The sequence below is a fragment of the Perna viridis genome, chromosome 10 (assembly GCF_037379345.1).
Source record: "Perna viridis isolate PV_CMFRI_1.1 ecotype Kerala chromosome 10, ASM3737934v1, whole genome shotgun sequence".
Taxonomy (NCBI): domain Eukaryota; kingdom Metazoa; phylum Mollusca; class Bivalvia; order Mytilida; family Mytilidae; genus Perna; species Perna viridis.
Genome location: NC_142454.1, coordinates 31,909,652 through 32,031,547, shown reverse-complemented (window position 1 = coordinate 32,031,547; position 121,896 = coordinate 31,909,652). Strand labels below are relative to the sequence as shown.

General features: G+C 32.9%; 5 protein-coding genes and 1 pseudogene across 8 annotated transcripts; 3 read left to right on the top strand and 3 right to left on the bottom strand.

Annotated features, from left to right (window-relative positions):
• Positions 1–605: 605 nt before the first annotated feature.
• On the bottom strand, positions 606–1,811 carry LOC148605415 (uncharacterized; annotated as a pseudogene).
• A 15,573-nt stretch (positions 1,812–17,384) lies between these two features.
• LOC148605414 (uncharacterized) lies at positions 17,385–33,541 on the top strand. Of its 2 annotated transcripts, none has more exons than XM_088547916.1 (18): positions 17,385–18,235; positions 18,945–19,015; positions 20,466–20,583; positions 21,219–21,287; positions 22,352–22,440; positions 23,199–23,361; positions 23,569–23,652; positions 24,732–24,796; positions 25,070–25,147; positions 25,735–25,795; positions 26,715–26,850; positions 27,846–27,952; positions 28,611–28,700; positions 30,305–30,410; positions 30,844–30,914; positions 31,508–31,603; positions 32,611–32,745; positions 33,253–33,541. In XM_088547916.1, the coding sequence occupies exons 1-18, from the start codon at positions 17,840–17,842 to the stop codon at positions 33,412–33,414; spliced, it is 2,097 nt and encodes a 698-aa protein (XP_088404042.1). In that variant the 5' UTR covers positions 17,385–17,839; the 3' UTR covers positions 33,415–33,541. The 2 variants fall into 2 exon arrangements, with proteins under 2 accessions (XP_088404042.1, XP_088404043.1); XM_088547917.1 differs by having other exon boundaries at positions 17,388–18,235; positions 30,305–30,404.
• A 5,301-nt stretch (positions 33,542–38,842) lies between these two features.
• Positions 38,843–44,627, bottom strand: LOC148605413 (peptidylaminoacyl-L/D-isomerase-like). Its single transcript, XM_088547922.1, has 5 exons — positions 44,474–44,627; positions 41,983–43,277; positions 41,348–41,435; positions 39,474–39,533; positions 38,843–38,895 (listed from the first exon to the last, which is right to left on the bottom strand). Exons 1-5 carry the CDS (start codon positions 44,523–44,525, stop codon positions 38,882–38,884), a joined length of 1,509 nt encoding a protein of 502 aa, XP_088404048.1. The 5' UTR covers positions 44,526–44,627; the 3' UTR covers positions 38,843–38,881.
• Positions 44,628–47,763: 3,136 nt separating this feature from the next.
• Positions 47,764–59,106, bottom strand: LOC148605412 (peptidylaminoacyl-L/D-isomerase-like). 3 transcript variants are annotated; one of them, XM_088547920.1, is made up of 5 exons: positions 58,972–59,106; positions 50,193–51,508; positions 49,347–49,440; positions 48,674–48,733; positions 47,764–47,905 (listed from the first exon to the last, which is right to left on the bottom strand). In XM_088547920.1, exons 1-5 carry the CDS (start codon positions 59,018–59,020, stop codon positions 47,898–47,900), a joined length of 1,527 nt encoding a protein of 508 aa, XP_088404046.1. In that variant the 5' UTR covers positions 59,021–59,106; the 3' UTR covers positions 47,764–47,897. The 3 variants fall into 3 exon arrangements, with proteins under 3 accessions (XP_088404046.1, XP_088404045.1, XP_088404047.1); XM_088547919.1 differs by lacking the exon at positions 58,972–59,106 and adding an exon at positions 53,774–53,932; XM_088547921.1 differs by lacking the exon at positions 58,972–59,106 and adding an exon at positions 52,659–52,681.
• Positions 59,107–68,916: 9,810 nt separating this feature from the next.
• Positions 68,917–70,630, top strand: LOC148605411 (protein CFDP2-like). The gene is made up of 3 exons (XM_088547584.1): positions 68,917–69,663; positions 70,002–70,133; positions 70,577–70,630. Exons 1-3 carry the CDS (start codon positions 68,917–68,919, stop codon positions 70,628–70,630), a joined length of 933 nt encoding a protein of 310 aa, XP_088403710.1.
• Positions 70,631–82,610: 11,980 nt separating this feature from the next.
• LOC148605410 (gamma-aminobutyric acid receptor subunit beta-like) lies at positions 82,611–115,056 on the top strand. Its single transcript, XM_088550510.1, has 9 exons — positions 82,611–82,872; positions 97,413–97,501; positions 102,306–102,373; positions 104,211–104,434; positions 105,288–105,370; positions 106,508–106,645; positions 107,741–107,893; positions 109,527–109,756; positions 110,682–115,056. The coding sequence occupies exons 1-9, from the start codon at positions 82,817–82,819 to the stop codon at positions 111,057–111,059; spliced, it is 1,419 nt and encodes a 472-aa protein (XP_088406636.1). The 5' UTR covers positions 82,611–82,816; the 3' UTR covers positions 111,060–115,056.
• The last annotated feature ends 6,840 nt before the right edge of the window (positions 115,057–121,896 follow it).

The following is a 121,896-nucleotide window of genomic DNA, read 5'->3' as shown; positions in this document are numbered from 1 at the left end:
CTATGTTGTATTTGTCTGTTTTCCATGTCTTGTCTTTGTCCCTAGATTACAATCTTTTGATTTCCGCTGGAGTCTTGGTTCCCTTGATTACTCTATCACGCAAATGGGCAAATAATATATATGTCTATACGAAAGAAAATCTTTTTTGGGCAAGCTAGGGAAGATATCCGTGTTTGAAACTGAATGTACAGAGAAGTTTGAATTTCCCTTAGGATCAATGTTTAACGATTTCTGAAAAGAATGTGTTTTGTCTATTTCTGAAGGATGCAAAATGAATATATATAATATCAAGAGTATTTTTGAAAACTAGATATTATAGTCCTTTGTAGAATTTGGATAAAATTTGAAATGGCTCATAACAATTGAATTTTATGAAATTACCATGCCATTAACACTCCTTTAATGCAAATCGCTTTTATTTGCTCGCCTCTAACTGTTGCATTTAAGTAAGAACTATATTTTGGATATAAGACTATCAAATACCTAGTTTCAAAATTGATATCCAAAATAAGTAAATGAAACATCATAATTCTAATTCTAAAAAAAATACAAATACATGTACATGTAGTTCATTGTTGATTCCGACCTACAAAAATATACCTTAATTAGTAAATTCCCATTAAAGCTGAAATAATCTTTTTGTCGATAGTCTTCAGTTTATAGGTAATAGACGGCATATGAAGTCCAGGCAGTGCAGGAAGATTTTCGATCTGGTTTTGTAAATCGCCTATTTTTCGAATCGATGTAACATCTGGTCGAGATTCGTCGAGCTCTTCCCAACTTATTTTTAAGGACTGACCCAGTTTCAGTATATCCTTCGTTTCATCTTCGATCCTTTTCTAATTTGGTTAGTTCTGTTTCTTTTTAGTCCGTCACGTCAGATATTAATTGATCTGAATGTGAATCAATTATGGCTTTCAGTGAGTTTCTGTCTTCTTTTATTTATTTAAGCAGAGTGTCTGTTTCCATTTCAAACTGTCGTATTCCCTCTGTAATTTCTCGTACTTTACAATAAAATATCTCCAATTTTGGGGTTAATATTTCTTTTGTCCGTTTCCTCTGTTCTGTGACAATGTCCTGGATTTTCTAGAACTTATGGCCATGGTGTTTTTCGGTGATGCAGTCACCACACACTGGCGCATCACATGTACAGTAAAAAGTGTATGTTTATTCATGGTCCTCGCACTTAGATTTAACTTCCGGAATTGTTTCTTCGGCAGACTGAAATGCGTGATTTTTAGACGATTTCACTTTCCCGTGATCACAAAAAAACTGTTCACAGTCTAAACAGTAATGTGCTCCGGGCGCTTGTTCACAGACGCAAGGCCTCAAAGGTACATCTGGAAATTGAAATATCAAATATTCTGTCCAATTATAAGTAACTGTAGTGTTATACTCTTTCTAAAGAAAGAGAAATGGAATTTTTCTTTAAATAACGTGTTTTCAATACACAACGACATGTTGCGGGAGTGGGGTTATATTTAAACAATTAATCCAGCTATAATCGGCAAAACTCGGGTGAGTTGATTACTTTTCATCAGTCTATAGGGAGGGTACGAACTCGGCCAAAGTTGCAACGAATACGGCCGGCCAGTAAAAAATGATGGTTCAAAGACAGCAGATAGTGTTGAGCCAACGTTGGCATTATGTTGGTCCTCGTTGGGTAAACGATGTCGAATGATGTTGGCTCAAAGACATTTTGCTAGTCGGGCCAACGTCATCCCAAGCTATTGGTAAGACGTTGGTCTAATGTCTATCAACCAACGTGAACGACACATTGCCAACAACTGGCCAACATCTTTTACCCACATTCCGTCAACTTGCCAACGTAATACCAGCAGGTTTCTAGAGGGAATTGTGATCACTGAAATGTATTTTTTTTCATTTTTATGTGTTCAAAACATCAAATTGGAAACAAAACAATTTGCCCTGTAGTGTATGTTTATCGTGTATAGCAATCATTTGATTGGAATAAACACTAAATGTGACAAAAGCTTGAAGATAATTCAATTTATGAAATGTCAATTTAACTTATAACAAAGATATTCTTTTTTCTATCTTTTATTACCATTTATGAAAAATCTTAACAAAAAATCACTCAGACAGTTGACATTTATATTTTTCAAAGTCAATATGATAGAGGAGCATCCATTTAATTGATTCAAATTTGATTCAAATTTGGTAAAAAAATCTGGAATAATTAGTGTAACTATAATTTTTTGTGCCATACCTTTTTTGCAAAAAGAATATTAAAAGGAGTAAATAACAAATGATGCAATAAATAAAATAAAATAAACAAAATCTTAAATAACAGTTTCAGTATAAATATATCGTGGAAGTATTAGAATTATACACAATTCGTTCTTCCAAATTCCTAGAATTTACCATGGTTGATTTGTAAATCGGATTAATGTCTGTTTTTGTATTGTTTCCCTCACTTTCCGTGTTTTTCTCAACATTTTAATTTCGTCCATCTTTTCGATCAGCTGCATATTGAAACCAGTTTTCAACAATCTTGTCGGTATCAATATCCGATGCAGCGACTGTCAATCTATTCTTCTTACAGCTCCTATGATATAGAATATTATTATACTTCATATCAATTTTCTGAATTTTAATTGGTTCAATACAATGTGTAATATTTTGTTCTATCACATGGCTCACAGGGTGATTGTTTTTTTATTGCACTCTCGTAAAAAGCTAAACTGGTTCCGGTAAAATTGAGGTACCAGTTCAATCTTAGTCAGTTTTGCGTTTGAATGAGAAGTCCATATCAATTACTGATATAACATCGATTAATAGACATATTTATTTTCTTTTTACTCATGATGCCAAATCAAATACGAATATGTACCCAAAATTTGAACTGGAAAAGAAAGTGTTCAAATCAGAATATGCCATTGTTGTTATATGTAGATGTCCATACACTGCATTCTTGACCTTTTCTTTGTTTTTGTTGTTGTTTTGTTTTGTTATTGTAACAGTGAATTAAATAACTATTATACAAGAATACGTAGATAAAAAAAAAAAACAACAACAAAAAAATCTTATTGACATTTATGAGCAGAGAAAATATTGAATGAAGGTCACAAAAATGGGTATGATACACATTGACGTTTACAGTTTCAAATAAATGCAAACTTGACAGAAAAAAATATAATGAAGAAAATAAACATCAAAAGACAAACACACATAACTGATTGTTAGGGCTTCCTTTGAAAAAGAATGAAAATGGAACATTCAGTACAATAGAATAAATAGCATATAGCTTAGATGATGATATAGAGTTTGATACCTCTTGCTATGCCTCGGGGTGAGAACGATTTTCTCGGGGTAACTCACTGCTCTAATACCCTCTTAGCTATATTCTATTTATATGTTATTGTTGCAGAAACAATCAAAGCGCCGATGGTGTTGAACCTCAATGTCATGGTACATTTATTATAGGTATTTTAAAAACTTTATAATCCGCTGATGGTAATTTGTTCTTTCTGTATTTCCTAGAAGATTACTTATTTACAACGGGATCAGCACTATCACCACAACTAGAGCTACACATCCATGGCACACAATACTGATGATTAAGAATTTTAATTTAAGTTTCGTTTTGTTTTTGTTTTTTTTTTCCGTTTCATTTCGTTTTTATTTTGTTTCTCAATGTGTAATCTTAACAACCTATTTTCAGTAACCAATCACGTGGATTCCATATATGGATATCAAAGGCATTGATAAAATATAGTTCAAACTTCTATATATGTGTTTAATTTATTCTTTGACAATCAATCATACAAAAAAATGTAATCGTAAACTGTAAAAACGGGCAATGTATTTATACAAAATAATCAATTTGATACATTTTAAAATTCATCCGCCAGATCTCTTTCGCGGTGGAAGTACTTTTAAGGCGGTTATTAACCGGAAGTTCTTTTGATTGATATCAGATGGTTTTAAAACTCAGAAGTCACATGACTTCCGAGTGAAAACCGATAGTCACGTGGTTGTGTTGTAATTTCTTAACAGTATGCATGTAACATAGGCGAAGGAAGCAAAACCTGATTGGTACTGTTTTTGATATACAGATATGAAGCCGTTCGGCGAAAATGTGAAAATCATTGTTACGGCATACCGTACCTGTCAGAATTATTGGTACGGTCGGAGCAGTACTAACCGTACCGGTTCCTACGCCCGTGTATAATTACATATGCCAAACAGTTCTTTATTTCATTTTTGTGTTAAATATCTACATTTTTATTAAAAGACACACATACACACACACTTTAATTATCTGTGATGTTTTCATACAGAAAATTAAAGGCTTAACTGCTCACTTACGGTGATGATTAATTATACAGTTACTTTTTTTAGTATTTATTAGAAGTGTTCGATGCGTGTTTGTTTGAAAGGCTGATGTTTGTAGCAAATGCTAAGATTTCGACCTATCAAAGTCGAAAGTTTGTTAAAATTTGAGCTCAATTTCAAATTACATAGCCTAGCTGGCCGAGTGGTCTAGGGCGCTGGATTTTGTGCAGGCGGCGTTGTCATAGATGTCACAGCGGTATGAGTTTGAGTCCCCGGAGGGAACATCCAAAAATTTGCTTGGCGCATTTGACAGTTCTAACATCATTGGAAATTTTCACATCCTTCTACATGTGTATACTTACATTTTCTATATATATAAATAAACACACTTCGTAAGTAGGAAAGTAGCTCATTTAAGGTAAATATGTTTTTACTTTTTCGTTTTTGCCAAGTTCTGTGTCTATTGGAGCAATTGACATGAATCAGAAATAGAAGCATCAGAACATACCTGAAGCTTTTATATGTTTTAACACCAATTTATAAGGGCCTTTTACGAATGAATATACACACATTTTTCTATCATTCAAATAACCATCATAGATATATTATCAAAAGATGAAACACGCAAGAATTGTGTGCAAGTGTTTGTGCACATTTCATTTTTTCGTCTTGTCTTCTACTTGAGATACCAAATTATGTCAATATCGGCGATGATGAGAATATGGGAGGAAGTACAAGTATGGTGGTAGAAGAGTATGCTTAGAAAACATTGAGAAATCAGGTTCTCTTGCTAGCATCAAGTGAATTCATTGGAATGACATCTTTAATGTGACAGAGATCCGTGTCTCAGTCGTCAGTGATGACTGCCAATTAACAAACGACCGGAGGAAGGGGTTTTTCAGAGAAACTTCTGCATAAAAGTGTATTTGCAAAGGTTTCTTATTTTTTTACTTTACAAATTATTTAAAAATGCCTACTTATTAGACTTTCAATCTATTCAATGGATGGGGTTATAGTTTGCTCTAGTCATTTCAACAGTGAACTGAAGTCAAGTGTTAATTACAAAAAAGCACTTCCAAAAGTACAGAATTATGTTCAACTGTCTCCGGATATCGTTGACCAATCAAAAAGTTTTAAAGCCTCGTATTTTACGGTATACCATGCTAACAGTTCCTGACTGAATTGACCGGTATAAATACAACTCATGTCCCACTAAAGTTAGTAATCCCGGTTTACGGGGATGTTTCGCACTTTTTTTTTACCTAGATTCGATTTTTGGAGTAAATTTTGAAAATCTTTGAGTTCTTAAATTTAATTTTTTAATTGACGTGAGAGGGATGTCTATTTTAATCGTGTGTAATTTAAGTCAGTTGCACAGCAATGAATACTATAAGACTTTATTGAATTGGTTTTGCTAATAGTCAGTTCCAAGTACATGTACATGTACTTTATTTTTACATTTGTAATGCTACGATCTGCAAAACCGAAAAGAAATCTGCTCACATTCTTAACAAATGAAACAGAAGAAGTCCGTGTAGATAGACAAGTCTAGGATGCCTGTATGAGCTCCATAACTTCTTTTAAAAGCAAGTGTAATATAAATTTAATAATGAAAATACTGAAGTACTGAGTCAATGAAGCCTTCATATTTTGCTCCGTTTCTTACTGCACAACCACATTTCCAATCATAAAAAAGATTGATATATTTTAAACTAGGGAAAGTTATATTTTACCATTCTTTCTTTTAGAAGAATTTTTTTCAAAGACCGTTTAGCTGAGCAGCCATGGCTGCTTGAGTTGACAAGACGAATGGGGGAAAATGACTCACAATCTTTTCTTACTTTTCAAACACACAGATTTGACGAAACACATTACAATATACACGTTAATTCACTCTTCCATGTTTTTTTTCTGTTTTTTTTTTTGCTTTTTTTTTATATCACTTCACTACATAGCTTTTGCTTTTACTTATCATATAACTGAAGCAAATATTTATACAGCTCCAAGTTCTCCCTTAGTCATATATGGACAAAGACTCTTTAGTTAAACCACTGTTGAATCCTGTGTTCCTGTGTCAAAGCATGTAAATTTGCCATTTTTGCTGTCTAATTACTTACAAATGAATTATGACCATACAATCAGACCAAAGCATCAACATAGTAGCTCACCCAAAACCAAGGTTCTTTTACCTCTCCTAAATAGAATTACTAACAGTCATAAAATGGAGCAGTCCTGAGAGACACAAAAAGGGTATTCAAGACTGTGATAGAAACAATCTGTATTTTCATGTCATTCAAAGAACTTGTATCTTTCAGTTCTAATGGACCCCATATATTTGTTTAATGGCTAAATCAGATAACTAGCAAGTCCCATCCCTATAAAATGCAATGCTGTCAAAATATTCTAAATAAACAGGAACTGAAAACTTTTAGTTAATAACATTTTTACTATCTATTCTAAACTTGGACAAAAACAAGTACGTTACACAGTTTTCAACATGTGATGTTAATTGTAAATATGTGTATATGTATTAAGATGACTAACAATGATATGAATACATCAATTCAAACTAGGTTTTGTACTGTTTACAAGTAACACATTGTAAACAATTCTTATCTTTCAAAAAAATATTAAAAAAAATAGCCAACGCAGTAAAATTTGTGCTCTTTTTACGTATAATTTTCTACATTTCATTCTGGAAATAACTGCATCGGAAAAAGAAGACATGTTACAAGTATTTGTTGGTACATACAATGTATGTATAGCATGCAATACTTATACTTAAGCTGTTGTTGAATAATTATAAATTATTTCAAAAAAGTTCAAACCTTCTTAAGTTTGTGACATGAATATAATCATACATTACACAGAAAAAAGGGTAAAGTATCAGAACTATGAGCTCACGATAGATTCATACCTATCTACCATAAACTAACAGAGTACAAAGAACATTTTACAAATACTGTACATCAATGATAAACAAAATTAAACATGATTAATACAGAAGATTTGACATGATGCTCGTCTGTTGAGATGCATGCAGGTGACGAGAAAGCACTGTAAGTACGGGTTGACTGACAGAAAAAAAATCATTTTCCCTTCAACATTAAAATATATAAAACTTTGTCTCTCAAATATTTTTTTCAGCTATCTTAAGTCTACATCTAAAAATTGTCAGGCATATTAAAGAATATATTTAGATTTGACATGATGCTCAACTGGAAAAATCCAAGATGGCGGGATGACGCGAGGGTACTAGCGGGGACTACAGATACAGAACAAATATCCATTCTTTCCCTTAAGATAAACAAAACTTGTTCGCAAATAGTATCTGTAATGAAAAAATTGTGTCTGCATGTGAGTGTTACCGCAAATTATGATATTTAGCAAGATTTTCATGTGATGCCTAGGTCAATTTCAGCCACTGTCGTGATTTAATTGACAAAAAACTTACAAAAAAAGGTGGTATATCGAGGTCAAGGTTATGATTTTTGCCAAAATGAAAATATATTAAAAGGGGATAGTCCTAATTTCGAAATTTAGTCCGCTGAATCCGCATTAGGTGTGTCTTTTTCCTCTGAAAAGATTAAAAAAAAAGAAAAAAAGAAACGTTTTTGTAGGTTGCACTAAATACATTTACGCGCACTGTTTCGTACGGAAAATCGATCCGGTTTAATTTGATTTGTAAAACGTAAAACTAAAAGTTGAATTTTTGTGGATTTATTGATGTTGGTTAAGCGTTTATACACACACATGTAATACAATTATGTGAACAGGATGTGTTTCAGCCCCCTGTCTTTTAGATTCCACTCCATTGATAGGTTAGTATAGATATTTTATGACAATATGTGGAATACAGCTCCATTCTAAACAGACGTTGCGTACGGTTTGGTGTCATTTTAGGTAATGTCGAAATCGGCAAAATGTCAAGGTTGTATATGCATTGGGGCGTTCTTCCGTCTATAATTGTTATGAAGTGTGCGTATTTCATTTTATGCTCATTGCTACCCAACCTTTTTTCAGCGACATCGATTATTATGAAATTTTGAATGAACTGAAATACATTTCTTGTGTTGATTGATGAAAAAAAATAATAATAAATTAAATTTATTAAATGAAATAAAAATTATGAAATAGATATAAAGTTTATTAATAGAAAGAGTAATCAAGGGAACCAAGGTTATAGCGGTTATCAAAAGAATGTATTCCAGGGACAAAGACCAGACATGGAAAACAGACATACACAACAAAGAACATAAAGTAACTAAAATCATATAAACAAAGTAACAAAAGTAAATAAGCATCTCGGACTCCACTAAAAACTGGGAGCATGGACCAGGTGCACCGGTAGGGTAAGCGTCCTCTGCTTTTCTAGAAACACCCGCCGAGTTGCTCATAAAAAGTCAAGTCCGGGGTAGACAAACGAGGAAAGGAAAACTATGACTATAAATCAGTTTTCATGGTGCTGATGGATACACCATAACGATCCACGAGTTCATGATGACGACCATAAAACTTCTGTAGTGATGACTTCAATCTTGTAGCAACATAACCCTGTTCCAGAAGCCTATTTGTTAGAGTTCTAGCGCGATACAAAAAGTTTGCGTAGTTTCGGCAAGCTTTGGCATAACGTATGAGTTGTGATGTGAACACTCAATACGCAGGAGCCGAAGGGATGTTGCCACAGATGAAAGGAAAGTTGACAATTCTGAATGAAAAGTCATCACGTTTGTCGTAAAGTTTGGTCAATAGTTTTCCCTTTACCATCGATTTCTAAGTGTAGGTCAAGATATAAAGCTGACTTCAAAGTGTCTGTAGTACCCTTTATCTTTTGGGTAGATGCGATGTATCAAATCCCCGAAATTAGGATTGTTTAAAGATAATACGTCATTTATATAGCGGAAACTGAGATTAAAGGATCTAGCCAAACGATATTCTTTCTTTCTGATCAGATCAGCAATAAAGTCAGCCTCATAAGAGTGAAGGAATAGGTCAGCAAGTAAAGGAGCACAATTTGTTCCCATTGGAATGCCGACCGTTTGTTGAAAAACACGTCCACCACACTGGACAAATATGTTGTCGATTAAAAATTCCAGCATTTTGTAAACATCTTCCTCTGTATATTTGGAAGATGATTTGGAATTATTTCTTACAAAGTATGAGGAATCTCTACCAAGAACTATATATTTGTATCTAGGTGTACCATCTTTTTTGAAAAAAACAACGATGTATAATGTTTTTAAGTCGGGATTTTAACTGAGTATGGGAAATAGAAGTATACAGTGTTGAAAAATCATAGGTTTTAATGCTATTATATTCAGATAATAGTCTTGAACTGATTGTCTCCAAAAGATCTTTCGAATTTTTCAGGATCCACATTGAATTAATACCACTACGGGAGTAACAAGTGTTGTGGTAGGACTGCAGACCCTTTTTGACAGTTGTGAGTATAGAAGTTAAAAGTTTTGAAAGAGGTTTGATGGTACATTTTGCAGATCCAGCTATGAAACATTGTTTGTATGGATTCTTGTGAAGTTTAGGAATCCAGTGCATAGACGGTAAATCACAATCATCGTCCCTGGTAGAAAGACCAAAAGAGGATAGCACAGATTTATGGTTTTCCACAATCTCTTCTTTGGAGAGAGTGGTAGCAGTATAGGTCTTATCACTGCTATTATTGTCTACGTCTACCTCTGATAATAAACATTGGATATAAAACGTTTTGCAGACAAAAACAATGTTGTTTTGGGCTTTGTCTGCTAGTACGACAACATATTTGTCATGTATAGTAGACAATGTTTTTGCTACATCGGGGTCTTTGAAAACTGATGTAGCCTTGGCACTCATTGACTATTTAAAACTTTTATTCGTTTCAAAATTAAAGACCTCACGGCCTTTAACCACTCTGACAGAGAATCAATGTCTTCTTGTTCTCGTTTTATCCATTTTCTTGCATAGTCCTCGACGGCATCCATAAGAACTTTAAAGTTATAACTCCAATTTATGGAGCGTGGTTCACGGTACTTGGGACCTTTAGAGAGGATATTACGCAGAGATTCGTTTTCGATAATTGTTAAATCTCTCGTAACGACGTGACCAGAAGGACCATATTTGAATGGAGAGGTTTTGCAAGAACAGTCAGGTGGTTTAGCCTTGAAGTCCTCAATCTCGAGGTTCTGAAATAGCCTTTTATAATTGAAAATTTTGGATGCGATGGGTGAAGTATAGGAATATGAAATAATTGGTATGGATTTGTCTTTGAAATATGGGGGAATTTTGTTGGTAACGTTTTTGTGATGAAGGATGTTAGCCAAATTAATTACATCTATACCTTTATTGAAAAACGGTAGAGGAAAAAATGATCGTTTTTCTTCACCTTGACTTTTCACACAAACTGGTTTAAAGAGTCTGTGGAAACCAATATCCAAAATGATGGCAACAAGTCTGTATAATAATGAGGTGGGGTCAGAAACAGGAGTGTTAAGACTTGTTTTATAAAGGGAGTGTAGTAGAGTGAGAGGTATAGAATAAAGTTTGGTTCTAATGTGATGAAGTCCAAGAGGTTTTTGTATGAAAGGAGGGTGACCATCTATCTAACTTAGGTGACGTATAGTGGCGATGGCCATGACTCCTTTTCCGTATCGATATAGTTTGAAATTGATATAGTTTGAATACACATTAATTGTATAGATGTTGAATAAAAGATCTAATTTACCCCGTAGGTATCGGGTCATTAGTCCGATTGAATAAACTGGAGCCAACAAGTCGAGTTTTTAGCCAATGAGAGATATTCAGAATCAGTGTAGGTCACATGATATAATCCGATACGCGTACATGTATGTGTAGCTCAGCTTGTCATCAACTTGCGAATTGTGTAAAAATAGAACTTTCAGATTTTATAGTGCTTGATTTTAGAGCGATTTATCGCAATTTAGTGAACAATAAATAACGTATTGGTTTTAGTGAACAGAACTTTTAAATATCAGTCTTCATAAAAATCAGACAGGAGTTGATTCATGCATATCAAAAACCTACCAAATTCGGTTTTATTTCTTGTTCAGACACAGTTACTGATCACATAACCAGTCTTAATTTTTCATTTGGGGTTTGCGCATTTGAGATAAATTTTATATAGATTGTACATGAAATTAGCACTTTGCAAAAGCTATCGTTCTTGATTTGGTTGATTTTAATGGCGTTTAAAGTGTAGTTTTCTAAAGTAAAGATCTAAATATGGAAAGGGCTATTGTCACATAGCAATATAGCATATGTACATTTTTAGATCAAATTTAAACAGCATCATCTGATCTATGGGTTTTTCTACACCATGAATCACCTTACCATAGGCAGCATCTGAATTTTATATGGACTGGTACTTAAACATTAACTATCCTGCTCAAATCCCATTTCTACCTCCTCGTGGTGTGCATGGGGCATTGGCTAATATACGATGTATTTTCTATAAAATGGAAATAACAAAAGAACTTGTACATGTATTAGGTATGTCGATGTACCTATACTGGCTCTAAATCCCTAGGTATTAAGAGATAAAAACGGCAAGCCAGTGAATTTACGGTCGTGCAGAGAATTTTACGGTTCAGTTCTTGTAAAGTGGATAAGCATTATTTGTACAGCTTCTCATAGCTTAAAATAATTGTCAAGAGCTAAGACAATAATGAAATATGTTGATCTTACGATATTTCACCAGCGAATGTACAAGCGCATGTCAACACATTTCAAAATACGTTGAAAGGCATGCCGATCCCGATTTCACCAGGACCCCAATGCAGTTAAACAGTCAGAATGGCGCAGAAGAAGGACATGTTTTCTCTTCGAATAATGCGAAAGTTAACAGAACTTACTTTCTGATGAAAATATTAACCTGTTATAACTATACTGCAAGACTCGTATAATATTTCACAACTGTCGGATTTTTATATACAAACCTACACAATAGATGAAAACCTGCATTTTACCCCAAAATATCTTCTTTATTACTTCAATTATTCTTTCTACATTCTCTCTATTCTTTTTATACATGTACCACTCTTTTTTGGAAAGGAGGGGCTTTCTTTTTCCTGTTTTCAGACGTAGTACAAATGCAGTTCGTTATTTCTTAAGGTTTCATTTTTTTTCTACAAGGCCTTGAATCAGTTAGGATAATATTGCAATAAATATCAATAAAATCAAAATACTAGTCGTTTACGGGGACAACCAGCCCGCTCAAAATAATTTTTCATTATACATGCTGTCTGGAGTAACATAATTTGATTTTCTGTGAAATGTTTTTGACCGAAAGGGGAATTTGAAACGTCGACTCATGACAAGAACTTTCAAAAGCTTTATTTTCATTACAAAAATATATGTCGAACTTCAAACATGTCCTAGTAAATGTTTCTTGCAAACTATTAATGTATTACATTCGTTGATTATACTTTTTTATTTCATATAGCATTGAAGTCTGGTTTATGGACGGCTATTTTCTATATTCAAATCAACTCAGAGATATAGAGTCAATGGTACAATATGTGACAAATTGTCATCACAGGTTGATATGCTTTTGAAAAATTACATATTAGGATTTGCAAATGTATTTTGAGAGTAAGAAACACTGTAAGTAACTTTAAAGTTAAAGCTGAGTTTTGTAGACCCCTCTCCTTTGTAAAAACTAAAATGCATGTAACAATAGGATAATTAATTGGAAAGAATGAATAATCAAAGTAATATAACGAGTGCCGTAGAACTAGAGTGTGCCATGCACGAGTTAAAACTTCAATCGTTCTTGGCACGAGTGATCATATTTTGGTTATTTACAATTATAACCAATTGATTATCCTATTTATCATTTAGGTTTTATTCATAATTTATCGATATTTTCAACATGAATTTTAAATTCTGTGATTGGCGGATTGATATCAAAGTTGTGACGTTTCGGCAGGAGAAAGTCCGAGAGTGGAATTACCGAATTCATTTCACGGTGTGAAATATCGTAATTTATGACACTGGGAGCATTCGATAAAACGCTGCTAACCATATAATAAATACTTTTTACTATACAATAAATTCGCTTATTACACAAACACATTGGTGAGATACGATCAATATGGATAAGAAAATGAGCAAGGATGGGCAGTATACTTGGTACAGCTTTGCCACCACAACAAAAGAAATTTATCAAGACAAAATTGACCTTGACTGTAAATGTTGACACAACTTTTCCAAAGGTACAAAAATAGAATAAAACATGACGAAAAGGTTAATAAAAACATTTAAGATGAACTATTTTTAGGGAAATTAGATAAATTTGATGACAGTTCAAAGTAACATTTGTACAGTAAATTGAAAAAAAAAAAGATTTAGATCATACTAAATGATTTTAATAGCCGTAGATTATTAACTTAGTTTCGAATCAGCGACCATAATTTAGAAGTAGAGTTTGGACGCTATAAAACAATACGCCGGTTTTTTCATACCATGTTTCACCCACTGCCTGATTCTTACAGGGACTGACACTTAATAAAGCAGTTTTTTTTTAAACCGTATTAGTCAAGTGCAGACATGCTTGGACATGTATAAACAGTATGATTTCCATATACATTTTTGTACAATATATGTTTCATTAATTGGACCATTTATTGTAAGGTACATCATGGCTATTACACGGAGCATCTTTTTCGGAGTCTTGCAAATATATATATATATATATATATATGCGTCTGAAAGCTTCCCAACGATGTTAGAACTGTCAAATTTGCGAAGCAAATTTTTGGTCGTTCCCTCCGCGGGACTCGAACTCGTACCGCTGTGACATCTATGGCAACACCGCCTGCACTAAGTCCAGCGCCCTAAACCATTCGGCCAGCTAGGCTATATATTTATAATATATAATTTTATAATATATAATATATTTACAAACAAAGGACCTTCACGTGGGGAGATACATTTGATTGGCGGGGAAATGCTCTATTGAATGGTAATGGGAGTTTCAGTTTTTTTGTATATATCAAGAAAAGAAGTGTGTTTTAAGAGTTTCTCCAGATGTTGTTTATTATCCTAGGGAGGCACTACACAAGTGTGCAAGACGAAGGTACAACTTCATACATTGTATCTACATGTACTTGTATATCCGCAGAAAAGACCCCTTTTATAAAGTCCAGAGGGGTGGCCTTTTAGGGATTATTTATTTACTACATTCCTTTAGTAACTGCACCACCTTATTCACTTTACCTACATGCAGACTTGCCATAACAGCTTAACAGTCAATGAAAAAATTATTGAGGTTCTTCAAGAGCAATGGAAGGAAGAAAGGGGTAGATGTGGGAGGGGGAGAGGAGAAAAGTACCCCTTGTCTGCCAACCCCCTATTTTTTGCCGTAACATACACACACACGGTTGTCAGGTAATATATTTTTAACGTTTATAAGACATCAAATTAGAATAGTCAAATAAAGATAGTGACGGAACCGGAAACGCCCATAGGGCAACCACAAAGCAATACATTAAACAAGAGAGTATATCGTAAAGAATAAAATTAACGTCTTCAGTTATCATACCGATACTTGCAATATTCGATGAAAGGGATAAAGTCCCATAACACAGACACTTCATTCTAATTAAGAAATATATCATGGAAACTCCATTTTATCATTGTTTTACCAAGGGCTGGCCATTTATGTCGCGTTGTTTTACCCCGAGCAATAATGAGGGATTAAAGACCGACATAAATGGCCATGCTGCCCATGAAAAAAATAGATAAAATGGAGTTTCAGTGATTTATTTCGATTCTAATAGGACTAGTTTTTTCATATTTTTTTCAAAAAGACGCAGCCTATATGTTGTACGAAATGTTGGTCATGTGTTTAACACTATTTTACCACGGCTGTAATCATGAGCTTTAAAACACGTCATGTTAGAATCAAATCCAAAATAATGTTGAATCTCTTAATTCAACGTATAGAACTTATTACACTCTGCACACCTAAACTTTTGAAATGATGCTTTTAACAAACACATCCTACATGTACACAAATCTGATATTCACTGATTTAATTGAACATCTCTTAAATGGTATAAACTTCCCACTTACATCATATACATGTACCACCCCCCATTCCCCCATCCCAATTTCCCATTCCCTATAGAAAAATCCCCATCACCCATAGAATCCCAATTGCATGTTTCTTATCAAATATTTACACTATCAGATTAAATTTTACATTTTTAAATTCTTCAACATTTTTGCAGTGGCCAACTATTATGAAAATCGTTCTTTACTTGTGATTACCTTCAAGCCTCAGACGTCACAATGCTTATCTAAAGGTGTGTTTTCACTTAGAAAATTAGAATATTGAAGACTTCTTGGTGATCTCTGAAAATATTTACTATTTTTTTATTTAGGTTTTCCGCTTAGCCTAGTGCACCGGTTGTTTCCCCATATCTTTTTTCTTGTTGTCATAAACAGCATGTAATCAACCTAGTACTTTTTGAAGGAAGGGCATCTTTCAATTACTTAAATAAAGAAGACTCTGTTAATCATTCTGTAATCATCATGGTCGATATCGAGGACAACATATTTATTTTCTGATATTTGCCATAGCACTACATTCGGAACCCCTTTACACTGATGCTTCATTTCTTGTATTAAACATAGGGCTACATAAAGTAATTCCTTAACATTTTCTGGTGTGGTTTTGGCTTTGTACAACTTAATTTTAATTAGTGAACTTCTTTAGTATGTGATTCTAATGATGCCGATAAGTTGTTACTCCTTTAACGCGAGCACATCATACCGAAATTTGCAATACCTGAATTCGTTGTATTTTTGTATTTTGTATGACCATGAAAATATGATTAGTAGCATTTTAACCTACATGTAGCAATCAATATGTTATTTGCAGTTATATAAATAGTTATTATTTAAGGAGCTAGATCCAGGGTAAGGGATATAACTCTTGAAGTCAGTGATATGTTTGTATCATATTTAATTATACCAAAACCTCTTAGAGTTTCGTTTGAAGCAGAATAAAATCAATCCAAGTTGATTAGATGCTTACATAAGATTGATGTAAAATGCTAAATACAAACGTTCCAATGATTTTTTTTAGAAGTTTTGGCCTTTACCCTAAGTCTACTTCCTTAAGAAGCCAAAAAATAAGTATTCCACACATTCTGCAAAAGGATAGATCATGCTTGCCAATGACACATATGTTAACCTTTGTTGAACTGTAAGCTTGTAATCTTATGCTCCATAAGTCCGTTTTTTTATCGGGTAGGGTAAATATTTCTTATTAGTATTTTTTCGTGAATACCATACAGGGGACGGATCCAGGATTTTAGATTGGGGGGGGGGCGCATAGTTAAATTTTTTTAAGGTTAAAATTTTGAAATATTCTTCTAGAGTGGGTGCAATGTATATATACTCTGTGGTGAAATTAGTGAGAAATTGAAGTTTCAACATAAAACCGCCTAAATCTACCCTTGACAACCCATGCTTTGCAAATATTAGGGGGTGGGCGCTCGCCCGCCACGCCCTGCCTGAATCCACCCCTGTCATAATGATAGAAAAAAAATGTAAGCAAAAACGAATTTTCTACAACTCGTGTTGTTTACTTTTAATACAGTGTAAACCATTACGCAAGTAATATACCCATGCGATAACTGTCTAACTATTAAAACGAATAAACGGAAAAATCATGGTTTATTGTCATATGTTCAATTGTATCAATACCAATTTATCATTTAATCTAGAAAGCCTACTGTGCTATTTGTTCCGGCCTTTAAAATAATTGGTGGCGTTGATTAAAAACCTTCAATGGGACATATTCACACCCAAGAATGAAAAATTGATATTTAATAGTGGGTATGTTCTTTCGCAATGAAATTTCTTTTATTGTCAAGTTAATTGATTTTGGGTTTTGATTTGTATGTTTACTTTTCCTGATAACGGAAACAATTTTATCAAATCTATCCAAGCAACAATTGTTTGATCTCAAACTTTTATGAACATTCCCTCTTTAATCCACTTTTACGTTGTTCGCTTTTTGTTTTTTGCTTATTTATTTGAGGTTTAGAAGAGATATTTATTTTGAGAATTTTATTAAGTTCGCAGTATGTTGCGTTTTTTTTAACCGATGAATCATTTTATGGTGGAAAATTCTGAGCTGTGCTTTAGGAATTCCTTTTGTCTTTAATTCGTTTATTCGGTGTGATGATGGACAATTCATACACATAAGGACAAAATATTTTGATTAATAGAGAGATACGCTGTGGTAGTTTATTGTCAAAATGGATACAAGATACAATGAACATGTGTGACGTCTAAGTTGGAGACCGTATAGTGTTTATATAAGGTTTAAGGTCTAGATTGATTTATTTCCAAAGGAATTATCATTATAATTGCAAGTATGTGGTAAACTAAATAAGAATAAAACTTGCAATAAATGAACATTTTTCATTTTCGTTTTTCATTTATGTTTTGACAAATACAGTGTTTTTGTATCATAGTTCAATTACATCTCATCTCATTTTAAATATTGAACGAAATGAACGACCTTCCCCTTCCGCACCTACAGGATCCAGGGGACCACAAAAAGGCCAAACAGTATGACTGCGTCGATTTCAAAGTTCGTGTCGGGACCTCTCTCGTTCGGTCGGGTCTGGAAAGCCAGACGACACTGATTCAACGTGAATTCGACGAAGAAGAAAAATTGGCGGGAAATTTAACTCAATCTTCAAGTAAGGATATTTCAAGAAGGACAACTCCTTCAAGTTCAAGGCGTAGCTCTATAGAAATAGGAAATGGGTCAGGCCTCACGGGTTTGTCTGGAAACCGGAAGTCAATCAAGTTCTCACGGAGAAGAAGGGATTATGGCGCATTTTTGAGGAGAATGAACACTAAACCAGAAATTGTTTATGAGGGTCACATGAATCCAAAAGAGGTATGTGCATATAGGTGTGCAGTGGGGGACATAATGCGGGATTACGCAGGATAATCCCCCTTTTGAAATTGTTTTGTAACTTTTCGACCCATCGATAGTTTTGGTTCACTTTTCGCATTAGTACATACATAAATAAATGTAAAAAATAGTGTTATAATAATTGTATAGCAATACTACCGATTGTATTGTATTATAATTTCTAATCGTTCTAATGCTTAGGGAGTAACCATTTGACTTTTATAGGGCTATGTCAAATTTATCGTCCTGGATACTTTTCTTATATTAAGACTACCCTGACTTTTTATTTTAGATTCCCGTCTGTTCTGAATTTTTTTATGATGCACATATTTATACATACATGTATGACAGATAACTGTAATATTATTAAAGTGTTTATAAATAAACATATCCTGATTTTTTTTTCGAGAGACGCAAGCTGCCTTTTTTACCCGAATTGTCATCCTGAATTTTTTACCATATGCTACCATCCTTCTTCTTTCAAAATTAATCCTAGCCCCCACCCTCCCCAATTTCAAATGGATGCCCCCTTAGACTGTACTTGTATGTAGGTATAACTCAAATAATACGCTTTTTTTATTTTTAAATGTATGACAACGACAGTCGCTATTTACAAATATTTATCTACCAATCACACTTTAATTGCCGATTGTTTCTGTAAGAAAATAAACCTATATGTTTTCACTTGTAGGCTTTGGAGCGGTTCCGAAAGGTAGCGAAGACAATAAAATTACTCTGTCGAATTCTCCTCACACTTAAAAGGTTTGTTGTTTGTCTAAATATTGTATACTTATCGTTTATATAAAGCACAAGTCTTTGAAAGTATCAGGCAAACTTTTTTTAAAAACCCGGAACATGCAAAACTCCTTAAAACGCCATGTACATGTGCGTTCAAAATTCACTCTAGACGATAAATCACTTCACTACTACGAGTTTCCTCTGACCCTGCAACTCTCCACTTTTTTATTTGGGTATTGATATGTCGGGTTGGAGACATATCAGTATCTAAATAAAAAAGAGGAGAGCTGCGGGATAATTGAAAATTCGGACTTTCACTTCACCAAAGATAAATCAGAAATGATCGGATAATAGAGGGCGGAGATGGCGAAAGAAATCTCGTATGTGAAGGGAATTGGCGAGAAATTGCTATTCTTATCCATATTTAGGATCTTTGTAAGTACAAAATATTTTCTTAGAGTCTGCAATATCAGACGAAATTTTAATTTTATAGTGACCATGGTATAGCAAGAGAAATATTCAAGACAGCCAGCTACCTGGTTCTAACAGACTGAGACTTGCTCATAACCGAATACTAGACTGATTGAATGAATTTCTATATCATTTAATGGTCAAAATTTATAGACGAATTGTTAACGGCATACTTGAATCAAATTAAAATTACGTTATGATAAATCTGTCTATCAAAACCGAATCTCTGGGATAAACTAGACGCATGTCTACATTAATTATACATTTTTATGGGATAATATGTTCTGTGTATTTGAAGCCACTGTAAACATTACATCTTTCAAACCGAATAACTTAACAAGTCTGAAACGTCAAATGTTACTATTGCTTAAGATAAGCGATATGAAAAAAAAAACAAAAAAAAAACAAACAAACAAACAAACAAACAAACAAACAAACAAAAATTACTATGTACGAGACAAAGACAAAACTATGACATCTCGGATTCCGCGAGACCAAAGTAATTATAAATTTGAAGCATGGACTAAGTACACCACCGTCCATGCGCAAATCAGTGTAGGTAGTAAAACTCTCGGTAAGTACTTGTACACCAGGACTCAGCTGTTCATAAGATCGCTTAAAAAGTTCTCCATTGGGTAATACTATTACAATTTTTAAAAAGGTATTGATTGGACAATTATTTATTCAATGGATAAAGTTTTATCAATCAGGCTCAGCAGGATAAACGTCGTATTTGATATACATGTACAACCATGTCAAAAACCAACCCCTGAACCAACCGATAACCTTTCTGAACCAAACACGTTTAAAATCCCTTTATATCAGTTTAACATTTTGGATATATCGAACACCCGTCTAAAACGAACACAGTTTACAGTCCAAAGGGGGTTTGTTTAGACAGGTTTCAATGTACTCGTAAAAACGCACCGAGTTGTGCGTATAAGTGTTTGTTAATGCATGTTTCGCACGTACATCACTGTACCTGTGTCTTCGTCAATTTTAGTTACGTCCAGAAACCAGATACGACAGAGTGGTCTTTTATGGAGATGTATCTACATGTACAAGACAGCTTCAAACACCTACTAACATTCAATAAGAACAGCTATGGAAAAGTAGAACCGGTAATTTACGCAATCATTTATCGAACGTTTTTACTAATGCGGGAGCATTAAGTCTAAGTATATGATACGTTTACTATTTGTTTTCATGCAACTAAGAGCTAGCTTTCAAGTATGACTTGCATCGAAGAAACAAAAAATAATTACATGTACAAATTAATGACAAAGTCATATACATGTCTCATTGTTCCCAATATGACAGAAAATATGCCATACATGTACACGTACATGTATGTTATCATCCTTTCTTACATTTTTGAAGAAATAAAACTTTATTGTATAAAATAAGAGTGTATAAAACTTTAAACAGGAACTAAACTCAAGGCACGAACATTCTCAATATATATTTATAGTAATTCAGAAAATTAAAAAATATGTACATGTATGTTTCATTTTAAAACATTTTTTTTCAAGAATCATTAGAAGAAAGAACAACATTTATAGTATAATTAGAAAATGCTCTAGGGCTTGATAGAGTTTTGTAATCACTTGCAAAAATTCTGCATCAAATTTAAAATTAATACAATTCTCACATGTACATGAATTATATTTATTTATTTGTAAACAATTTTCCTGGAAATGGTGGAAATGAATGAAATGTGCGAGCTAAAGCATTATTTGACCCATTTACATTGTAGCTGAAAGAAAAATTAAAGAATTTACTTTCGAAGACAAAACAAAACCGAACGAGAAAGGATATTCAGGAAGTAAGTAGTTATCTTGGCTCCGGCACCACAAAACTTAAATGTCAGTCTCTGTAAGAGTCAGGCAGTGTGTGAAATGCGGTTTGAAAAGCCCAGCGTTTTAGAAGTTCAATTTGACTATTTGCCCCACCAGAATCAAGGAAAAAAGACAAGATTTTCCATATTACTTTGGAAAATTAATTTATAGTTTCATTCAAATGCACTGAAAATGAGCAATTCAGGGGCTGGTAACCCTGTCCCAAACATCATTTTTCTAATATTGTATTGAAACATTTCTGAGCAAGGTCAGTAATGTAATGATCAGATAGAGAAATAAGCACCCTTGCGTGAAGTTTTATTGTCAGATCGGCGGGTTTTTGACATGCATGTTTCTTTTTTCCCCTATTTTGCCTGATTCATACAAAAACTTACACTTAAAACATAAGGAATTTCGAGAAAAATCCTAACTTCTACGATTCCTCAGATTATAAGACGTCACAAATAGCCCGCATTTAGTAGAATTTTCTTTTAAGTTCTGCGCTTGGGCATTTATAAGAGTCATTTCCGGATATCAGAGGCCTACCACTTTTCTTCAAGTTAAAATAAAATAAGATAATCCACTTTCCTTTGATAATTATTTAAAACATATTCTTGTACTTTGAAACGGCAATTATGAGAAACTTTTTGTGTTAATTTCTGAAGGTATTTTAACATGATTAAGATTATTTTCAAATCCCACCACACTAAATGGCGAAGTACAATGTATTAAATGTATTTGATATCCTCCGGAAATTAGTGTATTCGTCCCTCGTTTGTCTGTCCCCGACGGTTTCAAGATGAAAATTTAAGAACGGATCAATGATATATTTGAAACTTTGAACAGCTGTTTGAAGTACCATAAAATATAGGTTGTTTATAAGTTCAATTTTCAGCAAAATCCAAAATGTTGTTTTCGAACATTTTGAACATTTTTCCATCCCCCTTTTTCACCATTTCGTGGAAGGGGGGGGGGTTCACTTCTTGTTCCATTAATGTCCTATTCTATTTACATGTCGAGTAAAAAATGCTTCTATTGAGTTTTATTTCAGATAATGGGTCTAATGAGAGACAACTTGTCTTTTCAAGATTATCCCGTAAATATACAGATCAAGCTAGCTAGATGTATGGAATATCAAAGGTAGATACTCATTTTGTTTGAATCTGTACCATGATAACTCAGTCTGATTTATTTGCCGTGTAATAGTTTTCCTTTCCTCTTGCGTTCGCCACCGACGTGACATTTTAAAAGCAACTCGGCGGGTGTTTCAAGAAAAACAGAAGACGCTCCTGGTTCATGCTCCCAGTTTTTAGGTTGCTCATTTATTTCTGTTTCTTTGAGCGTGTTATTTTGGTTGTTTCATGTTCTTTGTTGTGTGTGTCTTTTTTCCTTGTCTAGTCTTTACCCTTGAAATATAAATTCTTTTCATTACCATTCTCTTGTTTCCCTTGATTATCGTTTGTTTAAAACATTTGTCTTTTTTCATAATGTTTTTTTAAAATGCACCATAAGCGACTTATTCATCACACTGGATTATTGTAAGAAAATAAAAGATAAAAACTGCTTTGAGTAGCATTGTATACAACATTGCACGTGAGTCAGCCTTTGATATTATTTAATTGCTGCTCTGCCTTAAAACCAGGCAGGAGCTTATAATTAGTGATTCATGCATTTTTTATCCCAAACATTGTTTGATTGAAAATCCTTCAGTAGGCCTCATAGAAACTGTACACGAAAATAATAAAAGTGCAAATGATAGTTGCTCAATGGAGATATTAACACTAAATATTTGGTGACATTCTACTACAGAAAAGTACGGGAAAAGTTTCCCGCAAGAATTTTTGCACTTCGGCCAGTCAAAAAATACTTAATGATACATAGCAAATTTTTATTTTTAGTTACGAAACCAGAAGAGTGATAATTAAACAGGGACACCCGCCTCTAGCATTTTACATAATGTTATCAGGAGTAGCAATAGTGAATGCGCGTGATGTGAACCCGAGGACGGGTCACTCATTTGTGAGAACGGTTGGGCAGCTGGTTGCAGGGGATACTTTCGGGGTATGTTGATGAAAAGACTCAAGAAAAAAAATACAGATATCAATGCCGAAAGAACAAACAACCGTTTTCATGTTTATAGACAATTTTAAATTCGTGTATAATTTTAATAAATACACAATTTATCAAATATTATGTCCATACGAATTTTTGCAAATAATATAACAAGAAATACCCACGCATGCATGAAAGTAAATTTTAACATTGTAGGAAATAGCACTTCTTGAGGGTTGCCCCAGAACAGCATCTGTTGTCTGCAAAACATCGTGTGAGTTCCTAGTCGTACAGAAACATGTAAGTTTAGGTGAAATACAACGATGAAAAAATATTTTGAATATCGAAATAGTTAGGTGTTCTCTTTTTTAAGGATCGGATGAAACATTGTCTAAATTTCATGACGCTATTGTTTTAAAAGCTTATGATAGTCCACCACATAAAGCTATACATTTTGCACTAGGCTTCGCCTCAGGTTGCACGGTGCAGATGTTAAGTTGCTTGTAAAAATTTCTTATGCGAACTTAGTGAAATAAAATAGTGAAACGGGAAAGTTTTAGAAATAATGATTAATCTACTATGTATGAATATTTCTGATGATTAGAACTGTTGATGAATCCTAGTTTCACCGGATTGTATTTTCTCCTGTGCGAAACTTAACTGTAACTGTACAACAAATTTGAAGATTCCGTAAGAACTTCAACTCGCAAACCATTTACATAACGCCTTTTTTTTCTTTTAAATTACCATGACTACAGGTTGTTACGACAATATTTAAAAATACATTTAGCAATTTCATTGAACCCTACCCTTTAAGAATTACAATATAAAGCACTGAGTGCCTGATTTTAGTCTGCCATGAAGTCATTTCGGAACTTGCCATATAAAGTTCGGTATTTTCCTATTTTTCTCACTAAAAAGCGTTTATTATATTGTCTTCGCTAATTGTTTATATTCAGTTACTGTTTTTTTCTATTCTGACATGCCATAAGAGTAGGACTTTTTACCCAGAAAATCCGAAGAACGAACACTAAGTAATACTAGTCTCGCTAATTTGCGACAAGAAATGTCGAGAAGCGTCAAGAAGTGACAAGAACCTTCAAGATGTCTAGAAAAACAAACAAACAAACAAAACAAGAAGGGGAAATAGTGACAAGAATTTTTTTTTCAAAATCATTTATATGTATATGTTAAACTGCGTCCTATTCCACGTTACACCTGCCTCATATTTCAACTTCCAATTCCAAAAATTGATACTTGAGTGTAGCCTCGGACAATTACATAAAGATACTGGAAACATTGAAATCGCCGATAGAGCGAACGTTCACAAAATAAGCATGCCGTCATACTACATGTAATTGATTTTCATTATTTTAAAGGATTTTGACGACGTTATTAAAGCACCACTTATGGCAGAAAGAGAGGACCATATCAAATTTTGCAAGTAAGTATGAAGTTATTATATTTTAGCTGGTCTTGTACGTGACCAAACCTATAATCACGCACATCAATACACTGACAATACATCAAAAACAACAAAATGTTCTTTCATGCGAAAACGACCAAAATGAATTCATGAATGGGTATTATTTTATCAATTTTAATATTGTTTTGTTTCATTTGATTTTCAAACTGATGAAGACCCTCGAACTAAAACAATTAAAGGCAAAATTTGCAAGCCTTGATTGATGTATATTCACTCTTTATATTTTGAAAGGACTTTGCCATTTTTGCGAGACTTCCCATGTGATGTGTTCAGAGAAAATTCCAAAGAATTCTTCTTTCAGTTTTTCAAGTAAGTTAATATGGTTTTAGTTGTTTATACAATGGTTGAATCATTACAAAGTCATACGAAAATCATACACCTGAAAATTGAAGATTGGCGAAATGGGAAACATCAGAAACATGTATGTAAAAAACCCACCGATCAGAAACATATATGTCAGAAACCCACCGATCAGAAACATGTATGTCAAAAACCCACCGATCAGAAACATGTATGTCAAAAACCGCACCGATCAGAAACATGCATGTCAAAAACCCATCTATCTGACAATATGATTTCACTTTTCTATTTGGAAAGACCATCATTAATTTCATCTGTGCATACTAAATTTGCTCAGAATTTTTTCAATAGGATGATAGAACAACGAGGTTTTTTTATAGAGTTATCCGCCTTTGGAATGTTCTTCTTTAGAGCATTTCAATAAAATTGTGACTCAGTTTACCAAAATGGTATGGACAATCTTTTGTCGTTGGTTTTGATTGTGCAAATAATAAAATTCTTACTATGTTTCATCCATTGCCTGATTTTACAGCGACTGACACCAATATTGCAGTTTAGTAAAGTAATAGTTTATAATTTTTGTTTTCCTCTTGTAGGGAAGATGATATTATCATAAGGAATAGCGTTCTCAGTAAACATATAGTAATTGTGAAATCGGTAATGTACATTTTCATTGAATAGAAAAGAATTAGTTACTAAGAATGTATTTCCAGGGTAACAATTCCTATTGTAACATTACATGTATACCCTACTTGCGCACCTAGTCCATGCTCCCAGTTTTTAGTGGAGTCCGGATTGCTCATTTACTTTTGTATTTTTCCGAGTTGCTCATTTGAATTTGCTTTTGTTACTTTGTATGTATGATTTTAGCTACTTTATGTTCTTTGTTGTGTATGTCTGTTTTCCATGTCTGGTCTTAGTCCCTGGATTACATTCGTTTGTTCTCCGCTATAATGTTGGTCCCCTTGATTACTCTTGTACATGCTTTTTTGTTATTTAATGTTCGTTGTTGTGTGTGTCTATTTATCTTGTCTTGTCGTTAACCTTGGATTATATTAATTTGATTGGTTCAAATATCAAAGCGTTCATAATGCGAAATTCAGATACATCAAAATCCTTTTATATGGACTGGACTTGACAACAGAAGACAATTTAAAGACTATCTACATACACACTCTAGCGATCAAAACAAAATATATTATATATAGAACATAGAATAAAGAAAAAAGATATGACGTAAAAATTGAGGCACGATCAATGAACATCCATAAAAATCTGGGAGTCATAACAAATGCTCCGGAAGGGTAAATATGTCCTACCCCGCCAACGGCACCTATTACGTTGCAAGTTAGTATAATCCGGTAAAAAATCTGACTTCAATATTCATTTTTTTAGCAAGGATGCGGTGTGATTGAATTGATATATGTATGAACAAATTATGCTTGTCAGATAGTTTATTAACTCATAAAACATTATTTTTTTACGTATTTGAAATAGGTAACTTTTGATTATTACATAAAAAAAAATCAACGTCTGTATTAACAGAAACCCGAAATTTTATAGTAACTTTTTACAGGGTACGTGTAAACTAGTCAGCGACTTCAATGAAGAAACAGATGACTCCAGGAGATCAGCATTTGAACCAGACTTAGAGGAGGCTTTCCCATTGTATACAACAATGCTTAAAGTTAAATCAAAAGCACCTGTTCCAAGTAGGTATTGTCTAGTTATAAACAAGCCATGTGAGCCACTTATGTTTTGTAAGAATCTTGCAAAGTCGGTAAAAAGTGAATGATTTTTGGCGACGTTATCCGATTGTCTAGCGACGTATTATTTGAATAACGCCCAAGAATTTCGAAAGACCTGTGTGTAGCGGTTAGTTAAAGAGGAAACGAACGTCTCTTACTGTTTGATTTCCGGTAGAATATTGGTTCCCTTGATTATTCTTCCATGTGTTACACATAGAAAAATGTAATAGTTTTCATGTGGTTTTGGAAAATATAATTGTTTTTCTGTAATTTGGGATGAATAAAAAATACAAAAATACTCCGCATACTAATGATGCAAATTCCAGTATGTTGTTCACGTGTTACAAGTAGTCATCTCTCATCAGCAGCATTAAAATCAAATGTATAGGAATATCTACCAATATTACATATGGTGTAACAGTCTTCTTTGTTCAATGGCTATTATGATCACGAGATGCAAAGGATATTCCACGTACTTGAAGCCTTGTTTCGATTTCTAAATATGTTGACCCTTTGTTTCTATTTATATATGCGCCGCAGACGAAGCAGAACACTCAAGTCCATATCCAAAATACATTATCTGCATATATAAATTAAGGACTTTCATTCAATCAATATGTTATGCATTGGACTTCGTCCTCGGTCTATATAATCTGAACAGAGCCATATATAACATATTGACCTCGTTAAAAGTTCATAATTGATAATTATGTTCTCGAATGTTTTGAGGTCATATGATGCAATTTTCCCTGTTTATAACAATATTGTAAGAGGGCCATTTGTTTTATATTTTATGCATTCTTACATGTAAGTCTAGCCTCTATTTTCAAGTCCTTGTGAAAATTGGAAAAAAATAACAACAAAAACTTTAATTTTAATTCTTTAATTTACTAGCATCTAAATTGTACGTGTGACAATACACAACCAACTTAAAATCATACTTTCATTTTTGATTTCAGAATCTGGACTAACCGAGACCGTGTCTAAAATTCAAATTGGACTTTTGACTGGTACAATGGACAATAAAGCACTAGCAGAGAAAGTTACTGGGAATTCAAGTAAACTTGTATGTACTTCAAACATCTTATTGCAGAGAGAACATAGAGTACTGTTACTTGTTTGATATTTAAGTTCAAACAAAACATTTCGAACACTTTATCTACCCTATTTATGAAATCCTGCAGTATTCCAAATTTGAAAATACGTAAAACACGAGGCTTCATTCCTTGCATTGCATATGGTAGAACCTATCGGTGATGGATTTTTCGAGAATTTTGATTTTGAGTACTTCTTGTATACGACTACTATTTTGATTATGATCTTCCTACATATTTGATTTTAATGCTGCTGATGAGAGGTTACTCCTTGAAACACGTTTACAGCATATCGAAATTTACAATATATAAAACTGGTATGTTTTGTATTTCTCATATATTATTGGTGCATTTTTATAATAGCTATGGAATAGGCATTTGCAGTGGAATTAAAATCACAAAGCACAACCAATTACAATATCAATTATACTTAAAACCAAATTAAAAACACTACAAACACCAATTGAACAAACAGATAATAGATAAAATTAGAACTTTTCGTTACATTGAAAATAAAAATGATATATTTTTTCCTAATGGAAGTTCGAAATTATAGTTTCCGAGAAACTATTACTATATTTGAGCATCATTCGTTCTTAAACCATAATTACAGTTTATTTTTTATTATAGATGAGACGTCCTAGTACAGTAACATTGGGACGCAGAGGTTCTATAAGTAACATTTTCAACAAACCTCAAATCAGAAGAAAAAGCAGTATGGTTAGTATCCATGACTCCACACCTGATACTATCTGAGAGTAATCAAGGGAACCAAGGTTATAGCGGTAATCAAAAGAATATAATCCAGGGACAAAGACCAGACATGGAAAACAGACATACACAACAAAGAACATAAAGTAACTAAAATCATACATACAAAGTAACAAAAGTAAATGAGCAACTCGGATTCCACTAAAAACTGGGAGCATTGACCAGGTGCACCGGTAAGGTAAGCGTCCTCTGCTTTTCTAGAAACACCCGCCGAGTTGCTCATAAAAAGTCAAGTCCGGGGTAGACAAACGAGGAAAGGAAAACTATGACCCGTTGAATAAATCAGTTTTCATGGTGCTGATGGATACACCATAACGATCCACGAGTTCATGATGACGACCATAAATCTCCTGAAGTGATGACTTCAATCTTGTAGCAACATAACCCTGTTCCAGAAGCCTATTTGTTAGAGTTCTAGCGCGATACAAAAAGTCTGCGTAGTTTCGGCAAGCTCTGGCATAACGTATGAGTTGTGATATGGACACTCCATACGCAGGAGCCGAAGGGATGTTGCCACAGATGAAAGGAAAGTTGACAATTCTGAATGAAAAGTCATCACGTTTGTCGTAAAGTTTGGTCAATAGTTTTCCTTTTACCATCGATTTCTAAGTCAAGATCAAGATGAGGCTGACTTCACAATGTCTGTAGTATCTTTTATCTCAAGTTCTTTTGGGTAGATGCGATGTATCAAATCCCCGAAATTTGGATTGTTTAAAGATAACACGTCATCTATATAGCGGAAACTGAGATTGAAGGATCTAGCCAAACAATATTCTTTCTTTCTGACCAGATCAGCTAAGGTAAGAATGTTGGAAAATCAGCATTGCTATCTAACAAATCATTAAGAATTGGCAATAATAAAAATTTTGTCTTTATAAAAAATAACATAAATTTTCCATGTGCATATTGTTTATTGCGCGAAGTGCAATAAACAAAATATGCACATGAAAAATTTGTTATTTTTTATAAAGACAAAATTTTTCTCATAGCCAATTCTTATAAATTAATTTTAAAACATATTTTTATCTTGAAACATGAGAAAAGTGGCCCTGAATTTAACTGAATAGGGGCTTGTCAATATTTTTTTATCCATTGAGATATAACAAAATTATTTTAACCAATCAGATTACAGTATTTATCTCAAATTAATTTTTCTAATATAAATGTTTTAGAAATCAATTATAATTTGTTATTCCGATCACTATTCTCTGTTATAGCCCGCACATTAAAAAACATTGTTCGTAATGTAATAAAGTACTGTGCAATTATAAGTAACGTCAATCCCTGTTTCAAATTTTCCAACATTCTTACCTTAATTATTCAAGAAAGTAAGGCATGCAGAATGATTTTTTACTGTCATATAAAATGCTTTTTAAATTTACATTAGGTCCAGATTTTAGTTTTGGAAAAAAGCTTGGAGTTCAACAAAAATTAAACAATCGCAAATTAACTTAATTGAGGTGTGCATGTCATATGAACTCCCAAATTTCTATTAAATTAAAAAAAAGTAAATATTTCTTTCGTCTTTGTCCTATATAGACCTGTGTTTTCAGATAACTGGAGACTTGCTTAGAGAAACGATAAAAGAAAATTTGTTGATGCAGCAAGAACTAGAGGATGTAGATGAAACCAGTACATCCAGTACATCAAAAAGTACGTGTAGGTGCATTATACAAACATTTCTACACTAAAAAAATGCATACATTTGCAAGCCAGTAAAACGCAAAAAAAAACTCGTGAGAGCTTTAGAAAAAATTCAGAAGGATAATGGTCGCAAAGATTTACACCTCATTCATAATCTTTTGAAACCATGTCTTCTGATATTAACATGCAGGTTTTACTTCCGACAACAAAACTATTTTAAACTCAACATTTGGTAGTTTTGAAAATTTAAAAACCGCTTTGATTGTTGGAAAAACGTTGATTGAATAAAATGCCATGTTAAGACACTCATAGTTTTCCTCTGAAAACCTATACATGTTATTTAGGCTAAAATCACCACACACAATAACTATGAAAATACAATGTAGATACTTTTGATATATAATCGTAAAAAATCAGTAATACACGTAGATTCACATCTTTAATGCAGTTTCAGCGAAGAAGCGACGACCAAAGACTACCCAAGGTCGCCAGGAAAGCAAAAAGGAACCGTTGTACCAGGTGTGTACATGTTTCAAAAAAGTATCAATTAATAGCATCATTTGTGGATTAATTTGAAAATATATTCACAATAAAATTAGGTACCTGTGAAAAGCAAAGTTAACAACAACAACACAAAAATCCAGTAAATAAATGCAGATGATAAACTTATATATCCCATTGTTCATTTATCCATCTGCGCCATGAAAACTGATTTATTCAACGGGTCATAGTTTTCCTTTCCTCGTTTGTCTACCCCGGACTTGACTTTTTATGAGCAACTCGGCGGGTGTTTCTAGAAAAGGAGAGGACGCTTACCCTACCGGTGCACCTGGTCCATGCTCCCAGTTTTTAGTGGAGTCCGAGTTGCTCAAGAAATTTAACGGGAATCAAGAAAAGGCATCGATAAGGCTTTTATTATTTGCTCATTTTCGCCTTAATTATGTACGAATCATTTTTTTTCAAAAAGTTGCTAGAGGGTTGCAATACCGCTGAAATCTTTTGATGTTCCACTTTCAACGAAGCCAAATCACACTATAGGGATTTTAAATACAGGATACTGCTTTTCTTCTACCATACACACACACAATTCTACACTTGCGGTTTAATTTTAGAATGTAACCTACCTCGACAATGAGAAAGAGATTAAACGGGCGAAAAAGACACCTACACTGGCACAGATATCACAACTCAACAGAGGAGACGTTTTTGTAAGTTAAAATTAAAAGTACTTGGAAAGTATACTGCTTCTTTATGATCACCGCCCCGAAACAAAAAATAATAATAATAATAAATCCGGTCATTATACTCCTTATATCGAACGTAACTTTTACAAAACAGTTATGAATTCTTTATTCCCATGTATAAAAAGTTAACCAGACCATGTTTTGTTAGATTATCTCCAATTATTGCAACCACAACTCCTGTACGTAATTACGTAGATTTTTTTTACCGCGCTAAACTTCTTACAGTTAGGCTCCTGGATCAGGGTTATCTTGCTTCAAGACTGAGGTAATTACTACAGAAGCTTTTTGGTCGTCATGATGAACTCGTGGATCGTAACGGTGTATACATCTGCACAATTATAACAGATTTGTTCAACGTGTCGAATCGTTTTCTATTTGTCTTTTGTTTACCGCGGGTGGTTTTAAAAGGAAAATGCTTACCCTACCGGTGCACCTTGTCCATGCTCTCATTTTTCAGTGGAGCCCGAGTTGCTCATTTACTGATGTTGCTTTGTACGTTTTATTTTGGTCATTTTACGTTCTTAGTTGTGTGTGTCTGTTTTTTTTTCCGTCTGGTCTTTTTACCTGAACATTCTTTTGATTTCCACTACAATCATCATTCCCTTAATTATTATAGGAACATAGAAACAGTAATTTCAGTAGCTATACAATGTATACATGAAGAACATTATAAAAGTTGTCTGGGAAATAATTTGCTTTAAGCTACACTCGTCCTACTGGCACCAGATATTTCTCCTGTATTATTTAATTTACAGAACTGATTTTACTATGATAAATGTAAACAACATTAAGGGAAAGAGTAAATAACACAATTCTTCAGTTTTTGTTAAATTATGTTTTCAGTGATTTCACAAGACATGGTAATATCTGTTTTTTTTAATTGTACGTGATGATAAACCTAAATTAATGCTTGGGGCATTTTGATAACTTTGATTTAATTACCATGAAAAACACTATTATTTGTTTTACAGGGTTTGGAATCAATTGTTTCGAAGCCATCTACTACATTAAGTCTTGTTAGTGAGGGAGCTGAGTGTATATTGATATCTAAGAGATTATTCCTCAGCAAAGCTGATATTAAGACACTGAGAATTGTCAATGATTTAGTAAGTATATGTATGTTATAGCTGTTTGAATGAAACTCTAGTTCCTTGTTACCACAAATTTAGAATTACTTTTGAATCATGTATATATCGTCAGGAAAATATCTGTATTGCATGTATACAATATAGAATACCATATGTATATATTTATACATTATGTCATTAGATCCCATGGCATCCGTATTCATCCCAGAGATTGCTCGAGGCATTATATGGGTCATTGATATGGAACAAATGATATCAAAACGAATTCTGATGAATTTCATTAGGCACTTAAATAAAAAAGAACAGATTGGCATACTTCAATTTTGCCACATCCACAAAATCGATTTTATTGTTACTCATAAAAATAAGACGTCGTCCCGAATATGCCCGGACTTATGCCGACATCCAATTTAGATAGGTAACATATTTATCTATAAGGCCTTTACTTTCTAGCTTATAACTTTGAACTCTTTCATCTAACATCTGCTTTATATTGTTGTACAGTACTGTTATATTGTATTATAGGTACAGAACTACCCATGTCATTCATATATAAAGGATCAGGTACATCGGTACAGAAAATGGGTTCAGTACAAGCATGACGTTGAAGAAGAAATTCTCATCTCACATCGCCAGAAAGACAGGGTTTGGGTTGGAGGAATCCCTGCTGTGAAATGCTCATCTTAAAATATGACAAGATTAACAGGACACTCTCGCTTGTTATTGTGGAAATTTATTTTGTATGAAAAGTATGCAGAAGAAAAAGTGGATAATTTTTGTACTCACGTAGCAATAAAGAACATATCAGAAACCATTTTCTGTTCATGGACTTTTTTGAAATTTGAGTAGTGTCTGTCAATTTCATATGCAATGTAAAGAAACCTCGAAATAATTGCATTTTGAAATTTAGCCGACTTGGCTATTTTTTTAGTGTTTTCTAGACTTAAAACAAGCTAGAAAAAAGAAATCGGCAAACCTCGCTTAAAAATACTATGCTTCTCTCCCCAGAAACCATAGGCAGAATTCTAGAAATCATTCATATGGAAAGACAACATAAGTGGCAAACGATATCATCTCCTGATGAATATTTGAAAGGTTTAAAATTGAGAACGGAAAACAACATGGTCAATGTAAACTGCCATCTTTAAAGTGTACACAAAAATACGGCTGTATACAATTGATAAATCAAAGATTTGTTACTTTCTCTTTAAGAATCTATTTACAATATAAATGACAAATGAAGGAACTGGTTCCACTTATCTGTGGATGTATTTTTTTTAATTAACAACAGCATAATGATGACTGATTTCTAAGTATTACTTCACCTGCATGTCGGCGAACAACTTCTTTCCAGCTGAAACAACAACAAAACACACACACACACACACACACACACACACACACACATATATATAAAACACATCTGGATAATATTTATGTAAATCATGACAAGTCTTTGAATAGGGTGAAAATGACATTTCTTCATTATTTTTAACTTTTCAGATCTAGTTAATTTTCTAGGTATGCATATATGATATATCCTATTTTTTCATTATCATCAATTTAATGTTCAATGCCCGGATAAAGCTGAAATATTGCGGATTGGGCACAAATCAATCAATCAATAAATCTATCAATCAATCAATCAATTTATCAAGAATGTATCCAAATTACTACTCGCACACCTACTAACCTCTTTCTAGTCTGATTAGTACATATGTTTATACACGTGTTAATATTTTCGTACAGTTCCTACATTACTATCTTAGTTTTTCTATGACTGATTTTGCGCAGAACATCATTTATGGCTGAAGAAAAGGTTCATACAATTATTCCAGTTCTTAATATTTTCATTCAATGATAATCAGATAGAAATCATTCACTTTAATATGAAGTTGAACGAGATATCCTCATGTTTGAACCTAAAACCTCGTCGATATTACTACTCCAAAATTCAAGGAAGGAGAATGCTCAAAGACGCACCACCCCCCCCCCCCCCCAAAAAAAAAAAGAAAAAAAAAACGAAGACAAAATACCCCGAAGCAATATGCAGTCATGGAATAATATACAACTGCATGCAGGACCATCCAATGAAACAATATATTGAATCATCGGAATGATGAAGAATGTATAAAATAAAATATGCAAAAAAATGAGAATAAGTTACCGAGGTAGCAGGTAAAGTAGTCAAAAAAGGAGAAAAACAAAAGCAACAAAATGACATATATATATTGTGAATATGTCAAAGTTTAGAGAATGTTTACATCAAAGTTCTGACCCTAACCATGATTGAAGAATTTTCTAAAAGAATCTTGGATTAAAGTCTTCATCGATAGATCAGAAACAATCACAAAAAAGTTATCGAAGACCTAATAAAGACAACCAGATTCATCGAGGAATCTTTTATCCAAATGTGAGCAACGGAGAAGATAAAGAAGAAGCACCTAAATGGAGTCCGTGTTCTTTTACTTTCGTTGCTTTTTATGTATTATTTTGGTTATTTAATGTTCTTTGTTGCGTGTGTCAGTTTTTCATGTCTAGTTTTTGTGCCTGTATTACATTCTTTTGAATTCCGCTAGAATCTTAGTTCTTTTGATTTCTTCTTCCTATTAATATCTTCGGAACTAAGAAAAATGATATGAAACGCTGAAGCGCATTTAATTGTAACATACCTGAGCTGAATCGGACTAAACACCAAAAAATACTAAAAGATACGACATCATGACAAGGCCAGTATTCAGACTTATCAAAAAGGTGTAACAACAAAAGCTGGCAAGAACTAGAACGTTTAATTGAGAACTTGGTCCAGTTTTTGATTTTATTTCAGCCGGGAAGCCAGTGACAAATTTTATACCTCCGCCCGTTACTCGGGTTTTTCGTCCAAGGAGAGACAATGAAAATTCCACCAGAGGGCGTGACAATCGTTGAGCATTACGTATGGTTGTTTACACCGGATACTTCGAGAAAATCGTGTTAATTTGAATTAATTTAGTTGATCCGCGAATATAAAGAAGAAAAAGTGAAAGGAAATTGATTTTTTCACGTGAAAACAAATTGAATCTTTAGATTTTGGTCGTTCATTAAATACTGATGTTGAATTCAGAGAGTTGCATTGCTTTCACTTTCGGTACCAAAATATGGCGGGAATTCCCAGGGCCTAAAAATACCGGACACAATCGCATCCCATAGGTTATTTGTGAAATAATTGACCACTGATGTAATCTTGGGACATTTTCCTTTTGAATGATACCTAAATAAAACCGTCACTCGATCCCCATGTTATAAAAATAGACATTTGTTTTGACCCTAGTCCAAGACGCCATTACCGGCGGATGATGATGCAAGGGAAACACTGGTGTAGTGTAGTTGAATGTATTTTTCGTTTATAAAGTAAATTATTATGCATTCATTTATTTGTTTCTAATAATTTATGTTATATATTCCTAATCAGCCGTTAACAAAATTTAGACATGTTGCTGGATTCACGGACTTGCTTACCACACAGGCTTTCGAACATTCAGAGTAAGAGAACTTGGTACTGAAGTGCATATGATGGCCATGCACGATGACGTCGTTTAAAGTTAATAATAAATGTTCATTGTGTGTTAGCATATACCTGCATAGGTCTGGTCACTCTGGGGGATCCAAGGAAAGGCGTGTCAGGCGTATGCTCCCCTCCATAAATAAATTGGGGAACATGCTTTTTTTTTAGGTTTTGTTTTGTTTTGTTTTATTTTGCATAAAATATAGCTTTATTTCAAATTCTACCCGCAAAAAAATCCTTCCCTCACTATGCTGGGGATTAAGTTCCCCTAACCAACCTGAAATTCTGGATTGAAACCTTTGAACGAGGTCTAAGGTGTCGCAATTTTTTGAGTTTTGAGTCCAACAGCAATATATGTTGAACTAACCCCACACAAAATATGATTTTCTTTTTTATTAAATGAGTAAAATAAATTAGGGAGTGTACTAATGTGTACAAACTAGCCCCTGGATAAATTCAAAATAATAAATAAAAACAGCAAAGCAGGTGGAAGCACATTCATGTATGATTCTCACACACACACAAATATCAATCAGTTTCATTCTTCTGCTAAAATATCACAACATCGAAAGGCAGAAACATAGATTCAGATGATGAGATCAGAGTTTTTTTTTTACCAATCTAGTAACCAGATTGTACTGTAGAGAAAAACCTCCAACAGAAAATGAAATATGAATATAACAGGTACAGGATTCAATCATTTCTAGATCTTCATCATTTACTTTGTTGAACCCCCTTTTGAAAATTCTATTATATAATTATATTCTTAAAGAAACATTTGTTTAAAAATTTTGGAAAGCATACCACAAAATTTTCCTCATCCAAAGAAAATATTACATTTAAATCAATATGTTTTAAGTATCCGGCAGAAATAATAGAGATCTGTCACTTCCAAGCTGTTCAGTAATGAGACTTGTGTGATTTACATGTATTTGTAAGTATTATAGTAAGCTTACATGTGACAATATGATTTATGGAGAAAGATTTATAAATTACACTGATGAATTTCTTACTTTAATACATTTTTACATAATATTATAAAAAAAGATCTTGCTATGTACCTCCGGTGCTTTCATATTTTCAATCCTATGTTCATAGAGCAGTCGATGGCTATGCATATTATAAATGAGAGAAAAGGGGGGTTAAGTTTCCAATTAGTATCAGCATACCGTATAAATGATTGAATACTACTAAGACCTATAACAGTTTGAATTTTCAGCTATAATTTGATGGAAATTTCCCCAATTATTAAAAATAGTACAATCGTGTCCACTTTTTTTTTGTATTTTTGAAATAGTAAACGTACCAATGCTAAGCCTGTCAATTTAGATTTGCCAGTATAAAAAAATTCTTATCCTCGGAAACACAAATGAAATATAAAATAAAAAGAGGTAGAAAGATACTTAATTATGTGTTAATTATTTTTTTCATACCACAGACAAACTGATAGCTATGTATTGTTGTATAATTAAAAAATAACAATACGAAATTGGTCTACTTTAATGTGTTTTTTTCTTTTTTCTACGATAAATATGGAGAAATCATACCAGTAAAATGCTCTGCTTATTGTATTTTTTCTCTGGGTAATTAACTAGAAAAGGTGTAATTAAGAAAACATTTTCTAGGCTTACAACCTTTTAATTTTCTATTTTGTTGTTGAAAATTCTCTACTCTCAATTTATTAATAAATAGTCTTGACTTTTTTAACTTGATAATTACCAAAAAAAATATATATCTAATGAAGAATCCAAAAAATAACTTTCCTATTTTTAGAAACACTTCTCTAGAATTAACTATTTTTTTTCATTCGATAAGTCCGAAACATTCCGAACGTATCTAAGTTATGACGTCTATGGACAAGTCAGAGACGTAAAGGTGGATCAAAAAAATTGCATCCTATAGGGTTGTATCTCTTCTCATGTAGATACTTGATATTTTATGTGAATTTTTCATCACCTTATTCACATAAATGCCCATCAATCGATTTGCGAACGACAAGTTTCACGATTTAATCGACGCGTAACACCCCCAACTCTCCACATGACGTTGGATTTCTTCAAAATAATATAAGAAATAAGTTTCCGTTCGTAATATATAAAGAGTAAGCAAACATATTAATTATCCAGGAAGCTACAGATATTATTGATTATATTTTGAAACACGATAAGTAAGTGAAATTACGGTTTTTAATCGTGCCGTTGAAAAGATGAAAATGACGTCGATTTAGGACTTGAAATCACGTGACTTTGGACTTTGGAAAGAATTGTCCTGTGTCACTGGCTTCCCGGCTGTTGTGGTTATTTTTTTGTTGTAAAATAAGCAATTTAGTAAATGTAATATGTGAAATATTTTATTTGATGTATCGAGTATGTGGATGGTTAATGAATTGGAACTAATAATTGCGACGGTCCGTGACATTACCACTACTTAAAATTCTCAGTTGTTTGTGACGTCATCAATATCAAAGATTTTAATTGAAGTTACCATGGAAATTAAGAATTTTTTCAGACTTAAGTATTTTTTCAAAAGTTTTGGCGCGCCTGGGCCAGGTCTTTGCCATAAATCACGAGGTACCATTGATCGTTTTATTTGATGCAGCAAAGGTCTCCTTCACTTCTTTCCAACTGAAATACAAAGTAAAACAAGTTGACAAACGATAAAAAGGGAAAAAGATATATACCACTACACATTATGATAATGTTGGAAAGAAAAACCGAATGTTTCAATGAACATTTAACAGGACAATAGAATTATCAAAGATAGCCAGTACCAGATGTGTGGGAAGTAGAAGTGTTCCAGAGGTTGGACCCGGTTGCATTAGAAAAATAAGAACCCGCTTTTAAAATTTGGATAACAATGAACAAAAAAGACAGTTTGGAACTCCTTGTTTGTGTAAGCAAATCTGGGCAATATCCCTTTTTTTTAGATTTCTAGATCTGCTCGAGCTTGAAGGTTATGTAGTGCATTATAATGAATAAATTTGTAGCCGAATCGGTTTGGCTTTGGCCTCGTTAGTGCAAGTTATTTTTCGTGAAAAAAATCATGTTCTGCTGTTACAAAACAAAACAAAAACAAAAAAACAAACAAAAACTAAACAAACAAAACATTAAAAAGTAAAACCAAAGAGCATGCGCGGTTTAAGTTATTAAAATGATTTCTTCAAAATTATATCTATAATTCTATACAACCATCTCCAGCTTACTGATTACTCCAGGAGCACAGCATCTACAGTCTTCGTCGATTCTACCATCACCATCGTTATCTGGATAGAAGAAACGTGACCAAAACGAATAGCATATTATAAAAAATAGTATGTAACATTAAGTGATAACCCACCACGTATTGGCGAAAAAGGGAAAGGCAAAGTGTTCTAAATAGCGGAACTCAAAAACTTTATTTTGAATTTGCTGAAAACTAAACTTTATAAGGTTTATCTATAAAAGATTAACCAATTTAATTAAAGCAATTTTTTTTATCATGTATGCTAAGTATTTTCCCTTAATTTGGACATCCAGAAAAGGGTCGGAATTGTTTCCGTTTTTTACCCTTTCAAATTGCAAAACACCACCACGGTCGCCAAATTTAAAATCCCGCCCATCTACCCTAACAATTTTTTTTGTAATGTCTAGTTTCTGTATTTTATAGTACATTTGTACAAATAAATGTGCAAATTATAAAAAAAAAGAATGATCCGCTCTAACTTACTGTATCACCTGAAAACCCGGGGGCGGCAGAAGGACGGCCGCGCAATTTTCGGAGGGTATCATATAATACATCGCCACGTCGTACGTCACAAATTCAAGAATTTAAATTCGGTGGCATCTTTGAAGTTTCAAGACAATTTAATATTTGTGGTGTCACAACAACAAAGTTATATTTACATGTAGTTAGTGGCAGTATACTTTGACTGCTCAAATAAAATGGTTGCAGTACGTCCAAACTAAATAGCTGGCCAAGTTTACATATTTATATTTCGCATTTGAAACTATTAGGATTTTTTACTTCCTCCTAAGTCAGGGTTTTGAGTTCACCTTCGCCCCCTAAGCCCTCTGACATCACTTATTCATATTAAGCGGGTATCGTCCAGCACCATCTTGTGAGTTACCTAAATTACACCCGAATCCAACATCCAAACAAATCACTCGTAATAGAAACTCTTCGATATAACTTACAAAATGGCTACACATAACATCTATTTTTTTCGGTAAAGATTCTGACCAAAATCAACTGTTATCATTTTTGCTCATACTGAATCCTTTGTGACATCTTACAACTATCAGTTACTATATCGGATCGTCCATTACCCCGTGTTATTGTTTACCTTTCCACTGACGTTATATGTCAAATCGATTTTCATTGGAGCTTCATACCAGGAGAAGTTAACCAATCGGAATTGGCTGGATGATACCCGCTAAATATAAATGAGTGATGTCAGGGGTTTGAGGGAGCAAAGGTGGACTCAAAACCCTGACTTAGGAGGATGGCTTTCTTAATACATAAGAAAAACTTTGATAACAATTAACTTTTTTGTTCATAAACGATGCCTTCCTTAGTCTTTATCTTCTTCCCGTTCTGATTGATTGTTGAGGTTTAAAGCCCGAGCAGCAATATTTCAGTTATATTCAGGCGATGAACATGAAATGGATGATAAAATGAACATGAATGATGATGAAATAAAACAAGGGATGGGACACAAGGACAATAGGGTCGACAAATTTTGGTTGCCACTAGAAAAAGGGGGGTGGGTAGGGTCGGGCAATTTAGCTTCCTGTGGCGGAGCGCAAATGTTCCTACTCCTATCGAATACCACAGCAGGGTTCTTTAACGTGCGAGGAACGTGGCATCTTTCCCAACACGTCGCACCACTATGGTTTGCGGTCAGGTTTTCCGTATTACAGCCTGACAACCCCGGCATGTAACACGCAAGGGGTACCCCATTCCACACATCCCAGTTGCTCTCTAGGTTTCTGAGCACTATTTAGTCGTCTTTTACGACAAGCTTAGCGCTGCTGCAGGCCTATTCTTTTGACACCCGGACCTGCACGGGGCTCTCACCTTTCTGAGCTGGTCACTTACCCTTGCCGTCGCATTCTTCCTCGTCAACTTCCCCGTCGCAATCATTGTCTATTTCGTCTCCATAATCCATTGCACGTGCTTTACATCCCTACATAAGATTATTCGGAAGTGACAACGCAAGGCAATTGTTTTAAAGGATGGAGGTAGACTACAGGTGTGTGTGTGTTTTGATCAAGGATTAGAAAATAGGCAATGATTCTAGTGATTTGTTTTTAATTTGGAGTTAAAACCTTCAATTTAGTACGATACACAGTACACAGCATTCAGTTTTATTGACCAAAAATGGATCATGTTTCCTTTTGGAAATTTTGTATGCATTCACGATATTGCTTTACATTTATCATTCAATGTTTCCATCTAAGTAACTGTTACTTATTTTTTGATGCTTTCACAGTAAATCGGAAGAAACTTATACCAAAACAAAGCAAAACATTATTGCATATTTATAAAAGTTGAACTTACGATGCTAGTAATTATAGTGTAGTAACATGTTTACATTCAACGAGAAAACATATTTCAGTGCCCGTATACGCTTTAAGTAGGCATAACCGAATGCGAAAATAAGACGTGTCTAGCACCGACTACTGTTTTATGAAACTAGAAATTATTTGCTTTTAAACGATTATGTTTCTTACTGTGTTGACAGGGGTCAATAGTAGCCCTACTGGAAAACCATACGACTCTAGATTGGCCTTTCCGAAAAGGATTCCACCAATTACAGATGTTGGACTGGTATGGCTAACACTATGAGTACCTACAGAAACATTGACGTAACCTGCAACCAGATTTGTGCCGGGAATATGGTTATACGTCTGCGTCGCCGGAAGCGGTTGTCCATCAAGCAATAACCCAGCCTTCTGGGAAGAATCGATTACAAACATGAAGTAGTTGGTATAATTTCCTTTTGAATATTGGGGTGTAGTAAAATAGTAGTCTGCTGCATACTGCTCAACAGGAGGAATTAAAATCATAGCAGGATCGGCTTTGTCGCCTTGACCTTTCTGGGTCAATGAAAACTGGTACAAGGCGATCGGTTTGTCAGAAACCATGTGTGAATACAGTCCAGACGAATAGTGCTTCTGCACATATTGTCCTGCTTTAGCAATTGTTATTGTATCGTTAAAAGGTGCTCCGTTCTTTATTCCCGAAACATTAACATGTGTATTGTCTTGACTTGCAACAATTCTAAACATATCACCGACATGTCTTTCAGGTATCGGTACCGTAGCAAAGTTCTTACCCCATGCAGATACCGGAAGCAGCATTTCTACAAGGTGATCACGTGATTTTCCAGTAGTTCCCACCACGGTTTTCTTATTTCCACTTAAAACCCCGACCGGTTTGTCTGCAGTTATATGAGTCCCCGTCAAATCTGCTACTGAGTGAATTTCAAACGTATGATATCTGTCTAATGTAACGTTGATAACTTGATTTTGGTGATAAGTAACTCCGCGGAAGGTTACATTTATTCCCGGTGTGCTTGGTAAGTGAATAGATACCTTTGTATTATTTTTAACGCCAATTATCAGGAACTCACAATAGTAATAGGCTGGCGAATGTGAAACTGTATAATATTCCTTTCCTAGAGCATCTGTTGGCAAAGCGAGATAGGCATCATCAGACCAAACTTCTCTGTTTATGCCGTAAACGACAATTTCATCATCTGCCTGGATCAGAATTGCTTTATGATGGATTTGTGTATGGTTCAACCGGAATCTATGTGGTATAGAAACCATGTGAACTTCGCCATGTTGTATCGTGAATTTTTGGTTAAGATGGGAATGATTTAAACCTGGCGCCGACACATTCACGTGAACCGGGTGATTTTTTGATGTTGTAATGAATATTTCCGGATTTATATCAGTATCTTGCAATATTTTGTTGTCCATAAAAGCAACAAGGAATTCATTTCCTCTGTTATCCAAAGCACCTAAAAATCGACAATTGTGCCTTTCATTCATGCATGCTACATGTATTATTCGAAATGTATTGAAAATCAATGGCAGACAAACTTTGTATTTCAATATTAAAGTTACTTGTATGTTCAATGGGGGCTGTTGGTGTAAATAGTCTTAAAGGCGTGATGAAATGAGGTCATCCAAGTTTTGGGGTAGATTGCATGAACAAACAAGATTTTTGCCCAAAAATATTTGTTCCCGATATTAGGGGCAGAAGTGGAATGGGGTGTCATACGCCGGGTCCAATCTTATGCGTCCGCACCTGCATGCATGCACATGTTTACAATATATTTTAGATTGATAATAATATATACGATAAATGACAGAACAGAATTTAACATTTGACAATATAACCATCGGGGTATGATTTCAGTCTGACTTGAAGTGTACGAGAGTTAAGTTTCAGTCCCTGTGAGAATCATACAGCGGGTGAAACGTGGTATGAAATATTTTGAGAGTGTAATTTGACTATCTGCACCATCAGAATCGAGGAAAAAGACAATATTTTCCATATCATGTTGGTGCATTGAGTTACAATTTCATTAAAATGCCCTGAAAACGAACATTTCAAGGGCGGATCACTCTATCAAAAACCTCATTTTTCTAAGATTCTATTGAACAATTTCTGAGCTAATCCAATAATGCAGAGATCAAATTATAGTCTTTTCAAATAAATAAAGCATTCTAGAGTGATATTTCATTGTCTGATCGGTGGGGCTTTGACATGTATGTTTATTTTATTGTCTGATCGGTGGGGTTTTGACATGCATGTTTCTGATTTTTCCCATTTTGCCTGATTCGCACAAACACTGACATTTAAACACATGAGACAACTCGGCCAGCAAACAAAACGCCAAAAGATTACTCGTTACCAAGCCGTCCAATACTTTGTAAGTAACATATCTATTGATAAGGCCTCTCTAGCACATTAATTCGTCCTGTTACAGGTTTCACTCCTACTTTATATTAAACAAAAAAAACATTTATGAAACTAAAAGCACACAACAACTGTTTATGAACACGGTTCAATATTTTTACTTGAATTGTTTGGGCTAAAAAAAACCCAAAAAAACAAAACACAAAAAAAACACAAAAAAACAACAACAACAGAAAAACTAAACAGATAGCAGACTACAAAACCAACTTTCAATACCGAGATTTAATTTACCTGAAGTGAACGGAAGTAAACAGCCCAACAATACGAACACAAACCACAACATGTTCAGACCTTATAACTGATTTAACAATGACACCGGTCAGCTCTCTATACTGGTTTCTTATCTCACAGTAAGGAAAATCAAAGTCAAGGTTCAATTAAAAAGAGAGAAGTTCAGAGAAACCGGAAAGTAGAACGGACTACTTTACTTTTGGTCGACATAAAAGTTGGAGGAAAATATAGAAGAGGACAGACACCAGAAAAGAAAAAAAATGTGTAGTGAAGCCAAGACGGGATATGCAAAATATCATATCATCATTTCGATATAATCAAGTATCAATCCATATAAAATTCAGACACTGCCAATAATAGAAGTGGGTCAATCTGTAGAACCACTCACCAAATCAAACAGGCGATGCTTCTTGGTCTACGTATGCAATATATTGCATAATTTCAGTGTACTTTATATTCATCTTCCTCTCGTTGGTATTAGGGTAGCATGGTCGGCTCGCAATCGGAACACCTCAGCCTTTCTAGTTACACAAAAGAAAAACCTAGGAGGCACTAGGTGGATGGATCTGTCCGGAATTTGACCGATCCGATTCTAAAATTATAGTTAAACTGTCTTAATTTACCATTACTTTTTTATTAGCTCCTCGCTTCGCGCCAAAATTCTTACATAACCATAGGACGCTTACCCTACCGGTGCACCTGGTCCATGCTCCCAGTTTTTAGTGGAGTCCGAGTTGCTCATTTACTTTTGTTACTTTGTATGTATGATTTTAGTTACTTTATGTTCTTTGTTGTGTATGTCTGTTTTCCATGTCTGGTCTTTGTCCCTGGATTACATTCTTTTGATTACCGCTATAATAGTTGTTGTTCTTTATTTCTAGTGCTATCTAAGCAAAATATCTAGCGCCACTTGGTGGATAGAACTACTTTGATTCGCATAAGACTACAATTCCTCGATTGGGTTCAATCCCTGGTCGAGTCGACCCATAGAATACAAAATAATAGTCAATGCGCATGGTAGTTAAGAATAGAGTAATAACTAGTTGGCTAGGAGTCAGAATAATATATTCGAATGGGTGGCCGTTAATTGCTTCTGTATGCTAGGACAATGAAGATGAGCGTGTCCGTCTCGCACAAAGTAGGGTCTGTTCGATTGGTCAAACGTTCCCATAGGACATTAAACCATACTAAAAATCAATGAAAAAATCTTCTATAGATCAACCAAATTACATGTAGAACAAGAACTCTTGCATTGTGAATTTTATTTTATCTCAAAAGTGGAAGAGTAATCAAGGGAACCAAAATTTTAGCGGAAATCAAAAGAATGTAATCCAGGGACAAAGATCAGACATGGAAAACAGACATACGCAACAAAGAACATAAAGTAGCTAAAATCATACATACAAAGTAACAAAAGCAAATGAGCAACTCGGACTCCACTAAAAACTGGGAGCATGGACCAGATGCACCGGTAGGGTAAGCGTCCTCTGCTTTTCTAGAAACACCAACCGAGAAAACAAACGAATGACAAACGTAGACTGATAGTACTATCTGTATTTGTCATTTAATAAGGACTGAATTAATGTTGTGGAGTTTTCCCATGCATCTATAACTGATATTTTTTAAAGGCACTACCAAAACCATTACATCATTTCAATTATAATGTATCGTAAAACACAAAATAAACCCGCAAAAGAGAGTACCTCTAAAAAATATCACACAAGACACGGTGCTATTTCGTTGTAACTCTCTCTACTTTAGGCACTATGAAAAGTCACCGCGTTTGTTGTATAGTTTAATCAATAGTTTTCCTTTACCGTCGATGCGAGGCTGACTTCACAGTGCCTGCACATGTAGTATACTTTATCACAAGTTCTTTGGGGATAGATGCGAAATGATACTTTCCAAGATATGTCATTTAAGATGTACCTGAATACTGCCCGAATTTTCGTTTTAGTCAAACAACAGTGGAATCTGTATAAACCGAATCATAAAGAAACTGAAAAAACTGTATAAATCAGTCACTTTTAATATTGTTTTTTTATCAGTTTAAATGTACTTTGAATCTTGATAAAACCGTTCATCTGTCTAAACCGAACCAATTAAAAGTCTAAAGCGAGTTTGGTTTAGACAGGTTTCTCAGTACATAAATTTACAAAATTATACGACTTATCATGCGAATCTTTATCATATAAGTTTCAAATCAAGTCCAGTGACACACTACTTACCTTTTGTCTATATTTACATATACGTGGGCAGTGTATCTTAAAGTATATATGCTATATAACATGTTTTTCGTCTGATTGTTAAAAATTCCGGAATGGACGAAGCACACTTTTATCTTTGAATCCACAGGGCAAATATTAATATTGACTAGAAATGCCAATTCTAGTTACTTTGACATTTTTGCTTGAGTAATTCTTTTTCATATTCTCGACTTAGGTTTCGTTTTTTTTTTTTAAAGATTTTAATGAAAGGGAAGTAACTTTCTATAAATTTGTCATCCGACAAACTGGTTTTACTGTCAATTTGATGCAATGGACAGCAGTTGTCTTCAAATTAAAATTTTCAGTTTATTAAAGCCACGGTAAACTTGGATACTTCTAAAAACTTATTTCAAACCATTCAGGGACCAGGTTGGATATGAAAAACCACTATTTGCCTTACATTTGTTTATTTAGTATACTACTTCATTCACGTTTTATTTTGTTTTCTTTTGGACCATTTTAAACTGCTTTTCGTCTTTTGTCTTTATTTTGACTTTTTTCATTCAGTGTAAAAAAAAGATGCAATGAAGAACCCTCCCCTCTTTTGGCAAGACTTGGATTAAAATGCCTTGCTATTGATTAGATAGAAAGTGTAAATTTGGTGATACAACTAGGAAATCCATCTGGTAAGGTTAATGGTTTTTCAATCAATTGAGAACTAACTGTATTCCCTAAAGTTTACTTTATTACTCGTTGTAAATAATCAAATTACCCAAAAAGCTGCCTGTAGGGAACATTGGCCATTTGTTTTATAGTATGTCATTGGTTTAGATCGAGTTCCTCGCTGCAAGAAACTCAAACTCCACGACAAACTTCAAGCAAAGAGAGACGAAATAGATAAATAATCCAGTGGCATCTATATGTACAACTATGGTAACACTTAGATCCTTTGTTTATATTTTTTGTTTATATTTTGGCAAAAAAAACCAACAAAAAACAAAAAACAAAAAAAAACAAAAGAAAAAAAAGAAACAAACAAAAAACAAACAAACAAACAAGAAAAAAAACAAAATAAAAAAGCGATTAAAATTTTATATCGTTTCTTTTAATCAAGAAATTAAGTAGTAATGCATTTATACGATTGTCAACAAAAAAAAAAAAAAAACAAAACCTTTTTTATTCTTTTTAGTCAGGACCACACTGCATTCGAATAATCTTCAACCAACTGAAAAAAAGAAGAATTGATTTTTATTGAGAAAAAAAAAAGGATAATATCTAATGCCGTAACGGTAACTAATACTATAAGCAGTTTTAGTAAAATATATCATTATAACAGTTCGTTTGAACCTGGTGTAAATTCAAATGTTAAGTCAGAATCCGTCAGGATCTGTCAGGAACTTTTCAAATACACGTCTCAGTTTTACCTAGAAGAGTTCCTGACAGGAGAGTGTCATGACCTATGACAGATTATGACAGAGATTAATGTCTAATATCCAAAGTCCTGACAGATCCTGACACGATCAGAACAGGTTCTTACAGTTTAGAACTGATCTATTGATTTGATCAAAATTAGTAATTAAAGTTAAATTGATGACGTGATCCTAAATTGCGAAGACAATTTAGTACGAATTGGTCATTGCAATTTTAGCATTATGGAGACATGTTAACAAATGAAATAATAACAGATCGTATTGATAACAATAACATTTAAGTAGTAGACCTTTTAGTGTTAAGCTGATGAGCATGCTCAAAATATACTTACACTCAGTTAGTCCCAAAGGGTCTGTTAATCGGTTTTCAGCATTACGCTCAGTTTACATATTTAAAGATGTAATGGGGATTTCATTAAAAGTTATATAATACCAAGATTTATTTAGACAAACGTATTTTTTTTTATAGGAAAATAACTATTTGTTTGGGTTGACTACGTTTACTTAAGTATGCTACAGGAATAATTAATTTAAATAAAAGTATATCTATATGTATAGCTCACTTATAATTCCAGGATCACAACAACGACAGTCTTCATCGATGCGTCCATCCTCGTCATCATCTAAATGACAAAAAGATCAAATCGTAATTGGGCAGTCACTGGAATAACATTGGATGTGGCACATGCGCAAAGGGAAAGAAAACTTTAAACTTGAAAAAAACTTGGAGCAAAGGTTCCTTTGTTTTCAACAACAAAATTCTATAGAAACAAGGTCGTCAAGCTTGATATCATATCCAAGGTCGTCAAGCTTGATATCATATCCAAGGTCGTCAATATTGGTATCATATCCAAGTGAAGTAGCATTGTCAAGTGGCTGGGAAACGTAGTTTTGGAGAAACTTGGAACTAAAAAGATGTAGACGATTGAATGAATAAACGGATAAGTCTATGATCAATATACATCAATCGCTTTTAATATGGCGGGGTGGTTGTTGTTAGGGAATTAAAGAAACAAAAAAAATTCTTTTGTTAAACATATCTAACATTTGATAAGTTGTAATGAATACAGGATATATAAAAATAATCCCAATATAAGTGCAGATTATTAATTTACCCACAATGTAACTTTCGTTGATATATTGCCATTTGCAAATTGTATATCAAACGCTTCTAGACTCAGATATAAAGATTTCCGTTTAATAAATAGTGCAAAATTGAAATATAATATGACTGACCCTTTCCATCACAGGTTTCCTCGTCAGTGTTACCATCACAGTCATTATCTATCTCATCACCATATTCCATAGGCTTAGCTTTGCATCCCTGTGGCTATATATAGGACGCATGGAAATTCATAGCAGTGCACGTAAGTAAACTTATAATGTCATAGGCAAAAGAAAAATATAGAAAAAAAGTTTTGTATGTACATAAAAACGAGTTCAGTTCTACTGGTCATTTCATTAAAAACGGTTTTATAAAATGAACTTTCGGCTAATAAAATATAGAGCCTTAGTAATCGAGTTTAATTAAACTCCATTTTGATTTGATCAAATTTGAATACCCAAAAATCAGATAACAGATTATTTTCCAATAAAAAAGATAACCAATAGATAATACGAGAAAAGAAACATATAATTTAAGTACTTCTAAGGTGTAACACATGAAGAAAAGAATCGCAGATAATTTCTTGCATAGCCATTTCTCATAGCCTCCAGAAATAACCATCAACGCGTTTTAAATTTGCTTTTTTAAGATCTTGATGGGTCAAGTTTAGTTGAAATGCTCTATGGAAAAAATAGTAGTAAAATTATAAGAGATACAGATGCTTCAGGATAAATTAGATATCTTTTCGTTTTTATTCTAGATGTATTGAATATGTTTGAGGCAAAAATGACCAAATTTAGAAAATGGATTACCACTCGTTTCCTGATGCGTACGCATAATGGTATATAAATTGTTTGAAAACATTTTAGAAATAAACACTTTGTTAACTGATATAATAACTGAAAGAAAATTATTTCTAAATGTTTGCAAAATAGATAAGATATCTTTATAAGTGTTGCTTAGCAAAAAATACTTACTGCATTTATAGTTTTCATTAAAAGACCGACGGGAAATCCATATGATTCCAATCTAGCTTTTCCAAACAACATGCCACCAATAACAACTGAACCATTGGTGTGACTAACATGATGGGTTCCAACAGATACAGGAACATAACCAGCAACAAGATGGGAGCCTGGGATATGGTGATATTTAGTAGTTTTTGGAAGGTGGTGCCGATCTAATCTCAGCCCGTCTTTCTGTCGACCGTCAACGACAAACATGAAATAATTTGTGTAGTTACCCAATGAATATTCTGGTGTAGTGAAGGTATAATCTGTAGCATATTGCTCGATGGGAGGGATCATTATCATTGACGGATCTGCTTCGTCACTTCCTGTCTGATGGTTGTGAGACTGAACCTGTGTCAAGGAGAACTGGTAAACAGCCATTGGTTTGTTAGATTTTATATGGGCATACATGCTAGAGTTGTAGTGCTTTTGAATAAAACCTCCAGCGTGTCTGATAATAAAATGATCGTTAACTATCTTTCCATGGACTCTGTAAGTAACGTTTACACGAGTGTTATCTTCGCTTGCTACAAAACGGAAAATATCACCGATTCCTTGTCGTTCTGGGATTGGGACTGTAGCAAAATTCTTTCCCCATGATGAAACCGGAAGTAACATTTCAACCAAATGGTCACGGGATCCACCTGTGTTTCCGACGATTGTTTTCTTGTTTCCGCTAAGTACTCCAATTGGTTTGTCGGATATAATATGCGTACCGGTCAGATCAGGGACTGAATGCAATTCCAGCGTACTATAACGATCCATTGTCAAGTTGATCCACTGGTTGCCTGTGTAACTTACTCCATTTAGAGTGATATTCAATGCTCTTCGATTTGGTAAATGAATTGCAACATTGGTTTGGTTTTCTGTTCCGATAACAGCGAAAAGAGTATAATAGTAAGCCGGTGTGTAAGATATTGTATAGTATTCTGTGCCAAGGACGTCAAGTGGCAACGCAAGATATGCGTCGTCGGAATGAATTTCTCGGTTTACTCCATAAACGACGATCTCGCCGTCTGCCTTTATATAAATCCCTTTTTTAGACAACTCAGTCTTTGTAAGACGGTAGCTAGGATCGATTTGTACTAACTTGACGTGTCCATTGGTTATAGTGAAATTTTGATTTAATTGAGAATTAGGTAGTCCAGGGGAGGTAATTGAGACGTTAACAGGTTTATGAAGTGATGTCGTGATAAATAGCTCTGGTTTGATATCGCCATGTTTTCCAATTAAGTTTTCCATAAATGTTAGAATGAAGTCTGTACCTCTGTTATCTAGGTCAGCTGTAAAGACAATTTCAGTTGAGATTTAGTACTAAATCATATAATATTCAGACACTGCCAAAAAATCATTATTGGTGATACAAAATACAGAAAAGACCTTCGAAAACAATGCCGTCTCAATCTTCATGTGGCAAATTGTTATTGGACTTTTGCACTTTCTATATAAAAATCTGTATTTTGGAAAAAAGCATACATTTATCTCATTCTTACTTAATCAAGAACGATATCTCTTTCAAACTTCTAAGTTCATAAACAATCTTAAGTTTATCTCAGAAGTGCAATAACCGAATAGCAAACTTAGACAGGTTTTGTGGCCTGTAATTTACAGGTTTTTGACATTCATGTATCACCTCTTGAATGATTCTATGGTATTATTACGTAGAGATTTTGATATTGATTAGGTTATAGGTTCAAGGCTTGTCATATGGGCGTGAAGTAACGCCGAAGGCCATTATGACACGCCGAAGACCTACAACTACATTTGTCAACCAATGCGAAAATCGCTACGTAAAGCTATCTTTAGTAAAAAAACTACAGGTTTTAACTATTTATTATATGCGGCCTAAACTGCCTTATCATTATATATATACTTGTTGGTCTATCTTTTATTTCATTGGACTTAAACAAATTTCGTCAGCTTGTGTTCTAAACTAGCATGTCCAAACAAGTCTTCTTGAAAATCGGGTAGTTTTCATCATGTGTTTACATTTCCACATATCTTCTGCAACGACACCTGACGGAACCATGATGACGATCACCGTTTCGCTTATTTCAACAGCATTTAGACATGTAAAACAGAAACACACAACAAGGAACATAAATCAGGACATTACCAAAATAATACAAAGAAAGTAACAAAAGTAAGTGAGCAACTGGAACTCCACTAAAAACTGGGAGCATGGATCAGGTGCACCGGTAGGGTAAGCGTCCTCCGCTATTCTAGAAAAAAAACGCCAATAATGGACACATTATTTTTACGCCGATTATCCTATGAGACGAGCGTATTAAAATGATATGTAATGTTTTTTTAACACAATACAAAAATAAGACTTATGTCTTCACTGTATGTAAAAACATCGATCAGTGAGTTCATAAAATCTGTCTTGCACCCTTTCAGCACGCGTGCTTTTCAAGAAAAATTAAATCATACCATCGGGTGTCTGAGATATCCACATCGCACTCAGCAGGATTGAAATTCTCAAAATTTCTCACAGCTTAACAGTTTTGTAAAAGAATTTTTTTGTATGTTAGATAATTTCTTAGCCATGTAAGTACAACGGCATTGCAATTCTTTGAATAAGGTTCCATCAATAACTTCTGTTTGTATCAGTGAAATGTTCATTATAAAGCACAACTCCGGTTGATGTCAATCAGTGTATCGGTATTGTTGCTTACAACTATATAATACATATGCAATATATGCAAGTGAGCTCCTTATATAAGGTAAAGATAGGAAAGAAGGAAAGATAAAGGACGAGAGCTTACGTCACAATTGTATGAAGTGGGATAAAGGTTATTTACAATATTACCGAACTGATAGGCAAAACATCCAGGCAAAAGACAAAATGATTACTAGTAGTCAAAAGAAGGAAAGTCCGTAAACTAAAATGGCAAAATAAAGCCACACCTGAACGATCGTGACTAGGTGAAAGTGGATTAAACTGGAAATGGTTTATAGTAGGTTTTATACCTCGCTCTAAGCAGCAGGACTTTACCACCGGGCAAATTTATAGTAGATTTTATACCTCGCTGTAGGCAGCAGGACTTTGCCACCGGGGAAATTAAGTTCAATCTATCAGTTCAGACAATATCTTGATTACAAATGTTTCTTTAAATTCATCGCCCAATTTTTGGGGAAAAAAGGGATTAAAGGGAACTAGAGATAAAATGATTACTTTAAAAATGCAAGAAGCTGTGGAACAGAACATAATATGCAATAATAAAGTAACAGGCCTTGACTTTTTTAAAACACAAAATTACATGCAGACAACAAAGCTGTAGATGCAAAATAGCAGTGTACTTTTTCCAAAAAAAGTTTTGAAAGTACCAATTAAGGTAAACAAAGACAAACACACAAATAAATAAATTTATCCTGGAACTGTGGAAAGAAGACATCGCAATTGCCGTACATTGTAAGTGAATGTACGTAAGTATGACAGCGTAGATAGAAATTGAAGGGATTGATAAAATAGTTTCTTGACATTTATCGACAGCAAATGCGTTTAAACAAAATTAATCCATATATTGAATGAAATATTTCCTTACCCGTCAATACATATCGGAGACAAATTCCCAAAAGTAAAAATCGTAACATCCTGACCGATTCTAAACTTAACGGAAAAGACGTTCTCAACTTCACAGTCACAGAATTAGAAAAGATAGCGAAATTCAAGAGTGTCAAGGTCAACGTAAATTCATTCAATGAATGATTATCTTGAACTTAAGATATATAGACCAACATTTGATTCGATCGAATACAAAATCATGTACAGCCCATCTTTACCAGAGGTTAATTGCAGTTTTTTTTATACTCTCATTCTGTTTACTTTTTTTGAGATCTAAGATATACGCAATGTGACAAATGGATTAAATGTTTATCTTCGGACGTTTTGAATAATATTTACTTTTCATTTACACCAAATATCATTCTTCATACTCATAAGATATTTGGCAATTGCACCATCTAATATTTTGAAAATTTAAACTAAATTTTACATTTTTAAGTTCTTTAATCTTTAAACTATACATAATTTCTCCAGGAAAAATAGATATGGTGAGACCTATGTAAAACGCATCAATTGCCACAGCGTTTAACTTAAATCGAAAACAGTGAATACATTTTAACGTCTGCATAATGCCTTCAACAACTGTAAACACACTTTTATGCAAGCTCTGAAAGAGATTAAAAGTAATGAAAAGAATTGCGGTAATAGAACTATGACAATTCTAGCTTAATTTGATAATTGACAAGCTTTCAGACTGATTGTCTCTCTTTGCTAAATTCAAGTTATTTTTATAACTTGCCTTGTTATTGTGACGGATTTATCATCGATCGGTTCAAACACCACAATTCAGAAGACGCTTACCCTACCCGTGCATCCCAGTTTTTAGTGGAATCCGATATACTCATTTAATTTTGTTATTTTGTATGTATTATTTTAGTTATTATGTGTTTTTTGTTGTGTTTGTCTGTTTCCCATATCTGGTCTTTGTTCCTGGATTACTTTCTTTTGATTTCTTTTAGAATATTGGTTTCCTGATTGATATAAAATATTTCTAAACAAAATGACCTTTTGATTACAAACACATTCTTAATATATGGGTTTGATCTTTAAGTCATTAGATCATAAATAGTATTATAATTTTGTACATATTAGAACTAACATGGGTAAGGCCAATTAAAAATTTTCATACACCGCTAAAAAACAAAGCAGCATGTGCATGTGTGTACGAAATGCGAAGAGTAATGAAAAGAAAGATAAAGGACGATATACAACGTCATAAATGTATTGAGTTGAATAAAGGTCAATATTAAAATAGCCGAACTGATAGGCAAAGTATTGCAAAGTATTCAGGTTTAAACAAACTGAATACTTAAAGTAAAAAAAAAGGAAAGTCCATGCACCATGGTAACAACAAACTGTACCAGAAAGTAGAAAACAATCTCAATAGGTCTGACTAAGTACAACTCGATTAATATACCATCTACCGTGATTTTGCCGAACCGCTGCGTGTCCGCAATCCAGATAATTCAGGATCTAAAGCCTACACATGTTTATTCGCAAGCCATGCACTTGGAAATAGTGTCGAACTTGACTAAAGACAGTTTTATTCTTGCATTAAGAAGATTTTTAAGCCGCCGATCGTTACCTGTAACAATGACGTCAGATAATGCAACAACTTATGTTGCCGCTTCAAACAGAAATCTTTGACTTAACACGTTCAGAAACTGTTCATAAACGATAACGAAATCTCGGAACCACGTAGAAATTTATTCCAGACTGCGCTCCATACTATGGAGGCTTTTGGGAGCGAATGGTTGGTGTTCGTAAAATCATTCGTGACTAATGACCTTCTACAGACTGCTATCAGCGAGATAGAAGCCTTTCTTAATGACAGACCGATCACGAACATACCATCGGAAATAAGCGATGCCGAACCATTAATCCCATCCAATCTTCTGTGCGGCCGGAGAATCACATGTCTACCTCATCAAAACAGAGACCCTAATATGAACTTAGAACATTCACATACTCTTAAGCCGTTAGTAAAAAACTACTATGGAGCATTGGAAGCGTTGGAAAACGAGTACCTGGCATCAATCCATGAATTTAACGGACCAACACCCGGAAAAAAATATCAATCATAAAAGTTGTCAACATAGTGCAACTAGAAGGCGGTTTAGTGAGGATGTCCTGGCTAACATTGACAGCTATTAACCGGAAAAGAAGGAATGATTCGCACAGTGAAGCTTCGTACGATCTGTATCCGCTAGAGGTTAGCTCTTCAGGGGAATAACAGAAGTCACCTACCCAGAGATGCTAAGATCAAGGCCATACAGAAAAAATCAGTGAATGGATCTCGTACTAATTTTATCGTGTTTTCAAACAATGCACTAATTAAGTGAAAAAAGAGGCATGAATTGGTCAGGTTAATTTTATTTTGTTAGGATACAACATGTTGACATTTTTCTGAATTTCTATTGCGATTTGTAATTCTAATTTTCATTTCTTATTCGATTACTTTCATTTCGGTGCCCTCAGTGTAAAAGATCATAGTTGAATTACGTCAGTAACGTTCCTTTCTTTCTTGTGATAACGTTCCTACATTGTATATTGTTTACGTCAACTTTTTAAACGTCGTATCAACAACTTAAATACAGTGAAGGAGCACGATTGATTTTTACTATTCATTCAACAGCGAAGTACTACATGTAACCCTGAACATCCTTTCACGACACAAGATTTTCTACCTCGATCAAGGCAGCAGAACATTCCCACGTGGCAAAATAGATCAATTCAGTAGTAAAAAAAGTGGATCTTCAGAAAAAAAATGATGAGTTGAATAGTTCAAGAAGCTGTGGAACTAAACATGATAGGTGAAAATGAAGTTATGAGTTGAAAGACCTTGATATGAAATCAACATTTTTTTTACATTTAGCTCCAGATGCAACAAAGCAGTGTACTTCGTTTCGAGTGTAACCATAAAAGTTAAACTAAGCTTAAGATATCAAACACTGCTAACAATGACTCACATAAGCGAAAATAAGTAGATTATCCTGGAAATGAGGAAACAACGAATTGTATGCGTATAGGAAAAATGAGCACTCTTTTCAGGTTATCTGCAGCTTTTTTATGATGTAGGTTTTGTCCATAATTGAAAACCATGTGGCAGCTTATAGAAATCAAATGGTTCGTTGCGTGGCTTTTGGTGGTTGAGTGTCTTCTTGGCAATCATTTTGCCTGATTGTAAACTGAACCGAAAAGACATTATCACATACACAAACACTGAATTAGGAACAAGATAGCAAAAGTTATGCGAGTCAAAGTGAAAGAAAATTTTATTCAATGAACGATGATCTTGAACTTAAGACATACATTCCTACGTATGATATATTCGTTCATAATACCATCTTTGTCAATAGCTAGATTCACATAATTGATGCTATCTTGCAACCAAAAATACAAAGAATGTGACAATTGTCTTAAAGGTGCTCAAATACCTAAGAGATAAATCACGGAAACTCCATTTTATCATTGATTTACGACAGGTTGACCATTTATGCCGATATCTTACCCCTCGCTATCGCTCGTGGTAAAACACTGCGCTATAAATGGTCAGCAGGTAGTAAAACAATGATTAAATGGATTATCCGTGTTTTATTTGATTCTAATAGGACAATTACAGTACTTTTTCTTTACATTTTCTCGATTTATTACGGTTACCTTAGACACGCCATATTGGTCCATATTTAGCTGTACACTTTACACTATGTAAGGTGAAATGGTCGGTAATGAAACTCATTGTTTTGAATTATTATTAATAATGAAAGAAAGGGTGAATTAAGGAGAATGATGCTAGATATGGCACAAGTTTCATTCATTAACAATTGTTTTTGTTTGTTTTCATACATGATGTCGCACGTTGCAAGTTCTACCATGTACGTATGTAAGAGTAATCAAGGGAACCAAGGTTATAGCGGTAATCAAAAGAATATAATCCAGGGACAAAGACCAGACATGGAAAACAGACATACACAACAAAGAACATAAAGTAACTAAAATCATACATACAAAGTAATAAAAGTAAATGAGCAACTCGGACTCCACTAAAAACTGGGAGCATGGACCAGGTGCACCGGTAGGGTATGCGTCCTCTGTTTTTCTAGAAACACCCGCCGAGTTGCTCATAAAAAGTCAAGTCCGGGGTAGACAAACGAGGAAAGGAAAACTATGACCCGTTGAATAAATCAGTTTTCATGGTGTTAATTGATACACCATAACGATCCACGAATTCATGATAACGACCATAAAACTTCTGTAGTGATGACTTCAATCTTGTAGCAACATAACCCTGTTCCAGAAGCCTATTTGTTAGAGTTCTAGCGTGTAAGTGATCTTTACGGAATATAGTATAACTTTTCTAAAACATTACGTTTGCCAATTTGATCAAAAATGAATTTAATTTTCATTTACGCTACTGAAATGAAAATGGCTGATACACATAGGAATGTTACGTGTGTTTGTTTAATGATTTAAGATGGGCAGTAATTTACACACACGAAAGCCACACACAATAAGTTGCGTGCTGCTTATATAGCAATCCAAAATCAAACCACAGTTGTGTACTCAAAGCCTTTTAAAGACGTCATATTAGAATGTTATTTTTACTATAGAGGCCTTGAATCGTACGACATTCCCATTTACACCATATATAATACCTAATCATAATTCCTCCTACATGTAGCTCATAAAAATCCTCTTGCATTTTATACTATATATACAATTTTAATCTTCGTATCCCATATTCCCCTTGCAATGAACTGAGTGTATAGTCAACCAAATACTTGTTGAATAATTTTTCCATAATCGGTAATTGAAAGGCATTTTATAGGTAGCCTTTTCGAATTTTAAACTAATAAATGAATTTTGATGCATGTAAAAGTAAAAGGAAATTTGTATAATATTTCCAAATTTAATCTTATTTCGTAAAACACCGTACTGAAAGTTACAATAACAACACTGTCAACAAAACATTTCATCAAAATAGCCTAGACCGTATAATGTATAGTACATATACACGGTAAATGGAAATTGAAGTGATGCAAAAGATGGTCTCTTGAAATTATGGACGAAAGATGATTTTTAATTCATTTCTGTGCACTAATGAAGTGTCATGCACTTTTTCTTATTACATGTAAAGATAATTTACGAATCCTGGCGTTGAGTGAAATATCTACTTACCCGTCAAAATTATCTCAAGACAAGTTCCTAACAGTAAAAATCGTAACATCTTTACTGATTGTAAGCTGAACGAAAAACCGTTTTCACCTACACATTATATACAAATTAAGAACAAGATAGCAAAAGTCAAGAGAGTCAGGTCAAATGCAATTCATTCAATGAACTATAATCTTGAACTATATAAAGTACATATAGACGAGATTTAATTCAAGATTATTTATAGCCCCATCTTGGTCAAAATTTAATTGCAGTTTTCTTTAAACTCTTAAAATACTTGCTGTTTTGCTACCAAAGGTACACGGAATGAGAAGTTTTCATTACGAATAAGGGAATAAACATTAATTGAGGTCTCGTTTTTATAATAATATATAAGACGTCTATTAAGATAAAAATGAACGATATCTACTTCACATTTACAAAAAATATCATTGTCCATTCCCCAAAGAATTCCCCACTGAAACATCCACTATAATTATAATATATACTTGTATTGAACACTTTAAGGTTCTTCACTTTTTAAACCTTAGTTCGTTTCTGAATGAAAAAGAACAGGTATGGTGAAACTCCTAGTGAAACAAAACAAATGCATCAATGTATAACTCAAGGAGGCAGACCCAGGGTAAGGGACATAACTCTTGAAATCAGTGATATGTTTGTATCTTATTTAATTTTACCAAAGCCTTTCAAGCTTTTTTTTTTAAACATAATGAAATCAGTCAAAATTACTCTGATGCTTTCATGTCATTGATGTAAAATATTAATAAAAACCTTCCAATGATTTAGAAGAGTTGTATCCCCTACCCTAGGTCTACCTCCTTAAATCCAAAACAGTATATACCTTGAGAAGTCTTCAACCCATGCTAATTCACCTTTGTGCTAGCGTTAAGAAGAAGTCATATATAACTTTTAGTAAAAATTCAAAAGAAGGGTAAAACTCTTCTGAAAAATGCTTTCAAGTACAGAAACATTCATATGCTTAACTCAATTGAAAATGTTTCAATAATTCGAAATGGATACAAAAGAATACAATTTTAAAGTCAGAGTTGCTTCCTTTTCATTGTGTTTAGCTAAAGAGTAATATTGTTGTGATTTACAGGAACCGAAATATTATCAGTTTAGGATGAACTTATGATGTAGTTTTTGTTTAACATGTTCCCTAATCCATATAAATTCAGTGCCATTTCAATTCTTTGACAAATGTTCAAATTATTAATTCAGTTTTAATCAGGGAAATGCCTAGGTGACATCATTAAAGTAGGATAAATTCGGTTTATGCAGTGTATGAGTATTTGTGCTCTTAAACATGTTCAAAACATAAATTCTGTTTTATTTAGATGTTATAATAAAAGTAGAATACATTCGGGTGTATGTCAATCAGTGTGTAAGTAATTGTGCGCACCAATAGCAAGGTACAGATATTGAATGGTGTAAACTTCCCATTTACACAATATACAATCTCCCAATCCCCATTGTCCCATCCCAAATTTTCATCTTTTTGAATTCTTCAACATGGAAACTGCTATTTTTCATTGGTTCTAATTAATTCATCATATCGATAAATAGTTTTAAAAGAATAATCACGGGAACCAAAATTCTTGCGGAAATCAAGAGAAACGTAATCCAAGGAAAAATACCAGACATGGAAAACAAACAAACACAACAAAGAACATAAAGCAACTAAAATGATACATACAAAGTCACAAAATGAAATGAACAACTTAGACTCAACTAGAAACTAAGAGCATTGACAAGATGCATTGGTTATAAAACAATTTCTCATTCTCTCCATTCCACATCCCTACCCCCATACAATATTCCCATCTCCATCCCATTCCCCGGCAATATACATATATAGTATATGAGTAACAATGCAAAAAAGTGGTGAAGTGGCATACATGTGCACTCATCTTACTATGTACAGATGCACTCATATCGCAGGATACACCTTAAGCTGAATATAGAAGGAAAGATAAAGGACGAGTGATTAGGTCACAAATGTCTTGCGTGGGATAAAGGTTGTTACAAAATAACCGAACTGATAGTCAAAAACTGCACCAAAGCACTGATCTCTTTCGTAAATCCCTTCAAAATTCAAAATAACAATTGTTTGATTATTATGATTTAGCGTCTCAGGACGAGAACTATTTTCCCATTGAAAATACCTTGTTCCTTACTCCGGCACGATGAGCCAGACTTTTTTAATGCTTACTCACATAAGGAACAGACCTAAGGTAGGCATGCTACCACACCCAGACATTTTATACTGACACTGAGTTAACCATTCTCTACTCTATCAATTTAAATATCATGTGCTTGGAGTAAAAGCAGAAATATCATGTGCTTGGAGTAAAAGCAGAAATATCATGTGCTTGGAGTAAAAGCAGAAATAACCATTTATAAATTATGTATTGTGACTAGACCGGAGATCAAACAGACGACCTCTAACACTTAATACAAGCATGCTCATCTGAGGCTGCGAAAATAACAATATATGGAAACCGATTTCTGTAAACCGAGACAAACCTACACAAAATACGAAAATTGTGTCGTATAAAAGAAACATTGTATCACATAACATATATGAAATAAATATGAGGTATAGGTAGTACATGTTCTTGAATTTGACAGCAGAGATAAATTAAAATTTGAATGTATTTATAAGATGCTCTCTTGATAATCACCGACAATAAATGTGTTTTATAAATAATGTATGCGATCTTGTAGTATAGACATATTGAAAAAAAAGAAAGGACAGAATTCGAATTATTTGTAGTCAGAAAATTTAATTGCAATATTTTTCTTGAAATATTAATTTTCAGTGTATTTTAATGAAATTATAACTCAATTTACAATAGTTATCTGTACAAGTAATCAAGGGAACTAAGATTATTCCGGAAAACAAAATAATGTAATCCAGATACGAAGACAAGACATGGAAAATAGACACTCATGGCAAAGAACGTTAAACAAAAATATAACACGTAAAACCAAACAAAAGTAAATGAGCAACTCTGACTCCACCAGGACATGGGAGCATGTACCAGATGCACCGGTTGGGTAAACGTCTTCTTCTTTTCTAGAAAATTATGCTGAGTTGTTCATAAAAAGTCAAGTTTGGGGTAGACGAAAGAGGAAATGAAATCTATGACACGTTGAGTAGCATGAATGCAACGAATGCATCTATACTACTCAAAAGAAATTGTAGTGATTCTCTGATAGATGTATATAGCACCTATATGACCTTGACAATTTTGTCCTGAAATATGAATTGAAAAATGAGCACTATACTTTCATTATTTCATACAAGTTTAGTCATCATTGCACCGTTGACATTTAATTATAGCACTAAAATATAAAATTACGAAAATGGGGTATTCATTTTTTTCAATCTGTATTGGAAACACCGTAAATCACCACAGTTTAATTTTATCTCATGCGTGTTTAAATGAACAACCTGCACACTAATTATACCTAAACAAAATTAAAATTAAATTAGTAAATGATTTATGTGTAAAAACAAAGAAGGATAACAAATTATTAACCGCGAGTTCTAAGAAAGATGTAGGCTGAGCAATTAAGTGGTTATGCTTTCTAACGCGCTTTTCCAATAATTTTGAAAATGGTAATGTACACTTGCCCATACATATCTTTTGAAATTTGGTGATTACAACCTTAAAAACTTGTGCTTTGTAATTTGATGCTTTTTCGATTTTTTCCTTGAAGACGCATAGTGTAATCGACTTCTACCGTGCTCACATATTTCGATTTTCGAAATGCTGACTGAAAAACATAAATTGCGAAATGTTGGAAAGGACTAAAAATCTCCTATGGATGGAAAACACGGTTTAAAACCTTAAATTTGTGGCATGGATGCCTTTTCGGAATATCTTTTGAAATTTGCCGGCTATGACTGTCGTGAAAGGGTGTGTGTGTGGGGGGGGGACGGGGGGGGGGGGGGTCATGGTTGTTACTTCGCTGTAAGAGAACACTCATTTTTCAGTTGAAGTGTCATTTTATTGAGATACTTGTAGTCATATTGCTTATTATCATCAATAGCTAATGCAACCTTAAGATGTAAAAATAATTGACTTTGTTTTCCAAAAGCATTGGAACCGAAATGATTTATTCATTTTAAAATTATACCAAATTAACAAATCTTAATCGTCGAATTGTTTGAAAAGTGTAAAATATAAGCATTACATGCAGGATGTAAAATATCAAAAGAATAGGTAGATTCTAACGATAATTTAATCAAAACGAACCAGTATTTAGAGATTTTTTATGTTTAGAGACCTTTGAGATTTTTGTCAAATTCCATGATTCACACAAAGACGCTCGGATTCGGGATTTATACTGAGTTATTCTTAAATAACGGTAGGTGCACATCGATTTTTAACGAAAGATAATTTTTAAGCCGAGGTCAATATCCTTATCCTGGCAACAATGTTAAAACTTCATTATTAGCTTTTTTCATTAAATGTTACTAATATTACTAGAAGGAATCTCCCGGAAATGACCCTTTGCGGGTTGAGACGACCTGTGTCAAAGTCACACCCGTTCGTCTTAACTCGTTCTCTTTACCAGTGAAACATCTTACGTTCATTGTTGTGTGTGCCTGTTTTCAATGTCGGGGAAAATATCATGAACTACAAAAGAAAAGGGCACGAAAAATAAAATAAAAAGTCGCATAACACAGAGAAATAAAAAAAAAAGTAAACATAGACACACGAACATCGTTTTTAAAATTATTCTTTTATATCTCGTGCAATTACAAATCTCACCAAAGAATTGCAGCGAGTATTATAGAATCAGAAAATGGAATTCGTTTTCCTTTTCTTCAAATAAAAAAAACACCTTATGAACTTCAACAGGGAGCTTAAACTATCCTGACATTTAACAAAGAAATTAAAATCTCTATCAAACTTCGATTCAAATTCCTATAAAATTATTGTAAAGGTAAGAAAAGACTAAATCTATCCATTGAAAATCATCTTTTTATGCTCTTTTAGTTGTGATTGAACCGGACTTTTATTATTAAACTATTTCAGTTCTGCTTTGAAATACAAAGGTAAATGATAAATTAAAAAGATTCGCGGTAACAATGAGCAAAATTATCCTTTATATTTGTAACTTTCAAATTCTGCCAAGACGTGGGTTGAATGTATTAAAAATTAATGGTATATTTTCTATTTTCGGTATATTCTTGATTTAATTGATTACGATAACATGCTTATAAATTAATTTGAGTGAAAGGAAAAGGAAACACGTTTTGTTTCAAATCATTGATTTTACATTTTTCTCAAGAAAAGTACTCTCAAACTAACGTCAGAATAAATGGCTTCTTACGTATAGAACCTGTCTAACTAAACAATTAAAAATAAGACGTTTACAATGGATTGACTTAATTTTCTTGTCTTTAATGTTTCTTGTAGGAAAATTTTGTTTTTAAATTTAGAGTCTAGAATTTCAATGAAGTGATAACTCAATTTTCCAAAGTGATATGGAAAGAGTAATCAAGGGAACTAAAATTCTAGCGGAAATCAAAAGAATGTTATCTAGAGACAAAAACTCGATATGGAAAACACAACAAACCAAAATAATACAAACAAAGCAACAAAATTTAATGAGCAACTCGAAGTGTAGTTAAAACTGAGAACATAGACCAGGTGTACCGATAGGGAAAGCGTCTTCTGTTTTTCAAGAAACACCCAACGTTCTACTCATTAAAAGTCTAGTCTGGGAAGACAAAAGACAAAAGGAGAACTATATATGAGACATTTAACAAATCGGTTCTCATGGTGCAGATGAATATACCGTAATCACCCACGAGTTCATGATGACTACCATTAAACTCCTGTAGTGATTACTTCTATCTTTTAGCAACATAACCCTGTTCCAGAAGCCTTACTGTAAGTAATCTAGTGCGTTATAAAAAGTTTTCGGCAAAGTCTGGTGTAACGTGTGAGTTGTAATATGAAAAACCCATACGCAGGTGCTGAAGGGATGTTGCCAAACATGTCTTTAAAGTTGGCAATACTGAATAAAAAGTAATCTCATTTGGCGTATAGTTTGATCACAGATTTTCCTTTACTATCCAGGGCCAAAGACCATACATGGAAAACAGACACACACGACAAAGAACATTAAATAACCAAAAAATATACATATAAAGTAACAAAAGTATATGAAAATCTCGTACTCTACTAAACACAGGGAGAATGGACCAGGTGCATCGGTAAGGTAAGCGGACTTTGCTTTTCAACAATTAAAACAAAAAAAAAAACAAAAACAAAAAAACAAAAAAAACAAAAAACGCCGAGTTGTTCATAAAAATTCAAGTCCAGGGTAGACTAAAGAGGAAAGGAAAACTATGACACGATGAACATATCAGTTTTTATGGCGCAGATAGATACATGTAGGTCAAAATATGAGGCTGACTTAACACTGTCTGTAGAATTCTTTATCTGAAGTTCTTTGGGGGTAAATGCGATGTATTAAATCCCCGAAACTAGGATTGTTTAACGATAATTCGTCATATACAGACTCAATTCGGTCTGTAAAGCGGACACTGAGATCAAAGGATCTTGCTAAACGATGCACTTTCCTTTGGATTAACTAAGCTATAAAGTCAGCCTCATAAAAGTGAAGGAATATATCAGAGAGTAGAGGGGCGCAATTTGACGCATTGGAATGCCGACCATTTGTTGAAAAAAGCGTCCACCAGACTGGACAAATTGTGTTGTCGATCAAAAATTCCAGCATTTTGAAAACATCTTTCGGTATATTTGGAAGATAATTTTGAATCGTTTTTATCTCTATCAAGTACTACATATGTGTATCTAGGTATACCACCTTTTTTGGAGTAATAATGGTGTCTAATGTTTTTAGTCGGAAATTTAACTGGGTACTGGGAATAGAAGTATAAACAGTGGAAAAATACCAGGTTGTAATGCTATTGTATCCTGAAAAAAATCTTGAATTGATGGTTTTCATACGATTTTTTTAACTGTTAAGGATCCACATTGAATTACTACCACTAGGAGAGTAACAAGTGTCTTTTTACGTTTGGAGACCATATTTTACAGTGTGCGTATAGTAGTTAAAAGTTTTAAAAGAGGTTTGGTGGTACATTTTGCAGACCCAGCTATGTACCATGGTTTGTATTGATTTTTGTTGAATTAAGGAATCCAGTATATAGATAGAAAATCTTGTTTTTTTTCTTAATTATTCTAATTAAACTTCCACATGGTGGAATCTATCTCACTCACTGCCTGATTCTTACACAAACTGACCCGTTAAACTGATTCCAGATCTAAATTACCCTAACTCACTTTCCCTTTCGCTTCATGTCATGTTCCTCATTGCACCATACCCTATGCCCCATCGCTTTAATGGCATATGCCGCATTGCATCATACCCCATACCCCATCGCTTCATCTGATATTCCGCATAATACCATACCCCATGCCCCATCGCTCTATGTCACATTCTGCATTGCACAATACCCCTGCACTATAGCCGTTGTCCAATCGCTCCATACCCTATTCCCTATTACACCGTACTCTATGAAATTGGAATATTAGCCCATACGCTTAGCTTGAATTAAAAAGACAAAAATAGTCTATTGCCCCGGTACCTAATTACGCTACATGGTCCTTTCAATAGCCGAATAAATTGGAAGAGCAATCAAGGGAACCAAGGTTATAGCGGTAATCAAAAGAATAATCCAGGGACAAAGACCAGACATAGAAAGCAGACACACACAACAAAGAACTTAAAATAACTAAAATCATACATACAAAGTAACAAAAGCAAATGAGTAACTCAGACTCCACTAAAAACGGGGAGCATGGACCAGGTGCACCGGTAGGGTAAGCGTCCTCTGCTTTTCTAGAAAAACCCGCTCATAAAAAGGCAAGTCCGGGGTAGACGAAAGAGGGAAGGAACCTTATGATACATACTCTTGTACGAAAATCTTATTTTATTTTAACCCGTCGTTATAATGACGCATTTGTCGCTCATATCACAATAAAACAATGATCACAAGGCTTGATTCTGGAAAAATGGGTTGTTAATCAGATCGGAATCAACACAATGTGACAAGTTATAGGAAAGTTACAACGATTCATTTCTGTTCCACTGATTTGTACGTGAAGCGTAATTGTGGTACTTTATCGCCCAGACTATCGTAAAACATACTGAATCTAATTATTACTCAGTAAAACACAATGACATGGCTATGAAACGACTCTACTGTGTCCTGCAATGATTAGAAGTGAGTAAATCAATGTACCTGTTACCATTTATATCGGAGGGTCAGGATGTAACTGGCAATAAATACGAAATTGTAACAGAAGAATAATAAGGCTATAGTGTAATTGTTGCAATAAAAAGTACGCTCAAACCAGGCGTAGAAATGAGGGACTCAGACCTTTTTGAACTGAGTTTTGGGGGTGTTTTATTGTGTAATATCTTTTTCAGAGTGGCCAAATTTTAAAAGGGGAGGGTTGGCATCACGCCAATGTACTTTAAACCCGTCTCGTTTTGTTTCGTCTGTCCTAATACAGTAATTTCTGGCCTCTCTATTTCTTGCTCCGCTTTCAGCTTTAGTTCATTTTTTATGTTCATTGAGTATATAGAGATAAACCTTTCGCAGCTGTATCCTGCCCCATGGTATGATGTTTTCCTCGTCGTTCACAAAGGACCAATGGATGACCTTGGGCTGAAATTTTCATCTTAGGGCTTTGTCTCTTTGACATATACACAGTACCTATTCTTGCTATATTTATTATGCAAGTGTTTAAAATATAAGAGTTTTGAACCAATTTCGAACAAATAACAAAACAAAAAGAATAAAATAAACAAAACGATAAATCATGAAAAAAAAACAAACAAATAGCAACCAACAAAACAAATCAAAACGCAATAAAAGATATAATGTTTTATTACATGGTAATAAATACGAAAATATATAATAAAAAATACAAATTTAATTAACTTTAATTAATTGGATATTGAATGTTGCCACCATGTGTGTGTATATATTTCATTTTATGCCCTAGAAGTTATCATTTACCACATGTACATCTCAAACATTAGTACTTCCTTGATAGTCTGATATGTTGTGCCTATGACACTTGTAGGCAAAAAGAGTATCTCACAACGCTATGTAAACAGTTCTCAAATGAATGACAATGATGACTTGGGATAATACATTTACTGGAAAAATGTCAGATATTTTTCAGGAACAAAAAATGATACTCAGGCTATGGTGCCATTGTTGCAATTTAAAAGAATTTAATAAAACTACGATCAATCCCATCAAATTCAATAAAATCGAACTTTGTATGTTTCTTAAACTTCAAAAGCAGTGTGTCAGATTTTCTAAAAGAACGGCTGACAGCTTGAATATTTAGTAAGGTCAAATAGGAAAATGCAGTTTGTTTCTAACGCACACTTAAATTCTAGGTGACAATGAAATTCAAGGCACTCACATGTGGTGTTGACATATCGTTGCTGTCTACTAATTATATTTCAACATGTCAGCAATTATTTTTATAACCTTTATGTTACTTTTAAAGATATAATTCGGTCAAAAAATTAAATTTGTAAAAGATTTTATTTATTTCATATCGCATATTTTCCCCTTTTAAAACATAAAACATATTTTTTATACTCCTACATTATTTATGTCACCACGGTTGAAATGATAAACAATTAGCTTTTATATTTGATAGAAGCACCTTAGAAAATCACTTAAAAAAATTAGACGTTAAAATCAATTCTAAGTACGTAGACGTCTGCAACAAAAAAAATTATATTTAAACATCAACAATTAATTTCATTTCTCTTGTTTGATCGAAAGCAAAGCCATCTTATTTGTACAATATTTATCAGAGTTAATTTGTTGTTTTAGACGACATACATGACAAAGGCGTAGGATTCATGCTTACAAAGAAAGCCAAGAAATCGCTTTTGGAGTGGAATCCAATATCTGCAAGAGTGATATCAGCTAGATTTGACACTCGATTCCAGAAAACAACATTTATACAGGTGTATCCACCAACAAACACCGCAGACGAAGATGATAAAAATGACTTCTACAACTTATTACAATCAGTTGTTGATGCCGTTCCTAAAAGAGACATCCTTATCATCTTAGGAGATCTGAATGCCAAAGTAGGTGATGACAGAGGAGGTAGAGAAAGGGAGATAGGACCACATGGAATAGGGCAAATGAATGAGAACGGAGAGATGTTTGCTAACTTTTGCGCTATAAACAGTCTAGTAATTGGCGGTACTTGGTTTCCACATAAATCTTGTCATAAAACCACCTGGATTTCACCATCTGGAGACACTGAAAACCAAATAGACCACATAACAATACGCCGTCGATGGAGATCTTCATTACAAGATGTACGAACAAAACTTGGAGCAGACGCAGCATCAGATCACCACCTTGTAATTGGAACAATTAAACTCAAGCTTTTAACAACAAAGAAAAGAGAGACTACAAAAAGGAAGTTTAATGTTGAGAAGTTTAAAGATCAGAAAGTGAAAGAAAACTTCCAAATTACACTCAGGAACAGATTTAGTACTTTATTAGATCTTGACAACGAAGAAATGAAAAATGATATTGATGACATCTGGAACTCAACAAAGACAGCCATTCTGGAAGCATGCGAAGAAACAGTTGGTTTCATTCAAGTGAAAAGAAAGAAATGGATGTCAGATCAAACATGGGATACAATATCTGAAAGAAGGGAAATAAAAGAAAAGTTGATGAGTGCCAAAACCAGACAGCAAAAGAAAAACCTGCAAGACCTTTACAGCGCAAAAGACAGAGAAGTGAAGAAAGCTGTAAAAGAGATAAAAGAAACCATGCTGAAAAGTTAGCAGTAGAAGCTGAAAACGCCTGCTTAAAAGGAGACATCAAAACATTGTATAACATCACAAGACAACTCAGTGGAAAGATCTCTCAAAATGAAAATTTACCAGTCAAAGATAAAAACAACAATACCCTCACAAAGCTAGAAGATCAGCTTGACAGATGGAAAGAACACTTTAGTGAGGTATTGAACAGACCACCACCAACAAATCCACCAATACTTGAAGAAGGTCCAACACTTAACATAGAGACTGACAAAATTACCGAAAATGAAGTAAGAAAAGCCCTAAAACATCTTAAGAATGGGAAAGCAGCGGGAATCGATGGCATACCACCAGAAGCCCTCAAGTCCATGAATGACACTACCATTCAATATCTTCTTGGGCTATTAAACCAGATATGGGAAAAAGAAAAAATTCCAAAAGTCTGGCAAAAGGGACTCTTGGTAAAACTACCTAAAAAGGGGGACAAATCCAATTGCAACAACTGGAGAGGAATAACTCTTTTGTCCATTCCTAGTAAAATCCTATGCAGTATAATCTTACAAAGAATGAAAGAAGAGATTGATAGCAAGCTGAGAGATGAACAAGCTGGATTTAGACAAGAACGATCATGTGTCGACCAGATTGCAACACTCAGAATAATTATTGAGCAAACGATCGAATGGCAGTCATCCCTATATCTAAACTTTATTGACTTCCAGAAAGCATTTGACAGCATAGATCATCAGGTCTTGTGGAACATTCTAGGACACTATGGGATTCCTCCTAAGATTATTTCCATGATTAAGTTACTGTATGAAGAATTCTCTTGTCAGGTCATACATGCTGGTACATTGACGGATCCTTTCCCTGTAACAACTGGCGTAAGGCAAGGATGCATTCTCTCTCCCCTTTTCTTTCTCATAGTCATCGACTGGATAGCAACAACAGCTTACAACGACCCTCATGGTATACAATGGACACTAACATCTCGTCTAGAAGACCTCGAATTTGCAGACGACATATGCACACTATCGCATCGTCTTCAAGATTCCCAACACCAGGTCAACCATCTCGAAGAAACAGCTAAAAGAACAGGATTGTATATCAACACAGCCAAAACCAAAGCCATGAGAATCCAACAAAACCAGATGGATCCAATATTGGTAAATAACCAACAGATAGAGAATGTAGATAAATTTACGTACCTTGGAAGTGTCATGAGTACAACTGGAGGCACTGACGAAGATGTACAAGCCAGAAAGATGAAAGCATTACAGGCTTTTTCCATTCTAAAGCCAGTATGGAAAAGTAGAACACTGAGAACGACTACTAAGATCAAAATTTTCAACAGCAATGTTAAGTCTGTCCTGTTATATGGTTGCGAGACCTGGAGAGAAACAGAAAACACCATGAAATCTATACAAGTCTTTGTTAACAAGTGCCTAAGAAATATACTGAATATCAGATGGCCAGAAAAAATAACAAACAAGAAACTCTGGCAAAGAACAAAACAACAACCAATAGAAAACACCATTCGAACCCGAAAATGGAAATGGATTGGTCATACTTTAAGGAAGAACAATAAAAACACTACAAAGCAAGCTTTAGATTGGAATCCCCAAGGGCAAAGAAAAAGAGGAAGACCAAAGAACACCTGGAGGAGGGGTTTGAACTCTGAACTGAAGAGAGTAGGACTAACGTGGAAGAATTGTAACACCATCGCCCAAAACCGAAGCGAATGGAGAGAAACTGTAGTCGCCCTATGTCCACCCATGGACGAAATGGAATAAATCATAAATCAATTTGTTGTAGAGTTAACGGCATGCAATTTGGAAAGAGGTGTCAAATGTTTGCAATTTCACTTAACATTATTTACACGGAGAGTGAAAGGAATCTTCATACTTTAATCTTCTAACTTCACACTTCAGAATTGTAACTTTATGGAGTTTTAAATACAAACTTTAGGGTTATATCTTCATATTTCATAGTTCTTATTTCATTTGTCAGAGAGTTCGTACTTCATACTTCATATTTTAAATTTATACTTCAAAGTTCTTACTTAAAACACTAGTATATCGATATACATTGATGGTGTTCCTTTCTTTAATTTTGAAAATGGCTTCCGTCAATTTATCAACCAAAACTAGAAATTTAGTAGACTACTGTTTCTGCCTTCTCTGTGTCATTTTGGGACCTCCACATCAAATTTGACGACAGATGTCATCGAAGTACTAAACTGTAAAACAAATGAGACGATTACAAAATTATAAATGTCCCTTTCTTGTGCAGTTTCATACTAGCTTCCCATGTATGTGTCGTTCATATTTCTCAGTTGTTTAAGTATGGCAGAGCCAGTAGCGACTTTTCTGATTTCTGAAGACGACACAGTTGCGTTAGAGACAGGTTTTTGGATTAAGGTTATAAAAATATATAAAAAAAATATAAATATAATTATTACCGATATCAATATCTTAATGAAATATTCTCCGTTTCAGACTAGAAATGGATGACTATCATAGTGTCTATTATCTGTAGTTTTTTTTTTATACCTGTTTAGAATTATTTCATCTTAAATCTAACAAATACTTTTTGAAACTCGTGGCTTGGATGAACATACTTTTTTATTGTTTTATTGTATACAGTTTACTTAACTATTGTTCATATCTACTGCACTGTTTTAATGATTGGTTTTACCGATTTTAATTGCCGGTTATTTTGTGCTGACCATTTGTGTTTTTATATTTCTGAAATGATACAAACCGTTGGAATGTGGACATTTAAATGCGCCAAAAACATCTTTTATTTAAAATGCCTATACCATGTCAGGACCACTGAAGGGGTTTCCAACATTCCGTTTTTCACACTAATATCGATGTAAATTTCTTTTTGACTGTTGCTTTTGACTACTACTTATGTGTTGATCAGTTAAGTAATTTTCTTATTATCCTTCATGCGAAGTTAGGTATTCTTAGAGTTCTTACTTCATACTTCAGAGTTTTAAAGCTCTTGTATGGTATAAACTTCCAACTTACACCATATACCATCCTACACTTTCTATTGTCCCCTTCCCCGTCTCCTGTTGATAATTCCCCATAGACAAATCCCCATCTCCCATACAGTCCCCACTGTTTATTTCCATCAGCTCCTGTATAACACAATGTTTTTTTTTTCATGAACAAGCCAAGATGACTAATAATTTAGTTCCTTTTTGTTGAGGTCACTTAACAATATGTAGTTTCCAGGCATTTGCTTATTCATGTTACTCAAAAATAGACTTAAATCCTAAAAGTAGGTTAACTTACATTGCAATGTATTAGATGGACAACTGATATTAGCTTAGATAAAATACGCGATGAAACATTTATTATTAAGTCAACCTTAATTGTAACTACATACAAGCTTATTTATGGATGGTAATTAGGAAAAAGAAGTCACAATTCTGATGGTTTTTTTTTCAAGCGATAATTAGCTCTCCAAATAAGAATCATGCAAAATGTGATTCATGAATGGAAAGCCTTTTTTCGAAACTTTGTTAACATTTCAAAGTAAACAGAAATAAACATATGGCTTTTCATATAACCTTTGTTCTTATGAGATAAAAAAAAACAACATTTACAATGTACTGAAGAATTCAAAAATTAAGGGAGGTAACTCTGTAAATGACGCTAAAAAACAATATATAACTGATTTTTTCAATGTGGATTATCTGTAGAGTAAACAGATTGGAATGAATAGAATAATTATACATTTCAACATAAACCTATAAAGCTGTTTATTAACAAAACTTAAAATGTGTAGCCTTTTATGGAGTGAATCACATGGTACATGTTTCTTAAAAAGACTACTACATAAATATCTGAAGCATCCGGTATGGTATAACTATTGCCATCTCGACTTTATCGTAACGATGTTTATACAGGAACGAGCTTTAAAGTAGCATTTTCCTATGTAACAAGACCAAAATATACACCCATTTTAATAGCAGTTTTAAATGTCGGAGTATAAAAGAATGATAATCATATATATTTTCGGAAAAATAAATAAGATAGGTTTAAATTAATTCTTGCAATGTTTATATTGCAATCGTTCATCAGAATCTTGATGTCATAACAAAATAGAATGTGGTGTTAAACCTGATATAGTTAAAAATAAAAATAAAAAAAAAAAATAGCATCCATAATATAGTTCGTTTGTCCTTACTTATTCGGAACTCCTCTCAAGCAAGTGCATGAAAAAAAAGCATTTAACATATTAACAATTTTTATGCCGAAATATTTTAATCGACTTAATTTTGTCTATTGTTACCGGAGATGGTATACATTCTTTATTTGTATTTAACATTTTTTACAGCGAATAAATTATTGGTACATTAACAGAATAACAAAATAAAATTGAAATAAAACACATACATATATACACATTTGTTTTTCACATAAATCAAAATAGAAATTTGGCTAATTGCACAAAAAGGGCACATGACCGATATAAGAAAGAGTTGTTACCATACTGCCAAGATAAACAAAATTAAAAGAAATCGCCTGTGTTATAAGTAAAATCAAACGAAATCGGCTAACGTCCTTCTCCTATTGAAAGTACCTTTATAATCATTTTATCCTCAAGCTGGAAGAAGTCTATTACATCACCCAGTGATATAAATGATCCGATTGAAAGTACAAGCGTTCATCCTTATATATAATTAACAATCTTTCGTGTGCGTTTCATATCCGGCACGCAATGGACAATCCAAATTCTAGTTTCTGATCTTGATTACGTGTCCTTCAAATAAATCAGGCTCGATGAAGTTATATTTACGTAATATATAAATATATATTGCAGTCAAATAAAGGAATAACGTCTTATATGACTTAAAATAACTCATTTGAATTTCGTTTTTATAAAGAGATTTTACAGATGTTTGTTGTTCTAACTGATTGTAAAACGCTTGATACGTAACCAAGAAGATAATGATAAAATACAAGAAAAATACAAATCATGCAAATTTGGCAAGAAACCCAGTATAAATAAAATTTATATTCGCAAAGTTGCCAGAAAAAATACGAAAAGCACAGAATTTGTCATTAATTGATTAATCCTGGAAATAAATTTGTAATCGTTATTCTCGGAATATTTTATTAGAACCTGAACAACAAAAACAAGGTCTTAAATTAAAGATTTTCGATACTTATTGTATAGTTAAAATCGAACTAAGAATCATGGATTCATTCTGAATGGCTGGTTTTCTATCGTTTTCAAAACAAAAAAAAACCAAAAAAAAAACAAAAAACCAAAAAAAACCAAAAAACCAAAAAAAAACAAAACAAAACAAAACAAAACAAAAAAAAAACAACCAAAAAAAAAAAAAAAACAAAGCAAAACAGAACAAACAAACAAAAACCCGTTAAAACAGAAAAAGCGAAAGTGGAGTAGCTGTTCTTTCCAAAAGGATTCCATGAGATATCGGTAATACATAAATACAATATTTCTCTTCCCCTCGTATTTTTTGTCCTAATACAGTTTATCTCAAAAACTAAATACAGGTTAAGGCCGTTTGTATACTAACAAATACATAATAGTACTAATCCTTATTAGGTATCAATCGGTGTTTAATCCGCTAATTTCGGTGCCGATCTAAACAAATGATTGAAAGAAAGCAGTTAACATCACAAATGTCAATTCATCAAGGGCTTAACTTACCCATCTTACCTACCAACGATAACGTCTTCAATTGGCACATTTAAGATACATATATTATAAATATATCATATTGTTATTTAACCAAAACATCACGTTTTAAGGTAATTAAAAACCCCTTACAGTGCCTAAAAAAATCCGGTTATTTTTTCTGGTTATTTATTCACCTGGTCCAGGCTCACAGTTTTTAGTGGAGTCCGAGTTTTTCATTTGCTTTTGTTACTTTGTATGTATTATTTTAGTTTCTTTACGTTCTTTGCTATGTATGTCTGTTTTCCATGTCTGGTCTTCGTCCCTGGATTACATTCTTTTGATTACCGCTAGAACTTTGTTCCCTTAATTACTCATCTACGCGAAAATATTTCGATGTACGGTACTTATCACAACTGTATTATAATTTAATTCAAAATAAAAAAAAACAAAAAAAAAAAAAAAAAAAAAAAAACGTGCTAACGGAGTTATTCACATCAATAGACGAAACATAAAACTCCGTATACACAATATCTCAAAAACATCAAGTTTACGCACAACTCTTGTATGGTATAAACTTCCCATGGCCAGTTATACCATATTACACCCGATTTCCCATTGCCCCCATCCCCACTCCCCATTGATAATTCCCAATACCCTATAGAAAAATCCTCATTCCACATACAATCCCCTTTGCGTATTTCATAACAAATGTTTTCATTATCAAATCAAATGTTTTGTTTCTTCAACATTTTAGCTGTTATTTTATATAAATTTGATGTTTAATTTTAAATAAATATTCTAGAATTAATTTCCCGATCCTCTTATTCAAAATCATTATCTTCCACACAATCCCATCATTCATCCCCATTCCTCATTCCAAATATACCATATACCTTGTAATAGGAAGCTTTCACCATACAAGTACTGTACGTTGCTTGAATGTAAATGATACAGAAATTACTGATCACCTTCTTTACCATAAATTGACAAAGTAAATGTAAAACTGATTTCGGTTGCCCGATTCAACAGCTAAAGCATTCATCTGCAGATTGACGCGAGTTGCATTTGTATTTTTTACTGTTACATGTATATAGATATATTATGTGTTAGACAAATCATTTTAAAAATTTTATCATCACTTTTGGTGATTCTGTAATAAGGATCCCTGAGGATCTAAATAGGAAGTGTACTATCAAGGGTTAATTTTCTTAAGGGTGTTTTATGATGCTTTTGTTATGATTCATATCGCTAAAGTCAGCCACTTGTTATTCATTGTTGATTTATGACATCGTTGATCCGGTCCGCTGTCATAAAGAAAAAAATCATCACATCGTCTGTCATTAAAGAAAAAAAGGTTTCTCATAAATAATATACAAATGTGTAAGGTTTTGGTGATTTGGCGGCTCAACTTTGATTTGGAACGCTACTAAATGGTGAATCAGATAGATGTTGTTGAAACTGTTGTTCTTTAAGTTTAAACCGCAAATTATATTGAACAAGGGAACTGAGTAACCATCTGATACAGTGGAATGCACATATAGTTTTCAAAATAAAAGAAATGCTTTTATATCTTTCGAATGATAAACAAACATAAGCATTGTGTACAAAAATTAATATGACGCTTTTAGCAAAATTGCATCAAGCTGTTTTAATGTGCAAAGATAGACAAGGATCCAGAGGGACAACACATTAATAAAAGTAATGTGCAATAGTTGAGTAAAAAACATAACATAACTTGAATTAGTTAATGAATTACATGGAATATTTAACAAAAATATAACCAGTAAAACAAGCACATGTTATGACTTTGTGACAGTTTAAAGATGAGCTAAGGTCTTATGTTAAGTACGTACTGCTACTGACTACAAAAGTCTGCATTTAGTCAAAAGTCGTCAAATGACTCCTTGTTAAAGTCTTGCCCTTGAAAGGTAAAAAATGTTGTTTGTTTTTTTTCAGTTTTCATGAAAACTATGATTGATACATGTAGAAACTTTCAGTTGATGAAGAGATCCTCATGAAAAGTCCTACCAAAGTTGTCTTTGAGTCAAAATTGTCGGACAACTCATTGTTAGTGTTATTGTCATTGAAAGGCAAATATTTAAGCAAGTGAGCGATTCAAGCTCATGGGAGCCTCTTGTTACATATAAGTATATCGTAATTAATGATCATTTAATCGTAATTATCAGAAAAGTGAAAAATGAAACTGAATATAAATTTTTATTTTTTTTTCACAGAAATGAGTTATAATTCCTCTTTTGTCAAGCACTCTTCATGACATTTACGGAAGATAAATAAGTGTCATTGAAGACTACGCACAATTATATATAATTAAGGATCACCCAAGCAAGTTATTTTCCCGGATATAAATGTAGTTCTTTTGTTTTGTTGTGTGTACGTCTATAGTTAATTATTTGTGTTGTTCGTGTTATCTTTTTATGTTAATATTTTTTTATTCCCGACTTTGCCTTGTCCATTGCCGTTTGTACATTCAGAATTTCTACGTCTGCTTTTTTATTTTTCTTTTCAATTCTTGTAGAAGAAACTTCAGAAATCAATTTTCTACATTTCAATCTGTTGATTTTACTGTTACTTACATGTGACAGTTGTTCCCGTAACAATAACAATTTACAAAACGCCACAACATGAATATCAATTTGCCCTTCTAAACATATAAATTTATGTTGAAAATAGCAACGAATAATTGAGGAATTCTACATAATAAGGTAGGTATATAATACCTTTACACCTAAAAAGGAGGGACAACTTATATTTAAGATGTTAAGATATGAATACTTAAAATCGATATATAAGTATAAATGTTTGTAAGAATCAGGCAAAAATAGAAACATGTATGTCAAAACCCCACCGATTTGACAATGAAATATCACTCAAGGATGCTCTCACTATTTGAAAAGACCATTATTTGATCTCTGCATCATGGGATTTGCTCAGAATATTTTCGATAAAATCTTATAAAAACGAGGTTTTTGACAGAGTTATCTGCCTTTGAAATGTTCATGTTCAGTGCATTTCAATGAAATAGTAACTCAATGGTCAAGCACGATACAGAAAATCGTGTCTCATTTCCTTGATTCTGATGGATCAAATGGTCTAATTACACTATCAAAATGTTGATATTTTTTTATACCATGCTTCACCAACTGCCCGATTCTTACAGGGACTTATACTTAAATGTCCCATAGATATGTAGTGATTACATGATAGGAGCTTTAAACGAAGTTTCGGTTCTGGGCTAGAAAGATCCTGACTTTCTTGAGTGCAGCTGGGACCCAGTATCTCACTTTCTAATGTTTTCCCCAAAGGACGAAAATATAAATTATAGGCATAAATTCGGATAATGATAATGATTTTAAGTCCGTGCATCGCCAATGGAACTCATTCAGAAACAAATCATATCAACAGGTGCACAGAAACGTTTCGAAACTCATCCGATTTGAAATACAAAGATAAGCAGCATATTGACATGAATTTAAACTTTCTAAAAATCCATCGCGACAGTTCATAAAAAAGGAGGATACAAACGAAAAGAAGTAAATCTTATTTCTCTACCGTATAAAAAAACAAAACAAAACAAAAACAAAAAGCACTAAAAACAAAAAACAAAAAAAAAAATACAGATTAAAAAAGCAAAAGACGATTACAAGAACATCAAAACACAGAAACAAAATCAGCAAAACAGTGGCTATCCAGGAGCATACGTAAATTTTATGTGAGAACAAATATCTAGCGATTACATAATACGTCAGCTTTTTTGTTAGTTAAAAACACATTCAAGTCGCCAAACGGAATTACAACAAATTTATGTCTTGTAGATTATATAACACGTAGAATTGATGTGTTTTGTTGAATTATCCAGATACTTTGTTCTACCATTACTTTACTACTGACAAGTAACTGCATCAATTTTAGTGTAAGGTGATGCTAGATAGACACATATAATCTAATTATTGTTAACTACTATCAGGAACGGAAAGTTTCAGATGCGAAAAAAGAAAAAAAAACTCCAATCTGATAAATACAAGTAAAGCAATGATGTATGGTTTAAACGAAGAACAGTACGAGATGTCAAATGCGACCTTGTGCTAGTCGTTACCCCTCGAAATATATTCAGTCCAAAACTAGTTTCCTTAATTTGCCTTTGTATGACAAAATTAATCTTAATTTTTTCAAATCGTAAGGTAATTTGATATTACCATGTATTCGATATTTTCTCCATAATTATTATACAAGAAAAAAAAACTAACAAACACACACACACGACAGAGAAAAGTATAGTTGTGGCAAAAGGCAACAAATTTAACAGGGTATAACCTAAATATAAAGTTATAAATACTTTCAATGGTTAACAAAAGGTGTAAACACAGTTAGGTAAGCTCCGAAAGACCCCGACAACAAACGTGATAATCTCCACGGTTACATAAGCGACGACACGTCTTCAAAATAAAAGTAAAAAACAATATCACGTCAAAAAATACAGCAATGACAAATATCTTCTAACTTTGGACAGGCGCATAAAATATTTAGTGGGGTTAATCTAGTTTTATAAAGTCTTCATGAAACAGAAAGTGTCTGGCATGCTTTAAATGACAGCTTTTTTTTATGACATAAGCATTTTTTGTTGAATGTTTGAAAATATGATGTCAATGGCTAGGTATTTAATATATACATTCAGACACATAAACTGTATTTCTTGAAAAACAATGTGAAAACTATACGGTATGAATCTTGACCTCTTATCCACTTCCTTTGTACTTTGTTTTCACTCGTAATGCGTGTCTGAAAGAAAAATGGCATTTCAGGATAGAATACTTCTGTCTCTTTTTATTATTCAATAAAGTTACGTAACGTAGTTCTCAAATACATGTCAATACTTGGTGTCATGGTGTCTATGCGGTATCAATCTCCCCCGTCATATATGGTTTTGACATTATCAATCCTTGATATATCAATATGTCTTTGATGCAAACAAAATCTGCATTATCTTAAGTAACCTCATTTTGAAATAATTGAAGTTGATTATTACGGTTTTTAATATATAAATGTCTCCAAATATTCATTTTGACGTGCATGTTTATGACGCAAGTGTTCATAGAACCTTTGTCGTCGACTTTAATCACGAGTTTGAAGCTGTATTAAATCATCTTTCCTCATTTAATTATAAGCTTGTCGTTAATGTTCCCTACTAACGGTTTCTCAGAGTAGACCGTGAAAGTATTATTGTTAGTGGGGTACCAATTTTCCTGGTTTTCAAGGGTCTGGTAAACCACAAAATTTGGTTTTCAACGAAGAGGAAATTTCCCATTCCTTTGTGTGAATCCATGAACTGATTAAACCATGAAAATTGGTACCCACGAATACAAGTACCTTTACAATAATTGTTTGTGATTTTAAATTCATCTATCACCAAACAGGAAGTGGATAGCTCTGTTGATGTTTTCATATTACAATATCTGCATGGGCTAAAGAGTAATCAAGGAAGTCAAGACTATATCAGGAATCAAAAGAATGTAATCCAGGGACAAAGACCAGACATGGAAAAAAGACAGACACAACAAAGAACATAAAATAACAAAAATAATATGTACAAAGTAACATATGTAAATGACAAACTCAGACTCCACTCAAATCTTGGATCATGGACCAGTTATAAGTGAAGGATAAGTGCCTCTGCTTTTCTAGAGAGACCCGCCGAGTTGCTCATAAAGAGACAAGTCCGGAGTAGTCAAAAGAGGAAAGAGGTAAATTTGATAACTTTGGAAGAATGGAAAAATGGGAAAAGTGGTAAGTTTACCCATAAAAGAAGTGTACAACGCCTGGTTATTTCTTCAAGACGTTAAGTTAAATATCTATAACCTTAATACTCCAAAACCAGTCTAAACTCGGCATACTAAAAAAAAATCTATTTCATTTTAAGTTACAAAGTACGCGTAACTTTAAACTAAATAAACCAAACACTAGCTTTTTAAAAATACATTGGATCTTTGTAGTAAAAGGATTCCTTTTTTTAATCATTTTCGCTTTTTGTTATGTCGCTTATATTTTTTTATTTCCTCTTTATTCTAGATTTTCCTCCGACTGAAGAAGATGAGATATTGTATTGTTGATTTTCGCTCTCATATATAGACCGAAAAAGCAGGTGGTACTCAAGTTTATAATTTGACAAAATGATTTGAAAAGTTACAGGAAACCTGTCGAAACCAAATACACGTTTTTGGACTTTAGAATTGGTCGGGCAAGACAGGTGTTCTGATAATCAATGTTTAAATTTCATTTAAATCGATATAAATGGACTTCTGAAAGAGTCCTTTTAAAACGGGTCTTCTGGTTATTCAGGGTTAAAATGAGAAATGTTTCAATGTATGTGTATTCATCATTTTAACCGAATTTTAGACTGTTTTTTTTATCAATATTGGTTGGTTACCTGACAAAACCAAACTACATGTTCATCAATGTGTTAACGATTTGAATACTGTTTCTTTTTACCTTGAAAGTCAATTGTTGTCAACGACAAAGAGATATAGACTGAGATTCAATGATTTTTTTTTATACTAAAGCTTAAAAAATGCAAGACATAGGTCTGAAATAATTAATGGCTAATATCTTGGCGCAGCTTTATGATGTTTTTCATTGAAAAGTACATATTCAATAAAGGTTTCCGACAACGTAAACAGTATTCTTAAAGATGAATGATATATATGTTGCACTTATGGAAGAAGGAATAAAGATGAAAAATGTTTATTTCTAGTCGAAGCTGTTTTATTACATAACCAGTTATCAAAGAAATAATCAAATCAATGTACCATAATGTACCTATTACAGACATTTTTCAATTGTCTGAAATCGACAAAGGCAATATGGAAATCGCTATAAGACATATATGATAAGAAATGGATTATAGCACAGGAGTTTCTTACAAGGATCTAATCAAATTAAGATGCTCCATGAGTGTTTCAAATACTGCTGACAGATCTCCATTATAGACTGTACAACAACTTTAATCGGGAGGTTTATACTGACACAGTTTTCTCGGTTTTCTCCAATTATTCAATAGTCTACAAAACGTTTCAGTGAAGCCGATTTTTTGTTGGATCTTTAGTAAATGATAAATTCATCTGCTGTGTAAACAACACACAACAGAATACAGGGCACTGAAAGACAACCGATCGATCACATAGGGAAATGTAGAATTGATTCATTCGGAAGTCCTACTTTCGCAATTCCGAGTAGATTGTAAGATACATTGATGACATTGTCACTTGAAACAATGAGAAATGAATGAGTTGTTACAATGAGTTTTGTGGCTTTATCATCGTTGATTTTTTTTTCTTGGTTTTTCCTGGATTGGTAAGTATTTCTTAATTCCATGTTTTCTTTTCACTATTGGTAATTACGAAAATGAATAGAAGACCCAAGTTTACAAACTCAATCGTTTAATATGGTGACTTCCCTTAATTACGGAGAGATTTGCAAAGGACACGTGTACTTGGTCATTTAAAAGTTCCAACTTCAATTATTTTTAAGTTTCAAAATCAATTGTAGTTTCAGTATACTGTTTTGTATTTTATAAAAAAGGAAACGTTTAAATACCATGATAACGCAGGTTTTGTTTATCCATATTATTTGTTCCTTTTCTTGAACTTAAAATGTTCTTAAAATACAGTAAAACTTATCTGAACCTAACACTTTTGGGGCTCTTAAATGGGTTTGTTTTAAAAAAAAGTTTTAAAATAAATTTAAATTGATATTAAATGACTTTGAAACAACTGTCTGCTTTAAACACGATTTTTTTATTTGTTTGGTGGGTAAACTACTCCATGAATCACCTCTACCTTAAGCAGTGTTTGGATTTTAGGTGGACCGGTACTTGAGTAGTAGTCTTTGTAAGAATCATGCAAATTCTGTAAAATGAGATACACCTAAAAAAAGTCTACATATTTTTTATTTTTGATATGAAGTTGATTCATGGGTCTATATTACAAAATGTGTAATTATTCATTCAAATTTGCCTGCTCTTAGGAGATAATCAACATTGAAAATCAAATAGATTCTATTGTATTTGAGTCATTTACAGAGTTATCTCCCTTAATTTTGAAATCTACATTGCATTCTATATAATTTCTTATCTCCTTAGAGCATGGGTTATATGAAAAACCGAATGTTAATTTCTGTCTACTATTGCAATTCAAACAAAATATCAAAAATAAAAATATGTAGGCTTTTCTCCCATGAATCACCTTTTGCATGATTCTTATCGGGAGTGCTACTTAAAAAAACACACTTATCTTTCAAAACACTAAAACTTTAGGTTTTTTCTACATACGTTGCTCCGGGAGACATTCTATTACAAGGTACACGGTAAAGAAGTCCACATGCACAAATTGCAACATATCTTTTCATAGGATTTGAAACAAACCGAAACATATATTAAGTACTAGTATGATATATAACATTTTTTATGCATTTGAAAATACATGAAATCGTGTGTATTTGGACATCGAACAAAAACTACACTTACAAATGAAACTTGATTGAAAACATATTATAACAAGTTTTTCATGGTTGTCCTGAACATATAACAATCATTAGATTTGTTTCAGACATATGAAAGAAAAATATAATGCATTTTTTCTCGGACTCTTGTACTCCTAAACTATTACTTTGGAACCGATGTAATCTAATACACAACAAAAAGTTATTTATGAACAGACAAATAAACTTTGATGGATACGTTGTACAAACTTAACATAATATTTTAAAGATAACTAGTGAAAAACAAAAATATATTCCTTTGGTATACAGATGTTAAATGTACGTTGCCGATTGGTAAAGTGTTTTGATTTGGTTTTTTTCTGTTCTAATTCAGGAAAACTAAGCAGGAAATCCTTTGAAAACAATTTATTTGATAAGAAAATTAGTTTGACTCCTAATACAAATCTGAGGACATTTTTTGTAATGAAAGAAAATCGATGAAAAAGCATGTTTGCATGTAACCTAAATGTTTGCTATTGCATTGCACTAAATATGATACTGGCTGGAGGATGTTTGCCCGTTATACGAAGAATTTTACTGTAATTGTATCATTTGTCGTTTGATATTGGTCTCCGGTTGGTAGTTTTGAAGTAATGCCGCGTGACTTTCTGATTTACTACACACAAGAGATGAGGATAGTACTCGAACATAGTCTTATAAATAAATTAATCTGGACAATCATTGTTTCCTTTTTTTCTCATAAATAATTATACATAGTCCTTGCAAATGAGTAAACTTCCATTTGTATATATATACATATTTTTGGGATAAAAAGAGGATGAAAAAGGCAACTCGAAATGTGTATTTTGAATTTAAATGGAGTTTGTCAATGTGTTCTTTTTTGACACTTCATTTATATGTCGTATAGATAAAACAAAAATGATATCAGTTTGAATTATGTTAATAAGTACATTTTTTTATAATACGATCGAATATGTCTAAAAATCTATACAATGAAGGTAAAATAATTAAGAGATACCCTTTTATCTTTTCACCCGTATAATTCAGCCCATTCCGTATCCGATTCTCTTGATCGAGGATATGATAAAAATAAACATTCTTCATCAGCTGTATCCTGACGAGATTACAAATTACTAAGTGTGATATATAACTCATTGTGAAGTGCACGTATGAGCTCTATTTTGTGCAAATTTTCGAACCTTATATATATTTTTACAAAATGATATTAGTGATATTGATGTTTCATCACGTGATAAACAAAAAAAGCAAAAAATATAAATATCATTGAGCTTACAAACTTTCAACGTAGGCACCACCAAACAGTTACCGTATTTATACGAAATATCTAACATTTTGACTTTATTTTATTTCTTGACATTTTGATATTAATCAAATTATTCATTCCTTAATTTAATTTGTGAATTCCGAAAATTTTTCGATCCTTACCTTTGTACATCATATTAATCCAATAAATCGAATGATATCACCCAAGTGTTAATTGTGTTTGATGGGACCACTTTATGACTCGTGCCGGGGAGCCCCAAAATTGGTACTAAAAATTACTTGAATATGCTCACTTGCAATATGACGGGTGTAACTGGCGGAACAGGACATGCACACCCTTTTGGAGTACATTATGCCAATACTGTGTTTTTTGTGAGAGTTCATAATGCTCGTGCTTTTGTCTTGTTTACATCATGTTTTCCTTATCTTGTTTTTCAAATGTAATCGTATTGTATTTGGTTCACTACGTTGTGTTTGTAGATCGTTTTTTTTGTTTCTTGTACATGTAATTGGAGGTATTTAAGTTGTTCCATTCTTGATGCTTTGTTAATGTTTGCTGATACCAGTCATCTGCTGCATTTTTGCTTGGAAGTCCTGCTAGTGTTAATGGAGTAAACGCAAGGGTAGTACTAAACAGTAAGGCATTAGAATGTTTCGGATAAATATATATTACATTTCAAAGTTATATTAGGCGTTTTATTCTTAAAGCATCGACATTTCTTTCGGGCTAATGTCAAATTATCGGACAAAACAAAAAACAAAAAAAACAAAAACAAAAAAAGAACGACAGAGCGGATAAGAGGGCACATAGGATATTGCATAATTCTAGTTCTGGTAAATCAAAAGTTCTCTCAAAACTTGAAATTTATGATATCGGTAACATTTCATCAAAATTATGGTAACTCAATTCCTTACCGTCAATATAATTCAATTGTATGACTGCGTCAAAAACACGGTGATTTTAAATGGAAAGACAAGTTGAAGGCACGCTATGTCATATATGTTTATGTTATGAAGACACTTGTGTGTTAATTTGTTTCTTATTAGGTAATATGATTTTTTAATGTTTTTTTTTAAATATATCTTGATTTAAGTAATGCCATGTCTAAGATTCGGGCAAAAATGTTTATCAGGAATGGCGCATGAAAAAAAAACAAAAACAAAAAAATGCGGAGATTTTATTGTATTTCTCAAGTACTTATACCTCATAATGCTCTTACATTCTAATTAGAAACAAATAATATTGTTTAACGAAAAATCATCGTATTTAAGAACAAAGGATATTGCCTAACGATTTTACATTGTTACACCAATAACAACAAAGTACCCTCTAACCAATCCAACATCTTGTATTGTACGTAGAAATACATACTATAAAATTTGCTGAATAGAGGTGTTCCTATACAAGAAACCCGCATAAACCGACATCTAAAAGAGGTGGGAAATCTGTATAAAACAAACATTTTTTGAAGTCCCTTTACATCTGTTTACAACGTTTTGAAGTGGTAAGGTAAATACCTGCTTTACCCGAACAAAACCTTAATTCCAAATAAAAGGAAGCTTACCCTACCCGTGCACCTGGTCCATGCTCCCTGTTTTTAGTGGAGTTGCTCCTTCGCTTTGTTACTTTATATGTATGATTTTAGTTACTGTATGTTCTTTGTTGTGTATGTCTGTTTTCCATGTCTGGTCTTTATCTCTGGATTACATTCCTTTGATTACCGCTATGACCTTGGATCCCTTGATTACTCTTACTTTAATAAACAGTAATGTGGCTTCATATTTTCCCAGGACCCTTTTTGTATATTGGAAATACATGTTCCGCTCGACATGAACGCACTAAATATGAAACGAAATGAAATGAATAAATAAACCTGCCCTAAACACACTGTTTTTAAATTTTGTCTTAGCACAAACCCTCAATGAATTGATAAATGTGCATGATATGCTTAACAATAAGATGCTGAAATAATTAATGGTAATTTGATGAATATCTTGCTTAACAGTACACCATGATTTCATTTAAGAATCTAATGTTTCATCCTTGATGTTTCATCGGTGTATACATGCGTTGACCGTAACACATTTTCAATAAAGCGCGCTAGCTCTCACTTTAAAAAATGTGCGACCGGTCAACATTTTTTCACGACGATGAAACATAAAAAATAAAACATAAAATTCCTATTATTACATTTGATATGTTTCTTTTACTTTTTTTAGTATTGTATTTTTAGATACACGTAAAAAAATTGCAATACAATGTCGTAAATTGAAGTAGTTCATTGTTATCTGGGGCGGTCTGTATCAAAAGCAAGAAGACAACTCTTTTTTCCTTTCCTCGTTTGTCTACACCGGACTTGACTTTTTATGAGGAACTCGGTGGGTGTTTCTAGAAAAGCAGAGGACGCTTACCCTACCGGTGCACCTGGTCCATGCTCCCAGTTTTTAGTGGAGTCCGAGTTGCTCATTTACTTTTATTACTTTGTATGTATGATTTTAGTTACTTTATGTTCTTTGTTGTATATGTCTGTTTTCCATGTCTGGTCTTTGTCACAGGATTACATTCTTTTGATTACCGCTATGACCTTGGTTCCCTTGATTACTCTTTTAAAAAAAAAATAAGTTTACTATCATTATATTTCCATGACAAAATGTATGTGTTCGCCAAAGGTGGTATAATATTTGTATAACTATACTTTTAGCAGTTGCGTAAATAAAGAAATAAATAAGTTCTTCTCGTCATGTTGGTATTTGAGTATAGGATATATAGGTCACAAAGTTTATACTCTTTGTAAGATTGTATAAAACCTGTTTTCGTAGTATTTCTGATCAATGTATGCATTCCCTAATCATTTTTTTTTAAAAATCATTAAGAGTAAGTACTTGTAAGAATCAGACAAAATGGGAAAAAAATCTGAAACATGCATATCAAAAGCCTGCCGATCGGACAAAATAATTTCACTCAAAGAAGATTACTATAGACCGCCATTTGATATCTGCAACACTGGATTTGTTCAGAAAAGAATGTTAGAAAAATGGGGGTTTTAACAGAGTTTTCTGTCCTTTGAATGTTCATTTCAAGAGTATCTCAATGAAAGGATTACCTAATTTACATGTACCAATATGATGAAGAAAATCTTCGTTTTTCTTTGATATTGACGATGCAAATTTAGTCAAATTAATCTATCAAAAATTGTATTCTTTCATACTATGTTTCACAAACTTCTTATTCTAAAAGAGGCTGACACTCGAAATATTGCTTTATGATAGTCTTTAGCATATGCAGAATTTTTACTAATTCAGGCCATAGACTCAATTTAGAATAAAACTATGCTATTTTATCTGAAATGTTATTGGTTGATGTATAATTTATGTACATGTATTTATGTGTGCAAAGTACGTGTATGGAGAAAACATCCCATTCAATGTGTAATGGGGACGGGGGATGAGGAATGGGAATAGTGTATGGGGGCTATGTAATTTAAATGGGGAGTTTATAACGTACTTATTGATATAAGCATTGTGTTAGATATAATTGAAAATAAAAGCTTCAATGTTGAAGAATCACACACACACACACACACACACACACACACACACAAAGGGAAATTTAATTTGATAATATTGTATTTGATAATAAATATGCTATGGGGATTCCTTTGGGGGGTATGCGGATTTTTCAACGGGAAATTGGGGACTCGGGATGGGGACAATGGGGAATGCGGAATGAGCAATGTTATATGGTGTAATGAAGAAAAGTTATACCATTCAAGTTGTGTATATATACCGTAAAAACAATATTCACTGTGTAACAATGCTCAGTGCCTCTCATTATCACTCAAACGCGCTAAAAAATGGCTATTAGAGTTAAAATGTCAGCATTACTCAACACAATTGCTTTGTAGCAGAAGAAATTATGCTTGCCTCTCATATCCGAACAATTTAATTACATTTACATCTTAAACCAATATTTTCTAAGTTAATATTGTTTATAAAATTGCATTTGATAAAATGACGACAACCTTTTTCAACTCAATTGTCATTTTGAATTGCAATTTTCTTTGTGGTTACATGTTTTCTTGGGAGTCTAGCCATTTTAATTATTTATCGTTTTGACTGCTCGTGACATGAAACGATCAAATCTTCTAGGCCACTGAGCGCCACCTCTTTACCATTCTCATATCACAATTTCATGGTAATTCCAATTTCGTAAAGGGTAGAAGCAAGACATTAAATTGAGTTATCCATGGGTAGACTTTCGTATAATTGATAAATGTCGAGAGAATTATACATTTAATTCATCTAGTTTCTTATATTGAAAAGAGAAACCAAAGTTCTGGTGAACCTATATTATTTTGTCATGCTGCAAATTAATTAATCAGAACATTTAAGAAGAAGGAACTGATTGATAGAGTTATATTTAAGAAAGAGCTGATGCAATGGTCGTTTTGTATATCTTTCTGATTAAATTTTACGAAAAAAATATCTGCAATAATTTAATTTTTCTTAGAATAATCATGATTGGATCTCTTGATTAAATTTGCACAACAACAAGACATTTCAAACTTTAATTTAAAAAGAATCCCCTAATTATGGACAATTTAATTTAATTTACAATTATTGCGGTGGATGTATCAATAAAATATTCAATTTATTGACATATCACATTAAGAATGAAATCAAGACCGTTGAACTAATAAGGCTGTAAGAAGAATTAATGAAAGAAAAATAAATAACCGTTTCTAATAAATTCAAACTGGAAAATGACATAGAAGTCATAACTGAGTAAAAAGTAGGAGAAAGCAAACAATTCTTAAATAAATAAGTGCAAGAGATTTCGTAGATTCGTTAAAAGGGGGGCTTGTTTCGCACTGTATTATTTATCTAATAAATGACATATCTAATTCTTATTTTATTTGTTTTATTTATATGGTAAATATACAAGTACAAATGGAATGGAATAAATGGAAAATGGAATAAACTTCCCACTTACACCATATACCATCCCCCCATTTCCCATTGAGAAATCCTGATTCCCAATAGAACATTTCCTACCCCATAGAGTAAATTTTAGATTTGTAAATTCTTCAAAATTTAAGCTGTTATTTTTTATCAAAGTTATTGTTTTTTTATATCTATACATATTCTAGAACTAATTCGCCATTCTCACCATTCAAAATCTCTATCTATACATCGTCCTCATTCCTCAACCCCCTTCCACGTATCCGAATTTTCCATCCGCCTTCCACAATATACCATAGAATTACATTATACTCTATATCTGCTCAGATTTATAATATAAGTCAGATAATGAACTACCGAAGTGGTACCTGTTGAATACTTGTAGTACCTTGGTGAATATTATAATTTTTCCTGAACGGTAACATCTGCAGCAAGACTTTTTCTGGAGAAAATTTAGCAAAGCATACGAATATGTAGCTCATTTACAGCACAATGCAAGCTGCCTTTCTTTAAATTTTACAATATGCCCAATAGTTTTTTTTTAAATTATTGGCTATACTGAAACTTCCTTTTCCTTTCAAACTAATTTGTTCTTGATTACCGTAGAGCGGGTAATTTTTGCGGATGATAGATTTCGCGATTTGCTATATGAATAAGGAGTTCTAAATTATCAAGGTCCTCATTTTTCTCGTATTTAGATTTAATGGAAGGGAAATTATAAGTAAAATATCTAAACTTAGACTAAGCAAGCTTTTATTTTCGAGATTTAAGAAAACTCGCGAATACGGCTAAAATATCACCCAGCAAAAATTACCCGCTATCTGGTTTGTTACTATGGTGAATATTATAATTTTTCCTGAACGGTAACATCTGCAGCAAGACTTTTTCTGGAGAAAATTTAGCAAAGCATACGAATATGTAGCTCATTTACAGCACAATGCAAGCTGCCTTTCTTTAAATTTTACAATATGCCCAATAGTTTTTTTTTAAATTATTGGCTATACTGAAACTTCCTTTTCCTTTCAAACTAATTTGTTCTTGATTACCGTAGAGCGGGTAATTTTTGCGGATGATAGATTTCGCGATTTGCTATATGAATAAGGAGTTCTAAATTATCAAGGTCCTCATTTTTCTCGTATTTAGATTTAATGGAAGGGAAATTATAAGTAAAATATCTAAACTTAGACTAAGCAAGCTTTTATTTTCGAGATTTAAGAAAACTCGCGAATACGGCTAAAATATCACCCAGCAAAAATTACCCGCTATCTGGTTTGTTACTATGGTGAATATTATAATTTTTCCTGAACGGTAACATCTGCAGCAAGACTTTTTCTGGAGAAAATTTAGCAAAGCATACGAATATGTAGCTCATTTACAGCACAATGCAAGCTGCCTTTCTTTAAATTTTACAATATGCCCAATAGTTTTTTTTTAAATTATTGGCTATACTGAAACTTCCTTTTCCTTTCAAACTAATTTGTTCTTGATTACCGTAGAGCGGGTAATTTTTGCGGATGATAGATTTCGCGATTTGCTATATGAATAAGGAGTTCTAAATTATCAAGGTCCTCATTTTTCTCGTATTTAGATTTAATGGAAGGGAAATTATAAGTAAAATATCTAAACTTAGACTAAGCAAGCTTTTATTTTCGAGATTTAAGAAAACTCGCGAATACGGCTAAAATATCACCCAGCAAAAATTACCCGCTATCTGGTTTGTTACTATGTTGTGTTTTTATATTTGTGCGAAAATGGCATGTAATTAGTCAAAACACTATTCGTAGCTAACTCTAAAGGGAGCATAATTAATCGATCCTTTTTTTTGAAGGCGTTGATAATAGATTTTAGTATAAACTCGTGCAATACACAACCCTCATCTTGCTTTACGTTCTAATTGTATATTCCCTTGACTTCATGGTGAACTAGGTCATCGATCGCTTAGAAGTCAAAACATTTAGAGAACCAAATTATTTTGCATTGACAATGAATAAAGTAATAAATCAACACTGTCAATAATCAGAAGTCTTCATATTTGAATTTGTCTGTCATATTTATTTAATCAATAAATTGGAGTTAAAGGTTAAAAACAATTAATACCGCTGTACTTTCTTACCGACGACATTCGTGATGAATAGAATATGATATACGACCCACTTGACCAGAAATACTTTTCTCATTTGTCTAGAAAAGATAAATATGACTTAAATCGAAGATAAATGGTAATTACATGTAAAGTACACCTAACCAATATCAGAAAAAAAATTGTTGTATTGTTAAAGAGTTCATCATGGATACTCATGGAAAATATTTGTTACTGTGTAAAATTTCTAATAAATAGGTTGGCTGAATGAAAGAAACAAAAGAATCAAAGAAACTTGGACAGATTTTATCCTGTTTCATAAAAAAGCTTGATAGGCTTTGGTGAAATTGAATGTGATACAAACACATTTTTCATCCACGCTCCTCATCCCCAAATCCAATTTCAAATCTTCATTGCCCCCTTTGCCGTATATGGACAAGTTACTTGTGTCTAAAATCTATTCAAATTAACATCGACCCGTACGTAATAAGCATGACTTGTGTTTGTTACGAAAGGAAACTATTATTGATTTTTCTTTAACATTTATAGTTTACATTAACAAACTAACAAACTGGTATCTTAAATGTTTGTCTAGTTTTCCGAATTTTTGTCCCATACTTTTTTACGTGAGAAGTTTACCAAATGGATGAACTGTTCCAATGCGGATAGTTTAGTCAAACCATTAATTCAAATTCCTAACGAAATAGTAATATCTGTTTAGGCAGAACTCCAGGTAAGAATAATGCATAATGTGATTCATGGTTGGAAAGCCTACATATTTCGATTTTTAATATTTTGTTCAGAACTGTTTTAGTTAACAGAAATAAACATGTGGCTTTTCAAATAACCCATGCTTTAAGGAGATAAAAATTATCATAGGGACCCACAAAACAACTTCATAACAAGGTGTATCACATATAACCTAATTTGCATGATTCATACAAAGACTGCTTCTTCGGTTTTGGAAGCTATACTGAAACATACCGATTTCAAAGCATTACAAACTGACCAAATTTTGATAATCGATGTTTGATGCGCTTATTAAAGTAATTTCAGAAAATTACGTGTATATATGTATATAGGGTCTGAAAAATTCCCGACGATGTTAGAACTGTCAAATTTGCGATGCAAATTTTAGGTCGTTCCTTCCGCGGGACTCGAACTCGTACCGCTGTGACGTCTATGGCAACACCGCCTGCACATAGTCCAGCGCCCTAGACCACTCGGCCGAGATGAGAATTTTTCAGACCTTTCTATACGTTTGAGACGTTGTATATTTATAATTTGATAGTTCTAACACCGTTGGGAATTTTTCAGACCTTTCTATATATATATACAACGTCTCAGAATGTGACGACTCTATTCGCTAAACTGCTCCATCGGATCAAATTGATACAGGGAAGATATGTAAACGTATAGAAGGGTCTGAAAAATTCCCAACGATGTTATATATATAGCCTAGCTGGCCGAGTGGTCTAGGGCGCTGTACCTTATGCAGGCGGTGTTGCCATAGATGTCACAGCGGTACGAGTTCGAGTCCCGCGGAGTGAACAACCAACAATTTGCGCAAATTTGACAGTTCTAACATATTTATATATGCTAACTCCAATCTTATTCAAACTATAAAAAAAAATGAAAAATGAAAAATATATATTTATGTCTTGTGCACTTTATCAGCAATAATCGATTTGAACTTTCAATGATTAAAAATAATAACAATAACTTTTTCAGTTTTCCTTTTATTTGTCTCTTGGCAAATAGCTTACGATTATTAGAAATACTTAAGATTGATTTCGTAAATACCTAACTTAAACGAATGACTTTCCTTGTCAAATCTTCTTAATGAAAACAGTGCTGTTAGGCACATTTGTGAAAATCTAACTGTAAATAAAACAAAGTAAATCTCAAACTAAAAATTGTTTTACATGCACTTTTAGAAGAGCCATAAGCTAATGCACACGCTTTCGTAATTGTTTATTTGAAAAGTTATTTATTGCAATCATATGATAAATACAAATAAAGTTTACAATTCTTCAACTAAAAGATAAAGTATTACCTTAAACAAGGAGATAGGGTTCTTTGGTTTGGTGTTTATATTTTAGCGCAAAAAGAAGGATACAGCTACTATGAGGAGGTTTATAAGTTTTTTTCCCTTTTTTACATTTGTCATCAACCTATAAGCATACAAAAGCTCTTTAAAAATGCTCAACGCATTTGAGAATTGTATTATTGAACATAACATGCTATAGAATCTCAACTTTCATATTTGTACTTTTAAAAAAATAAGTACTAATAAAATTTCCTTGCGATTGCCAGACCTAACCATGTAAGCTAACGAATGACCCAACGTCATGTGTCAGAACAATTGCTTTAATAAAACTATATTTATCTTAATGACTTATGAATATTTCATACGTAGCGAGGCTTTATACGTAGAAAATTATCTGAAAATGTGTATATATACATGACACAGCTTCGTCAGCATTTGTCGAAATCTAGTCGACTTCATGGCGACACTTTAAGAAAAATGTATATTTATTTTAAGTATTTTAGTGAAGTTTGTAGATTTTAGCGGTTGAACTAAATTCTTGTATTATAAAAGCGTATTTACACAAGCGTCTTTAAAAATGAGGTATTAATATCGGAAGTGCAAATGTACTAATTTAAATATGTCAAATTCCATATCACCTTTATTATAACTCAAAAGGTATTTGACTAATTGTATGGGTGTTTGGCGCATGTATTTTGAGTGAAACTTTATTTCATCGTTCAAAGTTTAACCAATTAACTTTAAGATCTGTTGACTTTCTAATATTATATTTTGTTCAACATGTTATATTTATTTGTAATATCTGAATTGGGAATAGAAAACAAAATAGCACATTAGACAAACATGTCGCGTCTAATCTTTACATATTTGACGTGAAAAATGTCTTTCAAGTTTTATTTCTCGGCACTTAATACGTTATATTGCGTGACGAATAAACCATTGGTGGTACAAACAGTCTTCAGGGAATGATGCGTACTTGTCCATTTGCTATTACGCGGACAAAGACCAAGCCTAATGGAAAGTCGATTTTTCGATACCGATCTTTTCATCACTTTGTTTTTCATCTCATCACACCGTTGACGATGTAATAGATAAATGCATTCAATAACTTGGGCATTATCTATCAATTTAGACAACGGCCAGCTATCTCAGTAACGATTACACGTCAGCCTTGTAATGGGAGAGATCTTTTTTTGTAATTGAAAACTAGCGTAAACATTTGTGGAAAATGATCAAATCGAACAATCCGCATTGTTGGAAAAAGGAAAAAAAGAATCCCGAATTATAGACAGATTGAAGGCTGTGCAAAATATATTGGGGAAAATCCTTACATATATTTTTTGGCAAGAATGTCCACAAATAATGTAAATTTGAAAAAAAAAACAAAACAATAAAATAAGAGTTTTATAAAATTCGGATTAATGATGCCAGGAAACGTATTCAGGTTGATAGAAATATGTTTCATATTACACCATAAAAAAATTGAAATATTTTACTTAACCCAATTTTCAAGTCATTTTTATCATTTATTATAGTAAAAAAAAGTAAAACAACCAAATGCATACGCATTAAAACGCATCCACTTTCGTATTCCTTCGAAGACGTATGTTTACTTCCTAATGTTTCTAGTATAATACATTTATATGAGTTCCCGCTTAATTCGTTTCCTTAAGTATAATTTGCACTTCAAACACGTTATAAAGATTTGCAATATCATAAATTGATTTGTTATTTTGTAATGCTAGATGTGTTTTGTTTAAAAGGATAATGATTATCGGCATTAGAGTAAACACTATATTTGCATGTAATATATTATCTCATTGTACAATCATGTTAACAGGTTGAGAATGCCGTACTTTTAGAATTTAAAACAAACATCGATCACCGCGATTATTCACGATAAATACTTACTAATTTTCATGTTTTTTTTCACAATAGCAAAAAATTACTATGAAATTACGCAAGACAACGAGTATACAAGTAAGTTCTAGCAGCCCTTTTCACGAAAAAATCGTAAGAGTAAAAATAGTCGTAAGTTGTGACGTAACAATACTTTGAACTATTATGACACCATAACTTTCAACTTATTTGACACTTACGGTCTTATTGTGAAAAGGACCGTGAGGCCGAAATTTCATTCAAGCAAATGATTCAAATGTCTCACGAAACTATTGGCAATATTTTTAACAGACCCCAAGACCAATGATTGAGAAATCGTTAATATATTTCCAATACATACATAATATAATGATAGATCGTTTTGTTTATCGCCGTTTCCTTTTGGTGTTTAAAATCAATAAGGATGATGTATAAAACTTCATTGCGGGATATCAAACACGTACCTTTATCGACATTCCTTCAATAAAGGAGGTAGAGCTAAGGTAAGGACACAACTCTTACAAATCATTGGAATGTTTGTATTCAGGCTCTTTATATCAGTTTCATGTAAGCACCAAAGTAACATGGATTGATTTCGTTCAGTTTCAAATGAAAGTTTGAAAGGCTTGGTGAAATTGAATATGATACAAACATATCACTGATTTGCAGAGTTATGTCCTTTACTCTAGGTCTACCTCGGTAAATCGCATCTTTTTTTCACGTGCAGCTCAGGATCATTACGAAAGAACATAAATATTATATTTCCTGACAGTCATTTGATCACAACGGTCGTGTTAACAAATTTTAAACATGCAGTTATGTCTCTGAAAAAATTATTGAAAACCGTATCGTTAAAGAGAAAATTTGCAGAATCAGATGGTAAGCACAGGCAAACTGTTAAAATGCATCAACGTTTTGTGAAAGGCATGAAATGACAATTATGTATGTAACCTGAAACACAGGATTATCATATCTCAGTCAATCTATACGATTCTCATGTGTAACACTATTGGCTGTGTACTTTTCTTTGAATGTGTTATGTTTGTTGGTTTTGACGCGATTACATTTTATTTTTCCCTTTTAAAATGTAACCACATATATCCATATATACATGTATACGCAATATTTCATTTTTTTCAGTGGATGCTTAACACCTCTGCATAACACATCATCGACCTTAGAAAATTTACTTAAGAGTTACGATATCAGATTGAGGCCAGATTTTGGAGGTGAGACAATTTTCAATTTCTGTTTTTTAGAAGATTTATTTATCCGTAATGGATTATATGTAATGAATTAAGAGAACTTTTCAGTGCTGAATTTGGAACCCTGTTTCAATTCTTGTTGATGTTCTTGAGTACTTCTTGTTTACAATTATATACTTTCAAAGTCTCAAATTCCTAAGTATTTAATGGTTGTAATGTTGCTTATAAGAGGCTACCCCTGTACAGTATACAGAAATTTGCAGTTACTATACGATTAATTTTTGTATGTTTGTTAAACGAACGGCAGTAAAAGGTTGCAGCTCTTGAAAAGCAAAAATCTTCGATTAACATCACCGTTACTCCCTTCCATTCCCCATCCCTCAGTGCTTCATTGACTATTCGCAGTAGAAAGAACTAAATCACAACATTCCCAATTAAAATCCTTACCACATTGCATTACCTTGATATTATCAAGGTGAAACATACTCAAAACAAAATATTACGATTTCCTTTGGTTTACACAGATAAATTATACTGGTATAACACTCTTTCTTCATGAATACCACCTTTTCTTCGAGAAAACCTCCCTCCTGAAAAGGAATACCATACGCCCCCGAAACAAAAAAAAAAGAAAAAAAAAAGAAAGCATCCGCTAAAATTTATTTTTTATTTTTTCAATTCTGTTGCTTTTTTTAAGTTAAAAATGAATAATAACTGTAAATGAAGAAATTATCAGTAGTTAAAGTAGATATGGTTGCAAAGAAGGTACAAAAAATTGTGTTATGGTGAGTGATATTGTTCCACAATTTACTACTAAACAGTGCATCCAGCAGACCGTTAAGAGAATTTAACTTATCACGAACTTAATGATATTCAGTATTATGGAATATTTACTGCTGTAGTTGAGTTTTGTACAATAGATCACCGAACTCAAAAAGATTATCACCCACGACTTCGTCTCAGACGTTTATCTCTCTTCGTGTGTTTATTTTGTTCTTTAAATATGTAAATACATAAACCATTGTTTTGAATTAAATACAATGAAACCTATTCTAACCATTCCCTGAATAATCCAAACATCTGTCTAAATCACACACCTTCTTCAGGTCTTTAAGTAGCAGTCTAAAAACCAGACAGAGGGTGATTCGTGCATGTCAAAAACCAACCGAATTCAGTTAATTTCTTGTTCAGAAACAATTATTGATCATGTAACCAGTCTTAGTTTTCATTTGGTTGTTGCTCTTTTGAGATAAAAAAAATAAATAGATTGTACATGGAATTGGCACTTTGCAAGAGTTATCGTTCTTGATTTGGTTTGATTTAGTCTGTTTTAGTGGGAGATGAATGTATACATTTCTAAAATGTGAAGATTTGAATGCAAAAATGATAATCTTTATGTGAATGTACAGCATATGTAGATTGAACAATCATCGTTTGTTTAGTCGTTTCTTTAACACTGGCAGTGACTGAACTTCACGAGGACTGGTACGTAAATGAAATTTAATGTATTTTGGATTTTTTTGAACCAAACACTTTTGAAATCGGTAAAGTTTATTAAAAAAATGGATACTTTTAAACATGTTTCTCTATTGCCTGTATTTCAAATCCTCATTTTCAATACATAATCTAACCCTCCACAAATATGAAAAAAATGGAATATTACCCTGTAGACAGACTTAAACATTGGGTAACTTCTTAGGTCAAATACACTTGAAAACAAAAGGCTTTGCCAGATAGAAAAGATAATTAAAAGAAATTAAAAACAAATAGTGTGACTATTAAGTTGACAAACAGTTTCTGTTTAAGTGCAGGAAGTATTTTATTATATATTATACATGCTTTATTTGTAAGCTGTATAACCTTAAGTCATGCAAGAGCAATCAAGGGAACGACAAGACAATTGACACACCCAAACAAAAGAAAAGATAAAAAAAAAACCAAAAACTTACGTACAAATGAACGAAAGTGAATGAGCAACACTGCCCCGATAAACTGGAGAATGGACCAAGTGCACAGGGGGTTGAGCGTCCTCTATTTTTTCTAGAAACACCGGCCAAGTTCCTTAAAAAATGTAAAAAAATCGGAGTAGACGATAGAGGAAAGGAACACTATTACACTGTGAATCGATTCTCACAGTGCAGAGTGATACACTATAAAGATTTACAATTTTTGATGACAAGCATACAACTTTCGTAGCGATGACTTAAATCTTATAGCAACATATATAAAAGCTTGTCTAATTAGATAAAAAAGAATCATTCGAGTAAAGGTCATACATTTTATTCTTTCATTAAAGTCGTGCTGTAGCAATTTTCTTTATTGATTTCCTATATGATATCTTCAAGTAAAGAGAGTTTAAGACGGGAATTATAAAAGAGTTACTTAGGAAAATTTAAGTAATTTTCTTGTGTTCCATTGAAATTATTTTCACCACAACAACATAGTTTTATGAAAACATAGTTGGATTTCAATACTTTTATGTATTTTGGATATTGTAAAGGTAAAATATGCGACCATTTGACCTTAAAACACACATGCATGGTCATTTTGTGGTGCGTTACTTGATATTTCAGCCAGGGAAATACAAAAATCCATGCTGTAAACACATGTAGTTATGCAAGGTTATATTAAAATCTGTTGAGTAACCATTGATCTATATGTTTCCAGGAAAAATCATCCTCTTGTTGTAAGAAATGCCTTTAGCATATCTGTCCGATTATGTAACAAAAATATCGGAACTAGAGAATTGTATCAAATGACAAGAGTGTCATCAAAAATTATACAATTCTTAAAATTTAAAATGGAAAACAATAATAAGAAATTTTCCTGAAAACAAGACACAGTTCTATGGGGAAACATGCTGAGAGCTGAATAAAAAATGGTTCTTTAATCGTGTATTTATTAATTCATTTCACTCATACACACATACTCCATGGCTTCTTCTACTGTTTTTATTTTATATTTTACCTTTTTTTTATTTTATTTGTTTATATTTAACCTTCGATATTGAATGTTTACATGAAATTTTGTCTAGTCCATAATTTCCTGTCTAGATTAACTACACGAAGCGATAAAACAGTTACATATAATGAGGAGTCTTTATGAACTCTCTAATTGTAATTTACTTCGCATCATTTGACGTCGATGTCGCTTTCTAATGGATATCTTTATAGTTTATATCATCAGTTAAACCCATCAAATTGATGTTCAAAATCTCTTTTATAGTAGCAATTAAGGCTTCAGAGTACAAATATCTTCATTTAAACCGTTTCAAACAAAGTTTTAAACAAGACAAAAACAAAAACAAAACAAGAAATTGTCAAATATGTCACCCCCCCCAAAAAAAAAAAGAATAAATAAAATAAAATAAAATAAATAAATAAATGTTATGATATCGATATTTGAACTCGATCACAGTTGTTGATTTATTACACTTTAATATGGCGCTTTTTGAATTTCTTTTATAGCATTTAACTCCGAGACACCTGGTCCCAGAACACCCTAGCTGTTTCTGAAACACATGTCTCTAATTAATTTGTTCCTCTGAAACATATATTCTAAAACACAAGTTTCAGCAAGCCTACGGAAAATTTCAAGCTACGAGTTCGACCATTTCCCAGCTAGGGTTATTGCATTATCGGAACAAATCGACCGTCTTGAAATGATTTTTATATATTAAAAAAAGCATTAAAACAGGGTCTCACGTTTTTAAGTTCAAACTTGACTTTCCAAGCTCTTACCTTTTTTTCATTTTTTTCATTTTTAAACAACTACTAACCTACCTGTCAATGGTCAGCCAACAAAGTCAATCCATTGGCAATAAAAATTTCGAGCGCATATATTGACGAAAGGACGAAAGCACTCAACAACTAAATAAGCTTTCATTAACAACTGAAGTTATAAATTGTGTTCCAAACTTTACAGCAATTGCATTTGTATTGTGTTTTAAGCATTTTAAGTGTAAGTATTTTTAAGAATCAGAAAAACCCCACCAATCTGACAATGTGATATCACTTAAGGATACTGCCTCTATTTGAAAAGACCATTATTTGATCTCTGCATCACTGGCTTTGCTCAGAAATTTTTCAATAGAATGTCAGAAAAATGAGGTTTTTGACAGAGTTTTCTACCCTAGAAGGGTTCATTTCAATGAAATTATAACTCAATGGTCCAGCATGCTATGGAAAATCTTGTCTGTTTTCCTTGATTTTGATGGTGCAAATTATCAAATTACACTGTCAAAATGATGTTTTTTTTTCGACCACTCCCTGATTCTTACAGAGACTGACACTTAATGATTAAAAGAAATATTCTCTTATAAATAAACACGGTTGCATTGTACCGAGAAACGTGTGAATTTGAAAATAATTTAAGAACTGAGATGAGTATCTGAAATCAAGGGTTTCATTTCAGTACTAGATCGTTGACTGTGTGTTAAATAATATGTATCAATATATGTTGCCATCAGTAATTTTCAAAATACCTAAAACACTGAATATTCATTCCTAGAATTGTTCATGGTAAAACCTCTTGTTGATGTATTTGGCTTCCTAATTCGATAATGTGGGGTTTACGAACATCTTGTGTACAGTTAACTGAAGGATTTAGCCCTTCTAATGCATTTGATGCTAATCCGCTGATTAGAGCTTACTCATTGAAACACGTGTACAGCATATCGATATATTGATATGATCGGCATTTCTGTACTTAATTCGAAGGAAACAGTACAAAAAAATATTTGCAAGCCGTTCTAATATGAATTTAGTAATTTCTCAAGAACGTTTTAAGTAAATGAAATTCTACAATACTTGTGATTTATATTTTATAGGTAGCAAACTTGATATTGGTATTGAGCTTATAGTAGCAAGTTTTGATGCCATTTCGGAAGTCAATATGGTAAGTGTTTTATACGTATGAACGTATTGGTATGATTGGAGTGGAAATCATAAACATGCAAGTCAAACGTATGCCTACATGTATCATATCAAGTGTTTTGAACCTCCTCCCCACCAAAAAAAAATAAATAAATAAATAAAACACAATAAAACTAAATAAATAAATAAATCATCAGTATGCATCATACAACATTACGAACAATTGGTACACATATAATTCTTGGTCTGATATTAAACTTTTTTACACTAAAAAATCTATTCGAACAAACACTATTAACCCAAAGACGTATTTGAAAATAATTTTTAATCAAGTTTTATTGTTTTGTCTTCAATTAATCTGATTTTCAATTCAACAGCAAAATCAGCACTCCTTTATTCGAAATTCGACGTCAATACGGTAATGATCAAATAGCAATATCCCTAAGAACGGAAGTTGCTAAATTGATCGTTAGTCCGCATGTAGAAAACTTCTTTCAGATATTTAAAGTGTATCGGTGGACAATTATGTTTTGTTTTAAGCTGAACATGTTGAATGTATTGATACAAATTATTAATTAACTATAGTTCTATTTGATATTAATCATTTTAATTACAAATCAGTAGCTTTCCGAAGTGATAAGCCACAAAACAGAAAATCTGTTTTGTATAAAATTCCATTACACAAGACTCTCACGTTAATGGAAGTTACTAATATTTTACATAAATTTTATTCCTATTTTCACGATTTTTCCGAGTTCTCAATCTCCTTATCAAAATTACCTTATGCATTTGGGATTATTTTCAAAATTTGGTCGAAAGCAATTCCGTAATAAAATGCTCACTATCTACATTTCTTTGCCCTAAGGATTTTGAACTGTCATTATTTCATGCTTTTGAAACACGTAAAAGAAATCAGATAGATTTGAACTCCAGGGGGAATTTAGTCTTCACTTATTACATTTGAATGCTTTAAATGGTTTGGTTTTGTCTAATCAAATACAACAAAAGTAGACGTCGTCAAAGAGGAAGAACAGAAAGCGTATTTGGTATAGGAACTTTTGTAGCATAAATTAGTGAATGTACGTCTAAATAAACGCGAACTGAAATGTTTTTTGAAAATAAATCTTACAGTGAATACTATAGTTAATTCATTATGAGTTGTTCCTCTCCTGATTAAATGAAAATCGACTGGTTAATTGGACATTTGAAAACAACTTTGAAAATGTTTCTAAAACTTAGTTTAAAGTACATATGAAATGATAGAAAGTGCAACTCTTAATATTAATTGTCTAGATAATTATAGCAAACATTCCATCAGGTATTGGTCATTCAACCGAGGGAAAGCCAACTAAATACCATGAAGTGAACTGAATTATTCGCTGTAATCGAAAGTATTAAAAGGGACAGATATGGTGAAATGCAACAAATGCACCATCGTATTACACCTATCAAAATAGTAAATTCTTACAAAAATTACCAAAATGTCTTCAAAAAGTGTAACCACACCTCCAAGTAAGCTCTTAAAGGTCTCGACAATTAAAGTATAAAAATCCACGGTAACAGAATATACCACGATATAACCAAAATTTTACATCCGGGCGAAATATTTGACTTCTAAGCAAGTACCACAGAAAAACAACAGTGAATTACTTACAAAACATACGAGTTTTAATATTAATTCATCAAGGAAACGATCTAACCTTTTTTTTTGTCTTTTGTGTTTAAAATATTTTGTTTGTATCTGCTAAAAGTCAAGTGGACTTTTATCCTGAATGAAATTTTCTATATGTTAAGGCATTATTAAAGCAACCCTATGTATTTTTATGTAAATATACTATTTTTTTTACATATTATTGTAGGATTATACAATAACTATTCACTTGAATCAATATTGGCTGGACGACCGCTTATCTTTTGATAACGTCGGGGCATCTAGTATGACGCTCACAGGTGAATTTGCTGAGAAGATATGGGTCCCAGATACATTTTTTGCTAATGATAAAAATTCCTTCCTGCATGAGATCACCGAAAAGAACAAGATGATCAGATTACATGGGAACGGTTCAGTCGTTTATGGAATGAGGTAGTGATATTTTGTATTGATGAACCCTTTCTAGTACATAAGATTTGCGTTAAAACTAAGAATATGTCAAAATTTCCATATTTATACTGATTTGAAAACTACCCACTATCACTAAAGTATAAAACAACAACTTCCAAAAGCACACACAAGAAAGGTTACAAAAAACAAACAACAAGCGATGAATACACAAATAGACAATAACAAAGAAACTAATAAAAACTCTCACATCAACCCTTCTCCGTCACTAAAAAATATTCTCGGAGCTCTACCTAGAGAATTAAAATTTAAATGTAAGGTCTCTTGGGTTTGGTTGGCATTTTTGAGAGTATCATTTCAAGATTTAAGTGGCAGTCGGTAAATATCAGGCTGTGGTTGAAAGCCACCATTTTAAAGGTGTAAGTGGACTATTTGCACTATCAGAATCAAGGACAAAAGAAACTAAGGTTTTCCTTATCACTTCGGTCAATTGAGTTATTGTTTCAATCAAATACATTTAAAATTAACATTTCAGGGGCAAATATCTCTGCCAACTGTATCATTTTTCTTACATTGTATTGAAAAAAAAATAGTGTTTTTTATTAGAGAAATCATCGTTGAGTAAAACTTTATTGTCATATCGGTGGGGTTTTGACATGCATATTTCTGATTTTTTTTTCTATTTTGCCTGATTCCTAAAACAAACTTATACTTAAATGTCATATCAAAGATTACTACGTGACTGAGGTTATTTCTTTAAAGAATAGTAAGATATTAAAATCTGTTATTCTTTAAATAAACCAATGCGATATCCTACAACGCATTACTTTTATGGTTTCGTCATTATCTTACATTCGAAACATAATTCCCATTATAGGTTCACGACAACGCTTGCTTGCATGATGGATCTACATAATTACCCTTTAGATATACAGAACTGTACTGTTGAAATAGAAAGTTGTATGTATATTACACTTGTAGGTCTTCCTTATTAAAAACAATGATATTCATATATGAATGTTTTTTATCAACAAAGAGGAAACTTTTATAAATCAGATGCGAATTTGATGAGCTGCAAATTAGAACAAAATACCCTTTCTATATGTTTAACTGGCATTTCTCTCTTTCTATAACTGATGAAAATTTTTGCATATGCTTTTTTCTTTTTTTTTATTAAATTTGTTTTTTTACAATCTTTGTTAACATGTGTATATCAGTCATGATGCAAAAATTGAGGAGAACCCTATGTTTGATTTTCAGAGAAAACAATTTAGTAAGTGCAATATTAGAAATACATGTATTAAAACACCGGAAGGATACATTTATATTGTATTATTGTTGATATACGAAATAATCTGTTTTTTTTAACAGGCGACTCTTTTATACGTTCTTTTAGGGTATATCATATATTGTAAACAGAAATACACTCCTTGAGACATTCACGTTTCCCATTTTAGCGTGCGTGCATCGTTTATCGTGCGTTTTGACATCGTTATGCGTTCGTTTAAACGCACGATAAACGCACAATAGAAGCGTTCGTTTAAACGCATGGTAGAAGCTTTCGTTTATTTTTGTACTTCGATTATTTCCTTGATTTAACTGTCATATGGTAGTCTTTAACTTTTGTACAGTATTTTTTGCTATTTTTAATTTAATAATTTCATTAATTGTATTTTCTATTTTTTCTGTCTTCATTATATGTAAATATTATTATTTTTCGTCGTTCATCTATCGTGCGTTTAAACGCACTCTAGGAGCGTTCGTTTATTGTGCGTTTATCGTGCGTATGGTGAGCGTTTAACATGCGTTTGGGTATCGTGCGGGCGAAAAAACTAAACTCTCAAGGTGTGTAAGTCTTTCCCTCTTTCTTGTTGCGTTTTTTTCTTCATACCAACATTCACGCAGTCTTGAATTGACATCCATATGTCAAATGGTATAAACTATTCGTTGAAGTAAATAGAACCGACATCTTTACTTTTGCGTTACAGTTCTCCTCCTAAATTGAGAAAATAAAACATCCGCGATATTTTACTTTATACAGTTTGTAGAAGAGTTTTTTTCTACCCATTCAATTATTACCATTTTTTTTCTATCCAGATGGGTACGACAGGAAGGATTTAGACCTATATTGGAAAGACGGTCGTTCTTCAGTGTATGGGATAAATAATGTAGAACTTCCTCAGTTTTCTCTGATAGAATATAAAACTGTTAAAAGAATAGAAAGTCTCACATCAGGTAAATATATTCATTTAACCCTTGAAACGTGGCCTTCTTTAACTATTATTCATAGAGTAAACTGAAAATAACTGAAATACTGCTTCTTTGAAAATTTCAATAATAAAAGTCGCATAATAGAACAAATTCAATGTATTGTAGTAGATACTTTAAGCAATACCAAAGGAACGCAATGATTTTGACCCTCCCCCCACGCCCCACACACACAAAGAGGCCTATGTGCATAAAAATTTTCATTATTGATATTTTGATAGCTGTGAACAAAATTCCTATTTCAGTTTGGTTTTAAGTCTACCAAAGAACCACAATTGAATCGAATGGCTGTCTTTGTATGAAAACTTACGAAATCATGCGCCTAAAAATACATAAAATATAGACAAATAAATAATAAATTTAAAATATGCTTAGTCTATTGATTGATACAGATTAAACAGAGATCTGTAAAAAAAATAACCTATTATAATGTCCATAAAAGCTTTAGGACGCATTTGTTGTCTGACTATCTTAAAACGCCAAGCGATCTTGATATCGATTATTGCTTATAGTCACATATTTTCTTGAATGATGTATCATTCTTCTGTATCAGGGAGACATTTCAATGCGTTTTCTGTCGAATCTAAGTAAAAGCTTGAATTTTAATTAAGACATAACCCTAACTTTAAGAACTGGATGATGTAATTACGACACCAGTGGCAGACATGCTCTTCGTTTAATACATCCTTTACATGTTAGTGTTTTTTTTTAGATAACTTATCCATTTTAATCATCTTTCCCAACGTCAAAGTAAATCGTTAACTGAAATTTGTTCATTGAAATTCAACTTTCGGTCAGGCTCCATGATCGTATTATAGGTATATATCGACGTTTTGTTTTGGAAGTTTCTGTTTGGTTCGTCTCTGAATACTATATTTTTACGTTGTGTATTTTTTTATTTTGAAGTCTATGAACTGTCGTTCTATAATGGTGCTTTGGTATTTTTGCCGATAGTGGGATGAAAGTTTCTCAAAGTATTATATTATTTTATATTCAGTTTTGTTTGGTATGTTACAAAACGACAATCACTGTCGCTTATGACTCTATCAATTTCCAATACAGGAGATTACCCAAGACTATCCCTGAGTTTCAAGTTATACAGAAATGTTGGGTACTTCATTTTCCAGACTTATCTTCCGTCTATATTAATAGTTATGTTATCTTGGGTGTCCTTCTGGATAAATCATGAAGCTACGTCAGCACGTGTTGCGTTAGGTACGTATATACCATGTAGATAAGAACAAACAAAAACAATGTTGAGCCACACGGTATTTCTCGAAAAGCATAGTCCGGTTGGCTTATTTACTTTTGTTTCTTGGTGCTATTGTTTTATTTCAAGTTCTTATTGATTTCCACTCAAATATTGATTCCCTTAAAGAGTAATCAAGGGAATCAAGGGAACCAACATTCCAGCGGAAATCAAAAGAATGTAATCCAGGGACAAAGACCAGACGTGGAAAACAAGCACACAACGACGAACAAACAAATCCAAAATAATACGTACAAAGCAACAATACTAAATGAGCAACTTGGACTCCACTAAAAACTGGGAGTATGGATCAGGTGCACCGGTAGAGTAATGCCTTTTGCTTTTCTAGAAACGCCATCCGAGTTGCTCATAAAAGTCCTGGGTAGCCGAAAGAGGTAAGAAAAGTATGACACGTTTAATAAATTGGTTCTCATGGTGCAGATGAATTTAGCAAAACGTTTATGATAACGGCCATAAAACCACTGTTTCAACAAATAATTTTTTTCTACACAATGAATATTTTAAAATAGCAGAAATTTGGATGTATAATATTGAACGGATTTGTTGGTATTGGATTATTTGAAGTTAGTTGAGGAAATGTTGATTCGAAGAGCTACTTTCCACGTACATTTGTAGTCATAGGAAACGAATCGCAGCAATGTTGAAAAAAGTCGGAATTATAATCTATTAAACAAGAGGAATACCAAGAACACAATAGATTCAATAGACAACTAAATACATCAACATACGGAAAAAATATGCATAGGAATGATTTGTATTAATCTCATTTAGACCGAGGAAAATTCAAGTGTTTCGATAAGTTCCTGCTTCATACAAGGTATTTTCGTTCTGTCTACTAAAACGGAAGATAATTTTTGAAGGTTTTTTGTTATTTGTCAAATTAAAAATTGACATTCAACATTGGTCAATTAGGTCATTATGGCGACAATAAAACTCTCAGAGACATAGCCTTAATGGGCGGCATAGCGTTTTTATGTGTAAAACAAAAGTTATTTAATATAAGAATTAAATATCGATCAACCGATATGATGATTTTATTGATATATGATTTACTAAATGTACTAAATGTACTAAATGAAGGGATTGTTCTGTGCTAAGTGCACCCTGTGACCAATACTTTTGTTGTTGCTACATCGTTCACCAATATTTTAACACAACTGTTAGTTTTTGAACTTATAGAAAACTGCAAAAATCTTATAAATTGGTGACTATATTTTGTAAATTTACATGGAAATGTCAATTGTGCACCAATATCTTAATTTTGATTTAATGATTTTTTGAACATGTAGACAAATGCATAAATCTTACAAATTGGTGGTTATGTTTCCTGATATAACTGTGAAACAATTTCATAAATTTTGAATAGTTATATTCTACAGAAAACATAAACTAAAAAAAATAGTAAAAGATACTTATGTGTTAGGAATTCGATAATCTTAAGTTATATTTTGTCGGTTTAGACAGGTTTTACTATATATGTATAAATCAAAACCTGTTGAAACCAACCAAGTATAACTTAAGATTTTTCGAATTCCCAAATCATAAGTATCTTTCATTGTTATATTTAATATTTTTTAGGGATTACTACCGTGTTGACAATGACAACAATAAGTAATGGTGTCCGTTCATCGTTACCAAGAATTTCCTACGTAAAAGCCATCGATATTTATTTGGTTGTGTCTTTTGTGTTTGTCTTCGCGGCTTTGTTAGAGTATGCTGCGGTCAATTACAATTATTGGGGTAAACGAGCGAAGAAAAAGATGAAGCGGGTAAAGGATTCACTCCCATCCTATCAAAATACTGAAAAGGTAATTGTCTATGCGTTAATAAAGTTTAATGTTTCGTAATGAAGGTAAAGCGCTATTTTGATTGATAAAGTTTTTTTTTTTAAATAATATATATTTTCATGTGTTTAATTCAACAATGTTTTTTTTCATCATTTTGTTCATTAATTAAAACATTTCAGGCCGGGATATGGACGGACCATTGTGAAATTACGAGAAATTCCATTGTAGTTAAGAATTTACATAGTTTACATTAAAAAGAAAAAAAACTCGTTTCTGGTTTTTTATTAACAAATTGTTTGTAAGAGAGGAAAATTGTACAGAATAAAGAAAACCACAAAACAAAACACACACACACACATATATATATATACGAACTCATACCGCTGTAACATCAATGGAAACACCGCCTGCACAAAGTCCGGCGCCCTAGACCACTTGACCAGCTAAGCTACATAAAAATATAGCTTTCGCTGGCCGGATCATTCCTCCTCGTAGGATTAATTTGGGCTGTTACTAAGTACACGATGTATGGTAGTACGGGACAGCACATGAGCTCGAGTTCGTGTCCCGCGGAGGGAACGACCTAAAATTCACATCGCAAATTTGACAGTTCTAACATCATTGGGAATTTTTCAGACCTTCCTATACGTTTAAATTATCTTCCCTGTATCAGTTTGATCCGATGGAGCAATGTAGCGAATAGAGTCGTCACATTGTGAGACATTATTGGGTATTCGCCACTGAATCACTATTGTTCATGTTCGTTATGAGTTGTATTAATTGGAATTGTAATGGAACAGTTACATATAAGCCGATAAACAAACCAAATATCATCTAAAATGAAAATGACACAAATTTATAGTGACCGGACATACGAAGTAGAATTTAGCATTCAAGTTAAAAAAAGAGAAAATATCAAGTAAATTTCCTGTTCCTTTTGTTTCAGTATAATAATATAGACTTTGCAGAGATAGATGAAATACGAATGTCTCCAATTATAGCGATTCGATCACAATCAGGAGGTTCTGAAAACGGAGAAAATATTTCAAAATCCATTCCATCTTCCCCAGTACTTCCTAGAAACTGTATGTCACGGAGCTACTACCGTGAAAATTTAGTGCGACGAAAACATTCGAGTTTACGGAAACGAAGACAATTGAAATCTAACATTAGAGAAAAAACAGTGAGGTGTAGATTTCCATTACCAACTATTCATGATGTGAACTGTATTGATAGGTATTCCAGGCTCGTTTTTCCATTACTGTTTCTCTGTTTCAATGTATTGTATTGGATTTTTTATTTGTTTATCAAGAAAGATTCATGACATTTAAAAAGAAACCTACATTATGTGTAATGACATATTGTGCAAAATTTTTTTTTATCTCTAGACTTTAAGCCTACAGATAGAACTAATATACATCATTCAAAAGAATGCAAAATTATCAAGTGACCTAGATATCTAAAACTTATATTTTGTCTTTATTTCTTTTAGCAAGTAAATAGTTTGATACAGTGAGATATACCAAAGAGACAACAACCCCACTGGGATAAAAAAAATGTCAGCCCAATTTTAGATTCATATATGTCATCGGTAGATATAAAAAAAAACGTATCAACTAAAGCGTCAAAATCTGATGTCAATCAACACATACTGAAACCCAGAAATTGAATATGTGTATTTAAGTTGTATATCTGATTTACTACACTTTTAATACCCATCTCAAGATGAATATAGCCCTGTTCATTATGTATCTATAAATTAAGTCATTAAGTAGAATAAAAATTGGTTGCAATTCCATTAGAACGAATATCTGAGGATCAGTGCGTTTTATTCGTTTGCTTTTACATTATCTTTAATATATTCAATATAACTATTAACAATAAATAAAATTCTTTATCTAATGTCTGCCTTTTTAAGCCAGAGGTTAAAATTCTACGCAATATTTTCTAAGTTCCTTTTGTCTACGAGAGACTTCTCATTTTTTTTTCACATATTTATTTGCATTTTTTTCGTGGTGTCATTATTTAACTAAATCATGTATCATCACAGATGCAAAGACTATTTATAATTTTCTTATGCGTATTTGAGGATGAAAAATATTAATATTATTTCTAGGTTATTCCCTGAAAGGAGATACTGTTTAACGGTACAAATCTTGGATGGATAATTCTTTTGATGCTTAATTATGTCTATCGACATTTAAATCCAAACATTTATGAAATAAAAGTACTACCCAAAGGAATACTTAAATCAATCAAAATTGAAGAAGTGAAAAGGTTCTGAAAAGTTCAAATTTACGTGTTGGTTTAGTTTTTTATAATTGTCATTGATTTACATACGGATAAGACACTACAAAGATGCCATTTTGCAAAAAAATTCACCAGAGTTACATTTGTTTTAAAAAATAAAAACACATGTAGTTTTAATGTCAAGTGTTACTACAGAAACTATCCAGTCTATAGTATATGGGGAATTATGAATAGAGGGAATGGGAAGTTGGTAATGGTAATTGAGAATAGGGAAAATGAGGAGATAGATTTTAAAAAGTATTTAATTTTATATCATTTGAAAATAGCAAAACAATAACAATTGGTGATGAATTAAAATAACATTAAAGAAATGCAATGGGGTTTCTAAAAGTAGTGAAGATTTTCTTTGTTCTGTGAGGATTAGGTAGATGTAAACGGGGAATTGCTTCTGTAATATGATGTGGACGAAAACTTTATGACATTAATAATGTGTAAGGTTTAATGTACAAAAATATGCATATTGCTTATCTTTCAGATTTCTTGCTGTTGATTCGTTTTTTTTTCCACAAAGTTTATGCATTTTATGTCGGTTATAAAATCTCACTACAGCTTATGTTTTACCGGTCTTAAGATGCCTACTCTAAATAAAACTTTCTTATTTGATTTTTTTTGAAGATGAAATATATTTTTGGATATAATAACGACTACATTGTGCCCTTGTTTGATGTATACTTTCTAAAATTTTCCCCTTTTTGCACATGTGTGAGCCCTGATAGACTTTTACGGCTGAAAAATACATTTTCAAAGTGTTGATGTCGTGACTCTCGCTAGTAAATGTCAATAAACGAGTTATTTAAGATCATTCCTCAGTGATGTACATATTTCGTAGAGTTTATATTGGCACTATATTAATTTACTTGGGCATTTGACGATCCATTAAACCTAAATTGCACAAAACGTCATTATTTGTAGTGTTCATACAATTCCCTTTTAAAATCATAGATTTTACATGGTACAATATAATATTGAATGGTAACGAGTAAAACCTGCCTTAACTAACCCCCCTTTTTTTCATTACGTTTGACAAGGGTTTGGTTTACCCAGGATAAATATTTTAAATTGATATAAATAACTTACTAGATAGGACAGGTTTTAGGATATTTATGGTTCGGCTTAGGCAAATTGCACTGTATTGTAATAGCAATGCTTTCATCACGTTATATTTTTTATTTACTATGCTACTGTCATTGAAATAGATATTGATTATTATATATGAGTGCAATAACAGTACCATAAAGTATCGATACACATTATTGCCAGTCAAATAGATTTCACCCTTGTGAATGTTTGCTTGGAAAAATATACAATGATCAAGAAAGGACTAAAATATCATCAATATGTTAACAACTCTGTATTACTTCCTACTACATAAGCGCTTATTCTTATTACAACAAATTCAAGTGCAAAAGCCTTAGCAGATTGTAAACTAAGCATTTTACTTGGATAGTGTAATACCACTTTTTGTAAGTAGCAAACCGGATAAGAATGATGAAAATTAAGATTAATGGTTGGAAAGCCTACATATTTTTTTTAAATTTTGATATGTTGTTTAAAATGTTATTCTAAAAAGAAATTTACATTTGGGTTTCATATAACCCTTGTTCTTAGGAAATGAAAAATATATAGAATGTACTGTAAGATTCAAAATTAAGGGAGATAACTCTGTAAATGACACTAAAATATAATAGAAACTGATGGATTTTCAATGTGGATTATTACCTAAGAGCGCAGAGATTTGAATGAATAGTTACAAAATTCATCACATAGACCCATAAAACAACTTATTAACAAAAACGAATATGTGTAACCATTTTTGTGTATCACATATTGCAGAATTTGCAGGATTCTTTAAAAGACTGTTACTCAAGACTTCACGATAACAGAAAAAGAAATCGGTTGTGCATACAAGTATATTTTCTCTCAAAACTTGTAAAGGGGATTACAGTGAACAAAATACCTATTTTACAGCGTTGTAGAGATACATTCTGCGAATAGATATGACAATTTTTCTTGAATCAAATAGTGCGTTTCCGCCATGCATGTTTTTTTCCCATTTTTATTCCCATTACATTGTTCTTGAAAAGATATTTACTGATTGCAGCTGTACTTGTCGAAGTAAATAGAGGGCCTTTAAGTACAATCGACCCTGTCTTATGCTAACCGAAATGACCCAAATACCATGTCTACACAAGTTATTTTGAGTATTGGTCAAATGTAACCTGTCTATAAAAGTTGATGATGGTCATAAGGGAAATGATAATGTGTTATGTCAGAGGAGTAGCGCCTGATACGGCAGGTACTGTTCGGCAATACCAATAATTCTTGTTACTAATCCATGAAGTGCTTAAAATTTTAGTAAAAAAAACAAAACAGGGTATGAATTAGACAACTTCAATGATATGTGTGCTGTATCGATTGAGATTTGGGTACTACGCCTCTGCATGTTATGTAGCTAATTTGTACTGGAAACATGTGATGTAATGTGGCTAATTTTAACGTAAAATATGTTATGTGGCTAATTTTAACGTTAGAGTGAAGTAATGTGTAATGGTAATGTGTGATGTCATGTGTCTGATATTACGTAACAGTGAAGTAATTTATAATGGTAATATGTGATGTGTTCAAATTTACGTAACAGTGAAATTATATGTACATGTAATGTGAAATGGTGTATGGCTAATAATAATGTAACAGTGAAGTGATGTGTAATAATTACGTGTGATGTGATGTGTCTAATTTTATGTAACAATGAAGTGATGCGTAATTGTTACATGTGATGTAATGTGTCTACTTTTACGTAACAGTCAACTAATGTGTAATGATAATGTGTTATCTAATGTGGGTAATTCTACCTAAATAGCGAATTAATGCGTAGTCGAACCTGGTAATTGCAATGACAATGCATTTGTTCAGAATCTTGACCAGTATTTGCCTATTACCTTCATTTACATAGATATTTATATAATTGATAGTTCTTGTGACTACAATTCATCTTTTGAACCAGACTGTAATCTGTACTTATTATTGTTAAATTATAAAATACATTCTGTGATTCAATAAATAGTATTCTTTATTAGAGTCAAAATGGCGCATTATTGACTGAGGGAAACATCTAAAGCAAATTACAAACCTCAAAACGTTGAATATGAAAGTTTTTTTTAAAAAATATACTTTTGTTGCCTGGTAATCTGTAATACAAAGGACCATATCTAAAATAAATATTTCAACTACATGTAACCTAAGTTGAAAGGACATACAAGTAAATTCTGGCGGAAATACTTTATAAGATGTATTTTAAAACAAAAATAACCGCATTAAATTATTATATTTTTGAAAGTCAATTAGACTTTTTTAAGCTGCCGAATATTTTATACATACATATATAATTATAGATTTTGCTTATTTACAACTTCCAGATGTTTACATCAACGTGTTACTTCAAGAATAAAAGCTACTATGTTTTGAGTGCTGTCCAAGAAACAATACGACTGACGTCTGAAGTTCATATGGAACTTAACCTGGAAGCCCTGGTAATATTTTCGTTCCGAAATTTAGAGATTCCTCATACTTTGTAAGAAATAATTCCAAATCATCTTCCAAATATACAGATATATGTTTACAAAATGCTCGAATTTTTAATTGACAACATATTTGTCCAGTGTGCTGGACGTGTTTTTCAACAAACAGTCGGCATTCCAATAGGAACAAATTGTGCTCCTTTACTAGCTGACCTATTCCTTTACTCTTACGAGGCTTACTTTATAGCTGATATGATCAGAAAGAAAGAATATTGTTTGGCTAGATCCTTTAATCTCAGTTTTCGCTATATAGATGACGTGTTATCTTTAAACAATCCTAATTTCGGGGATTTGATACATCGCATCTACCCAAAAGAACTTGAGATAAAAGATACTACAGACACTGTGAAGTCATCCTCATATCTTGACCTACACTTAGAAATCAATGGTAAAGGAAAACTATTGACCAAACTTTACGACAAACGTGATGACTTTTCATTCAGAATTGTCAACTTTCCTTTCATCTGTGGCAACATCCCTTCGGCTCCTGCGTATGGAGTGTTCATATCACAATTCATACGTTTTGCCAGAGCTTGCCGAAACTACGCAGACTTTTTGTATCGCGCTAAAACTCTAACAAATAGGCTTCTGGAGCAGGGTTATGTTGCTACAAGATTGAAGTCATCACAACAGAAGTTTTATGGTCGTCATCATGAACTCGTGGATCGTTATGGTGTATCCATCAGCACCATGAAAACTGATTTATTCAACGGGTTATGCATAGTTTTCCCTTCCTCGTTTGTCTACCCCGGACTTGCCTTTTTATGAGCAACTCGGCGGGTGATTCTAGAAAAGCAGATGACGCTTACCCTACCGGTGCACTTGTTCCATGCTCCCAGTTTTTAGTGGAGTCCAAGTTGCTCATTTACTTTTGTTACTTTGTATGTATGATTTTAGTTACTTTATGTTCTTTGTTGTGTATGTCTGTTTTCCATGTCTGGTCTTTGTCCCTGGATTACATTCTTTTGATTACCGCTATAACCTTGGTTCCCTTGATTACTCTTACCCATCTATTGTCCATTCCCATCGCTGGTGACCGAAGTTTATATTTTTAGCGATTATAGGGTCGCTATGATATTGAACAGGAACATTAATTAATATGTAATTAAGTTTTATATGCATATAGGGCTTGTTCGTCTCATTCTCGATATATTTTTTATCCAAAAAGTCTATCGTTTATACATTAAAAATTTAAAAAATTACCTGTACTTAGTTTCTTACTACCGGTCACACATATAACAGTGTGATACACAATTATCAGAGTTTGCTGCTTTGCCAAACTCAGTATAGTGTGGAAATGGATAAATGTCATATGGCTTTCATTGTTTTACGCAAAACATGTTTTTTGTGTTGATAAAATTGAAGTCTTAACTCCATACCAAAAAACATTTTTTTATGCTTTTGAATGGGGGTTAGGCTTCTCATGTAAAGGCACATGGTAGCGGTCGAGACATACAAGCTCTATTTTCGATAAATGTTTGTACCCTACATTATACCAACATCAAACTTCACAATTTGTTTTCACTAAGACGTCGGTAAACATGACTCTTCCTGGTGATTTGGTGTGATTTTGTGCCGCGGCTATATTTTGTTTACAGGAAGCGGTTAAAGGAAATGCACTTGTTTTTCAGAGAGGTCTCATTGACATTGCTCCCTAAATCCTCTTTCACTCCGCAACTTTGTCATGTTTTAGATTATTTGGCAATGAATCATCCACTATCTATATCCATTTTATTAAGATGGTATCGATAAAATGTTGATTAATGTATGTTTTATTACATGTAATCTATTATAAACTAATGACATGTTTAACTTGCTTGACTTTGCAATGATTTTTCGCTTGAACTGAAAACAAGATATCAAATAAGAGAAGAGATTGTTTAATCAACATAATGCACCTAATTTTGTTTCTTGATACATAAGATGAAGTAACCATGGACACATGATAAATAAGAAGACTCTTCAAACCCAAATTTAAAAAAGAAAAAGAAAAATTATCAAAAATAGTTTGATATCTTGTGGATATGAAATTGAACCAGATTGCAGCATTGAAGGGGTGATACATTCTCTTTAATATGGTTTGTCGTTGCAATCATAACAATTTGTGTTTAACCTCGGTTATCAACAAAAACATTAATAATAATAATAATAATAAGAAGAAGAAGAAGAAGAAGAAGAAGAAGATGAAGAATAAGAACAATAATAATGATCATAAACATGACACGCAACAATTATGTGTTATTTCATACTTTCTGTGTTGAGTTTTTCTTTATACATGAAAATTAGATTGCAAGTTCTATTTTAACACATTTCATTGCATGAACTCAACACAAACAACTGAAGAACTCAACATTTCTATCAATAGGTGTTTCGTACGAATCAATTAAATGAAATGTTATGCAACACATATATGATAGAACAAACTGAGTTATTTTAATTGCATGGATGTGGATTGCACCCCGTGACATTTCTTCTAAATGATTTAGTATGTTTTCTATTGTATGTATGAGTATTTTTATTTACCGGTAACTAGTAGAAAAAAAATCATTTGTATTCCCTCGCTGACATATTTAGAAAGAATTATTTGAATTATCTCGTTGACAATGTCGAGATCTTATTAATATATATATATATATATATATATATATATATATATATATATATATATATATATATATATATATATAAGGTCATTTTGCAATTGACAGGTACTTTCCGTTGTGGAAGTATAAAGAAGCACTCCAGATAAGAATCATGCAAAATGTTAGTTATAGTTAGAATCTACGCCTAAATATTATCATTTTTGATATATATTTTTTTTAAATGTAATAGTAATAAGAAATTAAAATGAGGCTTTTTATATAACCCATGTTCATAGAAAATAAAATTGTAGAATTCAAAACTAAAGGAGATAACTCTATAATTGACACTGAAAGCAATTGAAACTGTTTGGTTTTCAATTTGGATTATCTCATAAGGACAGACTGATTGGAATGAATAATTAAATATTTCATCATATTGACCTATAAATCAACTTAATAGTAAACCTAAAAATACATATACATTATATACATTACATAAAATATTACAGAATTTGCATGATTGTTATAAAGACTACTATTTAATTAGTTCTCAGAATAAAAAAAGAAACAAAATCGAACAGGACGTTATTAGTATCAATGTGACCATGTCGTTGCTTTCGATACAATAATGTACAATAACAAAAAAACGCAGTCATGCTTGTTTTATTTCTTACACAACATGAATTGTACTTTGGTAAACGAATAAACTAATAAACGCTGAAAACATATGAACAAGATGAATTTGCATCGCTGTAAAGTAAATATAGAGTACGATGCAAGATTTACGACAATTGTGTTGTTTAACGAGTAAATAAAACGACTAGGCATGAAAAATAATAAGTTGTCAAACATGATAAATTTTGTGACAGAAACAGGAGATATAGTGCGAAACAATCTATTTTATCTGCCATTTTCAGGGAAATAAATCACTGAACAAACCACAGAAATTAACGAGAAAAGCATATCAAGAAACTTCATTATGCCTCAAAATGGTTTCTTGGTAAACTGTTATGTAATCGTGCTGTTTGGTGATTTTGATTCAGTTATAGTTCAAATTTGTACATGTGTATTCATTTATGTCAATCAAATGAAGTTGAAGGGTCAGAGGTATTTTTTTATATCAGTTAAAATTATTTTAGTCCCGAAACACTCGATTCAATTTCCCCATCTGTATTTTGATAAAGTAAATAAAAAACGTTTTTCATGTTTATGCATTTGATTCAGTCAAACCAAGTTTGAAGATATGAATAATATCAATAAAAATGACTGTAATCTAAAATAAAAACTATAAATACAATCCTCCCATATTTGCAATGTTTTATCCTACCGGTGCACCTGGTCCATGCTCCCAGTTTTTAGTGGAGTCCGAGTTGCTCAATTGCTTATGTAACTTTGTATGTATAATTTTAGTTACATTATGTTCTTTGTTGTGTATGTCTGTTTTCCATGTCTGGTATTTGTCCCTGGATTACATTCTTTTGATTACCGCTATCACCTTGGTTCCCTCGATTACTCTTTTATTGTTTTTGAAACGAGGAGACAATTCTGATAGTTGTTTGTATCACGCAATTAAGGCATGCCATGTTTAACTTACACATGTATCAAAAGGTTTTTGTATCAAAATGAAGACAAAGCTTGATAAAAAAGGTTTTGTTCCTTGTTGAATGAAATGTGACGTAATCATTAATTATTCTTGTTCCATTGAAGCAAACATTTCTCTTAGTGACATGTCAGCCAAACCGTATAATTAAACTAAAACTAGTAGCTTAATGCCACATCAGTTTTAGTATTGGCTGATTGATTGAAAAAATTAGCGTCAATTTATGGAATGCCATGCTTTTCACAACAGTTGAACCATTAAATAAACGACAATCTGAGATAATATCAATTGATTCGAGTTCAAAAATGTAGTTTTTTTTCCACACTAATTGTATCAATGTTTACAAAATAAGTACTTTGTTATAAGGCACATACAAATAAGTTTTCTTTATTATCATGTTGTGATAAATGGAATTTTCAATCCTACCTAACCGGTATACCTGGTCTATAATCTGAGTTTTTAAACGAGTCGGTTGTTCATTTATTTCTGCTTCTTTTTTGATAGTTTCCGTTCTTTGTTGTGTGTTTCATATTTCTCTATCTTGTCTTTATCCTTGGAGTATATGCTTTTAGTTTCCACTCAAATCATGGTTTCTTTGATTACTTTGGAACCTCTGTAATGGAATAGGAATCAAGGAAAAACGACAAAAGAAGCAACAAGATAAGGATTGTAGTAAAAATTATTTGAACTCCCTTGGATTCTTGAAGTGGTCTCCCGCCGTCGTTGCAAGAAATCTCACATTCGATAATTGTTTTATTAGCGATTTTCTAATTTTCCTACTTTACTCTAAAATTTGTTTTTTTATAATGGAACTCCTTCAAATATCCTTCATCTGTGTATGTCCGTCAAAACAGTGAAGCCAGTCTATACCAAACTTTGAACAAAAAAATGTTTAAAGCACACACTATTGGAAGTCTTCCCAAATCAATGTATTTTTACAGTACCTGAACCGATCCGAGCAAATATAATTGCGATTGGTCATCGATTACCGAGTAGTCTCCGATCAGGTATCGATCAGTCAAACCGCATTACATCTACACGCAACATTCGAAAAGGGAACGTTTAAGACAGGTATCACTGTATTTTGACTTCCATAAAAAAAAGGAATCAATTAAAGGACGATTCCCTACTGGTGCACCTGGTCCATGCTCCCGGAGTCATAGTTGCTCTTTACGTTTGTTACTTTGTATATATTATTTTGGCAATTTTATGGTTTTTGTTGTTCTGTATGTCTGTTTTCCATGTCTGGTCTTTGTCCTGGATTTACATTCTTTTGATTTTCGCTTGATTACTCTTTAAAAGTCATCTTTGGAACATACTGTATATTAGTCGAATTGTCCTTGTTCTAATAATTGAGATTGATTAATTGCCTCCAAGTTAACTTGCTTGTAGTTACTGGCTTAATGTGACAGGGATAAAAAAGCAATATACATATAAAAAGACATATATTTCCGTGAAATACCAAATGTTGTAATAAATGACTAGTTAATGTTTGTATTGAACAATACCTTGAATTTGTTTATAGGATTGATTATGAAAATTAAACAAATATACGATAACATTTTCTGTACTTTCATTTTTTTTATTGGTTATCCTATAGTATTGTCGTATATATTCTGTTTAAATACATGACGTACCTAGATCGTACATGACCCGTGCAGGTCTGGGTGTCAGAAGACTAGGCCTGCAGCAGCGCTAAGCTTGTCGTAAAAGGCGACTAAAAAGTTTTCAGAACCCTATCCGGGGGCTAGGCGCTCTGCCACAGAGCAACTGGGTTGTGTGCCCCAGTGGAAGTGGGTACCCCTGGCGTGTTACATGCTGGGGTTGTCAGGCTATAATACGGAAAACCTGACCGCAAACCATAGTGGTACACCGTGTTGTAAAAGAACCCTACAGTGTTATTCTCCCGGAGTAGGAACCATAAGACTCCGCCACAGGAGGCTAAATTGCCCGACCCTACCCACCTCTCCCTATTTCAAGTGGCAATCAAAAATTTCTCGACCCTCATTATCCTTGTGTCCCATCCCATTTTTCATTTCACCATCATTTCATGTTCGTTTTATCATCCACTTCATGTTCATCGCCTGGATA

Coding starts and splice junctions, on each gene's coding strand:
- LOC148605414 (XM_088547916.1), top strand. CDS start 17,840: ATGAACGACCTTCCCCTTCCGCACCTACAGGATCCAGGGGACCACAAA. Junction 23,653..24,731: donor TCCTAGTCGTACAGAAACAT/GTAAGTTTAGGT, acceptor ATTATTTTAAAG/GATTTTGACGACGTTATTAA. Junction 25,796..26,714: donor ATATAGTAATTGTGAAATCG/GTAATGTACATT, acceptor AACTTTTTACAG/GGTACGTGTAAACTAGTCAG.
- LOC148605413 (XM_088547922.1), bottom strand. CDS start 44,525: ATGTTGTGGTTTGTGTTCGTATTGTTGGGCTGTTTACTTCCGTTCACT. Junction 43,278..44,473: donor TTTACTTCCGTTCACTTCAG/GTAAATTAAATC, acceptor GTCGATTTTTAG/GTGCTTTGGATAACAGAGGA. Junction 41,436..41,982: donor TATTGACCCCTGTCAACACA/GTAAGAAACATA, acceptor AATCTTATGTAG/GGATGTAAAGCACGTGCAAT.
- LOC148605412 (XM_088547920.1), bottom strand. CDS start 59,020: ATGTTACGATTTTTACTGTTAGGAACTTGTCTTGAGATAATTTTGACG. Junction 49,441..50,192: donor TAATGAAAACTATAAATGCA/GTAAGTATTTTT, acceptor TCCTATATATAG/CCACAGGGATGCAAAGCTAA. Junction 48,734..49,346: donor GGAAACCTGTGATGGAAAGG/GTCAGTCATATT, acceptor TTTGTCATTTAG/ATGATGACGAGGATGGACGC.
- LOC148605411 (XM_088547584.1), top strand. CDS start 68,917: ATGCTTACAAAGAAAGCCAAGAAATCGCTTTTGGAGTGGAATCCAATA. Junction 69,664..70,001: donor TGGAAGCATGCGAAGAAACA/GTTGGTTTCATT, acceptor ACCCTCACAAAG/CTAGAAGATCAGCTTGACAG. Junction 70,134..70,576: donor ACAAAATTACCGAAAATGAA/GTAAGAAAAGCC, acceptor AGCATTTGACAG/CATAGATCATCAGGTCTTGT.
- LOC148605410 (XM_088550510.1), top strand. CDS start 82,817: ATGAGTTTTGTGGCTTTATCATCGTTGATTTTTTTTTCTTGGTTTTTC. Junction 102,374..104,210: donor CCATTTCGGAAGTCAATATG/GTAAGTGTTTTA, acceptor ATATTATTGTAG/GATTATACAATAACTATTCA. Junction 109,757..110,681: donor CCTATCAAAATACTGAAAAG/GTAATTGTCTAT, acceptor CTTTTGTTTCAG/TATAATAATATAGACTTTGC.